This window comes from Cupressus sempervirens, chromosome 9 (assembly GCF_028749045.1).
Source record: "Cupressus sempervirens isolate cs-2001-9-10 chromosome 9, ASM2874904v1, whole genome shotgun sequence".
Classification (NCBI taxonomy): Eukaryota; Viridiplantae; Streptophyta; class Pinopsida; order Cupressales; family Cupressaceae; genus Cupressus; species Cupressus sempervirens.
The window spans coordinates 448,360,154-448,504,332 of NC_143126.1; the positions used below are offsets into that span (position 1 = coordinate 448,360,154).

A 144,179-nucleotide genomic window follows, 5' to 3' on the forward strand; every position below is an offset into this window, starting at 1 on the left:
CAAAACTGCTATACAATTTCCTTGCAGAGGATTGGGCTAAGGTTCTATTGGCTGGGAAAGGCAAGAAGAAAGATGCCAGTTAGTGGTCTTTCTAGTGCTTGGTATTTTTTGGTTATCTGTTGGTAGTTTCTTTCCGTCTAGCTTGGAGGGTTTTGGTTTTTTGGTGGAACTTGGGCTTGAGCTATGGGTGGTACAATGCGTTGACCACCTATAGGCCTTTTGTTAATCTGTTAATCTTTGTTAGTTTTAAGAACATGAACTCTAATACCTTTATTTTACTATTGTTTTTGATGTAACACGTTAAGGGATTTTTTTGGTTTTTTGCTAGTAGTTACACCACTATTTTTTTTTTGGATCGGTAAACAACTGAAGCCTACCAAATTTTTGGGTAATAGGCCAAAGCCAATAATGTTCTTTAACCCTTAGTTGTAAGCACTATAGGCAAGAAGCCCCACTATTTCACCAAGGGTCAAAACCAACAACTCTCAATTAAGAACAACAATATAGAGCGACCCTTAGGCAAGAGCCTACAAGGCATCAGTAAATTGCGAGCCTCTCATCAGAGAGGTCTTGGGTTTGAATCTACTTGAGATTAACACATAATAATAATGAATATAATAATAATAAAATAAATAATCTAGGCTTCTGCCAATTACCTATCAGAAAAAAAAATAAAAAAAATATAGAGCAACTCTGTGGAGACTTGAACCTTGGTTGTAGGCACTACAGGCAAGAAGCCACACATGTAGTTACACCATTGTTGTATTGGGCCAACCCTCTTGTTTTGGCTGTTTTTATATAAAAAACACACAAAGATACATCAAGTGCAACTCCTCACAATTAAATAGTCAAATCAATAGTAAATAATCAAAGTATGTTTAATGGAGCAATAATGCTCTAGTGACACAATCATTCATATGTATTAGAACATCACGACATTGGTTGTTCCATAATTAATCCTCAATGAGCATAACAACTAACATCTCATTTGAATTAAAAATGTTAAATAATCATTTACAACAATATGAACACATATTAGTGGAAAATCTCAATGATATATCCATGAGTAATAAAGACACAATATAATAGGAAATCAATGATAATAATCATTATAACATAATCTAGTGTTCTTAAATACAAAATACAACAAAGATTATTATAAAGCATCATGTCACATTTTGAAAGCATTATCATGTGTGTGTAAGCATACATGATTATGTTTTAAGAAACATGATGATCTAATCTGTGAGATTGGTTTCTACCATACACAAATGATTTGAATGAATCAATGCATTAATTGTTTTGCTTGTCTTTAATTAGATATATGATTTAGGAGTTTATCAAGTCAATTGGAAAAAAAAAAGCTATTCGTGGTTAAATATTTTCTGGCAATCAAATTGATGGTGACAAGTAGTATAAAAGACACCACTAAGCAAAATACAAATCAAAGTATTTTCTTATGATATTTTTCTCTTGCATAAGAATCAATTAACACTAATTACAAGTTGATGTAACCGACTCATAATAGTTTAATAAAAAAGGGATAAAGAGTTTATTTGAATTCAAACATTAAATTTTAGAATCATCCTCACAGTAAGAAAATAAACCAAACTAATTCCTAATAATGCACACATAAATAACTCCATAATCTTGAGTGAATGAATATACATAAATAAATGTAAATAAAGATGAAATTATAATAAATTAAAATAAATAAATATAAAAACTGATTCAACTAAAAAAATTAAAAATGAAAATATAGTAAATACTTAATGATACACTAAAAACACTCCATCCAAAACATGAAACTAACTGAAAAATAAACATATCTCACTATTACAAATATTTACCAACTATATAAATGATATAAACAAGTTTTCATAAATTTCTTCCCAAGTGAAATAAAAAGTCAACAGATTAACAAGTTCCAATAAATAAAAAACTATGAAAAAATTAAGATGTAAAATCCAAAGAAAGTCCCTTTGGCTCTTTCTTTAAGAAGTCGTCATTTTGCAGACTATCTTTTAGCTTCGTACACCTTTAAAAAGTCTTCCATTTTATTAATAAAAAATATACTTTCTGTTATTCCTACTTCATTCAACAAAAAGACAAATTACTTGTTTTTGGAAGACATATTCAGCGGCAACTAATAAACTTGAAATGTAATTTCAACTACCAGCCGACAACATATTCAGACATATTAAATTCACAATGAAGACTTTCCAATAATCACCAAAATATGTGAATAGGAAGAATTGAAAACTGAGAGTAGAACGAAAGCTCTTTATTGCAGTCTTGGTAGACTTTTTTTAAACATTTACCAGAAAACTCCAATAATGGAAGAAAATCCGAACCAAGATATCTGGCAGAGGAGGAGAAAGAAGATCCAACTGAAAAATTTAATATCACCCAGGACTACGATGTACGGTGGGCATAGGGCATAAAAATCTATAAAGAAACAAAAGGTTCTGTAGATGCTATCTGTCTTTGACTGTTGACAAAATATAGAAGTCTCTCTCGTGCTGCATGCTTTCGTAATTTAATTGCGAAAACCCAGTACGAATGTATAGAAATTCCGACACTTCATGACATATTTATGTGCGGTTGAGCTCCATTACCATCTTCGTCTTCAGGCTTGAGCTTCTAATTTCAGGAAAATGGAGTCTCAAAGCGCTTCAAGGCAGAATGGGACAAATGGGGACTACATTTCTGATGCAGATCGAGATAAGATACTGGCCATGAGACGCATTGTCGAAGAAGAGGACCCCGCCTCTAAGGTACCTTCTGGACATTAAAAAGTTAAAAAAAGGTTTTTGGGCTTAAAATGTGATGCTCCAGTTCTGCAGGGAAGGATATAGTTTTATATTGTGGCATAATCTTTGGATTTCCATGTAACTGGTTCAAAGGAAGGAAGAGCTCTTGCATTGGATTGAATCCCATTCGACGCATTCAATTGTAAAACGAGGAATAGTTACAATATGATTCTACGCAGGGGTTTCCCAAATTTTCTGTGTAGAAACAATTACTAGCTGGTTTTGGACCCTGGTTTTTATTTTTTCAAGCTTACTTTTTATATCTCATTAATTTTTTTTGGAGGGACAATTTAAAAGATGAATATAGAGGGAAAAAAGAGAATGATATTTGGGGGGAAGATGTAATGTTTCGGGAATGTGGCAAGAAAGTAAAAATGTTGTGGCAGATTTTGAACCCCCTTTCTGTCCAGGCTCGGAATTTTCATTCGTAAAGATTGTCAGCTTAAAGGGAGAAGATTTGAAAATGTCCATAGGCAATTGAAGAAATATGTATAAGACCACCATTATCGTAAGAATATAAACAGTTGACCAAAAATGCTTTATTAAATTGTGGGGCAAAGTTTTTTCAGGGGTAGCATTTTCATGGATGGAGGGAGATTGCGGCTGTAAGTAGACAAAATATAGATAATTTCTTATTAGCAAATGGTAACAGCAGGGTTCTTTGTAGCCACTTAGCTAGTTTTAAGCTGTTCTAAATTTTCAGGAGATATGTTTGGAGCCAGAGGTCCTGGGATTATAATTAACAAACTGCAAGTGATTTTATTTTGTTAAATTGCCAAAACTTGGAGGTTAAATAGAAATATACCAAATGAGGGAAGATCAAATGTGCAGCCATGCAGCAGATTTGAGGTTATGCAATTGCTTGATAAATTCAGCCCCTCATTCCATCTACATCTAAAATGTCAAATTCTGATCTATAACTGCTCCACTATTTTACAAGGAGATTTCAATTAATACTTTGGTAATTGAAAAACTATATCAGATTCTTTGCAACATGTAATTCTTAGGATTGGGAGGTCACATGAAGCAAAAGTTATTCGGCTATTTGGCTAAAGGAATAAGGCCAGGGTCTCATGGGTACCTGCTTCCTTAAAAATAGAGCGGATATTCCTGAGATTTTTTTAGGAACATTTAAAGGGAAGCGGTCCCATGAATTTTCTTTTTGAATCCGCTTTATAAAATTAGCTCCTAAATTTAAGGAAGCTGGTTGTCTCATGAATTTTAAAAAAGAAAATTATACTTCATCATAAATTTGTTTGGTGGGATTATTTTATTTTGATGGGAGAATGAAGAGTAGGTTGTTGACAAATGGCAGAATTCTTCCCTAAGCTGGTGAGGCTATTTCCAGCCCCATGTAATAACCACAATAGGTTATAACTTCTCCAAACACCAAAAATCTTTATACTTCAGTGGTTTGACATTTCGTCAAACACTTTGCAAGCAAGGGTCCTCTGACTGATATAACTTTTCAGATTGCTGCAGTGATTTTTGTTTGGATTTGCTTCAAAGAGAATGCTTACAAAAGACTCCAAATTGTCTAAACAATGACCTAACATAAATATGCAACTAATTTTGGCAATAGTGAATGCATATATGAGTTCTAATCATGAAAATGATCATCTACAGCCGACTGGTATTTTAACAAACAGTTGGTATGCAAGCTAGCTGGCTGATAAAAAATGATATATTAACGCTCAAAGACAACTATTAATGACCAGCAATTGTATCTCCTTAATTGAGAATGAGTATCCAATACAAAATTCATACTAAGTTAGCCAAGACTCTTGGCATTTACAAAGATATCAAAATATGATGATTGTTGGTAAAGTAATATGCACCTACAGCTGCCAATGAAAACTAATGCAATACTAAATATCTAACTTCAATACTCCCCTACAGCAGTACGCTAATCACATGCATGATTAAATACAACTAAAGCCATGGATTGCTGATACCATTGTGAGAAATGTAAAAATGAATGATGTATTTATTAATGAATGACAGGTATGATACGAAATGACAATTACAACAACACTTTATAGTGAAAGGCAACTATGAAGATACACATCAGACCTGGCATATGAAGTCGCCTTAGAGAATAGATGTATTGCAATACCACTGAACAGAAAATAACCTCCTCAAGTGCCCAAGTCGTGCCTCTCTAGCTGCCGCCCCTGATTGTAAATGGCTGAAATTTGTTTTTTTTTTTTTTTTTGCTTTTTCGGATTGGTTTTTCGGTTCTGCTATTTCGGCCTGCTTTTTTCGAACTGCTTTTTCGGCCTGCTTTTTTCGAACTGCTTTTTCGGCCTGCCTTTTCGAACTGCTTTTTCGGCCTGCTTTTTTCGAATTGCTTTTTCGGCCTGCCTTTTCGAACTGCTTTTTCAGCCTGCTTTTTTCGAATTGCTTTTTCGGCATGCCTTTTGTACTCAAATATTTTTTCTCAATGTAGCACAAATAGAAGACTGAAGTATCTTCCTCCCAACTGCAATAATTCAAGTTATATTTCACACCCTCAAAATTGCGTACCAATTGAGAGTTTTCGTTCTCAATGGCCACAAATATTTTTTCTCAATATAGCTCAAATAGAAGACTGAAGTATCTTCCTCCCAGCTGCAATAATTCAAGTGATATTTCACACCCTCAAAATTGCGTATCAATTGAGAGTTTTCGTTCTCAATGGCCAGTTGTGACTATTGCAGAAACTCTAGGCTCCACAATGCACATCAACAAACATCAACATCAACAACAACAAATCTGGATGATTAGAATGAAGCCCCAGGGTGCTTATTTATTCTTTTTTCTCCACTTTCTCCAGAAGCTTCTAGAACATTATTTTATTTTATCTATTAGTGACTTTATAAAATATTTTATAATTCAAGTCACTTTATTAAATTAATTAAATATAAAGTTACCTTTTAATATTTATTTATTTGATAACTTTATAAATAATTAACTTAATACCACTTATTTATTTAATTAAAATAATTAATTAGTCATCCTCATAAAATATTCATTATTTTGGACAACCTAATTAATTAAATTAATTAAATCAAATTGCGTCCAAAATGGGGACATGACACCCCACCCCATTTTCATCCGCTTAAATAGAGAGGGCTGAAAAGTCGGAGCTCATATTTTATAGGAATAGATTCCAAATAAACCTTTTGCCCCGCTTAAAAAAAATCATGGGGCCACCCACTGCAGAAAAATAGAGCCCAAGCCCCTCCCATGGGACCCCGGTCTAATTGTAATCTTTTCCTGAAGAAGAGTAGCCCCTACTGTTTTGGACTGCAGATTTAAGGTGTAGAAAGGGTGGGGGTCTAGAAATTGTCCCACGAGCTTAGGCATTTTTTCTTGCCACTTGTCAAATGATTTGAAGTTCTTCAATTTTTTTAGTAACTATTTTTTGTTATTTTATATTTGGTTGTTCTGATAAATTGAATATGCTAAATAATAAAATCCTTGAGACCACGATCTTCCATAAATTTCAGAGCTTTAGCTTTTAAGCTTTAATTGTATTAAAAATATTCACAAGACCACCTGCTCTAAAATAATCCTAAATACTTTCAGCAGCACGGACTGAACTTCTTTAGGAAGCTCCCCTCCATCAGGCCAATGGCTACGGGACAACATATGTGCATCCCTTCCTGTGTTTTTACTCACGAGGGCTTTATATTCTCTCTATCAAAAGGTGCATGTTTGTGGCACCATAGACAGTGGCCTCCATCAGATCCCAGCCTAAGCAACAAGATGGGTCCATGCTATACCTCCAGAGTTGATTATTTTCTATATAGCTTGCTTTTAATCTTGAAAATACTCTAGCAAAACCTAAAGTTTTAGGAGTCATGCTACCATTTTCATGCAAATGACTCCTACAATTTTGTTGTAGTAACAACACACAAAGTTTTGATTTACCCATCCATAGGGCTACACTGTTAGAGAATTTCAAACACAGAGAAAGAGGCAATAGCAAATAGCAAACCTTGTCAAGTTTCTCATTTTGGGGAAATATCTGAGAACTTGGTCCCATAGATTGGCAACAGCTCTCATTTTCGTCTTCTTTTCCATTTGATGGTTTACCTACATTTTCCTGTTTAATATGAATATTGTTGGTCTTCTGTGGGTTTTGATGTTTTTCTCATACATCCAAACATACTTCCTAGTTTTATGAACTCAAATCTTATTGTTATACTTTTAAATGTTTGTCTCAAGAATCACCTGTATCTCTCATAATTGTTAATTTTCATGCAGGTTGCAGACGATGCTACACTTAGGCGGTTCTTATATGCTCGGGACTCCAATGTGCAAGATGCTTCTCAGTTATATCTCAAGCATAGCAAATGGAGGCGAACTTTTGTACCCCATGGAAAGATCTCAGAAATGACGATTACAAATGAGCTTAAGAAGAACTTGGTTTGTATGCAAGGTTCTGACAAAGAAGGAAGGCCAATAGCAGTTGTTATTTTAAACAGGCATAAACCTTGCTACAAGGCTCTTGAAGAATTAAAACGTAGGTCACATTTTCAAATGCTTCTGATGGTGGTTATTTTTAATCTTAAGATTTTGTATGTTTGGTCAAAACACATTCAAGTAGGATTTATCTGGTGATCTGTATTTCTTTAGTCATTTGATCTTTTTCATGTATGCCATTTCTTAATTTTTTGATAACTTTTATGCAGGTTACTTTGTCTATGCTTTCGATAAAATGTCTTCTAGGTATTCTTCTATTCAAAAAACTTATTTGATTTGATTTTTTTCATTTAATTGTGAACTTGAAGAATCTCCATGCAATTTTTTGTTTAACCATTAAAATGATTGTCTTTGTGCAATGACTACAGTACTTCAAGAGAACAAGAAAAGTTTACCATCATAGCAGATCTTGAAGGATGGTCATACAGGCATGTGGATATTCGTGGATACCTTGCACTCCTTGAAATCTTGCAGGTTGTATCATCTGTAAACTTTTGCAATATAAATTCTCAAATTTAACACATCTTTTCTTGCTTACAGTTTTTATGCTATCCAAAAGTTTTATTATTAATGAATGAGGCTCCTAAGCTAAACCCATATATTTGGTATGCTATATTGGTTGAGGCTACTAAGCTAAATGGAAATATTTGGTTGGTAGAGGCTTCTAATCTAAATGGATACATTTGGTGTGCTATACTGGGTGTTAACAATGCAGCAAACATTGCTTGGTTTCTGCTTTTCAAATTCAACATTTTTAGTTTTTTATTATTAGTTACCACAATCTAGTAGAAAACTAGTGAAAATTTTCATGGGTTGCCTAGGCTCACACGTTTCCCTTTATTTTGACCCATTTTGGACAGAAACAATGATAAGTCAACCAAAAAAAACATGGGTTGTCCATCCATAGGTTTTTTTGATGTAGGTCCTCCACGAAATCTATTCAACTACCTAATATGGGAGCACGAGCCTTATGGCTGAACCTCTTTGGCTAAGAGCCAAGGATTAAGGGGTATCCATTCTACCAAATTCACCTAGGGCACGATCCTGGCCTCATCCCTTTTCAATGTCGGAGCATTACACTCAGTAAGATTTGACTTTTGGTGGGCTCTTTGAGAACCTTTCAACTTCACCGGTAGTCCAAGGGCCCATTGACATCCATCCATAGTTTGAGAAATGTTTTGAATGAATAATAATTTATGGAGGCATATATGGGCATGAATGAATATCTTGAATGCACCCATGGGCATTGTTGTAAAAAGAAGGAAATAGGGTAAAAAGGACACACATTAGACAGTGTGTGCACACTAATGAAGGAGGGAGTTACATCTGTTTTAAATTTTAACTTAAACCATGTAATTTAATAATGTCATTAGACATTATTAATATAAAAATAGAACATTATAAACATATCTATTGTCATTCGTTAATAACTTATTTCTAATACCCCTTAATGACTTATTAGAGACAGTTCAAGCTTGTCTTGAAATTTTGCAAATCTGTCAGGTCCAAGTGGTTTAGTAATTGTATTAGTGAACTATCAAATGCATTGATGATAAACTTAATGTTTTTTTGCAATGCAATATTGGGTTCATCAAATTTAGTTGGAAATCTGCCAGTGACCGAATAGAGGCAAAGATCCTTTACACAAACTAGTGCAAGGAGGTTGCAGAGCTCCTGGTTGAAGAGCATTCCTCAGAGTAGTGGTAGATTGTAAGGGATACACCCATATGTAATAGAGGAGATTCAGGAGAAGGATATAGAGGAAAGAATAGATATGGAAATTTCAAATTTGCAAATGGAGACAATATAATAGAAATGAAAATTGTATAGAGATATTATATATAGTGATGCATGTTTAATGTCTATATGGATGTCTAGAAGATGGTTGCTATATATGTAATGATATGAAGTTTGAATTTCTGTTTGTATGCTATTATGTTAGTCTGTTTTTCCACATTATATGTCAATCTCCTATCTGTCTGCTACTATAGAGTCTATAGTATAAAATAAACTCTTAAAGAATACTTGGTGCTTATAATTCTGATCTTTGACTCCCCACTTTTCTTGTTACCATTGCCACTGTTGTCAGGAATCTGGTCAGTTAGTATACATGAAATCAAGAAGAAAATTCAAATCCTGATATAGATTGATACAAGGAAAAGAGATGCTTTGTTATTTTTAAATAATTTGTGGCATCGTGTCCTCAGGGTCAGCCTTGTGAGAGGGGGCTAGGCATTAAGGTGATGGACTATGGAGAGTGAGGTGGGGGGATGTCTACGAAAAGAATACCTGAAAAGACATGCCCAATAAATAAAAGAAGTTACAAAATAATTGCCATGGGACGAAATAAAGGAGTAATCAAACACCACATCAAAAGCACCCATGGCAAAAGGCAATAGCAAGGAATCAAGAGAGATTCAATGAAAACTTAAGATAACATTGCAAGGCCAAACAACAAAGGGAGACAACAAAGACAAAATGCTGAAAGGGAAGAAAGATGACCAAATCCCAAGTATAATAGATTGATACAAAAAGTCATGCATTCATTGAAATGTTCCTAGTATGAACAAGAAGAAAAACATGCCGAAAAACAATATGCTTGAAAGAAAATTTACCACAATAGTTTATATTCAGATTGGAACTTGATTACTATTGAGAAGTTTTTGCACCTTGGTCTGCAAGTGATAATCCTTGTTGGAAACATGGAAGAAATGCTCAATTATGAAGGGAGCTCAATAGCTTCAGGACAGTTGCCAATGTGCTCTGATCGGATTTGTGATGTATCCTTTTTCAAAATGAACTCCTCTTCTGCTGATGCTGATATGAATATTAGTGACTACTCAGCTATAGCAAGGATGAAATATTTATAGTACGCTGAGATGGTATGAACTTGAGATTTGGCAGTGATCGGGTATTCTTTTGTGATGTTCAATGCCTCAAAACCTGTATTAGTTCTGATGTAAAACAACAATCCTCCAATCACACTTGCCTTGATATCAATATGCCTATTGATATGAAGTTCTGATGCTGCAGACCCCTACCATGAGCTCGATAACAACAACAATATGCCCACAATCTGTGTGTTCTTTTGCAGCTCCTCTATTGTGGACATGGCAGTTATGTTAATATGCTAGGAGTATACTTGATAACAACAAAGGCTTGACAATCTGCAAAAGCTCTTGCGCTGAACTTATTAATCTTGTCTGAAGAGTATTTCAGACAACGCTGAGTATATTTGATCCTTCATTGCGTTGGAAAATTCCGACACCACTAGAAGACTTAACCAAATTGTTGGAAAGAGCAGACCAGAGATTATATTACACTTGCGAACTCAAATTCCGAATTCCAACTTGGAACCATAAAGAAAGAGTGAATGATTGATGATGATATGACCCTCCAAGGGTCAATCACATACATGAGGGTGTTCCCTCCCAAACCAAAGCTACTTGGCCCCATATTTTGTTATGGTAAATCAATGTTGTAGTAGTTGTATTAAATAGAAGAGATGAAAACTCCTTGTATAGATTTACAATGACGATGTTTCTAAAAGAAACAATCGTGAACTAAAAACGAAAATAAAAACTACCTAATAAACTAAAGACTAGCTAAGATGATCATTAAAGAAACATTATAATATTCTAACACCCTCCCTTAGTGGTCATTGTCTAATTGATTTCTTTTGGTCATAGATTCTAAAAAACATTTTGCTGCTGCTGAGACCCTCTCTAAATCTGCAAAATATTAATGACCAACAAGCCAAAATTCATCCATAACAGAACAGAGAAGGGTGCCCCCTTCTTGAATGCTCTGTAAAATGAGACAAGAGCTTGCCACTGACTTTGCCACTGAGATGAGCTTACGACAAACCCTCCCATAATCAGCGAAACATCTGATCAGAAATCATCACAAAACATCCAACTTGATGTTGGATAATGAAGCCGCTCTTCCCTCGAGTTAGAGACACATTGAGAACAGCTAGCATGATGGTGAGGAAAAATCAGCAAACCTTCCAAACTTTGCAAATGAGCATGATGCCCCAAAATAGATTGCAAAAAGACACGATTTTTTGGAGAAAAATTGGAAAAACTGAACACAATTTTTGAGTTGAAAAATCGATCAAAGCCTAGCATGGTTTTTGAGGTGAAAAATCGATCAAAATCTAGCATGATTTTTGAGGTGAAAAATCAATCAAAACCTAGCATGGTTTTGAGGTGAAAAATCGATCAAAATCTAGCATGATTTTTGAGGTGAAAAATCGATCAAAACCTAGCATGGTTTTGAGGTGAAAAATCGATCAAAATCTAGCATGATTTTTGAGGTGAAAAATCGATCAAAACCTAGCATGGTTTTGAGGCGAAAAATAAATCAAAATCAGACAATACAAAGCTTCATTTTTTTAGGAAAAATGGTAAAACCCACCAAATAATTTTTGAGGAAAAAATTATAAACCCACAAAGGAATCCCACACAACTTTGCGAATTACGGAATCAGAAATTTTTAAGGGAAAAATTATAGAAACCCACAAGACATTTTTTAAGGGAAAAAATTATGAAAACTCATAAAATTTTTTTAAGGGAAAAAATTATGCAAACCCATCAAATTTTTTTAGGGCAACAAAATATGAGACTACGCATGGTAAACCGGCACATGCAAGCACATTCAATTACATGCAAGTACATGCAACTCTAAAAAATCAGAGACTTTGTTGCAACCAAGAAATTGCGATATCAAAACCCTTAATTAGACTTGTGATTTCTAGCAAAAAACCTCAAATATGAACCACAAAAGTTTCATAAAATACATCTAATGATTTTTATTTCTGAAAAAAAAATTCCAGAACAAAAAAGGCTCGAATTTTTCTTAAAAAAAAACCAAATTTTATGAATTCCCATCGACTTGATTTGATGCCATGTTATGGTAAATCGATGTTGTTGTAGTTGTATTAAACAAAGGAGACGAAAACTAGCAAATTTTTGAAAAAAAAATTCCAGAACAAAAAAGGCTCGAATTTTTCTTAAAAAAAAACCAAATTTTATGAATTCCCATCGACTTGATTTGATGCCATGTTATGGTAAATCGATGTTGTTGTAGTTGTGTTAAACAAAGGAGACGAAAACTCCTTATATAGATTTACAAATATGATATTCCAAAAGAAACAATTATGAACTAAAGACGGAAATGGAAACTACCTAATTAACTAAAGACTAACTAAGATGACTATTAAAGAAACATTATAATATTTTAATATATTTGCTATGGAGTAACCTGCTGAATTATGCACAGCATCAGCCAAAAACATCACCACCAATGATCACTCCCTAACATTACTTACTAACTCATGGGAATGGGAATGGACATAACTTTCATCTCAATGGACTAATGGATCTCGTATCATGTAATGTATCAACTCAGAGGGTCTCATTTCCAGTGACATACTTCTTGGATGATGCTGGCACTGGATGTGCAGCTAAGGGGTTATTCTCTCTGCTGTGTATAGGAAATTAACTGAAAGCGAAAAATTGAATTGAACACATAACTATACTGGAAACTTAATTGGGATGAAAGTAAAGCTAACTACACAACATTTGCTATGGGTAACCCATCAATGACACACCAGTGGCTATGGGGGACTGTTTCTTCTAGACTTTTAACTATCCTATAGATTATCACATACAAGCTGTGTTTATCAGTTATAAATATTTGATCATATCAACCTTAATTAAAGAAATTAACTTGACAAATCATTGTATCAACTAATTGACAATCGCTTTATCATTAACTACAATGATCTAAACTGTGAAGAGGATTGCAGTACCTCTAGTGGCCCTTGCTCGAGTGCTGTAAATTCAGCTATCAGTATTCAATATTCAACTCAGAACTTCATCACCATCATTCATCATATATTGAAAATTCAAAGGGAATACATAGAGCTGATAATAGTCTCACTGATTGAGAGAGATATTACAATAGGATCTTACAATGGACTGATCGAACATTCTTGTTAACCTCCCAGCTCTGACAGGATCCAAGATTTATAGACGAGTCCTAGGAGATGGATTGCTTTCAGACTCTAAACAACTATCACAACTATTGATTCTATCATGATTATTAGGAGACAACTCTTCCATAACCAACAATGAAGACCTAACTGAAAGGATTTGCGGGTGTCATAGTCCCCTTAAACTCATGCAATCATTAAAGACAGGTTAAAACAGAAAATGTGCAAGAAGAGGGTAGCCTCATTATGAACCATGTTCGTTATTGTTCTACAAATTTTTCCTTCTATGACTGCATTTATTCTTGATTAACAACATTAACAAAGTTACCAAGAACTGCACCACGTTCTTCAATTTGCTGTCATGAAACTGTAGACTCCATGACAGTTGCCTCCATGATGCTTTCATGACTGCTGCCTCTTGGGCTGCAGGCAGGACATGCTATGAGTATTCACCTCTTGACTGTAGGTTAGCAAACAATTTTTGTTGCTGCAGATTAGTTCCTTAAAAAGCACTCATTTACATTAAAATTTAACTATCATTACTAAAATGAAAACCCAATAATCATTTCATATATATATATCTATATATTTTATATATATATATATATATATATATATATATATATATATATATATATATATATATATATATATGTATGTATGTATGTATGTATGTACGTATGTATGTATGCATATCTATTATCTTTATATGTTCATCCTTTAATCTTACGCACTTCTGATTTCAGGCATTATCTTAAGAGTACATGGAATATCATGAATGTAGAGGATAAAAACAAGGAAAACAAGCTAGACATGGTCAATTTCGAGGCTCATCGCTCCTTTCAACTAACATCTTGCTTGTTCCCAAGCAAGCTAAGGTCTTAAGTTGTATTGTAATGCTGTAAGCCAATAGTCTATTTGTTCAGTCACCCCCTTGCCCTGCTCTAGATGGAATCCTCTTTGTTTTGATATCTTCTCCCACCTGTTCTTTTCTAGTAGTGTATTGATACATTTCCTCCATGACTTGTGCAATATTAGATAAAGTATAAGAGGTGGAAGGAATGTGAGGGGAAGCTGTCATGTCCCCTCTCTAGTTTGACTAGCAAAGTCATGAGAGTTGGCCTATTATTGGAGTCTCGTAGGCTAGCAGTGGTGGATAGAGACTCATACTGGATACTCAGTGACCAGAGTTGGTTCTACAGTCAGTTTGAGAGCCAGTTGGAGTAGTTCCTTAATTTTAGGGATTTTCCTAAAATTTAGGAGGTTGTGGCAGTGATCAAATTTGAGGCTCCTCGGGACTAGTATACGGTTTCAGTTTCAGGGTAACAGGGTATATTCCCTAGTTTTTAGGAGCATCCCTAGTTTTTAGGGATGAGACTGCTAGTTGGCTCACATTGCCTCACATCAATCATAGGCAAGTGACAAGACCCTGTTAACTGATTATTTGGTTGGTTTGGCTTTCCAGTTGAATAAAAGGAAATATTTCCTAAGTTTGTCTTCATCTGGTCAAGCAGGCATATTTGTTATAGCTCGTTGGAAAGGTTTTGAATTATTATAACTTATTTTCATCATTCGGAGACCTTCGGGCATCTAGAGTTATGTTATTTGAGGAAATGAGTGTTTTTCCTATACATAAAGGCCTTTTAATTGAGAAGATGCCATTTTATAATAAAGGGAAAGTCATATTCTCCCTTTAGGGTTTGATTGGCTTTGAGAGGGAGATAAAAGGAGATGTTGGCTCATTCTTTCATTATCTTTTACATCTTCATTCTTGGTATTTGCGATTTTGCTTTGAGGAGCGATTCTAGAGGACTGGGACGCAAACCCTAGAGCTTGACTATTGGGATGCAAACCCCAATAGATGGTTTCAGCAGCATTCTACAGTATTGTTTCAGCAATTGACAAAGATTGTTAAGTTCAACATTTGGGGGTGCTTGTGCATTGCACGTTGAGGGTCTTGTTTGGCACGTTGGGATCTTCTTGCTGCCTTGGTGTGACTATAGCAGCTGTACGGCTGGCTTTCAGCTGGCACGTGATTTGTTGGTTGGCTTACATTAGCCATCTCTACCCTTTTGGTGTGTGGCTGGTCCATTCTTGCAGCTGGCATCATCATTCTTTGTTTGTAAACACCTTTGCTGGCAAACTGATTACATATCTTGCCTGGTACGATTCGTAGTTATTTTGGTTGACTGAATATTATATTATTTGCTGCTGTTGTTAATTATTGTTTTACTTATATCTGGAAAATACAAAAAAGAAGAAACAATCCTTCTGCAACTTCTGCCTAATTCTCTAAGACCACAAGGAATGCATAGGAAAATTTACTATTTTAATTAAAATTTACAGAAGTTTAGTGAAAGGATCCTTTTGGGATCTTTCAGAAGCCAAGCGATCTACTTTTGGCAGATTCCTTGATTTATTTATCTTCTCATAAGGAATTCTTTAGCACAAAAGTCTCATGGCAATATCAACAATAAACTGTGAAGAAAATGCAGGATAGTGTTTAAGGTAGGTGCAGTTGCAGCATGGTAAAGTCATTGGCAAACCCATGCTAACGGAGTGGCTAGTTGACTAGAAAAGCATGCCAAAACACTTAAGTTGAGCTGTTGCTTAGGTGGCCAACATTTAGGATGGTTGAACCTCTCAAAATCTCCTTTAAAGAATGGTAAGAGAGTGTGGATAGGAGACATACAAAGCACAATTTTACAGCAGCTTAGCCAATCAAAATGCATTATAGCTGAGTGACAGTTTCTTTTCCATTATTGTCAGGGTATCCCTGCGACTCAAGCCCAACGGGGTGAGTTTGAGGCGAGACTAATCTCTATGGCCACATTGCAATCTGCACTGCCCCCAAGTGGGCCTGCCACAATAATTCCAGGCAGGAGAGTTGAACTTGAGACCATAGGGATCTACCCACAACCTCAGAGTCAAACCAACTCACTTAACCCATGGGGGCCAAGTGACAAAGGTGTTGCACGTGTGATAAGGAAAATAATAGAAATGCATTCAGCCAAGTATAGGTAGCACACTTTGTTGATGGCAATGCTAGTTGAAAACTTTGAGAAAGGTTTTAAGTCAGTATGGAAATGCAACCAAGCATATGAATGACGGGAATGAGTGATCGCACCTTTCAAGTGGTTTTACAATTAGGAAATGGTGATTAACCGTGGCAAATGATGAGGAAAATTATGACCAGCATGAAGTATTCCATAACCAAGGAAACAATTGCACCTTTTGCTTAGCAATGCTAGCTCAAAAGCGAGCTGCATGGTAGCGCAAATTAAATTGCAGTTGGCAATGATTACAGAATTTTGTATTTTTTGATTGGCATTGTAACACAAAAAAAAATCTGACAGTGACAACTATTTAAGTGAAAAATGGCACCTTTTAACTTTTAAGAGGTGCAACCACCTCAAAAGAGAATTTGTTTATGTTGTTTCATCAAAGAATTTTATTTTTTAGCCTTTATGAGTTTTCCTAGTAAAAGTTGAGTATATCCTCAGGTTTTAATGATAGGTAATCATGTCCATTCCCCCTATTCCAAGGATTGGAGAATAGTGTAAGGATGTGCCTAGCTTTACTGTCAAAATTGGGAGGGGATGTTGGATGTTCCTGGAGTCTTAAAGCACTTATATGCCCCCATGGTTGTCTAGACCCTTAATGAGGACATACAAGCATTATTGGTATGCTTTTGAATCATGTAGGTGGTGTCCAGCTCTCCTATAATGTCACCAATATGGAGCCAAGGAATTAATAAGGGTATAAAAAGAATAATAAAATACAAGAAGGGGAAAAGCTTAAATTATAGGCTTGGACACATAATTCCCTAAATACAAGGAGGGAAAATGCTTAAATTATAGGTTTGGGTACCTAATGTTAAAGTAATAAGGTATTGTCTTATTAATTAAATTGTCTTGATTTAATTATTAAATCACTTATTACCTCTAGTTTACGTAAGCTAAACTTAGGCATATAATAATTAATTCTTTTATTAATTACTATAATGCAACCTAGGTTAGTTACTTTTTAGGGTTTTGATCTCTTTTTATAAGGATTGATCTCTCTTTGTAATTCAATACAATTGCAATTTATCTTTTGCACATTAAGAATGTCTCTTCTTCTGTGGATCTCTGAATTTGAGCCTCCATAGCTTTGCTTCTCTCTTTTTGTGATAGGTGTTTGCATGCAAGTGATTCTTGGGAACTATGGGTTGAGCTTTTGTCAACTTCAACATCTAACTCCCTAAGGCTAGAAAATTAATTGAATAGTAGGGGAATAAATGAATAATTAGACGTTAGCCCAAAAAGCTAGAGTTCGATTTAAATATATCTAATTATTCATCAAGATCATTAATGGGGTCACTTTAAGTTACCCATGTTTTTATTACTAGGCAAAATATTCATGGTGGGTGATGTAATTTGGAAACCACCTAAAATCAAGGATTTTGGAGGGGTTTGCCTTTTTTTGAGAAGGGGATAATTTATAAGGAGTTTGATGGAAGAACAGAAGAGTTTCCAAGTTTAGGATTTTATTACTTTTCTCTCTGCATTTGGAGAAGAAAGTGCATGACAGAATTTCTGTATCAGCATCGTATTTAGCCTAGAAAATGATAAATATACCTTGAATGCCTATCGCTAGTGGTAAAGATAATAACCGTGGCAATTGGAAGGCATCATTACTCAGTCAGATTGATATTGCAGCTTGATTCAGGGGCTCACAGCGCTCAACATAAAGCTCTGCTTAGCTGTTAACATAGATCAGACAACAGCAGCATTAGTCAGTCCTGCATTGACTAGACATTCTCAATGTTCCAATTAGAGATAGGAAAATTGTAACATCCCGTTTTCCTGGGTCTTAACTAACAACTAACATAACCAAGAAATACAGTTATTACTTCATTTTCATAGGAAGACAGTTAAATCAGTTTTGTTCATATGAAAGAGATTGATGGTTAAAATCAATTAGACAAAATTTCTTAACTATGAACTTAAAACACCATCAAGGAATTTACTATAGAAATTTAAATCCACATACCAGGGAATTAGAATCGAGAAATCATTGTAGGGATGTTTTTGCAATCACCCAAATTAGTCCACAAATACTACTATAGCAATATCATACAATGGCTTCCATCCAATACCGCTATACTAAAATCAGGTGACGAATACCATTAAATACCATTATATAAAATTAGGGCATCACATACCACTATATCAATTAGGGAATCAATAACCATTAGATCATTTAGGGCTTCAGATACCACTATATCAATTAGGGCTTCAAATACTATTAAATCAATTAGGGCTCCCGATACCATTGAATCAATTAGGGCTTCAGATACCACTGTATCATTCCTTTCCTTCCAATTGCTTAACTGTGGCAATAACTTAAGATTAGAAGCTATGCTCATATTCGATATTCATATGAATGAAAAACAATCCATAAATCTATCTCTCGTATCTAAATGTAAAATAACTATAACAATGATATAACTCAATTATTCTTACCTTCTTGCATGTACATCATAAAAGTAACAATACCTGTTTCTGACAACAATTGAATGTATAGTTTATCTTTGTCTGTTGTACATTCGACAACTTCGGGAGAGGTGAAACATTGTTAGGGGCATAACCACCCAACCTCGGACCATAACTTATCCCCACACAATCTCTATCGAGAAAGACCCTCCCTACTCGGAATAGATAGGGATCATCTTATTATACACTAAGCATCCTGGTATCTAAACACACCATTCGACTTGACAACAAGAGATTATATAACAAAATCATGCATGAGCTATTAAGTGTTTCATTACTTAGTTATTCATATCTGATTTCATTCTTGGTTCTTGCAGGTTAACTCCACCTCTTCACCATTTCAATGGCTTCTTTGCCGATGAATCCTAGGTGCCTGAAAGATTATGATCATTTTGTTTTATTTACACCTCTTCACCATTTCATGGCTTCATCGCCAGTGAATCCTAGGTGTTCAAGAATCTAAGAGTATTCTGATCTTATTTACACCTCTTCACCATTCTATGGCATCTTGCTGGTGAATTCCTCGGTGCTAGAGATTCTATAAGTATTCTGATCATGTCCGGAAATCATGATAGCATGGTCATTGATGTCGGTTCATATAATCATTCAAGTTTTTACAGCTACCATTTGAATTCATAAATGATGTTTAATCACAAGGATAATTGATGAAGATCTTCAATGAACTCTATATAATGCAAGGAACCAACAACAAGATATTATAAATTAATCTCAGTCTAACAATGCATAGTCGGCTATGGTCGGGCATTCAAATTAGGCAAAGAAGAAGTTATGTATATGAAAACATATTTGCATTATTCTTAGCTCAATCAATATGTAGCCGACATCAATCAAGAAGGAAGAAAGTATGAAACACAAACGCATATGTTATATTTCTTGTAGCCGACTACAGTTGGGCATATGCTTAGCAAACGAAGGAATCCTATGAAATACGATTGCATTTAATCATGACCTATGATTGTGATTGCAGTTGGTCTAGACGTGGCTCCTCCCGTCCTTGGCCGGAACCCTTGTTGGCAAGTTGTTTCACCCGCTAGCTTTGAGACTTGGGTTGCGGAATGCAAAACGTTGGTGGAGCAAGGAATAGAACAGAATGATACGGGTGTGCGGACAAAATGAAAGTTTCGATTGAGAAGGAACTCATGACTTGAATGATTCACAAGGCTTAGAAGGAAGACATAGCAAAAAAAACATGGAATAGGTTGATTCACTTCTTCTTAAAGACTAGCCAAGACTCTTCGGCTTCTGTTGGTTTTTTCAAGATGTCCATTCGAATTCATAAACATTAATTCGATTTGAAAAGAAGAGAAATGTAGAGGGAAAAAAAAAAAGGAGTTGAAGAGTTATAATTTTTATTTTATTATTATAATACGTTCTTATATATGTTCACATAAGTCTATTGATGAGGTGACATCATTAGATTATATTATTTTAATTTATTGGTGCCATTTCATTTTTATATTTATGTGTTTGTATGTAAGTGTTTATTATAATGATAAGATAAAAATTAATAAACAGTCTCTAAAGGTATGTATTATATTTTAACTCAATTATTTTATGTTTCTCAATTTATTTATTTAAATAGCTCATGCGGGTCCCACAGATGTATCTTGTTTCAAGTCGCTATGTTCTTAACCCATCTGCCTAGTGATGGTGATGCTCTTGTGCCTAATTCTTTTTTGACAATGCTTCCACCCCTTCGATGTGTTTCCTGCAAGGTAATTCTCCACAGTTAAATTATATTATCATAGTAAATTATTTAATCATAATTAATCATAATGGTTAACTATCTTCTCAATTCCATCAATTCGTGATAAATGATCAACTAGCTTGTTATCTTAAATTATAATGACTAACCATCTTATCATTTCACAGGATTATAACCAATTTAACTATCAATTGACTTCATGTGAACCTCAACGGCTATATTTTAAATTAGGTCAAAATTTGGGATGTAATATACCATTCCCCTTGTGTTTCATCGTCCTCGATGAAATTGAAATTGTAACGAACATTATAAAGGAGTATTTTAAAATTGGAATGTAATGTACTATTCCCCTTTGTGTTTCATCGTCCTCGATGATCTCTACAAATTAGACACTAAAAGAATATTCCAAATACAAAATGTATATTATAGCATCCTGATAGCATTTCCTTTCAAGATTGGATTAAAATCTAAATCATACTTCAAAATTCAAGGTCCATTTTTACTTCAGTGTTTCCAGAAACTTAGAAAGATACTTGCATTGAATTTTAATTAAATACATACTCACCTAAGTTCACTTTATTGTACTTGTGGTCATCTTAGCATCAATTGAGTTCGTTCTATTTCATATTCCTGTCATACTCATGTAGACACTCACCATATCATTAGTTTGATTCCATATTGATATCTTCATTTAAGAGAATTTTCAGGGTTCAATAACTGAGAGTAAGATAAGTATTCAAAATTGGAATCCTTCAACTAGCAAGTTCTAGGTCATAACGTGATCACAATTTAAATCACTTATACATACCATTTGGTATATGACACTTATTAATGGGTAAATCATCCTTGCCAACTTACAGATCACCTGAAAAAGATTAATAAATCCATGTTTTTCCATTTATGTAACCTTGGCCTTTATGCCCATCATTTCATTAGAATAATCATCTCATGATAAAATATCTCCAAAACAATATACAACAGTTCAATATGTAATGTCAACATCGCATGTGTATTATATTTGTATAGCAGCGTGTCAAAGGGTAAAAACATGATATACTATGCAAGATCATCATGCATCTAATCAAGATCATAAACATCTGAAACCAATCATTAGATTCTTACCAAGTAGCATCATTCATCTGTAAATATTTGAAAGTTTATCTTTTCCATTTGTGTGACCGAGGCTTTCATGCCCATCTCGTCAGTGTAATGTTTCAAGGAAAAACTCAAGTCAAACAAAAGTTTACATTTGTAAACAAGCATTGATAGTTTCAATTATACAAGTGTGTTTAGTCCGTACTAGAGCACAAAATGATCTTGCGTTTAATCAACATTAGAAAGGATCATGGTTCACAATTTTGTTTTCCTTCAGTTCAAGTTCAAAATATGTAACAATTTATTACTACCATTTCATAAGAATAGGAATATAATTGCATAAATTAAATGCTGGGAACATTCAATTGAAAAGAATTATTTAGCCATCATCATGGATTTTTGATAACATTTTATCAAGGTTATAGAAGCTGTTTTAGATTGCGCAAGCTTTGGCCTCGGACCATACTTATCCCCACACATTCTAACATATTAAAATGGCTTCCCTGGGATGTTCTTTAGTCCAACCACCGTGCTACCAGGTGGTTTGAGTGCCCAATCAGTTATACTTATATAACTGACGTCTACGAACATCAAGTGATCATAGAATGACACATGCCTATAAATTACCTTAGCCAAGGATTTTCGTTTGGGTTCAACAACCTGATCACCACCACTTGACTTGCCAATCATTTCATCTTTTTAATTCTGTTTCATCTTTATGATTTTACAGTTTGTACATTTGTCCATCTTATATCATCTCAGCCTTTCCTGACTACTCTGGATGATTTCCTGGTGTGATTTTCCAGTTTGATTGTAATATCCAATTATGCAAAATAAATCTTTTTCAATATTTACATTTTCAGTTTCTCAAAAACAATGTTGGGCCCAAGGTTTTAACGTTGAACCCAACGCTTTGATACCATATGTAACATCTCGTTTTCCCAGGTCTTAACTAACAATTAACATAACCAAGAAATATAGTTATTACTTCATTTTCATAGGAAGACAGTTAAATCAGTTTTGTTCATATGAAAGAGATTGATGTTTAAAATCAGTTAGACAAAATTTCCATAGTTACACCGCCCTGGGAGACGGGGGGACAAGTTTCCGAGACGGGGGGATAGAGGGGCCTTGATTTGGGGATGGCGGCGGGGGATGGGGGGGTGGCGGAAGGAGTAGGGGTGTATATACTATACATATGGTATAGCATATACCATATCAACTGGAATATCATGATTCATGATCAAATGACAAACAAACAATGAACATTAAACATTGAACATCAACAAATAATAAATATTAGTCTAAACTCTATATATCAGCCTTCAAATCAATAGTATGAGTATCTAGATTCTACTATCTAATAGTAATCAATGATCATATGAGTCGTGACATAAAGATGATTACAATAAGTATCATGTGCCATGAATCATGATATCAAAATAAGTATATAATGCAAACAAAAACTACAAGTCTCCTAGAGTCCAAATCAAAATGTCAAATCAATGGAGACTCCTTGGCGTCCCCCCACAATGGAGACTTCTTGGCGTCCCCCCTCAATGAAGGAGACTCCTTGGCGTCCCCCCTCACCCCCACACTCGGAGACCTCTAGTTGTCTCGGAGACGTCTCCCCCGTCTCGGAGACCTCTAGCCGTCTCGGAGATGTCTCGTCGTCTCCGGTGGCGGCGGCGCTCTAGGTGGCGCCACCCGAAACATCGAGACGTCGTCCCCTTGTCCCGAGGATGTCCCCGTCTCCGAAACGGCCCAATTTGGGGGGGGGGGGGACGCGTCCCTGTGTTACACTGAAAATTTCTTAACTATGAACTTAAGACACCATCAAGGAATTTACTATAGAAATTTAAATCCACATACCAGGGAATTGGAATCGAGAAATCATTGTAGGGATGTTTCTGCAATCACCCAAATTAGTCCACAAATACTACTATAGCAATATCATACAACGACTTCCATCCAATATCGCTATATTAAAATCAGGTGACGAATACCTTTAAATACCATTATATAAAATTAGGGCATCACATACCACTGTATCAATTAGGGCATCGATTACCATTGGATCATTTAGGGCTTTAGATACCATTGTATCAACTAGGGCTTGAAATACTATTGAATCAATTAGGGCTCCCGATTCCACTGAATCAATTAGGGTTTTGGATACCACTGTATCATTCCTTTCCTTCCAATTGCTTAACTGTGGCAATAACTCAAGATTAGAAGCTATGCTCATATTCGATATTCATATGAATGAAAAACAATCCATAAATCTATCTATCGTATCTAAATGTAAAAAAACTATAACAATGATATAACTCAATTATTCTTACCTTCATCTTGCATGTACATCATAAAAGTAATAATACTTGTTTCTGACAACAATTGAATGTATAACTTATCCTTGTCTGTTGTGTGTCTGACAACTTGGGGAGAGGTGAAACATTGTTAGGGGCTTAACTACCCAACCGCAGACCATAACTTATCCCTGCACAATTTCTATCGAGAAAGACCCTCCCTACCCAGAATAGATAGGGATCATCTTATTATCCATTGAGCATTCTGGTATCTAAATACACCATTCAACTTGACAGCAGGAGATTACAATAACAGAATCATGCATGAGCTATTAAGTGTTTCATTACTTAGTTATTCATATCTGATTTCATTATTGGTTCTTGCAGGTTAATTCCACCTTTTCACCATTTCAATGGCTTCTTTGCCAGTGAATTCTAGGTGTTTGAAAGATTATGATCATTCTGTTTTATTTACACCTCTTCACCATTTCATGGCTTTATCGCCGGTAAATCCTAGGTGTTCGAGAATCTAAGAGTATTATGATCTTATTTACACCTCTTCACCATTCTATGGCATCTTGACGGTGAATTCCTCGGTGTTAGAGATTTTATAAGTATTCTGATCATGTCCGAAAATTATGATCGCATTGTCATTGATGTCGGTTCATACAATCATTCAAGTTTTTACAGCTACCATTTGAATTCATAAATGATGTGTAATCACAAGGATAATTGATGAAGATCTTCCATGAACTCTATATAATGCAGGGAACCAACAGGAAGATATTATAAATTAATCTCAGTTTAACAATGCATAGTCAACTATGGTCAGGCATTCAAATCAAGGAAAGAAGAAGTTATGTATATGAAAACATATTTGCATTATTCTCAGCTCAATCAATATGTAGCCGACAACAATCAAGAAGGAAGAAACTCTGAAACACAAATGCATGTTATACTTCTTGTAGCCTACTACAATCGGGCATATGTGTTGGTGTAAATAGGTATTTACTATTTACACTTTATTTAAGTTTACTTATGTTAGTGCATTATTTTATTATTTCTCTTTATGAGACACTTAGGAGTTTGCACATCTTTTAGAGTTGTCATGTAGACAACACTGAAGTTTGCAACTCTAATTATGCACATGGTGTCTACACCACAGGAGTTTGCATTATTCACTGAGTTGTCATGTAGACAACATAGTTTTACGCACTTCTAATTTAGCACACGGTGTCTACAACACTGATGTTCGTGTTTCACCTTTGTAGGCTTATCCTCTCATCATCGCACTTACCTTCGTGCATAATGGAGGATAACCCATATTTGGTGGACATGTGCTTGGTTGTTGGACTTATCATGATGCTGATTCCGAGGCATTCTAAATGCATCTTAGAGGCCTTTATATTGAGGCACTCCTAGCGTACTTGTACATAGAATTGAATACTATACAGTTATTTTGATCATACTCTGGTCTAATTTGTGCTTGTGTTTTGAGTTCCTTAGTTTTGGGTAAATTCTGCCCTAAGGAAGATTCTTACATGGTATCAGAGCTGAGGGAGATACTCGTCACATAGCCATTGGAGACCTCGTTGCTTCATCTCTCTAAGAGACCCGATTCAAATTCGGAGCATCAGCTGTAATTGGGAGCGTCTAGAGCCAAAGCGGACCCCGCCATTGCGTCCGAAGCAATGATTCGATGAAGATCGACTATAAATTTGCTTATCCTAGGCTAAAGTTGATCGTGAGGCAAAATTTTTTGCAAATCGGAACCCGAAGGCCCGATTTGCAAATCCGGTATGGTCATTTTTCGATTTGATAAATTTATTTTTTGGATCAATTAATTCTGCAATTTATTTCTTTGTATTTTTCGGAGATATTTTTTTCGAAATTATTCCTTGCCCCGTTGGGCGTACAGAGAAAAATTATTGTGTTAGCACTCCACACTGAATATTCCTAGCGGAATATTCTTCTTCGTAGAGGATATTCTCCTCAGAGGGGGCGGCATATTCCGCTCAAAATTCTGGCCACCGTTGCCACGAAACTGGCGTGAGAGATCACATAACCGGTGACCAAGGTAACTTCGGCGGGCATATTTTATTTGATAGTCATTTTGCTTTGGTTTTATAGCCCAGTGTAGACCACATTCTTATGAATGTGGGATTAGACATATATCTCGGCGGCAAGTCTTCGGCACTGACCCTCCTCTCCGGCTACGACCAAACCCGGCATTCTGACGACAGATATTCTTCGGTGAAAGACCAGTCCTACCGGCGCAGATATACGAGAGCCTACTGTGCGACACGCGGCGAGTACAGACATGCCTGTCGAGACATGTCAGATCTGACGCACCCGCACAGCCATACGCCAGCATATTGCTTTCCGGGGCCCATACACACGCGGACAGAGAATCTACTGTTCTGACATTGACACGTGGCAAATTGGGATATGCTAGGTGCACACATCGACATCTGAGCCCAACCTAGTCAGCAGGCCCAATCATCCACCGTACGCCACGAAGGACACGTCAAACTTTGTACTACAACACCGTATAGGGTGACGTCATCATTACATCAACTGGAGTTTGCACAGACGTTGACATCAGCCATCTACGGTGTTAAAATTGACGGCCTTTGACCTTCATACCAGGGCATTTTTGAACTGCTTCAATGATCGTTTGACCGTCAAATTTAAGTTCGTGTTTTCCTTTCTAGACCCCTCTTCATATGCAGTTTTGATTTTGGAGCTCAACTTTGAATGGCCATAACTTAGACATCCGGACTCCAAATCAGGTGCAATTTCTTTTGATTTTGGGGAGAAATTTCTAAACTTTTCAGTGGTGCAGCTAGTTTCTATTTTTGGTGCTTGGATTGGTTAGTATAAGCGTTTTTTGGTGACTGTACTTGTTTAATCCTGTTTTTTGCAACTTCAAAGGCATCGTATGGGCTCATCTGGACTCCTTTTTAGGTTTCGTTTTTTTTTAAAGTGTATATTTTTTCGTCTAGTTTTCAGATCTGCAGTCAGATTGTAGCAAAGAAACGTGAATCGGAATCGGATCGGAATCGGCAAGGCCGAATCGGATCGGAATCGGCAAGGCCGAATCGAATCGTGAATCGGCAATGAATCGGTAATGAATCGGCGATGAATCGGCAAATTTGAAAAAACCCTTTAAATTTAAAGATTTTAACAATTTAAAACTTATTTCATGCACCCTTTATTGAATATAACTTAAGCACACTATAACATCATCAAATAGAAGTTAAAACTTAACAGACATAAACATGAAACATAAAATCCATCACATACGTAACTATGTTATCTAAGATTCTAAAATGTAAATTGTAGGCTAGCTGAAGTAAATAGAAATCAAATGATCATAATGATTTAAATCATAGAATGTATGTAAGATGATCCATAAGACATCAAATCATAAATTTATGTAAGAATCTAAGATGAAGATCCATGAAAGTTTGAAACTTTGAAACATATGTCTATCAATGATTCAGTATCAATATCTGTAAACAAAATATAAAAACAAGGCTCCAGCTCAAGCCTCAGGCTCATAGTCATCATCATCCTCAACATCATCCTCAAGCTCGGCTACAGCCTCAGCCTCAGCCTCTGAGTATCCAGTCTGCCTAGTAGCAAGGTGTCTAATGTAGGTCCTAGAGGACTGTCGAGCCATATCTCCCGCATATAAGATGGGCTCACGAATGTCGCTAGGGCCTGTGTCTGTGCGTGCACGTGTGCGTCTACCAATGCCTGAAGAACGTGCTCTAGCTGCCTCAGCCTCTATATCCACCTGGTCAATCCACGCACGGTCTTCCTCAGTGAAGACTGGATCTACAACCTCTGTGAGCCACTCTGATTCTGGATCAATCTCCTCCAGAATGATCGGAGAGGAGTCAGTGCCCAAAATCTGTCTGATCCTAAGACGGAGGTTGTAATGAACGAAGACAAGATCATTCAACCTCTGCACTGTCAACCTGTTTCTCCTCTTCGAGTGGATGTGCTTGAACATGGACCAACTGCGCTCACATCCAGAAGCGCTGCTTGGCTGACTCAGAATACGAATGGCAATTTTTTGAAGTTTTGGGGTTGTGGCCCCAAACATTTGCCACCATCTATCTGAAATAAGGGAAAATAAAAATAATTAGTCTCATTTACAAATTACAAATTACAAGTTAACTCTAAAATTACATAATCAACTTTAAGTTTAGAATCTAGATTCATGAACATTGAATATATTATTTAATTTTTACCTGGCTGTATTGTTTCCCGAGCATCTATGGCTACCCTACTAGAGAAAAGTGGCCCTTCTTTATTATTGAACTTATCAAGCTCATTAATTGCAGCACTGCTATCCTCATCAGTACTCAACCTCTGGATCACTGTATATAATCCGGTGAGAACCTCCTCATCCGCCTTGAAGTCAGGATGGAAACGAAATGCCGAATTCAAAAAGTAAGCTGCTGCATGGATGGGTCTGTGGAGCTGATTTTGCCATCTCCTATCAATGATGTCCCAAATAGGGGCATACTTCTCTTGCACTCCTGCATACTGAGCTCTAATGGCCTCCTTGGCCCTATCCATGCCCTCATATATGTAGCCCATAGAGGGCTTCTCCCCATCAGCAGTTCGTAGGAGAGATACAAGAGGCTCAGTGGCCTACATATAAAGTAAAACAAAAATTTGAGTCAAAACTTAAACATAGAATAATTCAATAATATAAGGTAAAACTAAATCATTAAACAATTAGCATAGTAAATTGTAAAATATTAAATGTTAAATTGCAATAAAATTACCTTAAGTATTTCTCTAGCAGGTTTCCAAAAACCATCATCATCAAATATGCAATCCACCACATCTATCCCTGTTGTGGTCGTAGCATAGGAAGATGAAATCCACTCCCGCCCAACAAACATGCTCCTCAAATCATCCCTTGATGTCAACAAGGACTGCAAGGTGATGAAATTCGAGGCAAACCTCGTGATCCCTGGACGAGCTAACTCTTTGTCTCCTGTGTACTTCCTCATTGTGCTAAGGACAAATGAATGATTATAAATAAACTTACATATGTTTTTTGCCCTTTCCACACATGACTTGACCCACTCAAGTTTGCCAATTTCCTCCAACATGAGGTCAAGGCAATGTGCTGCACAAGGGGACCAAAATATGGTGGGGTGCCTCTCCATCAAAAGTTTGCCTACAACAATTTTAAGATAATTAGAAATTCAAATTTCAAACATGTTAGAACTTAGGAAACTTAGAAATTCTAAGTTAGAATTAGAAAAAGTTCAAAATTCAAATAAATTTATTTTCAAAACTTAAAAAGTTAAAAGTTTACCTGCGGCAACATAACTTGCTGCATTATCCGTCACCACTTGCACCACATGTTGTTCCCCCATCTCTGCTATAACTTCCTCAATAACCTCACATAAGTATGTGGCGTTTTTTACATGAGCAGAAGCATCAATGGATTTGAGAAACATGATATATCCTACAAGTAACAAAACAACGAATTATAATTACTATTAGCAATCAACAAATCAAAATTTGAAATAGTCAATCACGATTCAAAATTATGTATGTAGGAAAGTAGAATGATCAATCACCTTCACAGGATACAAGAAAATTGAGGAGTGTTCTTCCCCTCCTATCTGTCCAACCATTAGGCATGATGGTGCAACCCTTTTCGATCCACTCCTTTCGGTTGTCCTCAAGCTCATGCCTCATATCCTCAACCATTTCCTCCAGGAGGTATCCACTCAACTCAGCCTCAGTTGGGGCTTTAAACCCCGGACCACAAATGGTAACTGCATCTATCATGTTCTGCCAATAAGGAGTCCTGTCACAAATAGATAATGATATTGATTAGAAATTTAGATGTCAAAAACTAAAATCATAAAACAAGTAGATATAATTAAAGTTTTACTTTTACTTTTAACTTTAACTTTGAAGATAACAAAGAAAAAAGAATCAATTACCTGGCTGCAATAAATGGAATGTTGCAAAAGTACCAGAATTTGCAAATCTCTTTTCTGGCAGCATCATGAATCTCCTTGTTCAAACCCATGCCCTCAAGCGTGGGTTGGGAGCCAGGAGTAGTGCGGGGCACAAAGTAACTATCCATTCTGCTTTTCCGCACTCTAGGCCGCAATAGGTTGGTGTTGGACTCTGTCTCAGTATGAGACCGACTACCACTAACACTCACATGAGCACTAGCACTAGGATGAAAAGGAGGCCTAGAAGAACCCTCTCCAACACAACCTACGGATGCGGAAGCTGATGCAGATGCACTTGCAGATGTAGATGCGGTTGCGGATGTGGGAGCACGGGAGCCAATACCTTTTAACCCTTCAAGTTGCATTTTCTTAGTCAACTTGTCTTGTTCAATTTTTTCTAATGCCACTAAACAAGAGCGTTTTGCCTCAGCGGTTTGTTGAGTGCAAACTGTGACATCATGGCCAGGTATGCCAGCAATGTGGTATTTCAATCTATAGATACCTCCCGAATTTATTTTTTCTTTGCAAAATATACATTTTGTTTGATATTTGGTTCTCCCAGGAAACTCTTCATTATATTTCCAGCATTCATCTTTTTTACCCATTGTGGAAATTGGAAAATGAAAGCAAAGGGCTGCTGCAATAAAAAAATTCATGTAAAAAATCAAAGTTTGCAACTAATAAACAAAAACTACAAAACAACAAACCCTAGTTTGCAATTTAGTAAAACTAAAAATAAAAAACATTCAAGATTTGCAAATGAACACTAAAAAAATTTAACAAAAAATGCATACTACACTAACATGCAAAAAAAAAACCAACACTTACCTCTTGCAAATGAGTTGAGGAGTGTTGATATTGACTCCTTAATGCTCCCAATGCAATTTATGGCCTCCCCAAATGGACTTCTGATCTCTTTGGTGCTCTTCCTTCTTGCCGGTTGGAAACCTATGGATTCTCTTTTCTCTTCTTCTCTCTCACTCTTCCTCTCTTCTACTCATACTAAGCAAATAGAAGGCTCTTTAGGGTTATAACAAAGAGGAAAGTCAACTTAGAAAGCAAATAAAACATGTGTTTTTTTTAAAAAATTGAACTTTCTATCCTTGCTGCCGCGGCCGATTTCTGGAGATTCACGATGGCAACTTTGGCGATTTTTGCCATGAATCGCCGATTTTGGCGATTCAGGCGATTCACAAGAAAAAATCGCCACCAGCGATTTCCGATTCCAAAAAAATCGGGAGCCATGAATCTTATCGCGATTTCGGCGATTTCATGGCGATTTTTGGAACTATGGATTGTAGTCTTATTTGGACAAAAGTATCACTTTCGGAAATAGGTCTTGTTTTGCATTGTAATGCTTCACAATTGATGTAATTTTGAACTATACTGTAATAGTCCAGATTTGTACTCTATACAGAGGTTGTAATCAGCAAAATTAGAAAGCCCACTTTGTCCATTTTGGCAAGTGGCCCATTGTAAACGCACTATATATAAAGTGCCAAAATCATTTATTTGGGGGGGGTATTTTTTGATTGAGCGAAAGGGGGGGTGTGTACTGTGTACTGTGTCTCCTTTATCTTGTATTCTTGCATTATGGGTTCTTTTTCAAAGTTAACTCCACATAATTATGGTACTTGGAAAGAAAACATTAAAGAGCCATTGGTAGAAAAAGGTTTATGGCGTTATGTCATTGGTGCAGCCAAGAAACCTCCTGCAGATGCTGATGAAGCTCGTAAAAAAGACTGGGAATCCAAACAAGAGATGGCCTTAGGGACATTGTTGAAAAATATCTCTGATCCTGTCAAATTTCACATTAGGAAGCTTACAGATCCAATAGAGGTTTGGGCTAAACTAGAAGCTTTGTACGGGACAGTAGATGAAGAAATGGCTTACACCATAGAGGATAAACTTCTCAAGTTGGATCCTAGAAATTTTGACACAATTAAAGACTATCTTACCCAAGTAGAAATGTGTAGGGCACAGCTGAAGGATTGTGGTGAACCCATTAAAGATGGAAAGATGATTAAACACATAATGACTCATCTTCCACCTAAATATGCTCCTTTTGTTTCTAGCTTTAATACACACAAAGTGACAATGGGTAGTGCCTATGTTAAGCCTTCATTTGAAAAATTCTTAGAAATGTTGATCTTTGAACATGACAATCTAGTGGAAATGGGAATTCTCAAGTCTTCCAAAACCAAAGCCTTGGTAGCAAATGAAGGTAATTGAAGTGGCAAAAATTCAAACAAGAAGCAGAAGCAATGGAAGGCTAAGTCACAAGACGACACACAACAGTCCTCCTCAAAACAACAATCTTCCACAAGTCAATCTTCTTCCACTCAACATTCTTCTTCACAACAAGGAAAGTCTTCTTCCAAGAACAATCAAAAGGGGAACGATTCCAACAAGAAGGAGAAGAAAACATGTTCCTATTGTAAGAAGAATGGACATGAAGAACATGAGTGCTAAGATAAGCAGATTGATGAATTGGTCAACATTATGAGGAAACACAAAATTGATGTTCCAAATGCATACAAAGACAAGGGTTCTTCATCCACTTCAAAGGGCAAGGGCCAATCTTTAGTTGCAAGTACAAACAATGCGGAGGAATGGGTTCTAGATTCAGGAGCAACCCATCATATGGGTGCTTCAAGGGAGCACTTTTACTCTTTAAAACCTTCAAATGTACCTTACATCTATGTGGGCAATGATACTCAAATTGAAGTAGAAGGTAAAGGGAATGTTGAGTTAGAGAATGGTGTCTTCAAAGATGTACTTCATGTTCCTAGCCTTAGCACCAACCTTCTCTCCATCTATCAAATCACTCACTATGGATGTAGCAACAAAGTAGAGTTCCTCCCCGACACAGTAGTGGTGAAGAATCTCAAAGATGATTCAATGGTGGCTATTGGAAAGGCAAACCATGAGACCAAACTTTATTCTTTCTCACATTTTGTGCCTAAGTCCACTTCTCTTGACTTGTTGACTCATTCAAACACTCAAAGTAAACTATGGCATGAAAGATTTGGACACCTTAATTATCGCTACCTTTAGCAATTAAGCAGTAAGGAAATAGTCATTGGTCTACCTCAAGTCAAGTTTTCAGAGGGAGTATGTCCAGGTTGTGAAGCAAGTAAACATCCTGAAGAGAAATATGACAAGGGGAAGTCTTGGAAGGCAATTGCTATTCTAGAATTGGTTCATAGTGATGTAGCAGGCCCTTTTCTAGTACCTTCTTTTGGCAAGGCCTGCTATGTTCTCACATTTATTGATGACTTTTCAAGGTACACTTGGGTCTTTTTCCTTGGTCATAAGAGTGAAGTCTTTGACAACTTTATCACATTCAAAGCTCAAGTTGAGAAGAAATCTGGGAAAGCCATCAAGATACTAAGGACAGACAATGGCAGAGAATATGTCAACTTCAGACTTATAGATTATTGCACACATGAGGGGATAGATCTTCAACATTCAGTTGCATACACACCACAACAGAATGGTGTAGCTGAAAGAAAGAACAGAACCCTTAAGGAAATGACTACTTGCATGCTTCAACACAAGTCTCTCAATCAAGTGTTTTGAGCTGAAGCCATGTGCTGTGCCAACTATCCAAAACAGAAGTCCGCATAAGGCCTTAGATGGAATAACACCTTTTGAGGCATGGTGTGGAAGGAAACCAAGTGTTAAGCACTTCAAAGTTTTTGGTTGTCCAACATGGGCTAGGATACCTCCACAAAAGCGAAAGGCATTAGAACCACAAAGCAGACCATGCATATTTGTTGGATATCCTGATCATCTCAAGGCATATAAATTAATAGATCCAGAGACTCATGAAATCTTCTATGAGAGGAGTGTTCATTTTGAAGAGACATGTCCAACTTTGGCTTCTTCAACTCCTCCTTCTTCCTCCTATGTGGATGGTGATCATAGTGATGAAAGTGACTTGGAAGATGAAATTCCTCCAACCTTGACTCGCAAGACACCACCTTCGCAGGGTCAACAAACAGTTGAGGACATTCCTTCATCTTCTTCCACTAAACCTCGTTGGGCACAGCATCCCTTGATGCAGCAGGTTCATTGGTGGGAAATCCTTCAGATACTCGGAGAACTAGGTCACAGCACAAGTCATTTCCACATGTATACATAGCCATTGCTTCAGATCCATAGTCTTTTAAGGAAGCATCAGGGATTCCAGAATGGGATAAAGCTATGGAGGAAGAATATAATTCATTGATGAAAAATAACACATGGGACTTAGTTCCCCTTCCTAAAGGAAGAAAAGTGGTTCGATGCAAGTGGATCTATCAAACCAAATTTGCAGCGGATGGAAGTGTTGATAAACATAAGGCTAGACTAGTTGCCAAAGGTTTCTCGTAGGTTCCGAGTATTGACTATACAAAGACTTTTGCACTAGTTGTCAAGATGAACTCCATTCGCCTGACACTAGCAATTGCTGTAGCGCAAGGATGGGTTGTACACTAGATGGATGTTAAGAGCGCTTTTTTGAATGGTGACCTTCATGAGGAAATTTATATGGAGCAGCCATAGGGGTTCGTACAGGATTCTACTATGGTTTGCAGATTAAAGAAGTCTATTTATGGTTTAAACCAGGCTCCTCGGGCTTGGTATGCCAAAATGGATTCATTTCTCCTCTCAGTAGGTTTCACAAGATGTCATTCTGATTCGAATGTTTACATTCTTAAGAAAGATGACTCTCACTTGATCCTAGTGCTTTATGTAGATGATTTGATCATTACAGGGAGCACTGCATCCATCATTGCCACTGTCAAGACCTCTTTTTAGGACAGATTTGCCATGACAGACTTGCGATTGCTACATTATTTCCTTGGCATTGAGATTGTATAGTCTTCAGCAGGGATTTCACTTTCACAGCCCAAGTATGCTCTTGACTTGCTTTCTCAGTTTCACATGAGTGACTGCAAATCTGCTCCTACTCCTTTCCTATCAGGTGTCAAGCTAGAGGCTAAGTGCACAACTCCACTTGTTGATGCGACATTATATAGACAGTTAGTTGGGAGCCTTATCTACTTGACACACACACGCCCTGATATTGCCTTTGCAGTTGGTATGGTTTCACGCTTTATGCAAGAACCTCATGAGCTTCATTGGAAGGCTGCCAAATGCATTTTGCACTATATCAAGGGAACATATACACATGGGATTCATTATGCAGCAGGTACAGGGCTTCAGTTGATTGGATACAGAGATTCGGACTATGCCGGAGACTTAGATTCTCGGAAGTCTACTTTAGGGTACATATTTCACCTTGGTTCTGGCCCTATTTGTTGGCAAAGTAAGAAGCAAAACAATGTTGCTCTTTCTTCCACAGAGGCTGAGTATCGAGGGGCTGTTAATGCAGCTACAGAGGCTCTTTGGTTACAACACATCCTAGAGGAGTTTGGATTTGATCTACCTAAGCTGACAGTTATTCATTGTGACAATCAAAATGCCATTGAAATCTCTAAGCATCCAGTTCAGCATCAGCGGACAAAGCACATTGAGGTTCATATGCACTATATCAGAGAGCTTATACATGAGTAGATCATTGCACTACAGTACTGTCCTACAGCAGAGCAAGTCGCTGATATCTTCACCAAACCCTTCACCGAGGTCAAGTATACTCATTTGCGAAATCTCTTGGAGGTGCAGGATGTTGCAGATAGGGGAGTCTCTTGTCTTCTCTCTTCTTCTTCTTCTGGGAGGGATTTTTTCCTCTTATGAGGTCTTTTTCTCTATTGTACTTATCTCTCTTTTTGGAGGAGGGTTTTTCCCATGAGGTTTTTCCTCATTCTCTGCTTTATGAGAGATTGCATTGCGTCATTCTTAGCATTGCTCTTGTACATGGGTACCTAACATGGCCTAATAGCCGGGACCCATTATGCAGTAGTGAGCTTAAGTGCACTCCTCTAATTTGCACTTTGGGGGGGTGTTGGTGTAAATAGGTGTTTACTATTTATACTTTACTTAAGTTTACTTAGGTTAGTGCATTATTTTATTATTTTGCATTATTTTATTATTTCTCTTTATGAGACACTTAGGAGTTTGCACATCTTCTAGAGTTGTCATGTAGACAACATTGAAGTTCGCAACTCTAATTATGCACATGGTGTCTACACCATAGGAGTTTGCATTATTCACTAAGTTGTCATGTAGACAACACAATTTTACGCACTCCTAATTTAGCACATGGTGTCTACAACACTGATGTGCGTGTTTCACCTTTGTAGGCTTATCCTCTCATCATCGCACTTACTTTCGTGCATAATGGAGGATAACCCATATCTGGTGGACATGTGCTTGGTTGTTGAACTTATCATGATGTTGATTCCGAGGCATTCTAGATGCATCTCAGAGGCCTTTATATTGAGGCACTCCTAGTGTACTTGTACATAGAATTGAATACTATATAGTTATTCTGATCATACTCTGGTCTAATTTGTGCTTGTGTTTTGAGTTCCTTGGTCTTGGGTAAATTCTACCCTAAGGCAGATTCTTATAATATGCTTAGCAAAGGAAGGAATCCTATGAAATACAATTGCATTTAATCATGACCTGTGATTGTGATTGCAGTTGGTCTAGACGTGGCTCCTCCTGTCCTTGGCCTGAACCCCTGTTGGCAAGTTGTTTAACCCGCTAGCTCTGAGACTTGGGTTGCGAAATTCAAAACGTTGGTGGAGCAAGGAATAGAACATAATGATATAGGTGTGCAGACAGAATGAAAGTTTCAACTGAGAAGGAACTCACGGCTTGAATGATTCACACGGCTTAAAAGGAAGACATTACAAAAAAAACATGGAATAGGTTGATTCACGGCTTCTTAAAGGCTAGCCGAGACTCTTCGGCTTCTGTCGGTTTTTTTAAAGATGTCCATTCGAATTCAAAAACATTAATTCGATTTGAAAAGAAGAGAAATGTAGAGGGAAAAGAAATAAGGAGGAGTTGAAGAGTTATAATTTTTATTTTATTATTATAATACGTTCTTATATACGTTCACATAAGTCTATTGATGAGGTGACATCATTAGATTATATTATTATAATTTATTGGTGCCATTTCATTTTTATATTTATGTGTTTGTATGTAAGTGTTTATTATAATGATAAGAAAAAAATTAATAAACAATCTCTAAAGGTATGTATTATATTTTAACTCAATTATTTTATGTTTCTCAATTTATTTATTTAAATAGCTCATGCGGGTCCCACAGATGTATCCTGTTTCAAGTCGCTAGGTTCTCAACCCATTTGCCTAGTGATGGTGATGCTCCTGTGCCTAATTCTTTTCTGACAATGCTTCCACCCCTTCGACGTGTTTCCTGCAAGGTAATTCTCCGCAGTTAAATTATATTATCGTAATAAATTATTTCATCATAATTAATCATAACGGTTAAACATCTTCTCAATACCATGAATTCGTGATAAATGATCAACTAGCTTGATGTCTTAAATTATAACGACTAACCATCTTATCATTTCACAAGATTATAACCAATTTAATTGTCAACTGACTTCATGTGAACCTCGACGGCTATATTTTAAATTAGGTCAAAAATTGGGATGTAACAAAAATCAAGGGTTTGTAATCTGTTCCTAGAAAGATGTTTGGTATGCCAAGTATTCGATTCTGTGCAATGGTTTATCATTGGAATTTAATATTATCTTGGCTGTAGCTTTCTGTTAGTAGTAAATATATTGCAGAACCTTGTTGCATATTATTGAATTCTCAGCAAACTGCATATAGCTTGCAAACATTCCATGAAAAAAATAATATTTTGGTTTGGTTTTCTATCTGAATCTGGAAAGCAGTAAAAATAAAATAGGAAGGATAAATCATCTCCCTAGGACTATGCCAACTCACGTGGTCTGTCCAAGCTTCCTTGTGGTGCGTTTGACTTACATGTGGAATTACTAGACTCCATTGGGGGTTAGGGGGATGCATGTGTGTCCTGAATACAACTGCACAACCTTGCTACAAAAGTTCTTTTTAAAAGGTACTAATTTTTAAAAGGGTATCTTGAATGTTGACCCTGATTGGTTCTTTTGTAGTCATTGAAATGTTGGGATCTTTTTAGCATTCCTTAAGCCCTAGTCACATTTAACTTGTGTCCCTTTCCCCAAAATTTGAGGTGCAACACAGTTTTAACTTTTCACCTTATCCTCATCTTTATTAGCAAGTCTTAGGTGGAAGTCCTCATATATTAAATTGCCAATCTCTAATTTGAATACTTGATGGAGCAAATGTGGCTTGCTTTTGTACTGTTGCTTTTCAAATTATCCATCTCTTGCCACTTATTTATGATTCTATAAAACTCTTTAGATTTCCTCTGCTATTTTTCCCATATTCATGCGGACATTGTTACATGGAGACAATAGGGATATGATTATTTGTATGGGGTTGAGGACTCCAATCAAATTAGAGTACTCAAGGAAAGAGCATGGAAACACACAGACACATATGTATATACATATAAAACTGTAGCCAGCAGAAACTACAATTACAAGGACAGGGATGTGATTGATGTTCAGTGTTCCTATAATTAATTTTGCTTGTGGCTTTTGTTTTGGCCTTTGGAAAGAAATTGTAACCCTACGTCCCTCCATCTCAAAGCTTGCGAAGAATTTTACATTCTCATATATGAACTCATCATTGCACATGCAATCTTGATCCATCTTCTTGTCAACTGGGAATGAGTTTATCCTTGGTTTTTATTAGTATTTTGGGAAATCTGGGTAGCCAACTTATCTGCAATTCTTGAATCATATGTATACTTGATTTGTTTCTGTTAAAACTTTATTAACTCCCATTTGTTGTAATTTGCTTCAAACAGCCCAGCTGTATATTTTGCCAGTTTTATTTCTATTTGAAGGGCTTGCAAATATGCTTTGGCGAATGAAGAACAAATAGATGCCAGGGGTTATGACATAGCTACAGTTATACTTTTATATGCACAGTTCTACGTGTAATCATTCTATCCATGGACCACAAAAAAGAAACAGTTACAAATAAGGAGGAAACAACAAAACAAGGAATATTGAAGAATATGATAGAAGAGATTGTAAATATGGAGAAACCGTCAATGCTATTTATATCACCTGTGAAAAGCTTAATATGTGTTAGAAATGGAAAAAGAAATCTGTAAATAAACAATACTAGGAAAGAATCTAAGTGAGTAAATGCATGAAAAGATATTACCATAAAATAGGAGAGAGAAAGCTTCAAGCTCCAACACCATGAGACAAGATATTTGGAAAAGGGAAAGCAAAGAAAACCCCTTGTGATATTATGAATGAGGCATGAAAAGCCTAAGAAGGAAGAGAGAGAGAGATAGAGAGCAATGCTCATACAATAATTGAGAAGAGGAAGAAACCTCACTGTCAAATGAGAGAAGAGGGTCATCTCTTAAATAGAGATGAGAGAGAGGAGTTAGAATGTAACTCCCATGTCTATGAATGCCACCATTCATAAGTGTGTGAGGCCAAGTGTGAGATTCCTCTTAAGGAGGAATAATCTAAAATTAGAAATTACAATATATATTTGTCCTCACATATTCCACTAGATGACAAAATAAGATGTAGTGGAAAAAAAGACAAAAAAGAAATATATTAGGATACCTTGGCTTATATCCTAATATATTACAACAATAAAGAAAGGAGTTCTAACCTTGGTTTATAAACACACCAAGGAAAGATTACAACTTCTAACAATATGTTATGTAATCTGATTTAACTTGACAAATAAATAAAAGGTTTATTGAATATCATGGATTTCAAGCTGTATTTTGGGGTTGCTGGAGAAAGACACAAATTAATGTAGAGTATCAATCCTGATGACAGTTTTAATTCTTCTTGTATAGTAATAGTTTGAGCTCTAGTTTTTCTTATGTTTACCATTTTTTTGTTGAAAGAAGTTCATAATCAAATGCAACTAAGAACATGAGGATGGGATAGAGATATAGCACCTAGGGTGCTTGTTTTCTGATTCCACCTGATGATACAATCTGAAACACATTAGTCCTGGACAGGTCTATACAATGACTGGCATTGGTGAGGATAACATTTCTGCATCTTCCACAGTGTCTTCTTGTATTGGAAATTGTGCTTCTTCATTTCGAAATGGGCCGTTTCGGTTAATTCTTCTTAACCAAAAGATTCCTTTCCTAAAACCAGCTAGCCTTGTATTCTCTTCTGTCCATATGCACTGCGCAAATTTTTCTGCAATGATTCCAAGGTTAGATAGCTTAAGGTCCAAGTGAGTTTCAGCACAATCCTTTACTCTCTCCCCTCAGTTTCAAATAAAAATCCTGGGCAAGATGGCCAGGCTAAACACATTAGTAATGCTTTTTCAGATCATTTTAAAAAGACACTTACTTTTGCTCAGTTTTCAGGCTTTCTCCCTGTAATGTGCAGTAGACTGGATAGGCACCAATTATGTACATCCAAGGTTCTCCCATAAACAGTCAATGTAGTGACCATAATATCATCATCACCTCTGATTCCTTGGTCTTCAAACTCATGTTTAGTGCTTTTTCATATTGCACATACAATACATTATGGTCATTAGCTTTGTGGAGCTTCTCTATGTTTTTTGATTATTTTTTCTTCAAGGAGTCAATTTGGGCAGGCTTTTCAATAGGAACTCCCTCATTTGGAAGTACTTTGGTTCAAGATCAATTATATTTATTATTTTGCAGAGAATCTGAGGGATTATCCATGTTGCATCATCAATGCATGTCATATTTGTGCACAAGTCCGCTCACTTCTAATGTAGTACTCTTGCTAGGTAACATTGTTTAGTTGCCATGGGAAGGTGTACATGAGGGTTGTAGGTGGCTTTACATATTAGTGTTTAGTTTTCAACATGGCCTGATTCTTTGTGAAAAGAGCTTCAGTAGAAGTTAATTTTAATGTTGTATATCTGTATTGGAAAAGCTTTAATATATATATATATATATATATGTACTCATACATGTATATATATCTAATATGTTTCTGATCATACATATATATATATCTAATATGTTTCTGATATTCATTATATATATAATATTAAATAATGGAATTTGATCATAAACCGAACCTCTCAAACTATCGGGCCACTATAATCAAATGACTATCGGCAATATAAGGATCAGCAGACTATAGTTTGGAAGAGCCACAGTAAGGGGTTGTGTCCACGTAGGGACATGACCCTACTCCCCCATACTTAGATTGAATCGCTGGAGAGGGAAAGATACCAATTCAGCAACGTGTTAAGTAAATTTTTCAGCATTTGGTGCAATCAGAAATAAATACAGCAGTCAGAGCACTATTTAACATTCACAAAGATATTCAAAGGAAATTCTGAAATGTAGTAAGTCAGATTTATATATATTTTAAAATCATTCATAATATATTACATTCAGAATATTAGCACACAATCTGAAAGCATTTGAGTCTTCTCCTTAACTCTATCAGGAATCCTAAAACATTTACATGGTATTAGAGCCAAACTGATAGAGAATAACAGTCGGCTTCTTTACAGATCTAAAACTATTAAATTAACTTAAATCTGAAACTATGGTGAATCACGTAAGACTAGAAGACAGACTTGAAGGAGTCTCCAACTTCGCATCATGGAAGATACGAGTAATGATCATACTTCGAGAAATGGAATTACAAGGGTACACAGAGGAAAATAAGTCTATGCCTGAGAATGATCTAAACAAAATAGCATGGAAAAGACACAATAATAAAGCCATGAAAATCATCATAGACTGTCAAAGATCACATTCTCCCTTCGATATCAAGTCTCCAAATTGCCTATGAGATGTTCTCCGCCATAAAAAATACATTCCAGATTAATAATACCAGTAGACTGCTCACATTAAAACAATAACTACTGTTCTTTAAAATGAACAATGGAGAATCTATTACATCTTATTTTTTAAGAATATCGGAGTCAAAAGATCAACTTGCAACAGTCGGAAATCAAGTGGATGATAAAGATCTTTGTATCATAGCCCTAAAAGGATTACCCTTATCTTGGGAATCTTTTATTTGTGGACTAAGCTCTAGACCTGAACTTCCAAAATTTGAGCAACTAAAAAACAAATGTACTCAAGAAGAGTCAAGACTAATTAAGGGGAATCAGTCCAAAGCAAGAGGGAGAAATTCAAGCTCTTCAAGCCAATACCAACAATAAGGGAAAGAAAGGTCAATTCAAATGAAAAGAATAGAATTTAACAAAACATACAAGAAAAGAGATAGGTCAAAAGTACAATGTTTCAAATGTGACAAATTTGGTCACACTCATAAGGTCTGTCCAGAATGAAAGAAAATTCAAGCAGCCCTAGCAGAAATATAAAATGAAAAGGATGAAAAATTTGCATTTTATTTAGCCCTCTCAAGTGAACTCAACTCCAACAAAAATACATGGATAATAGACAGTGGACCATCTCGACATATTATAGGTTTTAAAGATAAATTCGAAAATTTTGAAGCATACTCCTTTGAAGAAGTGAGTATTGGAGATAATTCTACATATTTGGTAAAAGGAATTGGATCGTGTTCAATACAACTGAAAACTGGCATCACCCTTCAACTAAAAAATGTTTTGTTTGTACCTAGCATAAAAAGAAACTTGGTCTCTATCTTTGGACTTGCAGACGAAGGGCACCAAATCACATTCCAAGAAGATAAAGTACTATCTTGGCCCAAGAACAACATTAAGAATGCAATAACCATCAGATTTAGAGATGGAAGCTTATGCAAACTTTGTAACCATCAAAATCTAGCACTAAATCATGAAATCTCAAATACTAATGAAATCTAGCATAGAAGACTTGGTCATCTTTATTTTCGTGCCTTACTATCCATAGAAAAAATAGTAACTGGGCTACCTAGTTTATAACTTGATCATTCTAGAAGTTGCAAAGGATGTGCTTTAGGTAAAAACACGAAAGGGTCCTTTCCTAAAAGTGAACACAAAACCAAATCCGTACTTGAACTCATTCACACTGATCTGTGGTCCAATGTTTGTACTTTCCCTAAGCGGACGTCTATACTATGTAATTTTTGTAGATGACTTCTCTAGGAAAACTTGGATTTACTTTCTTAAACTTAAAGAATCAACTGAAGTGTTATCCAAATTCAAAGAGGTTAAAGCCCTAGGTGAAAACCAAACTGGAAAGAAAATCAAAATCCTAAGATCCATCAATGGGGGTGAATACATTTCAAAAAACTTTAAATATTTCTGCATCTGTGTTGGGATTAAGAGGGAGTTTTTTGTACGATATAATCTTTAACAGAATGGAGTCGCAGAAAGGAAAAATAGATCTATTATAGAATTTGCCAAAACTATGATGCATGACCAGAATCTTCACATTTCATTCTAGGCTGAAGCTTCTAACACCGCAGTTTACATTCAAAATAGATGTCCTCATTCAATATTGGAAAATATAACCCCTGAAGAAGTATTTATTGGAAACAAGCTAGACTTAAGTCATCTAAGAATATTTGGATGTCCTGTCTATTTTCATATTCCCAAGGAAAAGAGAACACATCAAGAAAGAAATGCATATTTGTCGGATACAATGAATCATTCAAAGGTTACAGGATTTACGTTCCTAGACAAGGAACTATTGAAATCAGTAGAGATGTAAAATTTTAAGAAGATAGTGCTTTCAACCTCTCCAAGAACATTGATGAATTATACTCAAAACCAACCATCGAATCAAATGAGAATCCTCTAGTAGAGAATCAGAGGGAGATTGATTTTGAAAATCGTGCACCTCCAAGTTCTATTATAGAAAACACTGAAAACCCTAACAACAAAAAGAGGCCACTTTGGGCAAGAAAAATGATAGAAGAAAATCAAGTAGAACTTGATGAATTATTCAGAGAAAACAAGAGAACAAGGAGCCATTCATTTGATGTAGGACAAATATTCGAACTCATCAAAACAAAACTTGCAAATGTCGAAGAAGCATTATCATTTCAGCCTTGGAAAGATGCAATGATTGAAGAGTATCAATCCATACTAAAAAATGATGTATGAGATGTTGTACCTAGACCTAAAGATAAATCATTTGTCTCTTCTAAATGGTTATTCAAAATCAAGCACATGTCAGATGGTAGTATTGGAAAATACAAAGCCAAATTTGTAGCTTGTGGATTCTCACAAAAGGGAGGAATAGATTATGAAAAAACTTTTGCTCTAGTTGCTCGTTACACTTTTGTTAGAACTATCATAGCCATTGCAGCATCGAAAGGGTGGAAGATACATCAAATGGATATTAAAACTGCATTTCTAAACGGTGTAATTGAAGAAGTTTACATCGAGCAACCAGAAGGATTTATTACCCATGACAATTTTTTTTATGTATGTAAATTGAAGAAAGCACTGTATGGTCTTAAACAAGCCCCCAGGGCATGGTATGAAAGGATCAACAACTATCTTGCAAAATTAGGATATTCCAAAAAATGAAGCTGATCCTAATTTATATTTCAAAATAGTCGATGGTGATATGATTATTCTTGTATTGTATGTTGATGATTTACTATAAGAGGTGAAGAACATCTTATAGAAAAATACAAACAAGATCTGCCAACAAAATTTGACATGAAAGATCTAGGATTTCTTCATTACTTTCTAGGCCTAGAAGTATGGAAAAAGAACTACATCTTTCTAAATCAAGAAAAATACACTGTTGACATTTTGACTAAGTTTGGGATGATGGACTGCAAACCCTTAACTACTCCTATGGAAGCAAATCTACATAGATTGAAGAATGATGGATTTGAATTAGAACCCACTGATCCCACTTACTATTGGCAAATTATCGGATCACTGATGTACTTGGTAAACACTTGTCCTGATATTTGTTACGCAACCAATACTTTAAGTCAATTCATGTGTGAGCCGAAGAAGATCCATCTCGTGGCAGCCAAGCACATTTTACGATACTTATGTGGTACAATTGGTTTGGGCCTCAAATATGATCAAGTTGAGATTAATCTTCATGGATATTCAGATTCTAATTGGGCAGGTACCTCCACTGATCATAAGAGTATTACATAATTTTGGTTCAGTCTTGGTTCAACAATGATCTCTTGGTTTAGCAGACAATCATCAGTCGCCTTATGTTCTACTGAGGCAGAATACATAGCTTCTTTCATGGGAGCCAGAGAAGCAGTATGGTTAAGAAAATTGCTAGTTGGATTGTTCGGGAAACCCTTGAAGCCTACGGTCATCCATTGTGACAATCAAAGCTGCATCAAGTTATCAATGAATCCAACTTTCCACAATTGATCTAAGTATATTGAAATCCCTTATCATTTTGTTACAGATATGGTAGATCGAGATGTTTTCAAACTAGGATACATAAGTACAAATGAACAAACAATTGATGTGCTCACTAAACTTCTTTCCAAGCCCAAATTTGAATATTTCAGAGGTAAACATGGAATGAATCAACTTTGGTTGAAATTTCTAAAATCAAATATTGTTTTTTGAAATATATATGTATGTTCATATAACTTCTTGATTAATATGTTACTATCTCATAGTTGCATATGATATGTAATGAAAGGTGACAATTTTTCATTGACATATATAAACAAAAGGTAACCATTGTGAGGTGACGATCTTACAAATGGTAGACTGTTATCATGACAGATTATATTGTTGTTCCGAATAACTGGAAGTCATGATAACGAATGTATTATAATTAAACTTCATTAAGTTGTTGTCTTGGAGTGCCAGAGATCATAATACTTGTCATGATAGAGTTCATGACATTGTGATTTTTGTTATTTGATAGATTACATTAAGTTGTATCGGAGTGCCGGAAATCAGATAATCTATTCTCCTTATAGATATCGATGAAGCAGATACCGGTGCGCATATCAAGAGAATGTGAGAAACCTTGATGTTTCACTTCTCCTTCACTAAGAGGGAGTGTTGAAAATAGCTTCAGTAGAAGAGAATTTTAATGCTATGTATATGTATTGGAAAAGTTTATATATATATATATATATCTAATATATTTCTGATATTCATTTTCTGATCATACACACACACACACACACACATATATATCTCTAATATGTTTCTGATATTCATTATATATATATATATATATATATATATATATATATATATATATATATATATATATATATATATATATATATATATGAATATTAAATAATGGAATCTGATCATAAACCGAATCTCTCATACTATCGGGCTACTATAATCAAATGATTGTCGGCAATATAAGGATGGGCAGACTATAGTTTGGAAGAGCCACCGTAAGGGGTTGTGTTCACGTAGGGACATGACGCTACATGTAGGGTCATATCTCTATGCAGACATGACCCTACTCCCCCATACTTATACTGAATCACTGGAGAGGGAAAGATACCAATTCAGCAACGTGTTAAGTACCTCCTTCAGCATTGGTGCAATCAGAAATAAATACAGCAGTCAGAGCACTATTAAACAGTCACAAAGATATTCAAAGGAAATTTTGAAATGTACTAAGTCAGATTTATATATATATTAAAGTCATTCATAACGTATTACATTCAGAACATTAGTACACAATCAGAAAGCATTTGAGTCTTCTCCTTAACTCTATCAGGAATCCTAAAACAGTTACATATTTGTTCCTTAGTCTTCACAATCAACATTGTTAATGTTATAGCGTCAGTTGGATTAATTTGATCATAATTTGTGTTTGTCAAAATATCATGATTACTAAGTTAAACATCATTGTTCTGATAATGAACACAGAGAGAGAGAGAGAGAGAGAGAGAGAGAGAGAGAGTGTAAACAAGATAATTCCACACATCTCATAGCCATATAAACAAGACCGACATCAAGGGATACATAAAACAAGGAACTTAACCTACACAAAACCAAATCAAAAGATTGAACAATAATAATCAAAGCCATAGGGTTTTCCCATGTGGGAATTGTGGACCATCACTAAAAAAACAAACTAGTTTGAGGATCTTAATGTATTCTTAGACCTATGTAGCTAGGTTAAGTTGATTCTTTGTATTTCCACAACTTACATCACCAAGAAACAAAAATTACACATGTACATATATATACAAACAATGATAGCAAAGGAAGGAGTGAGACATCATGTAGATCTCCCACAAGAGTGATTAGGACTACCTCCACTCCTTCGAAAAACATGTCAAGAAAGATACATATAGATCACAAAATGGGTTAGTAGTATTAGACCAATAATCATAATCAAATCATATATAAATTGATCATGTGTTTCCTGAAGGGCTGTGATTACTATCTGCAGCAGCCTCTTTTGCTGATGATGCATGTCCCATATAGGGAGATGACTCCCCGATATTATATATGTATAGAAAGAAGCGCTGGCCCTTGAAACATACAGAAAACATAATACAGTACTATTACATCGGGCAGCGATTCTATATCAAGCATAATCTATTTCATATACCACTACTTCATTTTGGCAGTGATTACAAGTCAAATAAGACTCATTCATATATATTATAAATTCAGATCAGAATATATTTATTACTACAGCAGTCAGTGTATATGTAAGAAAAGAAGAAACAAGTTTGTGAATGCATTTATAAGGGATATATCAATAAAATTGAAAGGTATTATATCAGATCCAATTTCCTTAACACACTTATTTATAAACTCTGGCTTTAAACGGATTCCTTTTGTTTCTCTTACATAGTGATGTTATTGTTTTCTCTTACATAGTGATGCTATAACACAATCCTTGCTTTTTAAGGGGATGATTTAGTTATAGCAAAGAACTGTAACTGTGTTAGGTGGCATCATTTAAGTTGACATACTGTGCAACCAGGACTACTTGATTTGGCTATGTGAAGGGCTTCATAGATGTGCATGCTGCAGGCATCACTTTTAGATTTGTTAAACAAATGCTTTATGCTGAACTTTATCATACTTGCATATCTCTACTTACAGATGCACCTTAATGTTTTTAAAATTTTGTTTCATACATTTATGTTTGTCTTGAATATTGTAGACTTGGATGATAACAAACTTCATATGATTATCATCTGTTCTAGACATGACGCTTTAAGCTTAAGGATGGGGCATATTATAATTTGCTAGTATGCCATATGTTTGGCAAAGACAGGACTGATTTCCTGAAATATTGTTTGGCTGTACATTTGCAAATTTATATAGTGAATCAAATAAAGTTGAAGACAAGGCTGCATTCATCACAGAAGTATTGTTCAATTAACTAGTATGCTACCTCTATTTATAGAAAATTACATGAATATTATTCAACATGAAAATGAGGCAAAAAGAATGAAGAATGGATAAGAATTGATACTCTGCTTTCTGTGAACGCTTTTTGATTTATAACATTTATATTTTGCTTGTTTGCACTGAAAGTTTTGTCTAATTTAATTGTGTTAAATTCTAAAAGTGAAGGAGAATGTGGCTTGGAGTCCTATTTGTTTCTTTATTCCAATCTAATCCATCTGAAATGTGACAGAGTTACTATCCAGAGCGCTTGGGGAAGCTGTACATTATTCATCTACCATATATATTTTGGGCAGCATGGAACATAGTATATCCCTTTATTGACAAAAGGACAAGAGAAAAGGTACTTTTCAGCCTAAACCTATGCAGTTCAAATGTTAAATTTTGTATTGTGTAATATCTTTACAGGAAGGAAAATCTGAGTCATAAATAAACACCGTCAGCAGCACTGTAAATGCATCGTACAAGGAAAAATTGCTGGATAAATAATTATGATCAGGTCACAAACTCTTGAGGAAAAGTAATCACCAATTACACTAACAATTGAAGGCCTAGTCATTAATTAAGGAATAACAGTGTCATTTATATTTGGAGTGGAAAAGATTTATTAATATGACTTGTTTATCGCAGCAGTGCTTGGACGCAAGAGAAGATAAAAAAAATTGCCCATAGATGGTAGTAACTCAGCCTTTAGACAAACATATAACAGTGCATCAACCTGATAATGATGGTTTTTCCAACATTGAATGTTCTTTGTCCTTTTTTAACATGCAATAAACCTTGACGGAGATTCTGAAAAACCAATTAATCACCAAGTACAATGAACAAAAGTTATTTTGGTAGTTTGTCATGGCACAAGAAAAACAACACCCTCTCGTTGCCGGTAAATGATTCATGCCAACATGTTATTCTAGCTTGCTCATACAGGCTTGACTCTTTGACATAAAGTTCGTGATGTAGCAGGCAGGACAACCAATACATATATAATATGCCACCACGTGAAATATGCCACATTCTACTCTTCTTACTTTACAACATATGGAGATACTTGGATGGGAGAAATTTTTAAATGATTCCCATTATACCACAAGACCTTGATAAGAGGTACCAACTGGAATGTGAGTTATTGCAAGCAACGATTATTTAATAAATATTCCACAATATATTAATCATTGAACATTTATCGTGATTCTTGTAGAAATGTAACAGCAGCAACCAAAGAGAAAAAAATAGGAAATAAAATACTACAGCTATGATAACAGAGGGTGCTCTGTTTTTTCCAATTAAAAAATCTGTGATCAGAATAATTCATTAACTGCTGACGCAATTGAAAGAACACAAAATAATGCCTCCCTTTTATGAGTCTACATCCAGTGTAGACAGACTTCTTCATATCCACAGAGAACTACAGATTTCATTCCTAAATTAAATCGTAGAACTCTACCGAAAAACTGCTACACAACATGCTTTATTGGTGAAAACTAGCAATGAATTATGCATGTGAAAACATGTGGTTATTCCTGAGTGCAATTAATTGGAATTAGTTGAATGCACAGCTGAAAACTACAGATGAGAATATGTAAATCTCCCTCGAGACCTTTATGGTAAAATATGCATGATTAAGTAAGGAAAACCAATTGTTGCTGAAAATCTTAACAGCAGTTAACATGGCCTTCTTGATTTCATAACAGCATTATCAATCTTAATACTCTCCCTTGACCCTGAGAGGACTCACAGCCTGATTTCTAAGTGCCAAAAACTGATTTTTTTGCAACTGCCTTTGTGAAAATATCCGCTATTTGTTCTTTTGTGTTGATATGCTTCATTTCAACTGCTTTCTTTTGTACTAAATCTCTGATAAAATGTTGTTTCAAATCAAAATGTTTTGTCCTGCTGTGATGAACCAGGTTCTTGGCCAATTTAATGACACTAATGTTGTCATAAACAATCACTGTAGGCTGAACCTGTATCTCACCAATTTCCTCAAGAAGTTTTCTAAGCCATACAACTTGTGTGTCTGCTGAAGTAATTGCAACATATTCTGCTTCTGTAGAAGAGAGGGCAACAATACTTCGCTTCTTTGAATTCCATGCAATTAAATCAGAACCCAAAGAAACACAGTTACTTGATGTAGATTTCCTGTCATCCAAACTGTTGATTTCCAAAACCACAGATTGGAAACTCAAGAGCTTTGCCAATTCTCCAATAGGATTGCCGAATTAGTCTTGGCCAACAAACGGGAATGATCTTCTGATTCATTTCCCCTATTGCTAAACCTAGGCGGGTGAACCTTCCTTGAACCCTGATTGCTCGAGTCAAAAGCCTTTTTATAGCAAATTTAAAATTGATAAATTCTTTAGGTTGGCAAAATCTTAGAACTTCATCAAAATTAAATTAAATGAATGCTTTGATATGATCGAATGTTTATATAATAACTTAGGTGATTGTTGTAAGGAGGAGATATATGAAAGAATTGTTAACTTCAATTGTGAATCCAATAACCATTTCAATGATTTGAAAGACCAGTGCCTTGTTTATTCAGGCAATAGAGTCAATCAAAATAGAGATTATTACATATAATTTTATGAGACAATATATTAAAATATCTTCAATTATTGTTATACTCCGAATGCAGTAGATAAATTGTTTATGCAATTCAATGTTAGTCCAAAAAGAATTTAGCTTCTTCTTTGGAAATCCAATTAGACAGAGATGCAGAAAATTTATATATTTCATTCTATTCCTTACTTATCAAACAAAGAATGCTACAAAAAGTCCAAAGTACAAGCTTGCCAAGAATAATTTAATAATCACTTTATTAATCACAAAGGATGATTCAAAATTGTAATTTTTTCGTTTTGCCTTGAATAAAAACTAATAAAGATCTTTTTTGTCATTAAAATATAATATTTATTAATTCTTGTTAAAATTACACTTTAATATTTTATAATTCTTCCTTACAAGTAAATATATCAAATATATCTCCTTTTGTTTCTCTTCGGAATGTGTCTTGTTTCTTTGACAAATATAGCATATCTTATTCATATCTTTATTAGTCCCTTCCTATTTATAGGCAGGGTACTAATGTTTTTTTTTACCCCCCCTCCCTATTAATTTTTGACAACAATTACTCTATTTCTAAAGTTATTCTTAAAGTTCAACAAACTTTCTATTTTAAAATTAATTTATGTTGATTTATTACCTTTTTCTAATTGGTCCATTACATTTTTGGTGGGGTTTATTTTATTTTTTCATTTCAAAAAATACAATATTTTCTAATATGCATTAATGAATTCATTAATTGCACTCTATTTTTTACAACTTTATTATTAATTACAACTTTATCTTTTGTATATTTGTCACAAGTTCATTAGAGTCATAAAATAATTAAAACTTTATCTTTTAAATATTTGTCACAAGTTGATTAGTTTATTAATAAAAAATCATGTTTTTATCTTTCACAACAAAAATAATGTCTTATCAATATTGATATCACAATTTTTAATTTTGAATATAGTATTTAAAAATGTTAATATACTTTATATTATTTTAAAAATTGATTTTATATAAATTTATAATTACTAAATTTGATTTTTTATTAAAATATATTATTGCTATTAAGAATTGTATTGCTTTATATATAAAAACTTTACTATATATCAATTAAAAAAATTAAAAACAATTAATCTCGAAATTTAACTTATGTAATAAAATTTTAAAAATCTTAAATTTCTTAGTTAAAACTCTATTCATTCAAATGTCGCAATTTTACAATACATTACATTATGTTGTATATTTTTAGACAATGGTTAGTCGCCACATTATTTTATAAAATTAAAATTTAAAATATTAACTAAAATCTAAAGTAAATTTGCTAAAATTTATAACTTCTCTTTTCAAAACCATAATTTTAACAAATATTACGTCCAATTTGTTTCCCTAGAGGCAGGGACTCCAGCTCTCAAAGAGCTCTTGTTTTCATAGATGCGACTTTTCAATTTAAAACTTAATATTCTTTCACACATTAATCGCATCCTTTGTTTGTTAAATCCTTCTTTCCGTGATCGTATAGTAAATTAATTGAGCGCACCCTCCTCAAAACTAATATCTATGAACTTTGGCATACGAGTGAACAATTAAAACATCCTTCTCTCCGTGGAGATTACTGGCGACATATCTTTCCTTGAAATAATATACATATCACACCCGATATGAACATTTAAACCTATTATGCCTTTTGTTCAATAGTTTTTTCCTTCTCCAAAGTATAGGGCGCCTGATATTCAGAAGTTCTTAGGCTTGCGTGGACGAGGAGGCGTCGGATTTCCTTCGGGTCTGAAATAGTCATTCATGCCGAAAGTTTCTGATGGGCATCCGCTGTATCTTATGGCTCCCGACGTCCTTTGTATAGTTTAGTTTAATAATAGCTTTGATTGTCTGTTCGAACGTACTCCACTAGTCAACCACTAATCTTCTTAACCGGGAAGCCAAATGGGAGCAAGGCGGGGAACATAAATTATTTGGCATAGGAGCATACACCAGGATCGTACGCTGCATATCATCAGGGTAAAATAAACATTTGGATCATTCAGATTGTCAAACACGATTCCATGTTTTCAATCACATCATACCAATACCAACGGTTTTCTCCAACCCTCTCTAATCGTTGATACGAAAATGGTAAGATGCCCGATAAGAAGACAGGCCTTCACATCCTATGTGTGTGTATCACATCAGTCCTCAACTAGCGGCTATGAAGTGACAACTGGATGGATGAGATACAAAATGCATCTCACATAGAAATTCATTGTTGTTAATGAAGCATTAGCTTCAGATATAATAGCATCTCCTCCCAATAATCTTTGTTCTGCAAATCTGGATTGCCTCTTGGTTATGCGATTCAATTTAAGTTGGCCTTCTTCTGTTTTACTTCTCTTCTGATTGTTTTTACTTCTATAAAAGCCATCATCTTGTGCTCCCTGAGAAGAAACTGATCGTATACCTGCAACATGGATAGCCTGTCTACCAAAACTTCCAGGTTAGATGTATCATAGCCACCACACTTTGATGCAGTTTCAGAAGTAACTTGCTCAGAGCATCACAACACCTGCCTAGATATTTCATGTTTCAATATGGCAACATGATCTGCTACAACTGGTGCTGGAACTTGAACATGGAAATCAAACCTCCCTGAACAACGCAAACAGCTAGGCAGAGCCCCTGAAAAGAGAACAACAACCAAGACAGCAATAAGGTTGACCCTACAAGGTCTCTGTTATCACCCTCTCATAATCCCAAGTCGCCGCTATGAAACTGCTATCATATAAAATGGCATTAGTGTTACAGGGTAAGAATTAACTCTTCAATTTTTGTTTGACATGGCTCTTCATAATGTGTGTCGCGACCTCTTTTGGAACACTTCAAGCTTTGGAGAGTTATCTTTTTGAGGTTTCATTGCAGGGAAGAGCATAACTCCCTTCATGGGAATAATTCAAACAAGGCATAAGTGCAAGGTCAAACCTCCCAAAGTTAGACCGCCTAAAGTCTGTCTGTCTACAAGAAGTGAGGCAGTTACCAAAAAAATCAAACAAAAATCCATAAACGAGGACCTTGATGTTATGAATGCTAAACATTATAAGAAAGGAAAGAGGAAGAACTTCAAAAGGAAGAAAAACTTTCATGGAAAGGACAAGGAAAGGAGAGATGCTTCACAAGTCCAATGTTTATATGTGATGAATATGGACATTATGCTACTTAAAGAACAAGCGTCCTATGCTAAGGTCAGGAATACAAATACAGAAGAAAATCCTGAGAAGTTTCTATTCTATTCAACACTATCAAATCATGTATCTAATAAAGTCAATATTTGGGTAATTGATAGTGGGTCTTCTAGACATATCATTGGATTTCGAGAGAACCTAGATACTGTGGTTGAAGAGATTGAGGAAGAGGTAACCAATCGGTGATGACTCTACACCTCCTGTAAAAGGAGTGGGGACATGTAACATCAAATTAGATTCGGGTATCACCATCCAACTTCAAGATGTATTATTTGTACTAGGTTTTAAAAGAAACCTAGTATCTATATCTGTCCTAGAAGATAATGGATATAGAGTCACTTTCATGAATGAAAAGTTTTGGCATGGCCCCAAGAATGCTACTTTAAAAAACGCTAAACCAATAGGTGAAAGACATAGATACCTATACAAACTCTGCACTGAGTCAAAACAATTACTCATTCATGAAACCCATGACTCAATTGAAATCTGGCATAGCAGATTAGGGCATATACATTTTCGAGCCTTAAGATCTATGGAAAAATTAGTAACAGGACTTCCCAAACTAAACGGAATCCATAAGGGAACATGTAAGGGGTCTGCATTAGGGAAGAACACTAAAGGATCCTTCCAAAATAGTTTAAGCAAAACTGAAAATGTATTGGAATTAGTCCACTCAGATTTATGTGGACCTATGTCAACTCTATCAATGGGAGGGTCTCTATACCATGCAATTTCTGTGGATGACTTCTTTAGAAAGACTTGGATCTACTTTGTGAAATGCAGAGTTAGAAGAGATCCTTATGATGTATGACTAAGATCTTGATACTTCTTTTTGGGTAGAAGAATCAAGAACAATTGTGTAGATATAAAATAGATGTCCTCACTCACATCTTGATAATAAAACACCAAAAGAGGTCTTTACCGGGATAAAACCTGATATAAGCCATCTTAGGATATTTGAGTGTCCTGTATACATACATGTACCTAAAGAGAAAAGGACAAAATTAGAACCTTCGGCGAGAAAATGGAATTTTGTAGGTTACAATGAAACTTCTAAAGGCTATAGGATATACCTTCTAGATCAAGACCAAGTAGAATTGAGCAGAGATGTCACCTTTGAGAAAGACATTGCCTTCAAAAGGTCAAGGAGCTAAGATCAATTAGAAATTCAAGTCTCTCCTAAGAACATAGAGGAAGAACCAAATTTTGAGACTCGGAGGGAGCATCCAGAAGAAAACCCTAATGAAAACCATACTAGTCCTAAGATTCAGAGGAGCAAAATCCCAATGTTAATAAGAGGAAACAACCACTTTGGGCTAGAAAGGTTGTTGAGGAAGCAAAAAACTTCACTGCACCAAAAGGCACTTTTAGAGAGAGTAAGAGGCCTATTATATTATCAAACTACGTGATACTAATGAACAAGATTTCAAATTCAGAACCTACTAGTGTAATTGAAGCTCTTAAACACCAGGTATGGAAAGATGCCATGATAGAGGAGTATCAGTCCATTCTAAAAAATGATGTGTGGGATATAGTACCTTGACCTAAAGGGAAATTCATTGTCTATTACGATAATAGATAAATATCTATTATTAGTTAATGGTAATCTAGTTGTAATCTATTGTAAATATTAGAATGTTTCTCATATTTAGTTAGTTATAGTTATCTGTTAGCTTTTTTAGCTTTCTTTTAGCTAGAATAGAATATTTCTATTCTTTATGATTGTTTCCTAAAGAAACATCACTTTATTCTTTTGTATATATAGACCTATCGGTTTCTGTTAATAACAAGCAAGTATTTTACCAATTACATTGTAATATGGTATCAGAGTCAATACTTCAATTTTTTTGAAAATTTTATAATTTGGTACAAAATTTTCAATACTATTTCTGAGTTTTTTAATCCTGTCTAGGGTTTTTCGTTTTTTCTTCAAGAAATTCCTCTAATTTTCACTTGGTTCTTGGCAAGGGTTTGAGGATTTGAAATTTGCGTTTTCTCCAAGCACGAGCAAAGTCAGTAGCTGGAAATAACTGCAAATCGCGGCATCAAGGGCATCAACTACAAATTGATCTTGATCTACAACTCCCAATTTTTTCTTTTTAAGCAAATTGTGTTTGTTCCTTAGCTCGGAAGTGGAACATTTCTTTTGCAAATTGCTTTTGTAGTTGTCGTTGTTCTTGGAGCTGTTCTTGCTGATTCAAACTGCTGTTTTTTTGCAGATGCTTTTTTGTAGTCTATTCTTCAAAAACCTGCCTTTAAACACCTTTGTTGGTGTCGAGACCTATGTCTCCAGCAATGTTTCTTCAAGGGCGTCCATCTTCCTCGCAAAAATTGACCATTTTCTCCAAGAAAACTCCATTTTTTTGCAAATCCAACCTTCTATGGGTATCGATTAGGGTATACTTTGAAACCCTAATTTTTGAGCTTGGAATTTTTTTTTGATTCCAACTTCTTGGTGGATTTTTCAAGAGCTCAACTAGGTTGTTAGATTTTTCTGGGTGCCTTGATTTTCGAGCCAGCGGATCCAAAAATTGACAAGTCTTTCTAAGTTTTTTGAGCTCTCTTCTGGGTCATCCTTCAAATTATGGGTCTTCCATTTTCTTGCCTCGAAGAACATGCCTTCACAAATTTCACATGTTTTGTTGAAAAATGTGCCATGGCATCTCTGACAAGCATTTTGCTCAAGAACAACTCAAAATTCAATGGTCGAAATTATGGCATTTGGAAGCAGCGGATCATAGCAATTTTTGAATATCGAAAAATTGATCAAATCGTTCTGGGTGTTATGAAGCGTTCGACTTCTCCCTAGTATTGATCAAGATACATGGGATTTGAATAATCGAGTGGCGGTAATGCTTCTCAAATTATCCGTAGCTGATGATAAGCCTCTTAGATTCCATCCGAAAAGACAACTGTTGAGATATGGGCACATCTCAAAGCTCTTCATGAGACTTCTGACAAAAGAAAAGCTTTCTTTTTGAAGAACACTCTATTCTATTATCATGGACGAGCGAACCTTGCTCTAGGCACACTTGAATAGGGTTCAAAAAATCCGTGATTAATTGCTTGCCATTGGTTGCAAGATGGAGCAAAAGGACATTGTGGTTATCACTCTCTGGAGTTTACCAAAGTCCTACGAGCTTTTTATCGCGATTCTCAACATCACGTCTTCCGGTGTTGATCTGAAGTTCACTGATCTTTGCACACTTCTCTTTTAGCAAGATCGGTGAAAACAATAGTTTGGTAGCAGTTCCAATTCCACCTCCATAGAGCAAGCCTTTGCTGCTAAATCCTTTCAGAACGATAAAGGCAAGTCTCAATAGTCTTCTCAGCAAAAGTTCTCTGCTCCAGCTTCAGAAGGCTCTCGGAAGAACATTCAATGCAACTATTGCCACAAGTTTGGTCACATGAAGGTTGAATGTCGGAAACGCTTAGCTGCCCAATCTAAGCAATCAGGTTCGCAGCCCAAGGCAAATAGTGCACAACACAATGAACATATGAAATCTACCTTTTACGCCTTCATGGCTAAAAGACTTGCAGATCATGTGAAGTTGTCTTCCTGGTACATTGATTCAGGCGCCTCTCATCATTTCACCCACCGCAAAGATTGGTTTATTTACTACCAGTCTTATTCAAATTTTGTTATTTTTGGTGGTAGAGAAGAGTACACTGTTGTCAGAAAAGGCAACATTCAGATTCAGTTTGCTGGGAGGAATCTCATTTTCCTTGATGTGTACTATGTTCCAGGGATGGAACTAAATCTAATCTCAGTCAGTCAGTTACTGTGACATTCTCCACACTTGGATGTCACCTTTAGTTCACATCAGTGTATAATCACTAATATGGTTATACAGTCTACTATTGCAGTGGGTCTTGAGGATCATAGTCTTTTCCGACTTACTGATTCTGATGATTCTCGGGACTTAGCTATGGCTGCTCGATGGTCTTCTATTAACACACTTTTATCAATGATATGGGCGGTTAAACATGCATTTTCTCTCTCAGCTTGCTCGGGATGAGCTTGTCCTTGGATTGCTAGAGATTCAGACTCAACAACTTGGAGTTTGTGATGCATGCCAGGCTGGGAAGCAACATCGTACACCTTTCACAAGTAGTGATTCATGGTGAGCTTCTCAGGTACTTTAGCTTGTTCATGCCGAAATCTGCTGCCCTATTGTTATGAATATAGCTTCATCGGATTGAAGCAGTCATAATGATGGACGATTACATATATATAAATTGAGGTTGTCACACACACACACACACACACACATATTAGTATTAGTATCTATCTATGTGCAATCATCCTTAACTAATCTAAATCGACATTTTTGGTGTGTTGGCAGTTTTAGTAATTATGTTTAAGAGGAGTCACGATTATGAATGGGTATGAATCCCCATGACAAGAGCCATGGGAGGAGTCACCACCATTCATTATCGTGACTCCCCAACATTATCCTAATATGTCCGATGGCTGTGGATGAAGCAATCAATCACCAAGGCATTGTATCTCTTCCAACAGTCATCTATATCAAGACATTAAGCTTGTATTTCTTCGATCTTCTATAATAACAAAGAAATCAGATAATTGTCTGATCTACCTTATTAGCAAGGAAAGCAAAGGTGTTAGGAGACTCACATAAAGACATTGCTAACTGTTCTTCGAATGTACATATTTATTCTCTAGAAAAGATCCACAAATAACATGGTATCAGAGCTTAACTAGAGAAAAATCAGAAATCAGATTTGTTCTTTACTTTATAGAAATCAACCTCTATCAAAATCAAAATGGTGAACAAAATCAAGTAGAAGATCAATTGGAAGGGGATGCAAACTTCTCCTCATGGAAAATTCGAATCATAGCCTTACTTGAAGAACTCGAATTAGAGTATTTTATAGAAAAAGACACTAAGATGCCTGAAGAAGAATAAAAAAAATAACTTGAAAAAGGTGAAACAATAAAGCTAAGAAGATCATAATTGATGCTCTAAGGGATCACATACTTCCATCCATAGCAAGATTGAAAACATCATATGAAGTGTTCAAAACTATAAAAGATACATTTGAAATAAACAATGCTAGTAGAATATTGACATTAAAACATCAACTCCTGAACATAAAAATAAACAAAGGAGAGTCTATGAAAAATTATTTCTTAAGAATCTTTGAGATAAGAGACCAACTTGCCACAATTGGAAATAATGCAGATGACGAGGAACTTACTCTAATTGCTCTAGGAGGCCTACCTATATTATGGGAACCTTCCATTTAATGTGTAAGTCGTCCCTCTCTTCCAAAGTTTGATCAACTCAAGAATGAGCATATTCAAAAAGTATCTCGGTTAATCTCTAGAGGAATTTGCTCAAATCAAGAAGGGGAGATTCAAGCCTTACATACCAACAACAAAGGGAAGAAGAGGAAATTCAAATCTAAAAGAGGCAAAAATTCTCAATATCACAAAGAAAAAGATCAATCCAAAGTTCAATGGTACCAATGTGATAAATTTGGTCACATCCAAAGAGATTGTCCTGAAAGAAAGAAAATTTAAGCTACCATATTGAAATCTCATGAAGTAGAAAATCCTCTATTCTATGTAGCCTTGTCAAGTGAACTAAATGCAAGTAATAATATTTGGATAATAGATAGTGGAGCTTCAAGACACATAACTGGGTTTAGGAGTCAGTTTGAAACATTCAATAAGTACTGCACAGAAGAAGTCACAATTGGAGATAACTCTACTCATCCAGTAAAAGGAATTGGGACCTGTTCCTTGCAACTAAAATCGAGAGAGACTCTTCTGCTAAAAGAAGTACTATTTGTATCAAGATAAAAAGAAAGCTAATTTCCATTTTTGTTCTAGTAGACCAAGGATACCATGTCTCTTTCAATGAAGATAAAGTGTTACTATGGACTAAAAACTCCAACATTAAGAATGCTATCGACATAGGATCAAGAAATGGAAGCTTGGACTAAAACCTAAATCATGCAATCTATAATTCAAATGAACTCTAGCATAGAAGATTATGACACCTTGGCTTTAGTACTTTGTCTACCATAGTGAAAATCACTACAGGTATACCTAATCTCAAAACTGATCATGTTACCATTTGTAAAGGGTGTGCTTTAGGAAAAAATAAGAAAGGATACTTTCCTTTAAGTAAACAAAAGTCAAAATTTGCACTAGAACTTGTTCACACTGATTTGTGTGGACCCATGTCAACACCTTGACTATGTTGAGAATGATGAATCCAACTGGAAATCTAAGGGAGAGCCTTTCCGAAAACAGAGACACACCCACAACTAATGCTGAGAATGATGAAGTTTTAAACTACAAGAAAAAACCACTACAGGCAAGGAAAATGATTGAAGAAAACAATGTGGAACTAGATGAGGTCTCTAAAGAACACAAGAAGACAAGAAATAAAAAATGCGATGTTGCCTTATTGACAGAACTCACAGAAACAAAACCTACTAATGTAGAGGATGCCTTAAAATGCCAAGCATGGAAAGATGCAATGGTAGAAGAATATCAATCCATTCTAAAAAAATGATGTTTGAGATATTGTTCCTAGACCTAAAGACAAATCAGTTATATCTTCGAACTGGTTGTTTTAAATCAAGTATGCACCTGATGGAAACATTGAAAAACACAAAACAAGATTTGTTGCAAGGGGTTTTTCTCAAAGGTTTAGAATTGATTATGGAGAAACATTCGCTCCAGTTGCACGTTATACATTCAATAAGAACGATAATTGCAACTGTTGCATCTAAAGGATGGAAAATACATCAAATGGATGTAAAGACAACCTGGAATGGTGTGATGGAGCCTAAAATTTTTGGTGAATTTGGGCCTCCATTTAAGCACCTTATTTGACCTTTTTATCCCACATAATATTATATTTACATGTTTCAATGATTTCCCTATGCTAGGTGTACGATGACTCGCATATTCAAACCAATTTATGGAAGAATGTATAGATCTGAAAAACAAAACATGAACAACAAGTATGAGACATTTTCATCAGGACTGGTAGTATGTGAAGTAGATGGACATTGACAAGAATGTTCAAACTTTCACACAAATATCTAATAGATAGCTGAGAATGGAGAAGCCCATGAAGAATGAATGGTATTCTCATTTTTCAAGTCACCTTTGTACACATAATGCTTGATGTCTGAAAAGAAATATATTAGAAGGGAGCACTTAATGATATTAAAATAAGAAAGTTTAATATCTAGAAAGCATAGATTCAAGATGTCAAGAAGGCAAGAAGTCATCAAAGAGTATTCTGCTTGCAAATACAGAGATATAAGTTACGAAAAAGTGATCTTCTGATTCCATTAACAAGTCCCAGCAACAAGATCATAGTGTTTCAAGGATGGTCCAGTCACTGTTCCAAACATACAAAACTGGGAAGTTTGTTGTAGCACAAAAGGAAATTGCAGACATATATCTCTGTCATAAATGATAAATTGAAGAATACCATGGTTGTGAGATATACAACAATGGTGAAAGGATTTTGAAAGAAATAAAAATTGGCTACAAAATAATAGTAGTCAATGAACAAAATCATCATGTGACTATTATTGCAAACTCCCAAGCTTTTATAATGACTATAATAATATCTGCACGCAAACTGCATCAAGTATGGAGACAGTTCGTGCTAGCATGTTCGATTGAAGTATTTGAGCACCCATATCATAATCCACAAGGGGCCATAATTGTGGACGGCAAAAAATAGAGAAAGAATGGACGAGAGAGCTTGCAACCATAAATGACTTGTGCAAACTCAGAATCGTGCCTTCCATTAGCGGGAAAAACTTTGTCGATGTGCACTTGGAGGTTAAAGGAACCTACACGATGATTATGATCTATGCCCATACAGAAAGGAGGATATATGACATCACCCAACGGATATAATCGAGAGTCTCCAGGAATCGACTTAGGTGTTTCCTACAATATTAAGAAATGTAAGAAAATATAACAGCTTCAAATATGTGCAGATAGTAAGTGTTATGCTAACATATATGTAGTTGACGTCAGATTTTTGTGTCGTCTGTAATTGAAAGAGACCAATACAAAATAAGCATCAACGTCTGAGGAATCATAAGAGGAGCAAATAAAAATGATTGATAGAGACCCGATATGCAAACATATTACTGACTGACTTCCAAGTCCCAGGTTATTAATATGAAGAGTTTCGAAGGCAAAGGATTAAAGTGAGGTCTGACAGTGAATAATGTTGCATAGATTTGATATATTATTATTAGGGATGTTATAAATCATGTTGCTAGGAGGATATTCAAAGAGCCCGATAAAATAAATAGAGGAATAACAAACTATGATCCTAGTTAGAAATTGTGTGCTGCAAAACCAAAATTCTTCATTGTAGGACAACAGACTACGGTAGACGAAGAGCATATATGCAGCAATTCATTTCCTAAATCCACATCATGCATCATATGCAGAAATGCCGTGCATGTCAAAGTGAAATAAGGAGGGCGTGAGCGTCGCCGTGTGTTTGGCCATGAAGAATCACAAGAAGATTATCCATGAAGAAACATTTGTAGATAATATTTATTACCGGGGGAGAATATAACTATGTCTATTGCTAATTAAATTACAAAGCCTTTAATTTGTTTAGCAAAAGGGATGTGACTTTTAACGTTGAAAGGAGATGTCATTTTATACAATCAAATATAAATAAGGATCGTATCAATTCAAAAAGGAGAAAGATTCGACATTCAAATATTCTCAACAAGAAGCATTTTATATTTATTTGTATGGAGGAATAAGGGCTTAAATATGACTTGTAATATAAATTCAATTATTTTATTTATATGATAAAATAAAGTCATGTTTATTTTTAAATGGCATGGAGATTTGAACTGCAGACGAATCGTCTTTTGTAATTATTTTTTGGAATTTTGTATACTATTTAAATGCCGGATAAGTGGACATGGTCATTTAGCATTTTAAATTCGATCATCACAGATATTGTGAAATATTAAATTGTTTCCGTGTCTGTGTCCAGTTTGTCTCCCTACCAGAGGAGGTTAAATTCAATCTGGACTAATTTAAGATTGCGTAATATTTGGTTTGTGCCATCTTAACTATTTAATTGTTGGCAGTATAAGTGCGTAGAACATTATAAAGTTGTACGTGAAAATTCACTGAAGTTGACTTTATTGCCGGGATGAGCAGAGGCACTGGTCTTTCTATTACTGAAGTCAGAAAATTTATATATTCCTTCCTACAAACATCAAATCCATTATTTACAAATATTTTACAAAACATCCAACCATTATTTAGTATTTAGTTTCATTTTGATCAAGTTTGAGGACCCTGCCAGTCGAAGAACTCCGAGGCTTAAATTTGCTTTAGAAACGCTTTGAACCAAGTGATCAGGTTCGAGAAGAAGGTCTACCCGCCTAGGTGTAGCGCAGCCTGAAGTGCAAGGGAATCAAGGCGATTCTCATTCATTGGCCAGAACTGATTGTGGAATCCTATTGGAGAAGTGGCAGGCTCTTGGATTTCCAATTTGCGGTTTTCGGAACCAACACGGTGTCATTGAAGAAGTATGTATAGAACAACTAGAAGAATTTACTACACATGATCAAAAACTCTACATATGTAAACTAAAGAAAGATCTCTATGGGTTGAAGCAAGCTCCTAGAGCTTGGTATGAGAGAATAGACAACTATATATCCAAATTGGGGTATTCTAAGAATGAAGCCGATTCGAATATATACTTCAAAATATCTAATAATGACATGTTGATACTCGTTCTTTATGTTGATGACTTATTGATAACAGGTGCAGATCATCTTATAGCCAAATGTAAACATGATCTCATAGCTGAATTTGACATGAAGGATCTAGGTCTTCTACATTATTTTTTTGGGTCTAGAAGTACGATAGAAGGAAAATCACATATTCCTAAATCAAGAAGAGTACACTACAAATATATTGACCAGATTTGGGATGATGGATTGCAAGCCACTATTAACTCCATTGGAAATTGATCTTCATAAACTAAAGAATGAAGCAATAGACTTAGAATCAATAGGTCCTACTCATTATCGACAAATTGTTGTCTCTTTTATGTATTTAGTAAACACTCGACCAGATATTTGCTATGCTACAAATGTGATAATTCACTTCATGTGTGAACCCAAGAAGATTCACCTAATAGCAGCCAAGCATATTCTAAGATAACTTCGAGGAATGATTGGACTAGGGCTAAAGTATGAGAAAATTGAGCTATAACTTCAAGGGTATACTGATTTAGACTGGGCAGGTGATTCTATTGATCGCAAGAGTACAACGAGATGCTGTTTTAGTCTTGGTTCGGCTATGATATCTTGGTTCAATAGAAAACAATCAGCAATTGCTCAAAGCTCTACAAAAGCAGAGTATATGGCAGCCTCCATAGGAGCACGTGAAGTAGTATGGCTAAGGAAACTCTTATATGGACTATTTGGAAAACCACCGAACTCCACTATAATTCATTGTGACAATCAAAGTTGCATTAAACTATCATTTAACCTAGTTTTTCATAACAGGTCCAAGCACACAGAGATTCCTTATCATTATATAAGGAATATGGTGGACATAAATGTTATTAAGCTGATATACATCAGCACTAAAGAACAAAAGGTTGACATCTTCACTAAACCTCTTGGTAGGTTGAAATCTGAATACTTCAAGAACAAACTTGGTATGATCAAAATGTAATTCAATATATTTTGTAAAATTATTATTGAATATTTAATAAAATCAATATTGTAATGTTGTGGATATGTTGTGGCAAGAAAGGTGACTATCTTTCAGTGGTTGAGGTCACTATTGTAAGGTGATGATCTTAACAATAGTATGACTTGTTATGTGTCTCCTAATGAATGAAACACATAATGACAGATGTATCAAGGTTGATTACATTGGGTGTTAAAACCCAGGAATGTATTGAATATCTTGATATGGTGATTATCATTGCATTCAAATCTAGAATAGATATGAATCGTGATAATGGTTGATTCAAGTGCATTACTAGGAAGTATGCATTCAATCCTCCTTCTGAGAGGGAGTGTTAAGAATATAGCTTCATCAGATTGAAGCGGTCATAATGATGGACGATTTCATATATATAATTTGAGGTTGTCACACGCACACACACACACATATTAGTATCTATCATTTATGTGCATTCATCCTTAACTAATCTGAATCAACAGTTTTGGTGTATCGACAGTTTCAGTAATTATGTTTAAGAGGAGTCACGATTATGAATGGGTGTGACTCCCCGTGACAAGAGCCACGGGAGGAGTCACCACCATTCATGATTGTGACTCCCCAACATTATACTAATGTTCGATGGTTGTGGAAGAAATTAATCAATCACCAAGGCATTGTATCTCTTCCAACAGTCATCGGTCTCAAGACATTCAACTTGAATTTCTTTGATCTTCTGTAATAACAAAGAAATCAGATAATTGTCTGATCTACCTTATTAGCAAGGAAAGCAAAGGTGTTAAGAGACTCACATAAAGACATTGCTAACTATTCTTCGAATGTACAAATTTATTCTCTAGAAAAGATCCACAAATAACAGCTATGGCCGCTCTTGTTCTTGGGTCTAGGTATTTTTTGTTGTTTGTTGATGATTTTAGTAGAAAAATATGGGTGTATTTTCTTAAAATGAAATCAGATGCATTTTCTATATTTTAGAAGTTTAAATCTTTAGTTGAAAAAGAGTTTGGGAAATCTATTATTACTCTTAGATCAAACAATGGGGGGAATTTTGTTCTAATGAATTCTCTAGTTTCTTGGATACTCATGACATCAAATGCCAGTTAACCACAACCCACACACCACAATAGAATAGTGTAATTGAATGACGGAACAAAACAATCATTGAGATGGCTCGATTAGTACTCACACACAGACATGTTCCGAAGAAGTTCTGGGTAGAAGCAGTCAACACTGCACTTTATCTTCTGAACCAGTCACTCACAGTGGTTGTCAAAGGTAAAACTTCGAAACAGGCTTGGTTAGGTTGCAAGCCTAGAATCAGTCACTTGAAATTTTTTGGCTCCCTTGCTTTTGTTTGGATCCTTGATATGTCACGCACCAAGTTGGATGCCAAGAGTTGGAAACTCATGCTTGCTGGATACAATAGTTTTCACAAAGCCTACCGCTTGATCAATACTGAGATGTCTTGTCTCCTATATAGTCATGATGTAGTCTTTGATGAGAAGCGAGGACCATTCATGCCTGTTTCTCCTGTTCCTGATCCAGCAGACCAACCTATGAAGGCTCATGATTTGGGAGTTAGGCTTCCATTAGGTCCACTTGATGTGAGGGCTCCAGTAGCGCCTGCAGCTCTAGTTATACTAGTGATCCCTGCTCAGACAACTCCAACTTCTCTTGCAGGATTATCTTGATTTGTTGATGCTTCACTTGAGTTTGATCCAGCTTCTTCTGATGAGGAATTTGATCACCAAGCATCTCTTGATACTAATGTTGGTCGTTCTCCTCTTCGGCATAAGTGGTGGGCTAAGACACTTGCTGATCTTTGTGATGATAAACTCATTGATGGTAGAAATGATCGGAAAAAGAGAAAACCTACAGAATTTGTTAACTTTGCTCTTATGGCCAACGTTCACAATGTGTTTGAACCTCAAACATATTTCGAGGTTGAAGAAATTCCAGAGTAGGCACATGCCATGACATTTGAACACCAGAGCTTGCTGAAGAATAACACCTGGGTCCTTTCTGGTCTTCCACCAAGGATGAAACCCATTGGCTTCAAATGGGTTTACAAAATCAAATACAAATATGATGGTACTTTGTATAAGTACACAGATCGCTTAGTTGCAAAGGGCTTTTCTCAATGTTAGGGCATTGATTATGAGGAGACCTTTGCTCCTATTGCAAATATGAGCACAATTAGATTAGTCCTAGCCATGGCAACACAATTTGGTTGGAAGGTCCATCAGATGGATGTCAAGAGTGCTTTTTTGAATGGCGATCTCCATGAAAAGGTCTACATGACGCATCCTCTTGGTTTCAAGGTTGCTGGTAAAGACCATCAGGTTCTCAGATTGGTGAAATCTCTCTAAGGCTTGAAGTAGGCCCCTCGAGTATGGTACATAAAAATTGATAAGTACCTTAGTGATCAAGGCTTAAAGAGGAGTTCTTCATACTCAAATTTGTATGTCAAGACTACTGATAGTGACATCATCCTTCTGGTTATTTATGTTGATTTGATCATCACTGACAATTTGACGTCTTTGATTCAGGGAATCAAAACAAAATTTATGCCAATCTTTTGATATGACTGACCTTGGGCTTATGCATTATTGTCTAGGTGTTGAGGTTTGGCAACAATCTTCTCGTATATTCATCTCTCTGTCCAAATATGCCAGGGCTCTGTTAGACAAATTTTGTATGTAGGATTGCAAACTTGCATCTATACATGGAGAAAGGTCTCAAGTTATCAGCCAAGTCTGATTCTCCTCTCGTTGACGATAATACATATAGGCAACTATTAGGTAGCCTCATCTACCTCTCTGCTACTAGGCCTGACATCAGCTTTGCAGTCAGCTACATCTCACGCTTTATGACAGCTCCCAAGGCTGATCATTGGATGGTTGCAAAGCGTGTGCTTCGTGAAGGGCACTTCAGATTATGAACTTCTTTACTCTCAAAGTTTAATCCTAGACTCAGTGGGTTCACAGATTCAGATTGGGCAGGCATTGTTGACGAAAAAAAGTCAATTTCTGGATATGTGTTCAGTTTGGGATCCGGTGTCGTCACATGAACCAATAAGAAGCAACAGACAGTTTCTCTTTCCTCTACAGAGCCAAATCCAAAGGGACTGTTAAAGCAGGATGTGAAGCTGTTTGGCTTCGTCCGATGCTTGGGGATATGCGGATGTCACCAGCAGGATTGACTACTCTGTTTGTTGATAGCAAAGGCGTTATCAAGTTAGCCTGAAATACAGTCTTTCATGAACGAACCAAGCATGTGGATGTTCACTGTCACTACATACGATAGCTGGTTGAAGACGAGACAATAGACTTGCAGTATGTTCTTACCACGAATTAGACTGCAAACATTCTCACCAAGTCTCTTGGTCCTGATAAGTTTGTCAAATTTAGAGGACAAATTGGTGTTGTGGATAGATTAACCATTAAGGGAGGGTATTATGATAATAGATAAATGTCTATTATTAGTTATTGGTAATGTATTCGTAATCTATTGTAAATATTAGAATGTTTCTAATATTTAGTTAGCTGTTTTAGCTTTATTTTAGCTAGAATAGAATGTTTCCATTCTTTATGATCATTTCCTATGGAAACATCGCTTTATTCTTTTGTATATATAGACTTCTTGGTTTGTGTTAATAACAAACATGTATATTACCAATTACTTCATAATATTGTCTCCTCTAAATGACTCTTCAAAATAAAACATGTCGCAGATGACAACATAGAGAAACATAAGACACGTTTTGCTGCTAGAGGTTTCTCACGGAAGGAGGGAATTGATTATGAGGAGACATTTGATCTAGTTATTAGATATACATCTGTTAGAGCCGTTATAACCATTGCTGCAGCAAAGGGCTGCAAGATACACCAGATGGATATCAAAACTGCATTCCTGAATGGGACTATAGGAGAGGAAGTTTACCTAGAACAACTTGGTGACTTTGTGATTCATAATGCAGCATCCCATGTATGCAAGCTAAAGAAGGCCTTGTACGGACTCAAATAGGCTCACCGAGCCTGATACGAGAGAATTGACAGCTATCTTATGGGTCTAAGCTTCTCAAAGAATGTTGCAGATCCAAATATTCATTTTAAACTTATTAAAGGTGATATGCTGATATTAATCCTATATATTGATGACTTACTAATTAGAAGAGAAGATCACCTCATTGTTCAATGTAAGAAAGATTTGGCTTTAGAATTCGATATGAAAGACTTGTGTATTTTACACTACTTTCTAGGACTAAAAGTTTGGCAAAAACCTGATGGTATTCTACTGAACCAAGGGAAGTACATTGGTTATATTCTGAAGAGATTTAGAATGCTAAATTGTAGGCCTATGTCCACACCTATGGAAACTAACCTACTTAAGTGGAAAGAGTGTAATTCTTCTCACATAGTTGCCCAATCTTAATAAATAATGCTTCAATTTTGGAGTATAATAAATGTCTTGAACACTTTTCATACCTTCCTTTGTTTGGATATCCATGGTTCCTTTAGCTGCAACCTTCATTGTATTGTTATTACTGAGGGTAATATTGGATGTAAAACCATCATCAAGCTTTGAAAAAAATTCCTTATTACCGGACATGTGATTAGAGCATCCCAAATCCAAATACCAAACATCATTCACATTATTTTCAGCTTTGCCAAAACACAAAAATAAATTACTTTAGGAAGGATCTTCATTTTCTTGAGCATAATTGACATTATTATTATTACTTGATTTCAATCTACACTCTTTCTCAAAGTATCCATAGCTATTGCAATGATAACATTTAATGTTCCCTTTATCAAATCTGCCTCTGCCTCTTCCTCCTTGACCACCTCCTCTTCCTCTGTTTTGTCTTGCAAAATTTTGATTTTGACCCCTTCCTTCGCCTTTATTGTTGTTATTGTTGCTGTTAGCACCATCATCCTTTGAAATTTGTAATTGGGAAGCAAAAACCTTCTTAGTAATGCCTATAGAGGTATCCTTTAATCTGTCCTCATGTGAAATGACAGATCCAACTAGCTGACCATACTCCATGGTGGACAAATCTTTTCTCTCTTCCGTGATGATTGCTGTGTTGTTCTATCTTGGGGCTAAAGATCTCAAAACCTTTTGTATCACATGTTCCTGGCTCAGAGGTGTTAAAATCAGAGGACTGCTGCAAATGAAATAATACTGTCTGTGATTTCTGCTATGTTTTTCAAGTGCAGTGGCGTCTTGCATTTATACATGGTTTGATAAGAAAAAACATCTCTTAAAGGGACATGTCTATTCATTAATTTAATATTTAAGATTAATAATTAGACAATAGTTATTATAAGATTACACACACACACACACACACACACACACACACACACACACACACACACACACACACACACACACACACACACAGTAATTGTCTAATGATTATTAATCATAATAATCAGTCATACCAATGTATCTCATGGTTAAATCAATTTGATTGAAGCTACAACATTAACACTCCCTCTAAGCTAGGGAGGATAAACACATCATAGATATTACACCATTGGTAATACTACGAATGACAAATTTTAAGGATATCTTTGATCAGAAGATATCCACCATTTTGATATCACATTTGATATCATGAGTATTGGCCTATCAGAATATCAACACATGATATTCACCAAGTACTCTGAGTATTTGACTTATCAGAATATCAGCATATGATATTCACCAAATAATCAATAAGGTTTGATATCACATTTGATATTTGAGTATTGGCCTATGATAATATCAACACATGATATTCATTAACTACTCAATAAGGTTTGATATCACATCTGATATTTGAATATTGGCTTATCAAAATATCAACACATGATATTCACCAAGTACTTAATAAGGTAATGACTTGCAGAATATCAATATATGTAATAACCCCAATAGGTTATAACTTCTTCAAACACCAAAAATCTTTATACTTTAGTTGTTTGACATTTCGTCAAACACTTTGCAAGCAAGCTCTGATACCACTGTAATGACCCTTCTCAAATGTGTTCTCAAAATGCTGATGAAAGTTCAAGGAATTTCATCAAACAATTCACATGCAAGGGACGTATGACTGATATAGTATTTCAGTTGCTTTAAATGACTCTTTTTCAATTTGCATCAATGAGAATCTTGTGCTAGAAGACTCCAAATGGACTACACAATGGCCTAACATGAGTGTGCTACTAATTTTGACAATATTCAGTGCATACATATGATCTAAGCATGAGAAATGAACACTTACAGCCAACTGACATTTTTACAAACAGTTGGTGTGCAAACTAACTGATAAATAATGATATTGAATTGCTTAAATGACACCAGCAACTATTATCTTCTTAATTTGCAATGAAATTTCTAATACAATGCTCATGAAATATGGCCAAGACTTTTGGCATTTACATGGATTACAAAATGATAATGCTGGTATAATGCACACTTACAGCTGAAACTTATAACACCCTAAAAAAAAATACTAATAAAGGAACCTGGTTGTAGATGGCTATAATAATTTTCTTCAATGCTGCCCCTTTTGTTTTGCTTTTTCAATTTGCTTTTTCGGACTGCTTTTTCGGCCTGTTTTTTCGGTTCCGCTTTTTCGGACTGCTTTTTTCGTATCTGCTTTTTCAGACTGCTACCCTGTTGAATCTCAAGACCATATCTTTCAATGACGTCAAGATTTCCAGCTTGAAGGGATTTCGTCTTTCAAACTATTGAGACAATCTCCAAAAAATTGTCCAATTTCTTTGATATTTCCAAGCATACTAAAAATAAGCTCTTCCCTTTCTTCTATAGTGTTCTCACAAGAGCTGAATCCTTCGTTTTCTCAATGTGGGATAAAACATCACTCCCTTTATGTAACTTATGTCTCCAATGTGTTATAAAATAAAGGGGACTCTTTTAATTTAAATATTTCCCATAAACTATAGTCTATGCATTAATAAAGTTAAATATTTAAATTTAACTTTATAAAATTGCTTTATCAATGCATAACAAATCTTATCAATGATAAACAAGTCTTCTTGTCAATTTTAAACAATTACTATCGACATACCGCTGCCACTGGATGTCCGACCATATCCAAGATGACTTACTATAAATAGTAAGTATGCCTCAAAGTTGCCTCAAAACCCCACAGGAAAACTTGCAACTGAAACTATCCAGACCAAATGGCCTTTAAGTCTCTTTAATGTCCTAGTTAGCCTACGGGACCGTGGGGAAATAGGCTAACAACAACATCATGCTAGAAATGCTAAAAAGGGGACATTACAATATATGATATTCACCAAATACTTATCATATATCTATCCAAACAACTCATAAACCATCAAGTGAACACTTGGTTGTTGATTTACAAGATATAATCCATCATGATCTGTTCCAATATTTACATAAAATGTGTATCATGACTTAAGCTATTGTAAGATCGTCACCTTCCAATAACTTAAGCAAATACAAGTGATAATAATTTGGAAGTCGTCACTTCCTCATGATGTACATAGGGGGCAGGCCCAGACACACATGAAGTCACCACAGATACTACCATGTGGTGTTGTCATGACATCTACCATGAATTGTATCAGAGAATAAGGTTTTCACCTCAAACTTATCTCTCATAGAGAAGAATGTATTATGGGAGATTTCACTTGGAACTTCTTCTTGACGAAGAAACACTAACCTTTTGACCTTGTCAAGGTTATTTCCAATAAGATGTCAAAACTCCTTCTAAATCTCAAACATATCCTCTATCTTCTCTCTCTCTTTGTCCAAGGTTGCCTCTAATGAATTGTCATGCTCACTAGTTTAACAATTATCCATCTATTTATGAATGTTATAGTCTAGATATCCTTGGTTCACATGGAACTTCGTCCCATGAATCATCATCCCTTTAACTACTATAATTTTCTGATTAGTAGGGAAACCATCTCAGCTAGTCTACTCCTTCTGAATCAATATGATCAAGATTTTTGGAAGCAAATTGAAACATATCATCTATTTGCCCTCTCTTTAACGGATGTGCCAAACTTCCTTTTGTTATAGAAGAGTACTCATATTAGGTTGCATGCCTAATGTACCATTCTTTGTCGTGCAAGAACATCCTCAGAGAGAAGGAAAAAGGTCAAGGCAAATAACTTTTATAGTACATATGGAAATACAATGAATAGAGATAATATAGTGATTAGATAAATGTAATACTCAAAGCTAATGAATTCTTATTTACACATCTTTGATAAAAGTTGCTTCAATGAAGGTCCATATACATCAAATCAGAAAATGCCTTCTAAAATTTTTTGGGAGACATCTCTCCTTTGAATTATCTCCTCTCTAAGGATGGTTCAAGTGGGAATTGTTGTCCTGCATTTTGTCACCACAAAATGCAGGTAATAGTACGAAATTTTTTCAAACTAGTTTCGCATCTCTAAGTTGAATTTGATATTCAATTGCTCAATGTTGATCAATTAATCAACTCCAATTCGTATATCAAATCATTTTACTGAAAGCTTTCGTCAAGTCTTTTTCGTTTTTTTTGTCAAGCCTTTCCTTGATTTTTGAGGCGTTCATCGTCCTTTTCTTTGCTTTTGAGTGCGCGTTTGTTGGTTTTTAGTCCTTTGGTCTTGCTCAAGTCACGACTTTCAGTTTCCCCTTCGATTTGATCTAACCTAGAGCATATTCAGAGTTGTCAGTCAAGAGATATGGTCATTTTAGTGCCTCAAAAGTGGACCTTTTTGATGCAACAACACAAATTAAAAAATATCATGTTATATTTTTGATTTGACATTCACTTTTTGAAAATTATAACTTAAATTCACTTTATGTTATGCTTTTAAGTTACTTTATTATTTAAATTTTCACTTAAAGTAACTATAGTGGACTTTATGTTATAATTTTAAGTTGAGTTACTTTTTGACTTTCACTTAAAGTGACTATATTAACTATATAGTTCAGTTTAAATTTTTGATATTTAAATCAAATGCTCATGTAAATGGTACTTTTTAAATGATATTTATATGTTATATTTTTTACATGATGTGTAAATATGGTTTATGTCCCATTTAAGTAACATTTTAATGAAATTAAATTGACATATGATTATTTAATCACTTTAAGTTATTAAAAGTGGACATTTTATATGTTATTACATGTAAAATCCATCAAAAGTGGACATTTTACATGTCATAGCATATAAAGTTCAACTTAAAAGTATAAGGTCATCAAAAGTGGACCTTTTTGGTGCCATTGTATCTAAAGGTGAGTTTTATGACTTAAAATGTGCTATTGCATCCAAAACATGAGCTTTCACTTAAAATATGCAATCCATCTCAAAAGATGTAATTTTCATCAAACACATATTTTAAAATACGTCATGCCTCCCAAAAGGTGTGATTTTCATCATAAGGAGTTTTTAAAACATGCAATCCATCCCAAAAGGTGCGATTTGCATCTTATGCATGTTTTAAAACATGCATTGCCTCCTAAAAGGTCTAATTTGCACTAAAACTCATGTATTTGCTCTCAAGAAACCTGATTTTGGAAGAACACATGCAAAGAGCCTCCAAGAACCCGATTTTGAAGATTGTGAGAGATTTACTTAATGGTTTTTCATGAGATCTTCTCTAGTAGGGTCATTTTTGCCTACCAATGGATTTTCCAATATTGAAAATGGATTCATCTTGCTAAAAAAATGTTTTTCCAATCTCCATCCAAGGGCATGTATTTGGTAAAAACTTCAAAATGCATCATTTTTAGATCACGTATTTTATTCAAGAGGAATCGATTTGGCATTATATGTGTTTTACATTGCATCTTGGTAAACGTTTTGGCTTTTGAAAGCCAAAACGATTTGATCTCATACCTTGAGAAAAATGTTTTTCACAAAAAACATCCTATAACACGTGCATGTTAAAAATGTTGGATTTTGGAGCAATGATAGGCCACGTTTTTAGCATCTCCCACTAAAAAGCCTTATTTTCTGCCTTCTCCATTTTGATTTGCAAAGTTTGATAGATTCAAAGTGTTTTTTGAAGAAGTTTTCAACATTGGAGCATTTCCTCCACCATTTTTGGCAATTAATCTTCATGTAAGTGGACAATTTCTTCCTTGCTATTTAATTTGTGCTTATCTTGTTGATTTTATGCACATTATTGCTTGATGATTGCCACTTGTTGAAATTGATACCATGGAAAGTGAAATTTTCCTTCAAAAATGAAGAAATTATTCATTTTCATGTTTTTGGTTTTTCCACAAACTCCAAATTCGAAATTGTGTGTTGAATTGCTTTGCATATTGACATGTTTGAGTCATTTTCCAAAGGTATGTTTTTCTTTTGAAGTTTTTGTGTTTTGTGTGTTTGCTTTTCGGTTTTCTCCACTTTGGAGAAGTTACAAGTTAGTTCTTCAGAACTTGTTGTTTCACTTCATGCAAAAGCATCATTACGTTTCACTTCCATCTTCCATGTCACAACACTTCGCATCTCATCCGACAAATGCGATTACATGTTTTTCATATGCATGTAATCCCATTTTCCATTTCCATTTTCACTCATCTCACTTTCTGTATTCACTCGCACAACATGATTGCACAAAAAACTTTACGTGTAATTGCATTTCAAAACCCTGTTTTTGACTTAAAGTCACTTTTTGAAAAGTCAAAAAGATGTCATTTTCATCTTCCATGTACTTTGACTTTACGTTTTCACCAAAGATGACTATAAAGTTCATTGTCCTTCTTCTATTTTCCATTTCCATCTCTCCATATGCATTCACGCCTTCATGAGCAAATACATGTCTCCGCATTTTTCCACGCTTTGCATCTCATCCTCCATTCACACGTGAATGTAAAAGCTCATCCTTCACCCACTTTCACATCACATCTCATCCTTCATCCCTTGTTACATGTTACACTTACATGTAATCATTTTTAATGCAATAATGCATTGAAAACCCTAAGTCACGTTTGAAAATCAACAATCTTCATTTGTAGGCATTCCCATGCATTCCACCTTCACACATTTTCATTTCATTTCATTCCATCTTCCATTTTCCACCTTCATAATACTTCATTTTGCATTCTATTCACATTTCATCTTCATTCATTGCATATGCATATGATTTCTTTTTGAGATCATTTCATCGGATCTACAAAGTCTCCAATCTGTTTTCGAAATTTTTTTGCTGATCGCAAATCAACTTGTATGACAATTCCTTCTAATGATGTGTTTATGTTTTGAGATTTTTGTGCTATAGCGCAAGAGCAAGAAATGTCCTCACCATCAAAATTGAAATCCACAGGCAAGATGAAATATCAATTCGATAAAGTGTTGGCTCATGCAACTCCATCATTAGTCGTATTTGTTTTTGATAATGTAATGGACACAATGATTGGTCATGTGGACTGACTGATTTTCTGTGGAGAGTTGAAATTCATGTTGGCCATGAGATGAAGCGCATCAAAAGAAGTCACGTTCAATTGGTGTCTGCATTTCCTATGGCTTCCATGGAATTTGATTTCGTTCTTGGATGTGCAAGACGCTTTAGTCCAAAATCAAAGACTATCAAGGATGCTGATGGTAAGGTTGTCATTAGCTTTGATCCAGAGGTCATTGAGCAGATTTTCAAGTTACCACATAAAGTAGAATGTGTAGCTCTAACCAAAGAATCATCTTTGGCAAGTTGGAATGAGAAGAAAGGTGATTATCATAAATATGTTAACTAATACTTGTTAGATAATAAAAGGAATAACTTCTCAAGATGGCCAAAGATCGTTCATTAGTCCAACTTCAAACAAGAGTAGAAAGACCTCATCATTCTACACAACAAAGTTTGTGGTCTCAAAGATTCTATTGATTTCGAGCCATAGATGTACAAGTGCATCTTCCAAATCATGGAAAACAGAGAAGACATCTTTTGGGGAGAGTTGATTAGCACTACACTTTGCTAGTAGTTGCTCAACGTGGGAATTTCAGCGCCTTTTTACGTGAACTCATACCTTGTCTACATTGTTGCTGCCATGGGATCCTTCTCTGGTCTCTCAACTAAAGGAGATCGTCTTCAGATTCCAGTTTGGGATTAGTATGACCAGATCACTCTAGCGAATAGTGAATTCCATTACAGAAGAGTCCAAGATGCTTTCTTTGGGCATTTCCGATGCTTATTTGATAAACAGTTATCCATCAAGAGAGTATCTGATGCAGCATGGGAAAAGGTGAATCAATTTGGTTGTATATTCATTCAGTTTCCAACTTTTACATGCTTGAGAGTTGGGTATTTTAAAGGCGAACCGTATACCTTACATAGGTATGGTACTGATCGAATCATCCTAATGGAGTTAGCTAGATAGCTCATGGAAGTGCAGACTGATCAACATACTATGCATAGGTTTGGTTTCGGTATTGTTTTAGCCAAACCCTTGGCGATTGGTAACTATTCGATCAACTCTGTGCACAAAGCATAGAAAATGGAAGCAAAGTTGTAGTTGATCACATTGAAGAAGTTCAAAGCCAGAGTTGATTTTGATTATCAAGAAATGAATGCTCAAATGAAAAGGGCATTCACACATGTTCATCGCATTGAGAATGTCTGGAATGATATGAAAATGGAGTTGGATATCATGAAGATGAACTATTGCAGATTAACCTTGCAGCAGAGAATCAATCTTAACATGTTGGAGATTCCTTCAGATTTTCAAGTTGAAGATGATGGCAACATTCTTGATCCAGAGTTTCATCAAGCCGGTTTTGATAAGAGGTGCCCTTTTCCTATCCACTAGCAACAAAAAGAAGGTACATCTATGTTGGATAGATTTCAATCCATTTTGGTAAATACCAACAAATGACTGAAAAATAAAGGCCTTAAAAGAGTAAATCCTAAGATGGGTTTGGATTGTGGAAGTTTTGGCCCTCCTGAAAGGAAGTCACAACTGGAATTTACAGGGAAAGATGGTGCCTCCTCTTCTGATGCTAAGGATTGTCTCAAATTCAATTTAAAGGGTGGAAAAGGATCTAAGTCATCTTAGATCTCTGAAACAGTTGAAGAATCAGAGGAAGAATCAGAAGAGGAACTGGAGACAGAATCAGATGAAGAAGATATAGAGGAAGAAGGGGAAGTCATGATTATATCTCCCCCAAGGCTCGCACAAACTCGTGCACCATCCATACATGAAGCACCTTTTCTGGATAAAGTAGATGATGATGTGGATTCATTCTCCATTGTGTTCACACCACCTATACCAGTTTCTGAAGTCAATACAATGGCTCTTCCTGTTTCTTCTGTTGCTCCTCTTATCCTCACAAATGAACAATATGAGCATTTGACAAATGTGTTTGAGGATTTTCCAACTCTTACAAGTGGTCAAATTTCCCAACTTGATACATCTTTGACAAGTTTAAAGCTTTTCATGATAGTCCTCTCAGCATGCTCCTATGCCTTTAGCTATGCCGACTAAATCTTGCTCAGTCATGACAGAGATACAATTTGGATCAATGCCAAATTTGGATCAATGCCAATGGTCTCCACTGTACTTGCTTCCGCGGATGAAAGTTTTAGCTTGCCTGCATGGTTGAGCAGAATAACAACAAAAAGAAGAAAAATGGTTGTACCTCTGGATAATCTCCCGGTCAAGAAAACTAAATCCAAATCTTTGAAAGATAAGATTGTTTCAAGGATTTTGGTAGATTCGGATAAATCCAAATTTGTTGAAATTGTTGAGCCCTTGGTGGATAAACCTGTTGAAGAACTTACTTGTTCTGATTACAAGTTTACTAAGGTTGAAATCAGGAAACAATCACCTCTGAGTTGTTTACAAGATGCTCAAGATGCATTGGCTAATGTATCAAAAGCAATTGTGAACTATGGGAGAAGAAAAATCAACTCAAACAGGAGGTTTCTCGCGTAAACGAGGTCATTCGGCAACAATGTTCTCAGAGTGCAGTTGTTATGTCTCAGACATCCAAGGAGAGAAAGCTGATTGAAACCGCCAAGTCTTGGATAGGGGAAATCAGTTCGAGCCATCACAGAGACATTTGTAGTTCTTAGGCGTGTCAAAGTGATGAATGAAATGGAGCAAAATTTGATCTCTTCTTTGACTTGAGAAGCAGATGATTTGAGAGAAATCCTCAATGATTGGGATGAAATGGCAAGATTTGATTTAGATGCTTTGGTGTCATGTGACATTCTTCCATCATGTGAAATGTTCTTCAGATTTTAAGGACTTAATGGCTACAAGGAAGAAACGTTGAGGAAGCTGATTACAAAGTTGCAGGTAGCCCTTGGAGATTGTCAAGCAGTTGAAACAGGTGTTACTTGTGATTTGGAACAAATGGGATGCCAGGTTATTGATGAATCCGGTAATTTCATTGCAGTTGAAAGGGTAAGCTCAGAATATACAATCAGGATCAATGCTGATGTGGATTCTGAAGATTTTGGTTCAAACACAATGAACAAGTTTGTCTTGTATAAATCCTCGACAAAGCACTTGTTAGATTCTCTGGCAATAAATTTCAAGGTTATACAATCAGTGTATGGAGATGCAGTGAGGATCGAAGCCATATCAAAGACAATGGAAATTGTTGATCTTCCCTCAGTGCATGATGCCATCTTCAAATTCAAGGCATTGATAAACAATCTTTAAGATGGTTGTTTTGTTTTTATTTTTGTTTGTAAGTCTAAGAGGATGTATTACATAAAAAACTTGAAAAGATGTAATGTGAGTTGCATGTAACCCTATAATTTCTCTTCTAGTTAGACTAGGTTAAAGTTGGTTGAGTTACTCCCACTTTTTCCTCGATCTTTTTCTCAACTCCTGTGCCCATATAAAGGAGTGCTCCCTTATTGTAAAAAATATTTTTTATTGTATGCAAGAGAGCTCTGGAGAAATTGTGCCAGCAGAACTTTGTTTGTATAACACCATTTTGAGAGAAAAGTGAATACAAAGGAGCATTTGAGACAACTTTGATTTAGTGAGATTGTTACTTATGTGAATTATAAGCTTTGTCTATAATTCGTCTAAGTTATCATTGATTCATGTTATCTTGCATTCTTGGTAATTGATTATAAAAGAGTTAAGAAGCAATTGGAGCTAAAGCTTTGACTAGGAGCAATTGTGGAAATATATAGTTAGAAGCTTTGTTTGTAGCTTATACTTATCTCTTAATTCGCAAATAGTTAAGTTATTTTTACTTTTAGGACTTTTAGGAGTCTTTGTGCCCTAACTGTAAAGCTTTTCCATATAGAAGTATGACTAGAGTTAGAGACAAACTGGTACGCTTTCAGCTAGCCTTTGAGTTAGTGTTGGTTTATTGGTATCACTGTTTTCAGCTTTCGATAGAAATGTAGTTAGAGATTCACTCTGCCCATTACTAGCTCTACGAGTAAGTGGATTCTTTCTTAAGAAATAAGAAGAAAGGATATTGGTAACACCCATTTTACAAAATCTCTCAACTTCTTGGTTAGCTTTAGTTGATCGAAAGAATGGTGAGAAGGGGGAGCCTTCTCTTTAAGGTAAGAAAGACTTTGCCTCACACGCTGTGGCTGGTCATCCTATTTTGCGACTGGATTTTTACCCAAAAATGTGGGTTGCAAAATATCCACCCAACAGGAATGGAACATTGGTCATTATTCCCGCCCACAATGTAAAATTCCCACTCTTATGTCTTTGAACAGTTGTGCATTACATCAAATATGGAAAACTTCTTTCTATTTTCCTTTTCTTACTCTCACCAAATATTTGAAGTTGTAATTGCTTATGTTTTGGATGTCCACAAGAATTTATTAGTGAATTTGAAACTTTAACTTGAGAGCTTCACTTTGAGTTCATAGTCTGCCCAAATTAGAGCTTCACTTTGAGAATAGTCTGCTACGAGTCAAGTGTCTTCCACAAGGGAATATATCAATTACTAAATATCAAATCTTCATTGCTTTCAAATGATCAATTTCAATCCCTTATGTTTTTACCTTCATGATATATTGTATGATGAGATTCATGTCATTTGATATGCGCTTCTTCACAGGAAACCATATATCTTCTAAAAATAAGTAAAGGTGCAATTATTCTTAATTTGATAATATTCATAGTATCATCGGTCTATCAGTAATCATATCCTTGTTATGTGAATCGTTGGATACAACCAAAGATAACACCACTTCATAATCTATATTTGTAATGCTCTTATTATCACCAACTTAGATGATAATTTTTCCTTGCTTTATTAATATCATAAATTCTGGTTGTACACTTCTTTATTGCTAATTTATAGTTTTCTTATATTCTGAAAGTTCCATGTTCAGATTGTTGTAATGTCCCTTGGCTGGCAAGCTTGGGATATCAAAATAATCTTCTCAAAAACTTCAATATCAAAGACTAAGAATTATACTATCAACAAGTTTGGGTACAGGTAACATACTCATTGCAAATATCAACTCTCTTCATAGTGTCCGTTAGGTCTTTCATAAACTCCAATCCTCCGGATCAATATTTACACTATTACTAATTTGAGTGTTTGTGTGAAATTGGGATAGTTTCATGGTTATGAAATATCACCAAGACTATTCACCCTGTTAGATATGTATTAGTGCACTGATATAGATGCCCTGAGTGTACTAATGTATGCTTTCCCTTTATGGTATTTATATTTCTTGTTCACTTCTCTTCCAGGTGGATCATTTCTGATCTTTGATAAGACTCTTCTTACTGTAATTGCAACCTTATTAATGATCACGACTTTAGTCTTACAAGATCATGACACTATTAATTTTCAACTTTCATCACCTTCCTTTGCCGACGGTAAGTCTTAGTATTAAACAAGAAATATCTACTTACCTTCATGCCAATATGGATAGGGCTTATATTTATTTCTCTATTTATAGGGGTCTTCATTACCAACGTCAGCGCTTCCAACGTGGATGTAATGGAGCCCACCACTCTTTGTATCCGCTTGGGCTGATGACCTTTCATGTGCATCCAAAGTCAAAGATGGAAGTCTTTTAATATTCAGTTCTCTCCTACTTTAAAAAAATACAATACGTAAAGAACACTCTTCTCATTGTCTTTGTCCATCACTGCTCTCTACTTGGCTTCCTGTTCTAACTCAATTGCACGTGGTTTTTGTATGCAACTTTACTGATCATTGTATGCGGACTTCTTGTATATTTCTCCTTCCTAATGCTTTATGGGACGACATTTCATTTAGGCTTTGAGTGGTTGATGGTGAATTCACTTACTTTTACCAGTTTTGAGTAATCAATTTCTTTCTTTGTAGCAGCCAATTTAGCAATTTCTCTAGCTCGACATGATTGAGCCATGTTGCCCAAGGTGTCGTCATCTGCATGTGTATAGGCTTTTCCTGCCTTTTTATCGTTTACATCATCGAAGAGGCAAGGATTGTGTCATTCCAATGAAGAAGTCATTGTGGAAACTTTTTGTCCTTGAGGCTTTTATTTTCATTTTGATACTTATATTTTGGCCAATGAACTATTTGCCACGTCTTCCACCAATGAGCTTTTCTTCCTTCATTGGTATATTTTTTGAAATATTCTCTTGACATTGCTTATTGAAGGACCTACTACCATTGGACTTCGGGACTCTCTGTTCCTCCAATAACACTTGTTCTTCCGATGAAACTCATTGGTGGAGCCTTTGCCAACCATACCACCTTTTTATAATATATCATCATGGTGAATTTTACTTATGTCTTATGCACGGGCCTCTCTAGTTTATTCACCTTTCTCACTAATGTAACTCATGACATTTTTCTTGACATAATTTTACTGTTGTAACATACATTATTGAAGAGTTTGATTTTCTTTCATTGTTCAATTGTTTGTTCTTTCGATGAAGTCCATCGCAATATCTTACGATAAAACCCCTCTTTGATATTCTTCTTCTTGTATTGATACAACATACAAAGTGTTCCTCTAGAGTATATCGGTTCCGAGATACAAAGCGTTCCACAAAGACTATTGATCAAAAGCTCAAATACGCATCAGGACTGTCGAGACTTACATTATTTTTGCGTAATACTTTAAATTTAATATCTATGGTGGAAGTCTGTTCTCAACAATGTAGAATCTCTGCTTGTATTATGAACCTCACAGACTGGTATGGAACTTGGCTCTGATACCATGTTAAAATTAGAGGATTGCTGCAAATGAAATAATACTGCTTGTGATTTCGGTATATGGTTTTCAAGTGCAGCGACCTCTTGCATTTATACATGGTTTAAGATAAGAAGAGACATAAAGGGACATGTCTATTCATTAATTTAATATTTAAGATTAATAATTAGACAGTAGTTATCATAAGATTACTTACATACATGCATACATACATATAGACACACGCATGCACATTAATTGTCTAATGATTATTAATCATAATAATCAGTCATACCAATGTATCTTGTGGTAAATCAATCCAATTGAAGCTACAACATTAACAATAGGTTCACCTAAAGTGGCCATTTTATTAACCGTGTCCTTGACTCTTACACAAAATCCTCTCTCCTTCATTTTCAAATTCTCATGTTCTTTTTTAAGGTTTGTAGCTTCACAATCTTAATCTGATTATTGCCATATCAAGCATCTTTTAGAGTCTTTTAGGTCTCCTTTGCTATCTGTGCATCAACAATTCTAGGAAACAAGCTTTTTTCAAGAGCCATCTGAATGTGGAATAGAGCTATTGCATTTTTCTTTTCAGCTTCCTTTTAAATTCTTCTTTCATTACTTTGAAGATCATCCCAATTCTTGGGCTCCTCATACCCTGATTCAACAATTTCCCAATAGTCTTTTCCTATAAAAAAGGTTTTCATTTTGATTGACTAATATTGATAATCAGCTCCATTAAATTCTGGAATGAAAAAATTGTTTGCGATGATGATGCCGTCATAAAACATTCAGCTCTGATATCAAATGGAGAAATGTAACAACAACAAAGAAGAAAAAAATAGCAAATTAAATGCTACAGCAATGATAACAGAGGATGCTCTGTTTTTTCCAATTAAAAAATCTGCTATCAGAGTATTTTAGTAACAGCGGATGCAATTGAAACAATACAAAATGAAAAGAACATCTCCCTTTTATGAGTCTACATCCAGCGTAGACTTCTTCATATTCAAAGAGAACTACAGATCTCATTCCTAAGTTAACTTATAAAACTCTACCAAAAACTACTACACAGCATGCTTTATTTTGAAAACTAGCAATGGATTATGCATGTGAAAACATGTGGTTATTCCTGAATGCAATTAATTAGAACTAGTTGAATGCACAGCTGAAAACTATAGATGAGAATATGTATATCTCCCCTAAGACATATATGCTAAAATATGCATGATTAAATAAAGAAAATTAATTGTCACTGAAAATGTTAACAGCAGTAACACGGTCTTCTTGATTTCATAACAGCATCATCAATCTTAATAATGCTTTGATGGAGCATTTTCTTCAATATCACCTTCTACATAACTTTCCTGCGTGCCACATAACTTTCCTGCGTGCCACATAAGCAAAGTATTAAAAGAACAGCTAAATTAAAGAACCTACCTTTGAGCTTTTGTTAATTTGATCAGAACACACTGTTACCAATGCTATCGATGAAACCTCAAGTACTTTGCCTTGTCAGAAACTTCAGATGCACTAGTTACAACAATATGAATTAACTGGGCCACAAGAAATCTGACAAATATCACTATATAAATGTATTGGAACATGAATACTGCCGGAGGTCTTCACATTCAACCACAGTAAATAAATTCAAAGTTCCAAAACCCAAGAGTGAACACAGTCTTATGATAATGTTCAAATACCAGAAAAAAGCATTTGAGTCCTTCGATAAATAATTTTGAAATTCCTGTTATTCTCTGATTGGTTGATCATTATCAATTTTCATTGATAAGCCAACTGAAGAACTTGCCTGTTTTTTGCAAGCTCCATCAAAGTAAAATCTTGCACTGAGGAAAATGGTTTTCTAGGCACATGTAATCATCAATTCTCAAAATCATAGGTTCTCCACTCCCGAGAACAATTAAATAATATTAATTTTTGCAATTAAAAAGTAAATTAAATTAAATTTTCTAAAGTTATGTCATTATTTAATGCACTTTTAATTTTTCTTATGGTAATATGAAATTATTGATGTTAATTCCTTTTTAGACTTTAGAAATGAAATACAATTCATTTTCACCTATCAAAATTGGGATATTACAAGTCCTCTCGCCCAAGAGATTGCTTGTCCCCTAGCAATCCATCACCATGGTCCCATATTAGTCTTGGAGGTCGGCATGAATTTCCTTCCAGAAACACTTTACTGCCAGAAACTTGCAACTGCTATTGGTTTATATTTCCTGGAAAATAGTGAACTAGTCATTTGTATCAAACAGTTAAACTCACTAAAATGTTACTTATCTTTCTTCACAAGCTGCTATGCTACTCCGTTTTCCACTTGGACTATGAAATTTGTAGAGAATGTTTCCATCCTTTTAGCAGTCACTGCCTTCTGGGGTTCATCGTTCCATGCTCTCAACACTACCTTCCTACCGTCAGTAGTGAATTCCAACTCTTTGGTTTGGAAGTCCTGACTATATCCAATGAGATTGCAACAATGGAATTCCCACTATGAAATCTGTCCCATCAAGTCCAATCACAAAGAAACATTGGTGAGTGTGGAACCATCCAACTGGATGCTCAGTTGCAAAATTATCTGAGTGCAACGCGTTTTGAGTCCATTTGCCATCTTGATTTTGAACCCTAAAATTCCCTCAATTTGTATTCCTTGCCTCACTACCAAATCTTCATTGATGACATTATAAGTCATCGCACTATCGGCCAGACATATTATCAATTGTCTCATCAACACTCCTCTCGCTTGGAAAGGTTTATGTGTGGAACCCCTCATAAGAAAGCAATTGTACCATGAACCTCCTCATGCTTACCTTCTGAGCTAGTATTTGTTACCTCATCTTCCATGTGAGATGTGACCTTGATGTATAAGTTTTTCCTTTCCCATGACACCTGTGATCCAGTTTCCATGGTTCCTGACAAATAGAGCACAACTTTTTCTTCCTCAAATCACTTCTTGATTCGAAATCCAATTTAGGAGGTTTAGGCTTAGGTGAGTTGGGCACTCTTGTATTCAGTTTGTCATCTTGCTTCTCATCTTTGGGTGATATTCTTTTGGACTGATTTCTGCCTATAAAGTTGAAGGTTCCTTGGCTCTTGCCTGTTTGATTGCATCTTGTAGTGAAGATGGATTAAAAGCTTTAACCCACATTTTCAAAGAGTTGGACAATGCCCAATGATAAATGCATTTGCAAGAAAATGTAGAATGGCGTAAATGTAATTTATGTCATGATGTGCCTTCCTGGACATAGTTTTTGAGAGAACAATTAGGTTTCCTTAGTATAAGTTTGTTATAAAACTAGGATCTTCCTTTTACCATCATAGGAGCACAATGGAAAGAGAACAACTTATGTACTTATTAATGTTGGAAGTTATTTTATGAATGCATGTTTTTGTTCACTGTGGGATTATTCCACTTTCAAATCTATGAAGCACATAATTAAAAGCTTTTTGATATTTTGATGTTTTTTTCCTTCCCTTCAGGTAGTGTTAGTTGAGAAGAAGGATATAACAGCAACTCTGTTGAATGATATTGATGAAAGCCAACTGCCTGAAATATATGGAGGTGAATTGCCCCTAGTACCAATTCAGGAAGCAGTTTTACCAAATTCGCCTCCAAACTGAAGAATACATGTGTAAAGGCTTAGCAGTATGTGGTGTTAAGAATGTTCTTAACTTTTCACTTTGTACCAGAGATGCCAATGATGGCTATTATCTAAGTTCTAATCCCATAATAAGAAGTTTTCAGTTGTACGATAGATGTCAACTGATTCATTTTACATCCTCCTGTATCTGTATCTGAGCATCTCCCTCATATCAGTCGTTGATGTCAGGCAAAAAAATATTACATATCATCATGCATCCAAGATATTTTTTGTAAGGCGTTACCTTGAGACGGGACAATCTTTAGGGTGTATAATCTAGCAATTCTCTCTCCTAAAATGGAATAGCCAAAGACAAAAAATGGTGGAAGGGAAGAAATTATTATGTAAAGCATTGATTACATCCTAACATTTGACTGGAAATTATTTAAAACATGGAACGGAAATATTTGTATCCATTGTTTCTGGATAATTAAATTCTATCCAATATTGGTATTTAAATTATTCACTGGTAGTTAATGAGGTATTCTTGTGTGCCCTGTACTGGTTCTTAGTGTATGCAAAAGTGATTGTATTTTAGTATTTAGAAGCTAGCTTAAGATTGCTTTTCTGTTTGATGTTCAGAACCATATATTATTGTAATAGCTTTTGTGCATGGACCATTTGTTTGGCATGTACAAATGTTAACATCATCATGGTGATGTTTTAAACAATATACTTGTATCGATGACATTTTCCTATTCGTGAACTCTTAGTTAAAGGCTTCTGTTTTGCTATCTGCAAACCTTGAGAGGATTAGGTATTTTATTCCAATGTATATTGGAAAAGATTTAAAACGATATATGTCAAGCCTTCGCTTAAAATATCATATGGGATCTAGTAAGTTACTATGTGGTGTCACAGTGGAAGCCACATATTTATGCAGCCCATGATTCAAATTAATTTTTAAACCACCAATTGTCATTTCTTTTACAGGCAGAGTGGTTCAAAATGCCATATTAAAATCTAGAAGTCCAATAAATCACATTTTTTGGAGAATTCTTGGTGTATAATGGCCTTAACCATTCTTATTGTTCTTAATGCCACAGTCATAGTATGACATTCGAATTAGATTATGATGGAAATGGCAAAGCTTCCATTGGGAGTCTCTTCATAAAGCCTTTGTAATTAACAAATGAGTTTGATCCATCTGATCCTATTTAGAAGCTGTTATGATGATTTAGTGAAGGTTTATTTGAGTGTTAAGTTGGTAAGGCATTTGGAAAGAATTGATGGGACCATATATTGTTGTTTAGTTTTGATAGGTTTAATTTGACCTTCACTTGGTTTCAAGAATCTTTTCATATTCTCTACTTAACAGTGCCAACCACATGAAGGTGGAAGCTCATTTGACCTCTACCTCTATAATCAGTTTGATCCATCTGATCCTATTTAGAAGCTGTTATGATGATTTAGTGAAGGTTTATTTGAGTGTTAAGTTGGTAAGGCATTTGGAAAGAATTGATGGGACCATATATTGTTGTTTAGTTTTGATAGGTTTAATTTGACCTTCACTTGGTTTCAAGAATCTTTTCATATTCTCTACTTAACAGTGCCAACCACATGAAGGTGGAAGCTCATTTGACCTCTCCCTCTATAATCACTCTAAATTCTCCATTAACAATTAAGTAAATATTTCATTCCTTCATTTTAGAAGTATATCATTGGATCATTATAATCACAGAACATTCATTAACACAACATACAATTAATTACTATGCATAAACATTCATCAATAATTCATGAGCACATCAATCATTATATTCACATAATATTAATTAACACAAGATATAACTCATTAATACATATAAACATTCATCGATAATTCATGAACACATCAATCATTATAATTACATAACAATATTCAATAACATGACATACAATTTATTAATAAGCAACATTCATAAAAAAACATCAACACATTCATCATCAAACGAGGTTTTTAACATTCACTTTTTTTGTTGAAGATAAAGGTTGATAGGCACATCGTGACTATCTTCGACATTCTCTTGTGGCTCTTGTGGTTTTGATCTTATGACATGAAGCTTCCTCTACTTTTTTTGAGGACAAGGTTGATGTGCCCCTGCAATAAGAAATAAATGGGTTTAATTTTAAACATTTAAAAAAATAGTATAAGTATTTAATCAATCTAAAGAACATAACAGGGATTATTTTTTACTTGACAGTGCCACATCATCTACTATCATATTTTGTTCATCCCCAACCTTAACATGCTCAACACTAACATCATGCTCTGCATACTCAAAAATTATCACATAAAGGTTACACCAGTTGCAATTTAAGATGTTAAATTTTATTAATAATTAATTTTTAATAGAAATTGAATATGTACCTATATCATTGTGATGCACAACAAGGCCTTCGTCATGTGTAGGATCTATGCTTTCATCATCATGAGTAAGATTTGTGCTAGGGGTAGAAGGTTGCAGTGAAATGTCATGCACGCATTGTTATCATTGTTCAAAATTAACATAAAATAGATTATTTTTCATGATGTTCTCAATTTTTATTATTATTCATTAGGCTTGTTTACTTGTGTGTGAACCGGTGCACTGGAATCTTCTACATCTCTTTGACCATTGGAATTTGTACAATGACGGGCAACCACTGCTTTATAGCTTTGCTTGAAGCCAATTTGTTTATCCTCTTCTATGAGTGCTAGATTAAATTGAATGCTTTGCATTTTTTGCATAATATCGTCAATATTAAATGTATTTCTTATTTGTAATTTTATATAAAAAATTGATATGAAATTTCATCTACTGCTACTTACAAGGCGTGAGTGAATTTTCATATATCCACCAAAACTAAGATAGTGTTGACCAACCTTCTCTTTTCTAGCTTGTGCAGCCTTTGATGTGTCATGAAGTATTTATATGTAAACTTTGAAATATGTTAGATTATATAAATATAAAGATCACTAATTTGTGCATAATTATATTAATACTACCACATACCTATTTTTGTTGGGTGGTGGGTTAATTCCTTTATCTCTTAGTCTTTTCTCTTTGGCATCTTCAATGATTTCATTCCACTCCATCTCTGGAACCATAGAAGGATGCTCGTACTTTGGGTTGAGCTTTAGAGCCCTTCTATATTGGTCTCTCATGGTCTTTAGATGTTTGTAAGATTTTTTAAAAATTTGGTCTCTGTTCAAAATATTTTGACCAAAGAGATCCTCCATAGTTTTTATGAGTTGATCTTTTAATTTAGGGCCTTGCTCATTCCACCTTTTAACAAAAAACAACATTGTTAGATAAAAAATTTAGTTCAAGCTATGTACCTTGAATATATTATAACAAATCGACAAACGAAAAAATGTAGCAACCAATTATATCAAGTTACGTACCTTTTACATAATGTGGATCCAAATATCTTCAATATTAAATGTAAAAAGTTTCATAAAAAGACCATTTCTTCCAAATCATCATGAGATCATTAGTCAAAAATGAGTTATGAATAAGTAAACTGCAATACACTCTAAATAATCACAATTTTAAAGTACTTAGAAGCTTAGGCAATTTTAAGGGAATCATATCTTTCTTGGCCATCAACAATGATGCCTCCAACGATCCAATATCTAAGTAACATGAGCTGCTCCAAGAAAGTCTGGTAAATTATCACCAGTACTGGTATCTGTTTTATCATCGTGAGGTGTACTTGTCCTTGCACAAAGTTAATCAATGTCATACTATACTCAAATCAACAAGAAAGTACAAATCAAATCATATTTAAAACATAACAAAATGTAGCAAAACAAGGATTTACCAACTCTAGTTGTAGTAGGTGTGGATGTTTGCATGCTCCTTGTTGCCGATCTTGCAGTTGGCAATCTCAGAGTGTTAGTCAGCCTCATGGAAGGAGGCATATGCACATCATCAACACTTGAAAAATAATTACACACACACACACACACACACACACACACACACACACACACACACACACACACACACACACACACACACACAATGTATTGTTTTTAAAAAAATGGATTGCAAAAGCATGACAACAATAATATAAAATTGTCAATAATAATCATGAAGAAAATAATGTCCCTTCTGATGATTGAAAATTGAAATCACATACTTGTAAGAGCTACACTAGTACCCTCGTTAGGTGGAACAACTCGGTAAGGTCTCAAAAATTGCTATAACAAAACATACATATTGTGGTTCATGATCCAAAAATTAGTATAAAACATAAAGTCTTATTGAACTATTGTCCTAGCAAAAGATTCATTGTTTCTTACTTCTAGATAGCATGCTCTATGACAGTTCATTTCTTGTGGCCTCTTTCTCTTCTGTTGGATTTGGATCCATCTCAAGCCCAAGAATGTATAGATTGATGCTCTTGAGGCTCTTTTTACACATGTTTATAGGGTTACTAGTATATGCGATGTCATCATCGCATAATACTGTGGCCTCCATATTAGAAAGTATTTTCTCTTGTGTAATACGTTCTTTTCCCTTCACCTAAGCATCACATTATGACAAAAACATCAGTAAAACAATCAAAACAAGTCCAAAACCTTAACAAAAATAACATAATAATATGACATTTTGTAAAATTACAATTGCACAAATTTTTATACAAAAGGTTTACCTACAGTGGAGAAGGGGTGGGAGCAACATCCCTGCCTTTGTCATCTGATGGATTTGCCTTGTCGCCCTATGACAAAGAATATATATAAAAACATTAGCATAATGGTAAAAATAGTCAACTTAGCAAAAAATCTTATTAATAAAATGGTATATTGTATATTGGAGTTCTAATTGGAAGTAATTAGTTTAAATATTACATATATAATATTTACAAGTCCCATGATAATAACTTTCTTTGTATCTATGCGCTTCAAATTGTAATCTATTAGCAACTCTTCCCCTAAACTTATTGATTTTAGCGCACATACAAAAACATGATTTCCCTCACATGCCTCGAAAATGCAATTAGGTTGCTTATTAGTTGACCCAAGACCTGTATTATTGATAAAACTTACAATGTTCCTTGTTACTTTTGGCCTTCCATCAATGCACACAAGTCTTTTACTTTGATTGTTTTATTTCCATTGTAGATAATTTGCTGATAGTGCATACCTATGCATTCTTTTTTTATATTGAACTATCTGCATCCAATTATTGTAATTGTAACAAGGTTATGCATACTCCATCAATTCAACAACTTTGTTATAAATGACCTTTATGCCATCCATGGAAAATGAGCTCAAACCATGTGATGATGATAGAGCTATGTGATATATTCTCTTTTTAACACAAAAATCAGTGTTAATTGGAGGTAATTCCTTGGGTACCCATTCTTTCTCAAGATGTGTGTACCTCAAGGGAACCTTGATGTCGCCCCTTGTCTTATCATCATAAAAACATGACCCTCGTTGAAAAAGGAAAAATTTCATGCGCTTATTACATTTTCTTCTTATCTTTTGACCTCTAGTTTGTCTCTTTTCTGTAGACCTACTACATGTCTCACTATCCTCTTCTATTCCTGCATTTCCCTCACTCGAGGAAGACACATCTGATAGATGCCTATTTGGTGGTACTTGTACCCCGTCAAATGAGAGATATAGTTGAAGGAGAGATAGTTTTCTATAAAATGAGGCTAATATTGATGAAGTTTGCCTAAAGTTAATTTTGAAGGTAAAGAGAAAGCAAGCATGTAATAAACTTATACCTCCCGATCCATGTCGCTGTGTACGATCCTCGTCAAAGGGGTATAATTTCTTGCATATGAACATCATTTGTCTTAAGTTAGTTACAAATTATATGATACTTATGCTACAAATTACATAGTACATCACATGAACAATATGCATACATCATAATCATTGTATACTTTATAATTCCTTACCTCTACAAAAACCATATTGTAAGTAATCGACACCAAGAACTAAGCATTGTAACAAATATTTCAATCTAATCAACACCTAATACATTTCCATTGATCATGTCATTGATCATCTTCTTCATCCATCTCATCATCATGAACATCATCATTATCACCATCATCATCCAAATCGTTAGAATGACCATCATCATCATCATCATGATCGTCACTATGACCATCATCGTCATCGTTGTTGTCATCATGATCGTCACGATTGTCACTATGACCATCATCATCATCATCACCACCAACATCATCATTTGCACCACCACCACCACCACCACCACCATCTCCTTCTTCATCTTTTCTATCATCATCATCTACTTCGTTTTCCACTTCTTCGGTATCTTCTTCTTCAATCACATTATAGTTTACTGGTCTTCCTGTTGGGCCATGTCTAACGAAAAATGACCAACCCAGTTTATGTGGAACACCAAAGTAAAAAACTTGCTTACATTGGCTTGGAAGAACATATGGCTCATTTTCAACTGGCTTAAATGACCTTGTATTAATTATTGTAAATCCATTATCATATTCAATAACAAGTTTATCAAGAACATTTTGATTAAGTCGTAGCCTGTACCATTTGACAATGAATATAACTAGTTTGAAGGAATTAAAGTTACACTCAATTATTTCATCCAAAACGCTATACTATCTGTTTTTAGAGTGTTGAGGATGCATGTCGTTTCTAGATGAAATATTGGTGACCTCGAAGACTTTAGTTATCCCAGAATTACAAGTTCTCTTTGTGTCGTCCACTTTTTTTATGCAAAATGTACGGCCATTGTGGTACATAGCTTTGTGGTGCTTGAACTATTATTTGTCAAACATGTCAAAATTATGTATCCATCCGCAAGTTGATATTAAACAAATGGGTCATGTTAGATTAACTTATACGTACCTTTCCACCTCTTAAACCATTTTTTAGATCAATTACCATTGACATAACATTGGGATCTCCATTATGATAAACTTCTTTAACCAATTGAGCAACACCTTCCCATGTTAATCAATGGCCATTTTGGTAAGATTGTTCAATCCATACCATCATCCAATCAAGATTGTTTGCAATAGACAAATGAAGTGCATCTCACTCACGAGCAACTATATAAAATAAATAGACTAGTTAGAAAAAACTAATATCGATGATGGATAATAATTAATTAACTACAATAACAACTTATAATTACCTCACTTTCCTCAATCTACCTTTCCCCATAAAGTACTCCCCTTTGAATGTGTTATTGGAGTTGGGACCTCAAACACAATTTACATAGATCTTTGACGCAAACTTAGGAAGATATTCACTAATGTACACCATGGTTTGGTAGACCATATACCCCTCAACCACGGAACCCTTAGGACATGCTCTCCGTTGAACCAAACCCTTCACTCTTAACCATCCACATTGACGTAGTTGGTATAGGTTCACACAGTTCAATCACCTCAACTAAATGTATTAGGTAGTGTTCTTGTGCATTAAAAAAAGTTGAAGGTAGACACTTTTGCATCTCACACAAAAGCTGAGGATTTTTCTCTTCAAATGCTTTATATATTTTTCATCAATTTTTTTAGATGACAACCACCTAGAAGATATTCATCATGCAAAAACATATTAATGATACTCTACAAAAAATTATAGAAAAAGAAGAGCAAGACGTAAAAATAATATCTATATAACAAATCTAACAAATAATACTTCTAACCTCATGTATTTTTCAAAATCATATATAATGTGTTTGATACTCATGTTGTCAAATTTGTGTGGGAGAGATAGAGGTAGAACGTACTATAGTAATGATGCAGGGGCATCCAAGGGTCAATGTTATTGACTCAGATGTGGGTTTTGGTTGAGATTACTTTCGAAGGATATAACTTTTGACTCGGATGTGGGTCTTGGCTGAAATTTTACAGGCAGTTGTGTGAGGAGTTATTTGGATTGTCAATGGAGCTCAGTTTGATTGGTGACTATTTTGACATTTTTTCGGGAGCCTAAAATATTATCTTGACCTCCAAATTCGGGTTTTGTGTTTTTTCCTGTTTGTTTAGAAAGTTGTTTTTGTAATAAATCTAAAATCATATTTTTGATTTCGTTGATTAGTTGGCAATTCGTCTTGCCTTAGTTGGGGGCTTTTCTTGAAAAAAATAGGATTCGTAGGATGTGTTTTAAAAATGACTAAAAATAGAAAAATCTATTTTTTTCGAAAATCTACCAAATATGGTAATTTTGGGAATTGTAATAAGTAGGTGTTTTATTTCATTGTAGAGGCAGAGTAGAGTTACAAAAGTTTAAATGAAGAATTATGACATTCTGAAACATCTGTGTTGTGTCAATTTCTGATTTATTCTTTGACGAGATTGGGTTACATCAAATAATAATAAAATGATCTTTTCAATATATTATTAAATAAAACAATAAAAAATACATGATGTTTTACAAATTTATTGTAAATAGAGAAAAACACGACTTACCTTGACGAAGGTATGCTAATCATGCGTTCTCAACCTTGACCCAAAATAACCTTTCTTTGATATGAGACTGCTTAAGTTATAGAAAATCTCGTGGATAATTTAGTTTTTTTATGACTTCGAATATGACATTAGTTTGCTGCTATGTTAACAACCAAGGAATGACACTCGTATTAATCTAGTTTCCATTGCTATTTGATTGAAGGAAAAACTTTAATGCATGATTGGATTCATCAATGTCATTATAAATTTTGACCAATTTTTCTTTGTCACGCCTTGCATCCAATATTTTTCATAGTGTCTTTGTTACATTATTTTCAATATGCATAGCATCAAACAAATGCATGATTGAGAGGTGCTCGTAGTACGACAACCTACTAAATTGTCTAGGATAGCTTTTAAGTCCTTTTGAAAGTTGCTCATCAATTCCTTGACGACCTTCACAAAAAACAATTACATCATTCATAAACAAAAGACAATATCCAAATTTTAATTTCATACAAAAACCTGCATCAGATGGAATGCCATTACTTCGACAATTCATTCTATTGTATTCCAACTTCCACATGTGAGGTGTCATTCTTCGTGGCTTTGATGTCTCTTCTTTCTCATTGAAATGATGTTTTTCTATAATTTGATACTTATGATTTATGTGAAGAAAGTGTCTATGCTCATCGAGCATCTGCTTTCCTAAACTTTTTGAATGACGAGATTTCATCTTTGGACCACAAATTGGACATGTAAATTTTCATTTTGTCTAAAGACCTACAAGATCATGTATAATTGGATGACATGTGTACTAGAAGATTCATATTTACAATTATCACACACAACTTAAACATATAGAAAAATGAGTTAGTACTATTACATACCAAAAATATGTGTTAACAGTTTTACATACCACAAAATGTGTTAGTCTAGGGGCATCATGTATTGTCCATACAAGACTTGCATGGAATTGAAATTGTCTTTCACCAATCAGTCTAGAGATGTCATACATAGTGACCCCATTCCACAACTGCAACAACTCATCAATCAAGAGTTCAATATATACATTCATATCTTTCACTTGGTACTTACCTAGTTGAATAAACATAAACAAAACATAATTATTATAACCATTTTGATATTGTATTTATAAATTAATTTAGATGACTATTAAATGGAAAAATACCTAGTACAATCATTGCCAAAATTATGTGCTCCCTCTTTACGGACATCCAAGGAGGATTGCTATTGTTAATAAAAAAAAAGAGGCCAGACCGAGTAAACAAATCTCATCTCTCCAAATGGATTGACACCATCTATTGCCAATGAAAGCTTCAGATTATGAAGTTCTTTTTAAAATATTGGCCACCTATCTTCTATGTCCTTAAATGAAGAACTATCTGTAGACATTCACATAATGCCATCTTAACTTCTATTGTGTGCATGGTAACCCACAAATTGTGCCAAGCTAGTACACTTGAATAATTGTTATAGACGTTGAATAATGAGAATGTACCAAAGAACCTTGTGAGACACCTTTTTGATTATTTGATCTCATTGATATCTACTAATGTGACAATTAGGGCATTGTGTTGCAAATCCATGTTGTTTATGATATATAATATGATCATTGGGACATGCGTATATTGTTTGATACTCCATTCTAATATCTTTCATAATGGCCAATAGTTCTTGGTAAAAGTGAGGTAGAATGTTTGATGGTGGTAACAAACCTATCAACCTATTGAAATTTTTTTTTAACATAAAAAAAATTAATGATACACTAAAATAGACGATGAAAAAAATGACACTATACCTTAGCATACATGAGATTGCTACATTGGATATATCATTCATAACCTTGAAATTTACTAGCAATAATACATGGGAGAGAAGTGTTGTTTGGGAGCCTTGGTATAGGGGCTCGTATGCCTTTTCAATTATAGGTATATCAAGGTTCTCTTCATCATTATCATTAGATGTGCGACTATCATCATCTTCATCATCTTCATCAGTTGCACTAGCAACATCTTCTTCAATCTTGTTCTTTGACACATTATCAACTGCACCAATACCAACATCTTCAATTGTGTTCTTTGTCTCAGGATTATCTTCTTCCATGGGAGCATTACCTTCTTCTTTGATATTCACACCATTTTCCACTAGTTTGATATCCACATTCACCAAAGGACAAAAATCCTTTTCCCCTTCAATGTGATCATGTTGTTTACAATGTCTCTAAGTTATTGTGATTAGAATTCTTCGATTCTATAAGTCCTTTCATTTTTTGCAAGGACAATAACATTTTCCATCACCCTTTCTTTTGAATTGAGACCACAATCTAACAATTGTCACCTTATTTTGTTCTAGGTTCATATTGTTAGGTGTGGACTTTCTTCACAGGCAAATATTCGGGATATAAAATTATGTCAATTATAAACATACAAGCATTACTAGTATCTTGTATATAATTGATAATAATAAAATAATTATATATTTCTATCTCTTCAGTAAGGGTGGCATCTAAACAAATCAAATGAATTATGCAATATAAATATATATAATAATAAGAAAAACTAGTGCCTGAAAAGCTACGATAATTCATACATTCCCATTATATATCAATAAAATTACATGATCACTTTTGAGCACTGGGAAGAACCAACAAGAATCTATGTTTATGGTGAATCATACATTCCCCATGCTGTTGAGCTGCCCAAAAGAGTTACAGAAATCACATGAAGTTTTCATGAATGCAGTGAAAGATCCATTTGAATTAGTTTGAAGTGAGAGAGAATAAAAGGAAAGGAGAAAGGGAGGATTAATGTCTCCCCAGACAGCTATGCTTGTATCCCAAAGCTTAAATTGCAAGTCCACAATTTTGCTTTATATACCCTTTTTATTGTTTTAATTCTAGCAAGCACCATTCTTCAACATAATCTGTATTTGATTCATTGATTAAACCCTATCTAAAGTTTACCTAGATTCTCTTTGCCTTGGATTTTCTCTGTTTTTAAATCGGGCCCATGTTGTGCCTTTTCATATTTTCAATGCATATTATATACAAGTCATGAGATGTGTAGGTGAAAGGAAGTAGAATTAGAATTCATGGCTGCCAATGTGGATATTCATTTTGATCATATGAGCAATACTACTTCTTCTTGCTCTTTACTGACATTGAATTTTGGCCCTAGGTTTGTTAGTGATGTGAGTTCTGTTAGTTTTAGTTGCCCTTCTGGGTGGTCTTTCAATGTGGCAGGATATAGTAGTGCTAGAAGCAACATAAGCTATGAAATCAATTCTATATCTGATTACAACCCCTGATAACATCTTAAAGGTTTTAGAATCCACAATAAGAGAAAATTTTGAGCAATGAGGAGATATAAATGAATACACATGATCAAATATTTTGGCCCTTATAACTTGATTGAAGGATTACAATGTCTCACAAATAACAACAATGCTTCTTGTTTAGAGCTCAATGTGGTTATTGTTATATTTGTAAGTGGTGAAACCACTTCTGTGCTTCCCTTTAATTTGATTTATTCACTCATTTAACTTTTTATTATTTGAATGATAAATCAGAGTTTGATTCAAAATATTAGCACATAAATTCTAATACAATTGAAACATTGATGCAAAAGTTTTCTCCTTTTCTAGCCCTTTACCATCCTAATTATGGAGTCTGATTTTAGATATTGGTAAAAACAAATTATTCTGGCCTCTAGATCCCTATTATCGGACGGAGTCTGATTTAAAAAATCAGCATAAAATCTTTCTTCTTCTTTGCTTCTCTGTTATTCTAATAATAACACGTGATTTGAAATGTCATTGCAAAGACTTTCTTCTCCCTTAACTCTATGTTATTCTTATGATATCATGTGATTAAAAATGATAATGTTATAACTTTCTTCATTGCTAGCTCTCTATTAGTTTAATGACATAATTGTAATTTGAAATGTTGATTCAAAAACTTTCTTCTATTCTAATTCTGTATTATCTTGATAATAGAATCTAAGATAATGAATTACAAATGATTTCATTTTCTCTTGTTTATATTGTCAATGGTATGAAAGTTATTCCTCCCTGTTTATACATAGTTTTTTAGAAATGAATGTTGTATTTGATGTAGAAAAATTTGAGACTATGATATGGGGGCAATAATAATGTGGGGATCTTGAGCAAAGACCAGTTTTGCATATAATTTAGAAACGTCATCTTCTCTCCTTTCAATTGTACTGAAGGCCAATCTTAGAGGAATTTATGTGGCTTCACTAATGCAAGATCGATCATTTTCTCTTGGACACAGACACGTCCAACTTGGTATAATGTCTAGTTTTAATACTACATGGTTGATGAGAGTCTGTCGTGAGCTTGACAATATAGCCTTCACAATTGATGGTGCGATATGTGAAGTTGAACATTGATTGTTAGGGTGTTTTACAATCAATCTTGTGATATATGGAGGCAAACATTGATTGTAATGATGTTTTGATGTAAATTCTTAGCAATGAGAAGTGACTTCTATCTTTCTCTTTATTAGCAAACATTAGACTACATGGTAGGATACAATTACTAAATTCTACTAACAGACTAATTATTTACTGTCAAAAAAATGTTATCTATTAAAATAAATTTCATTAGTCTTGACCAAAAATATATCATATAGAACTCATTATCAAACTGCATATCATAATTCAAAGTAACATTGAAATTAATTGTATTTGGTGCTTGAAAAGCTACGATATTTATTATGTTCTGGACCAGGTATTATGTCCTTGAAGTTCAAATATATTGTTTTTCTTATAATTTTTTTCTAAGCATGGTTAGGGCTTAAGGTGAATGAATGAAATTCCTTTTTCAGCATTTGATGCTAATGATTCACTAGATTAGGTTGCTTTTAGTGGGAAGATACTTACCTAGTCTAGGAATGCTTCCACCATTTTACCAGATTAGTTGTAACCTCCCCATTCTAATGAGTCAATAGTATGAAAGATCTAGCTAAAGCCCTAGTTTTTGGAGCGCAAGTATTTATTCCTACAATGTTACTATGGGATGTGTTTAAAATATTTCCTAAGGGTTGTGGATTTTGATTTTCACCATGGAGTTTGAGGATTAGGAAAATTCCCAATATAATTTACATTGGCTAGATACAAAGTGGGGGAGCAAGTTTGGTGCGAGAACTACCCACATACCTTCAATTTTAAGGGGAATGGTTGAATCAAGGGGGATTTGAGGGGGTTGGGGATTCCTCCTCTATGCTTTAACCTTTGTGCAACGTTCCTTATGTGGCATCCTCGGGGGATTGTGTTCTTTGTGATGGAGATGATGAAGAATCGAGTGCCTTGTAGTTTTGAATATTCATTTTTTCCTGCCTTTTTAAGATTATTCTGTACCATAGCTGATTGTCTAAGATCCATATAGAAGGAGGTCTAGGGGAGAATATGGTGATCTCCATCAACCATATGTAGTTGAAGGAGAAAGTGATTAGGCTGGAGGGATGGGATACGACACAAATGGTCTCAAGGAAAATTTAAGAGACAATGATCAGTTGTAATGTCCACAAATCATTCAAACACAAGAATACTCAAGCAAAATTTATTAACACAATAAAACAAAACTTACCTTCAACAAAGCTGACCAAAGGTGGCTCCCCTTCAACCCTCTTGCGCTGTCACAATTTGTCACGTCAAAATAAATGAAGTTTCACTTTTTTCTTCTTCTTTATATCCTGACAACATAGAAATTTTGACGAAAGTACTTAAGTGTCATCAAAATTTTGACAATAAAATTAAGTCTCATCAAACTTTCGACAAACATTTCAAGTATGGTCAAAATTTCAATATTTTCAAGATAATATAAAAAAAGTGAATTTGACAAGCCAAATTGGCCTTTCATCAAAAATTTAGGTTGAAAATGGGACCCAAATGTACTAGTGATAGAATGAGAGATTCAAATGAAGATGCAAATGCAAAGATAAGTAGAATGAAGATGAAAGACTAATACAGGAATGAAATGCAAGATTAAGCTATCATGGCGATACAAGAGTAAGGAAAGTAAACTAAGCTAACAAGGTGAAGATTATTATCCCCCATTTAAGGTAGATGCACTATTCTACATGCAATAAAAAGGAAATGCTAATCTAGTATGCAAGAGTGAAAGTGAGTGCTCAAGAAATCAAAATGGCCACATAACATTAGCCTAGACTCTAGAGATACGAGAGAGTGAGGAGAGAGCCTCCTTTTAAAGAGATTTAGATGGAAAAGATTAAGAGGCAAAAGCAATGGTTGAGATTTGGTCTTTAGTTTATCCATGCACTCAAGATTCTCAAGAGGAAAAATGGAAGGATGGGATTAAGAGGCAAAAGATGAGTGGTGGAGATAAAATAGTCAAAAGATATTCCACTAACCTTGGAAAGTTTACATTTAAGGTGTAGACAAAATTTCTTTTTCTTTTTCTTTTTAAATTAGAAAATATATTTTTCATGTGCACACAACAGAAAGACGATTTTTATTTAATTAAAAGGGAGCATGTTCTTCTAATCTATTAAAACTTAGGATAAGGTGGTTGAACTATAAGATTGAATCAAATAAATGATTAATTGATGATTTGATCAAGGATTATAGGTTAAATAATCATGCAAATTTGGATTAAGCGCATCATGGGGTCTAGCGTAGAGGTACTAAAAAGGGGGCGTATAGTTTCCTATACCAAAATTGGGTGATTACATTTTCCCCTCTTTGATTCAATGTGTGAGTGATCTAAGATAACACATTGAGTCAATGAATGCTGATATCATGATAACTAATAAGATATCTAACTCTGAATCTGATTGAATGAAGTGCAACAAGATAGACAATCCTAAATGCACAGTGAAGCAATAAAATTGAACATTTGGACAAGGTTGATAAGACAATACCATAACTAATGTGATGCAATGAGAATAGATATGTCTAAAGATAAATTAAATTGATCAAGCATCTTCCCTAAGTAGAAAAAGGATTTACAAATGTTGAATTAGTATGGAGTGATGAAGCTGAGATGCCCCTAACAAAGATAGCATATCATAATCAATTTATAATGTTTAAAGATCAATGATATATTTTTCCTACCCCTTCGAGATGAAAATTGAAATGATGTAGAGGAGATGTTGAAAGGAAATAGATTCGATCAAATTAAGCAAAGATAAGGTTCGTGATGACAAATAAGTGATTCAGAAAGCATAGGACCAAGTTTGACCACAAAGCGTGAAAATGTGCCCTAGTTTGACCAGAAAGGTATACCTTTGAAATTAGGTCATATATATATATATATATATATATATATATATATATATATATATATATATAGCTTGCCTTGAAATATGTGAAAGTTTTTCCTTGAAAAGGTAAGTCGACTCTACATAGAAGACATAAATTTTAAATTATGATTTTGAAAATCAAGATGAATCCAAAATTTGATTTCAGTCCCAAAAATAATCTAGGACATTGAAATTAGGTTAGGTGCAATTTTTGAGGAAATTCGAGATAGTAAAAAATAGGTCAAAATGCTATATAAGGGGTCCAAAAAGATGTGATGATATGATTAACCCCTTTGATATTAGGATATGAGAGAAATGACGATGGGTGAAATACTAAGAGATGATGAAGCCATGTTCAAGAAGAGAGGAAGATATACGAGGATAAACATAGTTGACTGACAAAGACTCTCTTCTCACTCAAATGCAAAATGGAAGACCTAATATGAAATGCAAAGTGTGATTTGCAAGGGTCGTTAAGTAGATCCTTGTTATTATCATCAAGCCTTATTAATAAACATCACAAGATCATACCACTATCACTAGTGCAAACAAAACTATGAAGATATGAATATGATCTATATCAGATAGGGTGTAGGAACCTAACATAAACATCAAAGACATAGAGGTCAAGATGACTCACTATCAGATTCCTACTTACTATAGCAAGATTATTCTCATATCGAGACATAGATGTTGATATGGTCGTAAGCACAATCTTGTGGAACAAACACGATGTAATAGTCAAGGATATAGGTCCAAATCACCTAAGTGTCCAAATGAATTAGGTCAAGGTATATGTGGCATTCCAATCAAGAGGAGACACTTACCATATACACTTGATGCACTAGAGTACATAGGATCATCAAAACTCACTCGCATACAGAAGACAAAGAAAATATGCCCCATGCCTCTAGTCCTCTATGTGACTGACATCCCAGAGAGACTAAGGATGGACCATCAACAAAAATCATCAATAATAAGAAATACAAAGAAAATCATCATGCATTTTAGTTTAAGCATGATGTGAAAAAGAAAAAGAATTGATGACTCTTTAGGACTTATGCTTGCAAGTGAAATATCACAAATCCTACATTGCTAACAAGGTGTTGGTTCAAGGTGGACTATTTGATAAGTATTGATAAGAACTTGATGTCAAGGTGTAAAGTGTTGAGGAACATTATTGAGGTGATGAAACACTTGCATGTCACAGAGCCACCATGATTTAATAACACCATTTCATCAAGAAAAGGAAAAACAAGATACACGACAATGTAATCAGCCAAACAATAGAGTTGTCTTAAAGCTCAATAATGAACCATGTTCCTTTCATTAGTAATATGCCAGCTATTGATGACAAGGATGAAATAACACAATTGCACATATATATCATTCATATGCATATGCCAGCTACACATATACATCTACATACACTTTGCGATTCATTTTTTAATCAAATTGGAACTATCTTTCAACCACATATAATAATACAAAAATATTTGATAATAATCTATGGTCAAATTAAATGTCTTTAATGTTTAATGGGTTGGCAAATACACAGCTCCTGATACCTTGAAGAATTGAAACATATGAACTAATGTTTGTCTTTCATTGGGACCTACCAGGTGTGTACCCAATACCAAAGAATATTGTTCCAAATTATTTTACTTCTATTGTTTCAATAAACACATGCAAACAAAACATCATGTTTTGTCTTTTAGTCATGAATGAAGAACCATCTCTAGATAAGAATTATTTTATACTAATTACCTATTATTTGACATACAAACCATTCTTGTAAGGAAATAATTATATTTGCACTAAAGACATACAAAAAGGCCCAATAAATTATTTGTTTAAATTTTATGTGATAAATTTTTCCCCACCATGATAATACATATGAGATAAAAATGAAAGATAGGATGAATATGAAGACACTTTGTTCAACATACTAGATGAAGGAAACAAAAGATAGGTTGTAGGGTATCATAATACAAACAATCTCTTGTATCTCCCTCTCCCTCCTCTCTCCTCCTTTTCTCTTCCCCCTCTCCCTCCTGTCCCCTCCCTTTCAATTTCCCTACTCTCTCTTCCCCTCCCTTCCCCTTCCCCTCTTTCTCCATTTCCCCATCTTGCTCCCCCTCTTTACCCCCTCCTCTCTCTTCCCTCTCTCCCCAACTCCCTCCCCCTCTCTACCCCTTATCCCTCCCTTCCATGTACCCCTTTCCCCCCTCCAAATCCCCCTCTCCCCCTCTCTCTCTCCTCCCCTCTCTACCAACTTCTCCCTCCAGTCCTCCCTCCATCTCCCTGCCCCATCTCTATCTTCCCCATTTCTCTCTCCCGTCTCTCTCCCCCTTCTCTTACCTCTTCTCCCCCCTTCTCTCTATCTTCCCCTCTCTTTTCCCCCCCCCCTCCCTCTCTCCCACAATGTTTATCTCCCCCTCACCCTTCCCTCCCTTCTCTCTCTTCTCCCCTCACTCTCTCCCCCTTCTCTCTCACTCTCACTCTCACTCTCACTCTCTCCCCTTCTCCACCATCTCTACCTCTCCCCCCTCTCCATTTTCTCCCCTCTCTCTCTCGGTCTCCCTCTCTCCCCTCTCGGGCCTCATTTTCTCCCCCTCTCTCTTTCCCTCTAACTCCCTCCTTTCCCGATTCTCCCTCTCCCTCTTTTCTCCCCTATCTCTCCCCATTTTTATCTCCCTCTCTCTCTTCCCCTTTTCTCCCCCTCCTCTCCTAATCACCCCTCTCTCTTCACACCCCCTCTCTCTCCCCCCATATCTCCCTCTCCCTCCATTCTTTCATCTCCCCTTCCCCCCTTCTCCCCACATCTCTCCCTCTCCTACTCTCCCCCTTGTCTTCCCCATCTTCCCCCCCTCTACCTCCCTTCTCCCTCCCCCTCTCTCCCTCCTCTTTCTCTCTTCCTATATATTCCTCTCCTTCTCCCTCTCCCTCTTCTCTCCCTTTCCATCTCTCCTTCTTCCCCCACTCCTCCTTCTCCCCCTCCCTCTCTCTCTTTCTCTCTCAATCACACTCGCTCTCTTCCCCTCCCCTGCCATCTCTCCCCCCTTCTCACTTTTCCCCCTTCTCCCTCTCCCTCTCTATCTCTTATCTCTCCCCCCCTCTCTCTTCCCCTCTCCCCCTTTATCCCTCCTCTTTCTCTCTTCCTATATATTCCTCTCCTTCTCCCTCTCCCCCTTCTCTCCCTTTCCATCTCTCCTTCTTCTCCCACTCCTCTTCCTTTCCATCTCTCCTTCTTCTCCCACTCCTCTCTTCTCGTTCCCCCCCTTCCCTCCCTCTCTCTCTCTTTCTCTCTCAATCACACTCGCTCTCTTCCCCTCCCCCTCCATCTCTCCCCCATTCTCCCTCTCCCTCTCTGCCTCTTATCTCTCCCCCCCTCTCTCTTTCCCTCTAACTCCCTCCCTCTCCCATTCTCTCTCTCCCCCTTTCCTCTCCCATCTCTCCCCATTTGTATCCCCCCTCTCTCTTCCCCTTCCCCCCCTTCTCTTTCAATGCCCCCTCTCTCTTTGCCTCCCCCCTCTCTCCCCACTTCTATCTTCTCCCACTTCTCCCCACATCTCTCCCTCTCCTACTCTCCCCCCTTCTCTCCCCCTTCTCCCCCCTCCTTTCTTAATCATCCCCTCTCTCTTCCCCTCCCCCTATCTAGCCCCCTTCTCCCTCCCCCTCTCTCCCTCCTCTTTCTCTCTTCCTATATATTCATCTCCTTCTCCTTCTCCCTCGTCTCTCGATCTCCATCTCTCCTTCTCCCACTCCCCTTTTCTCATTCTCTCCTCCCTCTCTCTCTTTATCTCTCAATCACACCCGCTCTCTTCCCCTCCCCCTCCATCTCCTCCCCCTTCTCTCTTTCCCCCTTCCTCCTTCTCCCTCTCTGCCTCTTATCTCTCTCCGCTATCTATCACTTTGTCTCCCCTTATTAGCCCCTCTCCTCACCCTTTTCAACCCCTCTCTTCCCCTCCCCCTGTCTCCTTCTCCCTCTCTCCCCCATCTATCCTTCTCCCTCTCCCTCTCTCCTCCTCCTCCCCCATCTCCCTCTCTCCCCCTCTCCTCCTTTCTCTTTCCCCTCTCTCTTCATCTATCCCCACTCTCTCCCCCATCTCCCTCTTTCCCTCTCTCCCCCTCTCCTCCTTTCTCTTTCCCCTCTCTCTTCATCTATCCCCCTTCTCCTCCATGTGTCCCCCTCTCCCTCCTCTCTCGCTCCTTCCTTCCCCTTCCTTTATCTTCCCCTCCCTCTTCCTCTCCCTCTTTCTTTATTTCCACATCCCACATCCCACTCCCTACCTCCATCCCCATTCTTCCTCTCCTCCCTCTCTTGCCCTTCCATCACTCCTATCTTCTCTCTCCCTTTCTCTCTTCCCTTCTCCCCCTCTCTCTCTCTCTCTCTCTCCCTCTCCCCCTCTCTCCCTCCTTGTTCATGTCTGCCTCGCTCACTTCCTCTCCTCTCCCAATCACCCCCTCTCTTCCCTTACTCCTTTTCTCCTTCTCTCCCTCCCTCCGCTCTTCACTCCCCCTCTACCTTTTCTAAACCTTTCCCCCCCTGCCCTGCCTTTACTCCTTTTCTTCTTCTCTCCCTCCCTCCCCTCTTGACTCCCCCTCTACCTTTTCTAAACCTGCCCGCCCCCTTCCCCATCCCTCATTTTTTTGACCTCTACATCTCCCCCATTGTTGCTCCCCCTTTTCCTCTCCCTTTCTCCCCCCTTCCTCCTTTCTACCCCATTTTCTCACCCACCCCTTCTCACCCCATCTCTCCCCCTATCCCACCCACATCTCTCCCTCCGCCCTGCCCCCCACCCCCCCCTCGCCCCCACATCTCTCCCTCCCTCCCTCCCTCCATCACTTCCTTTATCCTCCTCCTTATCTTCCCCCTTCTTTCCTTTTCATCTCCAATATTCACTCCCCTATCTCTCCCTCCCTCCCTTTCTCCCATTCCCTCTCTCTCGACTCTCCCTCTCCCTCTCCCCCTTCTCAATCTCTCTCCCCCCTTCTTCCCCCATCCCTCCCCATCTACCCCATTCTCTCTCTTGGCCCTCCCCCTCTTTCTCTCTCTTCTCCCTTTCCCTCTCTTCCTCTCTCTTTCTCCCCTCTTCTCCCTCTATCTCTCCCTTTATCCTCCTCCCCTTCTTCTCCCTTCTCTATACTTCTCATAATTTATCACCATTTGTAAAGAAAAGCATCTCAAAGCTAGAAAAACACAAAACAAACAAACAAAATATACCAAACAAAACCATTATCAAATGGATTCACAAGAGATTTCAGTCATTGTGACTAAAGCATGCCTAAAAATCACCAATCTAAAAGCCAAACTAGAAACTTCTTAACGAAAACTTAAATATTAACTTTCCAAAGAAGCAAGGATCAAGCTAATTCTACACAAGAAATGAGAAATCCATAAAACAAATCAACAATAAAAGGAAATTATTTCTAAATAGAAATCTTGTTTAACTTCAATGCTTCGTTATGCCACAATGTAATTAAAATCCCCCAACTAATGAAAAACAATCAAAGCTCATGAACTCAATAATAACAAACAATATACTAAACGATAGGAAACACCTAGTACGTTGAGTTTAGACATCAGTTTAGTGGTGATGGGAAAATGCATCTGATCCCAAGAATTTTACTCAATAGAAATGCAAATGCAGCAACAGTGAGCATGCTCTGTGAAGAGTAGTTTCATATTGGCCTACATTTTTAATATGAATTAATAAGAACATTTAATTTCAAACCAATAAACACAAAGAAGGCAATGTCAACGCCAACATAATATAGTCATAATTTTTCTGTAGCAATTAAATGACATAGTGTTTTAGCATTTTAAATTTGACAACTCTCAAATTCTGGGAAACTACTATTTCGTTTATTTAATTATCGAAATCAATTACAAATAACGTTGAAATTCTTCAATTGTGTTTACGTTGTTAGATTTCAGGGTTTTTGCTTTCAGGGTTTAAAAATGAAGAACATTGATGTAAATCTTGTAAACCCTAGTTAAATTCTAAAATTGATTCTAAAATATATTTTCTGTTCTACGATTCAAATCATGCTTGCAGAACAGAGAAAACGTTAGTATTAGAAGCTGTGCGAAAATACCCAAGCAAAATTGAAATTGAATCACCTTTTATACAACAGTTTGGAAATCATAAAAATATACCATTAACAACACCAATTTCAATCGTAAACAATATAAAATTTAATGAATTCAGTAAATTGGAATGCATTCAAACCCTGTTTATGAAATGTAATGATCATGAAGAACATAAACAGACGAAAAAGTGCTCAACTTACAATATTCTCTTCTCTGCATAATTCTCCAGACGGAAAAATCACCATCGGGGAGGATGATGAAAGTCGAAAAGAAAACTATTTGAGCAGAGAATTTATTTGTTTTCAAAAAGATTAAGAAAATAAAATGGAAAGAAACAATCTATGGCTGCCTGTCAAATATATTCCCTTATGTAGAAGTGAAATCATCGTTTCTGTAAATCCATAGAATGGAGAATAAAATGGGAACGCCTTTTTTAAAACCATAAAAAAACGGTAAAATAGAGAAATAACGAGATGCTTTTTTTAAAACATTAAAATAGAAAACTGGAAACGAGTTTTAATTTGTTTTAATAATCAAGTTGGAAAATAAGGCTTGCTTTTAAAAAGTCTAATGCTAAATATAGATGCAATGATTATCCATGCTTTTATTAGAATTTTAAGTTTGCTAATTATTAAAAATAAAATATTAGTAAAATAGAAAACTTACAGATATGACTTTTTAGTTTTTTTATAACAAAATTGAAATGTAACATGCACTTTTAAATTAGAATTCTAAATATAGATGTAATGGCTATCTATGGTTTTATAGAACTTCAAGTATGTTAATTATTAATATTATATGTTAAGTAGGAGATGATTTCCACAGCTAGTCAAATTGTGATGTGAATATCAGGATTTAACTGTGTGATTTTGAGTCAAACTCGATGACCCATGTTTCATGAGTAGTGATTCAACATGAATCCATCTCTCATGAGAATAAATGGAACACTTAGCACTCATTGGATCTAGGTGATGCTCACAGGGGTGAAGCACCGGGACTTCCCGGGAGGTCACCCATCCCAGTACTACTCCAGCCTGAGCGCGCTTAACTACGGAGTTTCCTCCACAGTTAAACCCAAAGCTTGCAACCCCATTTGCAAAACCTTCACCAAGTGTTCCTTCACCGAAGGAACACTTGGTGAAGGTTTTGCAAATGGGGTTGCAAGCTTTGGGTTTAACTGTGGAGGAAACTCCGTAGTTAAGCGCGCTCAGGCTGGAGTAGTACTGGGATGGGTGACCTCCCGGGAAGTCCCGGTGCTTCACCCCTGTGAGCATCACCTAGATCCAATGAGTGCTAAGTGTTCCATTTATTCTCATGAGAGATGGATTCATGTTGAATCACTACTCATGAAACATGGGTCATCGAGTTTGACTCAAAATCACACAGTTAAATCCTGATATTCACATCACAATATTATATGTATTTTAATGTAAAAAAGATAAAAATATTTAAATTTTAAAATATATCTTTAATTGAATCTTTAATACTTATTATGCTAAATAGTTGCATTCTTTTTATATTTACAACTATCAATGTAGTGCAGTGAGAGTATAATGTTTTTCTACACTATTCCATTTATTCATTTACATTATATTTGATAATTTATGAATTATATATATCTTTTTCACTTTTCACAATAATTTTGTACTTATTTAATATTTGAATTAGATTAAATTAAATTTATTAAGAAAACAATTTAGTCTAAATTTGTGTGTATGTTTTTACTCTCATTATAAAATTATAGCTATGAACATATTACATATAATTTACTCCTAACCACTACAAATTATATTGCAATATTTTAACCTAAACTTTTGTGTATATTCTGATTTTTATGACAACACTATAACTATGATCATTTATAAATAAATTTATTCCTAACTATTACTAATTATAGTATTGCAAATTTTAATCTAAAATTAATTTCATGTATGTTATGATTCTCATTACAAAATATAACTATGAAATATTGCATATAATTTATTCCTAACTACTATTAATAATAATATATTGTAATTTTTTTAGCCTAAAACTTTGTGTATGTTATGATTCTCAACTACAACTATGAGCATATTACATATAATTTATTCCTAATTATTACTAATAATAGTTTTTTTATTGCATATATGAAATTTTATTTAAAATCATAACTCTATGCTTTATTATTTTTATGATTTAAAAAAAAAATTATAACTAACTAAAAAATGAAAAATATTGTGATATGAATATCAGGATTTAACTGTGTGATTTTGAGTCAAACTCATTGACCCATGTTTCATGAGTAGTGATTCAACATGAATCCATCTCTCATGAGAATAAATGGAACACTTAACACTCATTAGATCTAGGTGATGCTCACAGGGGTGAAGCACCGGGACTTCCCGGGAGGTCATCCATCCCAGTACTACTCCAGCCTGAGCGCGTTTAACTACAGAGTTTCCTCCATAGTTAAACCCAAAGCTTGCAACCCCATTTGCACTATAAAAAATGAAAAATATAACAATTTTTGTTATTTTCATTTGCACACTTCAAACATTTTAATTTTTTCCAAAATATAATTTTAAAAATATTTATTAATATACAATTTCTAGTAAATATCATTATTATTAATTACTAAAATTAAACGACAAATATAATAATTATAGATAATTGTTATAAATCTAAAAAAAATGGCGAACTCCACTCTAGCGAATAATGGAAGTGCGAATAAAATAAAGAGACATGCGTGCCCTTCCAACCTGCCATCCTGTTTGACAAGAATTAAGTCTCCCCCCAATTGTTGCAAGGGAAATATCAAACAAAAACAGTGATATTTCTCACCCCAAGCAGCAGGCTTTGAGTAGCAGGCTTTGAAGACAAAAATAGGAGAGAGTAGTACAGATCCTAGTTATCAGAAACGAGAAAAGAGAAACATAACTACAACGGAGAAATGATGTTTTTCAAATATATGTGTGTGTGAGAGAGAGTATACACTCGAGAACATTTCATATATAATTTCACTTAATATATAACTTAGATGTCTCTTTCTCACACACATGATTTTAATTTTTATATGCATGAAAGTTTTATATATATAATATTTTATTTCATCTAAGCAGATATGCATGATTAAATAATATATATAGCGCACTTTTAAATATTTTATATAATTTGCTTAAAATTTTATTCATGTAAGTAAACATGTATGATTTTAAAGTTTGTAAAATACAAAACATAATAAATTTTATTTATATAAGTAAATATGCATGAAATTAATGTTTGTAAAATATAAAATATACAATTATCATAATGACAATTAAAATTTATACAATTATGATAATGATAATTAAAATTTATTATTTATAACCAATTCACCATTTAATCTTTTTTTAACTTTACTTTCAAAATAAAAATATCTTATTTAACAAGTAGCCATGCATATTAAATAAATATAAATATTTAAAACTATATTGTTTAATAATAAATAAAACTATAGTAGCAGTACTAATTAAAAATTAATTATAATTCTTCATAAACAATTTTTAAAAATATAACTAAAAAAACTAAGCAACTTAAAAGAAATGTTGGTTTCGTGACGGGAAACCCATTTTGTCCGTCACAATGGGAAACAGGGATCTCCCGTCACATTTCTGGCAACATAGGTCCAAATATAGTCATTTATGAACCTAACAATCCCATTGCTCACCTTATGAACCAACCATTAGAGCAATTATGAAACCAATAAAATCAACAACCTGCACAACACCAAAAGAACCTCAAGGTTGAAAGAAGTATTTTTGCAAACTCACATTAAGATCAGTGAAAGAACTGGACTGGGATAAAATATAATCAAAGACCTACCCTCGAGGGAAAAAAGAACCATGTAGGCATGGATGAGGAGGGGAAGATATTACCTACTAAGGAGCCTATCATTACATAAAAACAGTTGTAGATTAACCAGGATAAGGATGAGCCAATAATAGGAAAAGATGAATTTTAGACTCTGATTGAGACCATTTCCAAAGATAGAATCAACATAGAAGGAAGAATAGCAAAACTTTAGAGTTATTCCCAGTGCAAACATCAATTCTCATTGGAAGAAGAGATAAAAAGAAACATTATCAACATCAACAAATTAGCACACACCATGCTATTAACGAAGTGTGATATAGAGGTCTATATTTTTCTATGGAAGGAAGCTCATCAAAACCCATGATAGTGAAGGTAATCCACAACATCTCTTAGAGGTGCACATTGAAAAAATGGTTATGAATCGACATAAAGCAGGAACACCTACTCCAAAGAACGAACAGATAACAAAAGAGCTGAAAGTGAACACCACAAAAAAAGGGGCAGAAATTAGAGTCCCTACACATTCAAACAAATAAGGCTTGCACTTCAAATGGGAAAAGACAAAGGAATCATCTCCCAATTGGAGAAATATGGATAAGACCTCCCCAATTAAAGATAGCAACACTTGTAAGCCAAGAGGAGAATTTAATGAGATAGAAGACAAAGATAGCAAAATGAAAGATGACAACAACATGAATGCTCAAAAGGAGCGCACCAACCAGAAGAAAAAAGATTTGGAAGATGTTGAAGGGAAACCCCAAAAAATAATGAATATAGACTCAATATCCTAACATACAGAAAGTAGATGTAAAATCTATACATAGTTTGAAGATTTTTCCACTCCCCCACTATAATTTGGAAGACATAACTAGTAACTATCAGAAAAAGGTAAAGAAAATCAAAGGAAATCCCAGAAGTTTTGGCAGACACCCTTGATGGAAAGGATCCCTTTGACACATATGGTGAAGACTAGGAAAGATCTGCATTCCATAATCAGATCAACATCCCACTAGAGGCTGAGAAATTCCTAAAATATATCTGGAAGAATGAAGTAAATGAACTAGAGAACCCAGAGAGGACTAAAAGAACATCCCAAAAATTATGGGAAGAATTTGGTGTTTTAGATTTAATGGAGGAAAATCACAATAGCATCAAAGGAAACAACAACAAAGGGGCTGATGTGGATGAAACAATTCTAGATGAAGAAGAAACATATATATGTCAGCAATAGGGTAATGGAGGAAATAAGACAAGAGGAATTAGAACAAGGAGAAGTGGGGGAGGGGGGCGGGTGTGACGGTTGTCAAAATGCATGTGAAAACATAAACCTACTAGGATTTGCTCAGAACTGGGAAGGAATCAAAATGCCCAATTGTGGGATAATGAAAAAGAAAAGAGAGGAAGGAAATCCTTAGCAAAACTAAGATCATCTACTGGCAATGTTGAAAATCAAAGAAAGATACAAGATATTCTAAAACCAGGGAAGGGGAAGGTCCTTCCCAAGCACCAATAAAGCTAATAACATAGAATTTTAGGGGTCTCAATGCCCCTAAGAAAATGCGCTTACTCAAGCACAACCTATCCTTATTTAACTCAGAATTAATAAAAATCCAAGAAACTAAGTTAAATAAACTAGAGGGTGAGAGATTTGGTATATCACTTGGATTTTGGAAAACATTAATGATAGAATTAGATGGGGCTTCAGGTGGGATTGGAGTAATATGCGATCCAAGGAAAATTGATTTCACATACATAGCATCAAGGAAAAATTGGGTGGGAGGAAGAGTCAAGAGCCATAAAATTGTTATTCAATTCAACATCATCAATGTTTATTGCCCAACCCAAACAATAGATAAGAAAGCCCTATGGAATGAATTAAGTACATTCATGGATTCACACTCAACATAGAACTTTTGGATTTGAGGGGATTTCAACGCAATTAGAGACTTAGCAGTAGAGTAAGGAGGCTCCTAAACAATAATATAATCAATATTGGATTTCAAAGAATGGCTCCTTCAAAACAATCTCATAGACATACAACTGACAAATCAATTATACACTTGGTTCAACAAAAGTAAGGATTTTTGTCAGATCGTAGAAAGGTTGGATAGATTCATCTTTGAGGGGATCTGCATACATTCAATCATATGGCACAATCCACTATTCTTCCCTTCCTTGTCTTAGACCATTATCTAGTCAATTTAGAAATAATAGCACAATAGAAATCATCAAGAAACCCCTTTAAGTGTGAAAAAATGTGGTTCCAAGATTGAAACTTCATGGAAAACATCAAACAGTGGTGGAATGAAGGGGAATTCGAGGGATCTAGAATGTTTTTCTTTATATCCAAACTCAAATAACTCAAAGAAAACATTTTAAATTGGAATAGAACTCACTTTAATATCTTTGCCTCCCCTTCTCTCTCTCCCCCCATATCTCCCTCTCCCTCCATCCTTTCCTCTCCCTCTCCCCCCTTCTCCCCACATCTCTCCCTCTCCTACTCTCCCCCTTTGTCTCCCCCATCTTCCCCTACTCTCTTAATCACCCCCTCTCTCTTCCCCTACCCCCCTCTACCTCCCTTCTCCCTCCCCCTCTCTCCCTCCTCTTTCTCTCTTCCTATATATTCCTCTCCTTCTCCCTCTCCCCCTTCTCTCCCTTTCCATCTCTCCTTCTTCTCCCACTCCCCTCTTCTCCTTCTCTCCTTCCCTCTCTCTCTTTCTCTCTCAATCACACTCACTCTCTTCCCCTCCCCTTGCATCTCTCCCCCCTTCTCTCTTTTCCCCCTTTTCCCTCTCCCCCTCTGCCTCTCATCTCTTCCCCCCTCTCTTTGCCCCCTCCACCTTTCTCCCTCCTCTTTCTCTCTTCCTATATATTCCTCTCCTTCTCTCTCTCTCCCCCTTCTCCCCCTTCTTTCCCTTTCCTTCTCTCCCTTTCCATCTATTGTATTTTAAACATGTTAATTTTTTTCTAAATTATATTATTTTAAATATTTATTAATAGGAAATTTCTAGTAAATATCATTATTATTAATTACTAAAATTTAATGACAAATATAATAATTATAGATAATTGTTATAAATCTAAAAAAAATGGTGAACTCTGCTCTAGCGAATAATGGAAGTGCAAATAAAATAAAGAGACATGCGTGTCCTTCCAACCTCCCATCCTGTTTGACAAAGATAAACATAATTAAGCCTCCCCCCAATCATTGCAAGAGAAATATTATTAAAAAAAAAAAGATATTTCTCACCCCAAGCAATAGGATTTGAAGACAAAAATAGGAAAGAGTAGTCTAGATCCGAGTTATCGTAAATGAGAAAAGAGAAACATAATGACAATGATAAGGTGATGGAAAATAATGTTTTTCAAATATATATATGTGTGAGAGAGAGTATACACTTGAGAACATTTCATATATAATTTCACTTAATATATAACTTACATGTCTCTTTCTCACACACATATATGATTTTAAGTTATATATATGCATAAAAGTTTTTTATATATAATATTTTATTTCATCTAAGCAGATATGCATGAAATTAAATAATATATATAGCTCACTTTTAAATATTTTATATAACTTAATGTTTGTAAAATATAAAATATACAATTATCATAATGATAATTAAAATGTATATAATTATCATAATGACAATTAAAATTTATTATTTATAACCAATTCACTATTTAATCTTTTTTTAACTTCACTTTCAAAATAGAAACATCTCATTTAATAAGTAGCCATGCATATTAAATAAAAATAAATATTTAAAACTATATTGTTTGATAATAAATAGAACTACAATAGCAATAATAATTAAAACTTAATTATAATTCTTCATAAATAATTTTTAAAAATATAACTAAAAAAAAATAAGGAACTGAAGAGAAACATTGGTTTATTGACGGGAAACCCATTTCATCTGTCACAACAGGAAACAACGATCTCCCATCATGTTTTTGGAAACATAGGTCCAAATAAAATCATTTCTAAACCTAAAAATTCCATCACTCACCTTATGAACCAACCATTAGAGCAATTATGAAACCAATAAAGTCAACAACCCGCACAACACCAAAAGAACCTTAGGGTTGAAAGAAGTATTTTTGCAAACTCACATTAAGATCAATGAAAAGGACCTACCCCCCGAGGGAAAAGAGAACCATGTAGGCATGGATGAGGAGGAGGGGAAGATATTACTTACTAAGGAGCTTATCATTACATAAAAATAGTTGTAGATTAACTAGGATAAGGATGAACCAGTAATAGGAAAGGATGAATTTCAGACTCTGATTGAGACCATTTCCAAAGATAGAATCAACATAGAAGGAAGAATAGCAAAACTTTAGTGTTGTGCCCTGTGCAAACATCAATTCTCATTTGACGAAGAGATAAAAAGAAATATTATCAACGTCAACAAATTAGTAGACACCATGCTATTAATGAAGAGTGATATAGAGGATTATATTTTTCTATGGAAGGAAGCTCATCAAAGCCATGACAATGAAGCTAATCCACAAAATATCTTAGAGTTGCACATTGAAAACATGGTTACGAATCAACATAGAGCAGGAACACCTACTCCAAAGAACAAACAGATGACAAAAGAGATGAAAGTGAATACCATGAAAAATGGGAAGAAACCAAAGTCCCTACACATTCAAACAAATAAGGCTTGCACTTCAAATGGGAAAAGAAAAAGGAATCATCTCCCAATTGGAGAAATACGGATAAGACCTGCCCAGTTAAAGATAAAAATACTTGCAAGCCAAGAAGAGAATTTATTGAGATAATAGACAAATATAGCAAAATGAAAGATGACAACAACACGAATGCTCAAAGGAGCGCACCAACTAGAAGATAAAAGATTTGGAAGATGTTGAAGGGAAACCCCAAAAGACAATGAATATAGACTCAATATCCTAACATACATAAAGTAGATGTAAAATCTATACACAGTCTAAAGATTTTTCCACTCCCCCCACTATAATTTGTAAGACATAACTAGTAACCATTAGAAAAAGGTAAAGAAAATAAAAGGAAATCCCACAAGTTTTGGCAGACACCCTTGAATGGAAAGGATCCCTTTGACACACATGGTGAAGACCAGGAAGGAGCTACATGCCATAATCAGATCAACATCCCACTAGAGGCTGAGAAATTCCTAAAATATATCTGGGAGAATGAAGTAAATGAACTAGAGAACCCAGAGAGGACTAAAAGAACATCCCAAAAATTATGGGAAGAATTTGGAGTTTTAGATTTACTGGAGGAAAATCATAATAGCATCAAAGGAGACAACAACAAAGGGGTTGATGTGGATGAAATAGTTCTAGATGAAGAAGAAACATATGTTAGCAATAAGATAATGGAGGAAACAAGAGAAGAGGAAATAAAACAAGAAGCTAAAATTGGGGGGGCGGGGGGTAACTGTTGTCAAAATGCATGTGAAAACATAAACCTACTAGAATTGGCTTAGAACTTGGAAGGAATCAAAATGCCCGATTGTGGGATAATGAAAAAAAAGAAAAGAGGAAGGAAATCCTTAACAAAACTAAGAGCATCTACTGGCAATGCTGAAAATCAAAGAAAGATACAAGATATTCTAAAACTAGGGCAGGAGAAGGTCCTTCCCAAGCACCAAGAAAGCTAATAACATAGAATTTTAGGGGTCTCAATGCCCCTAAGAAAAAGTGCTTACTCAAGTGCAACCTATTCTTATTTAACTTGGAATTAATAATAATCCAAGAAACTAAGTTAAATAAGCTAGAGGGTGAGAGATTTAGTATATCACTTGGATTTTGGAAAACATTAATGATAGAATCAGATGGGGCTTCGGGTGGGATTGGAGCAATATGGGATCCAAGGAAAATTGATTTCACATACATAGCATAAAGAAAAAATCGAGTGGGAGGAAGAGTCAAGAGCCATAAAATTGATATTCAATTCAACATCATCAATGTTTATGGCCCAACCCAAACACTAGATAAGAAATCCCTATGGAACATTTGAATTAAGTACATTCATGGATTCACACTCAACATAGAACTTTTGGATTGGAGGGGATTTCAACACAATTAGAGACTTAGCAGAAAATAAAAGAGGCTCGCAAACAATAACATAGTTAGTATTGGATTTCAAAGAATGGTTCCTTCAAAAAAATCTCATAGTTATACAACTGACAAATGAATTATACACTTGGTTCAACAAAAGGAAGGATTTTTGTCAGATTTCAGAAAGGTTGGATAGATTCATCTTCAAGGGGGATCTACATACATTCAATAATATGGCACAATCCACTATTCTTCCCTTCCTTGGCTCAGACCATTATCCAGTCAATTTAGAAATAACAGCACAACAGAAATCATCAAGAAACCCCTTTAAGTGTGAAAAATGTGGTTCCAAGATTGAAAATTCATGGAAAACATCAAATAGTGGTGGAATGAAGGGGAATTTGAGGGATCTAGAACGTTTTTCTTTATATCCAAACTCAAATTACTCAAAGGAAACATTTTAAATTGGAATAGAACTCACTTTAACAACATCTTTAAAGAGAAACTAGAGGTAGAGGAAGATCTAAGAAAGATTAATGAAGCTATCATTAAGGATGGAATGAACAATGACAAATATATTAGAGAGAAAGAACTTATGTCAAAACAAGAGAGTTTACTGACTAAAGAAGAGATTTTCTAGAAACCAAAATCCTGGAAAACATGGCTTCTAGGAGTCCAAAACACAAAATTTTCTTCACAATAGTATGATAAACAATAGAAATATCAACATAATTTCCAAAATAAAAAATAATGAAGGAAATATTGTAGACAAGCCTTCACAAATAGCTGAGACCTTTGTGAACTATTACACACATATTCTAAACAATTGTGAATTTTCAAACCTCACAACTCAAAGTACTATGTTTAGCTCTATCCCCAAACTAATCATGAAAGAAGATAATGAATTCCTGAATAAAGCTTAAAAAAAAAAAAAACTAAAGAGGCCTTATTCAACATGCATCCTGATAAATCTCTAAGGCTTGACAACTTCCAAGCTTTTTTCTTCCAAAAATGTTAGACAATTTTAGGTGAGGACTTGTGGCAAGCCATATAAGCAACCATAAATTTGGGCTTACTTTTAGCTAAAATCAAAAACGCATTCATACATCTCATTCCTAATAAAAAACACCATGAAAAACTGGAGGACTTCCGACTGATAGCTTTATGCAATACTATTTACAAAATATTGACCAAGGTATTAGCCAATAGGCTCAAGAGAATCCTCCCTAAATTGATCTTAGAAGGAAAAATAAGATTTGTCTCAAATAGATCCATTCTAGATGGAATCATAATGATACAAGAATTTATACATTTATCCTAAACTAAAAAGGAGGCATTATGGTTATGAAGTTGGATATTCAAAAGGCCTATGATAAAGTAGACTGGAGGTTTCTGTGCAAATCTCTAGAAGCCTTCGGTTTCTCAAAACAATGGATCAACCTCATAAACAATTGTATCTCCACCCCTAAATTCTCCTTACTAATCAATGGTACACTAGAAGGTTTTTCAGTTCCTCTAGGGGTATAAGGCAAAGGGATCCAATCTCCCCCTTCCTATTCATTATAATGGAAGAATCCTTTGGTAGAACCATAAAAAGGCTCAAACAAAAAATTAAGATAAAAGGAGTTTTGGTTACAAAAAACATGACGAAAATCTCACACCAAAAATTTGTGGATGACACAATTTTACTAGGTGAAAGGTCTCTCAACGAAGTAACGAAATTTAAATAAATTATTGAAACTTATATGGAGGCATCAAGACAGAAAGTAAATGTAGAAAATCCAAAAATTTTCTTCCTTAACACTAGTCCATAAATGGAAAGAAACATCTTCCATATGATGGGATACAAGAAAGAATATTTTACATGCAAATATCTAGATATCCATCTAGAAAAAGGGGTTAGAGATGGTAAAAATATGAGACCTGATTTTGGAAAAATTAGAAAAGAAAATTGAAAACTAGAAGAGTAAATGGCTGATCAAGGCTAGTTGAGTCATTGAGATTAAATTTGTATTATCTTCCATTCCCATCTACCATATATCTTGTTTCCCTTACCAAAGGGAGTGAAACATAAAATTGATAGGAAGCTTAGGGATTTTTTCTGGAAGGGGATAAAGGGACAAAAAGAAACAAGCCTTAATCAGGTGGGAGAATTTCTGTAGACCCAAAGAGATAGGAGGACTAGGAATTAAGAATCTTGGTTGGCAAAATGAAGCATTTGGAGCAAAATTAGTATGGAGAATGTACAAGGAGAAGGATAGTAAATGGGCACACATATTATACCAAAAGTACCTTAACGACAATAATCCTTTATCAACTTTTTAAACTGTCAATCCTCCCTATGGATCCAAAACCTAGAATTGTATGATGCAATGCAGGCCATTATTAATAAACAATAATGTGGGATTTGGGAAGTGGAGAAGACACATTTGTTTTGGGAAGACTCCTAGGATGAGATACCCCCCAACTCTTCCTCTTTACCCTCAACAATCAAAGAAATTCTATCCACTTAATGAGGAGTCTAGGTAAAGGATTATATGTATAAAATTGAGGAAAATTACATTGAGAATTGGAAACAGAAAACCCTGATAGACATTAGCTTAACTGTGTAGGAGAAACACCTCTATGAAGCATTCTTTTAAACAAGACTTTCCAACCACAAAGATAAACAAGAAAAAATTATTTAGGGAGCTTTGAAAGACAAAGTATACAATGTTAGAAAAGGGTATGAACTTATCATTAAGTCTCAAAGGTGGGACGAGATTGAGATTCCCTTAACCTTGTGCTGGGACCCAACCTGTCTACCTAGGGCATGAATCTTCCTTTGGGCAGCACCCAAAAACTAATTCTCACTATAGATAGATTTGCAAAAATGGTTTTTGAGGGCCCTTCAAGATGTCCATTATGTAAAAATAATTCAGAAATTACAAATCACCTTCTCTACAGATGTAACTTTGCTAAAGAATGCTGGCAATGATTATGCAATAAACTAAACTAGTCAACTTCTCTCCATAACAACCTATGAGAACACATTAAAGTTTGCTCATGAAAGGACATTCCAAGATATATAATAACATTTGGAATTTAACCCCCTCTATCCTCTTATGGGAAATTTGGAAAGAAAGAAACCAACGGATATTTATGAATGAAGAAAAGCCTCTTAAAACCTTTCTTAATACAATAGAAGCCAATATGATAGAAGTGCTTTATAATAATCTCATAAATTCCATCATGGAGGAAGAGACCTTTTCAGATTAGGATGCACAAATGAGGAAGAATTGGAAAAACCTAATTAACTCCCCTTTGCTTTATTTGAAGGATAGTAAACTAGCTAGAGCCAACTATAGATGGGAATTGCCTCCTTTGGGATAGGCTAAACTTAACTTTGATGAAGCATCGAGAGGCAACCTAGGAATTGCAAGACTAGGTTGTTTTATTTCCTCTCCCAAATCTTGGATCATCAAGTGCTCCAAACCATTAGGGTCAACATCCAATAATCTGGCTGAACTAGAAGCTTTGATAGAAGGTCTTCAACTCAATCTAGAATTAGGGGAAAAAAAAATCATCATAGACGGTGACTCACAAGTAATCCTAAATGCACTAAGGAAGAGAGGCACCACTAACTGGATTCTAAATTCCAAATTAGAGAAAGCCCTTACTATTTTAGACAACTTTGAAGAGTCCAAGATACACCATATTTATCGAGAAGGCAATAAGGAAGAAAATCACTCAACTAATTTAGGTGCTAATGGACTTGATACCTTGATCAAGAATGAGGAAAATTCTAAGTAGGAGAGTTTTGTAAGTTTCCAAGACTAGAAAATAAAATAGTTAAATTAAATTTTTATATTATCTCCTCTTGTCCTCCCACTAACCTTCCCACTGTCAATCCTTCACTTTAACATAACGAGGGTCAATGATAAATAGAATAGCCAAATTCAAATGCTAACATATTCAACTCACTTTATCCTTCTAATCATCAAATTTTCACCCATGAACCACTTTACTTTATCATTATTATATATCAAATCAGCTACATTTCACCTTAGTCTCGATTCCATAAATATGCAAGTTGCCCCTTAAAGAATACACGGGGATGAAGGTTCAAAGTAACAAATCTATCCCCTATTTGAGAAGACCAAAAGAAAAATCTCTACAGTCCCTCAAAATATATGGGAACATAGTACCGTGCTTTTTAAACTCATAGATAGATTGAAGTTGAATTCAAATAGGTAGGAAACTGATTTCAAGATTTAAGAGCAGTGGAGAAGTTAATAATAATAAACCAATTAAAGGGAGAATCAAGTTTGTTTCATAATCCCAAGACAATTACCCAATGGCTGAGAATTAACCTATCTAAAAACCTCTTCCTAGATAGCTAAATTCCTAAAAATACCCATCTCTGAATTAATGAAGTATTCACTCTTCGACCCAATTGGCTTCACAAAAGTGCTGGTAAAATATGATTATACATTGATTAATTTGATTTAGCAAACCTTAATCACTTTCAATTAATTGAGTAGCAAGATTGGATATCTAGGGTTCAAACACAAGATGGCTCTTGAGTGTAGACCACGTGCTTTTAGACATTAAGACTATATCATCTCTAGCTCAATCTAGGAATCTGTTTTATCACAACTAATTAAACTTCTTTCTTCTAATACAAAGTAGAACTATCTTAAAATTTTGCAGTTTCTAAAACAATAACTCATGGTATTCAATGTTTTACGTAACTCTCTTTCAGAAATATATATGTTACTAATAAAGACCTTGGCCATGGTTAATTATGATTATGTAGATAAGGGGAGTTCAAACAAAATGTAGATTCAAGCAACATATCACTCTAGACTATTAAGACAATAATAGAGAACAATTTCATCAATTGAAAAGACCAAAACTAAGGCTACACAGATAAGGGGTCCTGTATAAACTAGTCAAGGTCTAGAGTTTCTAAAAAAATGAGAAACCCAATATTGAGAATTATAAGAAATTGTAAATATTGAAAGCACTCAAAGGATACATCATCAATTAATACTGGGGTATGCTCCTTTTATATTTGTATTCTGTATAGGACCCCTGGTCCCGACAACACTGAAAGTTTTCTTTCTCCATTCTTTCTTACCAGTACCCGTTTGATATTTGTTACTAGTTATTTTATTCTAAAAATATAATCTATAGGGCTTAACCTTTTATGGATAAAAATAAATAAAAATTAAACAACAAATACTAGCCACTATGTGACACTTGTTTAGATTAGATTACATTGTTCCTCCACTCACAATGTAAAATTCCTTTGAAAGAGGCTTTTCAATTCAAAAGAAATATTAAAAATTATATATATTTAAGCCGATAGACTATTTATTCTGGAACACAATGATCGAAAAATTGTCACATGCCTACAAACTGTTTGACACCGGTTTGAAAACTGTTGGATACCTCAAAATAAAATATCTGATAATTTATGTTGGATGCACTAGGAACACTAGGAACACATCCACTTACATCCACTGCAAGGAGATATAATGCTTCTTGTGAGCATCCACAAGCATCAAAATCAACATCCCCATCCGAATGAATTTGGATCCGGATCCTGGGTAGTCAAAGAGTACATCCGGCCACATGGAAATATAAAATGTAGTCTTTACATGACTCTTGAGAATACTGTTTTCATTTTCCTACAACTTACATCCATTGTGCTTAAATTTCTCATTTCCATGCCCCACCCGTGGTCTGTTAACTCTGCAGGTATTGTTTCTTCATTTTTATGAATGACATGCAAAGTTTTTGCACTTTCTCATGAACGTAGAGAATATGGCTTCTCTGCGTTCTTTGAATATCTGTAGTAATATTTCTAGGTTATTATTATTATTATGATCACTTCATCTTTGAAGATTCATGTTGACCACCATCTTGGGATTAATCTTGCGCATCAACCTCCAACTTATCTCAGCCACCTCCCAGTCAGGACTTTTCATGCGTGAAGATTGTCATATACAATAATAATATTGAAGTACAGAAGTGGGCACTATACTAGTGTCATAGATTGAACTACCCACATTTGACAAATTTGAAAAGGAAGAAATAGTTGGTGATCCATATCTTTTTGTTGAATTTGGCACTCCACCACTGTTAGGGTTTGTCTAAGTTTAGAATATAAAATTAAGTTCTATTAGTTCTATTAATTGGAACAATAAGACACTATAGGGATTATGATAGTCAACTAATACTCCTACACAAATATTAAAAATTGGAAATTGCTACAAGACATTATTTTTATCTACAAAACTACCACTACTCACTACCAATTCTAAAATCAAAGATGAATATACATATATATAGTCATAACATTAGAATTAGGTTATAAGTAATTTTTTAAAGATTAAAAATATAAGATAAATAATTGGAACAATAAGATACTATACTGATTAGGTTATTCAACAAATTCTCTCTCTCTCTCTCTCTCTCTCTCTCTCTCTCTATATATATATATGGGTCAGTGCAAAAAGTTGGGTCTCACTTTTGGCCAAAAAGTGGAAGTGTTTTTCCTGTTTTTGAAATTTTTTGTCAATTGATGTCAAAATTTGAGGTATTTAGAGATTGAATGTAAAAAAACTCCAAAAATAAAATTTTGAGTGTTCAGAATCTAGTTTTTGAATATGTAATTTATTTGTGTACCCATATGATAGATTATTTTTTTGGTATGGATCTTTAAAAACCACTTTTTCAAAATGCATGTTTCAGGACCATACCACGCTCATGTACGGACACCATAATTTGACACAATTTAATGAATTTTCGCAAATCCTTTTAAAGGGAGTTACCTAATACACCTAAGATTGATGACAATATTTTTTCTTAATTTTTTATTGAATAATTTTATTATTATTAATTATTAATTGGCTATAAAGGTAAATTTTAAAACCTCTCGTGTACAGACCACATAATTTGATCAAAATCTCATTTTTTTCAAATTTTTTTTTAACATCAAAAGAATTGTATGTAAATTGATGACATATAAATTAATTTAAGAAAATTTATAAAATAAAAAATTTATTAAAGTTTTAGTGAATGTCACTTTTTAACGTTTAGGAGATAGTTTTGATTAATAAATAATGGACAAATAGCAAATAAACTAATAACAGTATAAAATTTAAATTTTTGGAATCAAAACAATAAGACTTATAATGGGTTTTTGTCTTATCAAAAAATTTAATGGAAACGACTATAAAAAATTATGACAATACCAAAAATTGTCGATTAAATGCCTTAGCAAAAAAAAAAGGATCATAAAGGCATGGCTTGGTGGGATAAAGCCTATGCCATGCCTTTCCCCAAGGCAAAACTCCATGCAAAAGTCGAGAGCCATACCAAATTTTCGCTCATGTCTTAAGAATCGGGCACCCGATTTGTAATTCAAAAATCAGGTGCCCGATTGCTTTCAACCATTGTACCCGATTGTTTAAAAATTGGGTACCCGATTCTTTTTAAAATTGGGTACCTAATTTATAAATGGGTACTCGATTTTTAAAGAATCAGATACCTAATTTTTAAGAAATCGAGTACCCGTTTCTAATGTACCCATTGGGCCCCAAAAGCTGCTCCACAGACCGAGTTTCAATGATTGAAATGATTGAATGACACTTTCGATCTGCGACAACAAATTTTGTCATGCTTATTCTATTTTCTTGTTTTCTTATACAATTTGCAAGCTATTGATTCAAATTCAAAATTGGTGCAAACATGGGATCAAAACAATGAAGAAAGAAGAAAAAAAAAGTTCTGACAGATGAGTAGATTGCAACAAATAAAGAGAATGAAGTACAATGTCAACGAGAGAGAAGACAGAGAATTAGAGACTTGAACAATGTTTCAAAGGAGAAAGACATTGAGGATACTACGATGGATGAAGAGGTCAAAGAAGAGAACCCAATACAAAAAAATTCAGGTGCAAATTCTAATCACGCATTCAATACAGGTGTGTCTCCAAACCCTCAAATTTTCTCTCGTGATGAAATTGGTATTTTTTAGAAGTAGGTTACAATTTAAACGATTTAGATTTTCTTCATGAGAAGCAATTGTCAAATGATCATGCACAAAACACTCCAATTGAAATGCATGCCCAGAAAGAAATACCAAGAAAATTTGAAAATGATATTACAATCCTAAATAACAGTGAAAATAGTAAAGTGTCTAAAAATAAAAATTGCATGAATGTAGACATAGAAACACCAACTACTGAACAAACATGTCAGGATGATAGTAAAGTGTTTGAACATAATTTTCATATTCTTAATGATGTGTTAGATAATCTTGAGGGATTGGTTTCATGGAGACAAATTAGGAAACATTCTAATAGATTGTATAGGCATTTTTTTTATAATAAGAAATTTGGGTTTCAATGTCAGCTAATGTTGCAACTAATTAAAATGTCTAAAATGCGAAAAGTAATGAGAAGGTTGGGAATGTATGCAAAACTCAAGAATAAAAATGAGTCTTTGAAACAAGTTGTATCCATTGTTGCTAGTGCCTTTGATGTTATTGGAAAGAGAAGTTAGTCCAAAGATAAGAATGCAGCATGATGAGCAATAACAACAGTTTTAGTTAACAAATCAACATCTGACAAAAGATTGATTAGCAACATAAGTGGATATCTTAATGTGAATCGTAAGACTTTAGAAAGAGCTGTAAAGAGAAGGGTTAACTTTGAATGTGATCCAACAAATATTTTATGGACTTCTAGTGGTAGACTCCCGAGATGTGATATGAAACTTACTAGTGAAGTCAAAAGTTTGATTGAAATTTTTTGGCATGATAATACAAGAGTATCACCTAATTCAAAAGATGTTCTTAAATTGAGAATTGGGTCAAAAATACATGATCCACATCCTAAACACCTTTTGGACATGACTCAAACTGAATTGTTTAAAAAATTTATAGATGGTAAGGTATTAAATATTACCATTAGTCAAAGATCTTTTGAAAAGTGTAAACCATGGAATGTAAGGATTAACAAAGAAAGAATCACATGTTGTTGTGAAATTCATATTCAATTTCGTTACCATTATGATGTATTTTGATCTATACGTGGTACCATGCATAGTAAAGAAATGTTGCAAGAATGTGGTATAAAAATAACACCTCAAACTATAAAAGATTTCATATCAGGTTTTTTTTGTAAGCCACCTAATAATCAATACTTTCTTTTCAATGCATGTCTTTCTAGTACATGTGATATGTGCGGCAATATTTCTTTGTTAGATGAATGTTTGCATGAAAATTCTTTAACTACTTTTGGACAACAATTAGTTGAGGTAAAAAGATTCAAAACTATTGAATATCCATTGAAGGATGAGAAGATTGGAAGAAGGTGTGATCTAGTTATAGATAAAGTTAGTTGTCATGCATTTATAGATGAGTTTAAGAGTGTGATCATACCAAAATATGTTAAACACTCAATATTTTAGATGGCTTTATGGACAATTTCACATATGTAAGAATACATTTCCAATTGGTACTATAGTTTCAGTTGTTGACTTTGCAAAGAACTACACGCTTGCACCGCAAGAAGAGGTACAACCACAATATTACAATTCAGCGCAAATAAAAATTTATGTTCATATAGTTTATAGGCATGCACCTAATAGTACAGAGGAGGATAAAAAAATATTAAGAGAGTACCATTTTTATATAAGTGATAATAAACTCCATTCATCTGAGTTTGTCCAATATTGTTTCAAGGTCTTTTATAATAATTTAAAAGAGAGACAAATTCAAATGACACAACATTTGATATGGTCAGATAATTGTACAGGACAATTCAAGAATGCTAGAATGTTCTATTGGTTGAGTAGGACACATATGCAAACTAACATCCAACATGTGTGGAGTTTTTTTGAGGTTGGACATGGTAAAGGAGAACATGATTGTGCTGGCGCATGCGTGAAGAGAGCCCTTAGTAGAGAGCAATTAAAATTTGAGGAAAAAGCTAAATTCAAAAATGCACATGAGATTGTTGAATGGTGTAACAAATATTTATACATGAGATCAAGTCATAACTCTACAATCAAACGTTTCTTCTACCTAGTTGAAGAAAATAATATCCCTTCAAGATATGACTGTGATACAATTAGTGGGTCAGCTAAATGACATTCATTTAGGAGTTCAGATTCTAACACTTGGACTATATGGATTAGGGAGCTTGCTTGTTTTTGTTAATTTTGTCTTGCAGGTGAATGGGAAGAATGTGAGAATACAGAATGGGTTGAAGATTGGCAAAAAGGATCATTAGCACCTACTAACATGCATTTTGAAGATGATATAGTAAATGAAGGCCAGAATGTTACTTTTGCATCAGAAGACTATGATCGTATTTCAAACCTCATAGAACATGGTATGCACAATTTAATTAGATTTTTTTGTGATCTCATGCTTCAATTTATATAATTTGCATATGTACACTCATGTGATTAAAGTGTTTCTATACTTTATCTTATCTTGTAGGACATGTTTATGCTATTATTGCACCTAGTGATAATGATGAATAGATTGAGTATTGGCTAGCTAGATGTGTGGAGCCTAAGAAAAAATTGACATGTCATCAAGTAGACGATGATGGTTTTGAGTATCCAATTGGGTCTGTCGTTGTAGCTAGCACTTGACTATGTAGATACCTAACAAGAAGAAATGGTTTGCTAGTGTTTGAAGACTACCAAACCAAAACGAAGATTTTACACTATTCTCATTTGGTTGTGGCAACAAATATCAAATTAGAAAGATAGAAAGGGAGACCTGCCAATAAGGTATTATGGACAATTTCAATGGACGAGCACGAGACAATCATAAATGCATTGCAAAAGAGAGAGGATGCAGATGGTACAATGGGATGACTACATTTAAATCAAACACATGTAAGTTTTTTCATTATTGTATTATATATATATATATATGTGTGTGTGTGTGTGTGTGTGTGTACTTATATAATTTAATTACATGTATGTTTGTATTGTCAATACCAATTTAGATAACTTATATACCTCTTATTCAGGTCTTAATTACAATTTATGCAAATTTAAATGTTAAAGTGGATCGAACATCAACATCTTGTGCAATTTCACATAGTAAGTACATACAAATTACACATATATTTACATAGTTCAGATACCTTGAATATTAATTTATGTGTTTATTAACATGTGTTTTTGTTTTACAATTTTATTTTACAGGATCTCATTTGAAGAGATGTGTTGAACCAATTTTATGTTTTGAGTTCACTGAACTATAAATATATCATTGACATTGTCTTACATATATTGTGAAATATGTTGTACAAACTAATTAAAAAATGAGAGTTTACTTCTATTTGAACGTTAAAGGTATGCACTTGAAAGATTATAAATTAATTGTCAATTTAAGTAATGACCTCCTATTTTGTTCCATTACTTTTACATTCAAGCATGTTTAAATTAATGTTTGTTTGAAGTTTCAAATTACTATTGATTGTAATATTAAAAACAAGTCACTTGTACATGATAATTTAAAGATCATTACTCATTGTATTCATTGTATTGATTATGTCTTACATTACCAACAACACATTAAGATCACTTATGATACATTGTTAGGTACGCTATCCATACATGTGTGTCTTAGGGGGACATGGGAGTCCTAATAGGTCATAATAATTTCTATACATTTTAATAAGTCTTAATATGTTTACTATCACATAATAGGTATTATTAGGTGATAATGAGTCTTACATTACCAAACAACAATTAAGATCACTTATGATACATTGTTAGGTACATTATCCATACACGTGTGTCTTAAGGGGACATAGGAGTCCTAATAGGTCATTATGTCTATTATAGGTTATGATAGGTATTCATATGTTTACTACCACATAATAGGTCTTATTAGATAATAATGACTCTTACATTACCAAACAACACATTAATATCACTTATGATACATTGTTAGGTACGTTCTCCATACATGTGTGTCTTAAGGGGACATGGGAGTCCTAATAAGTCATAATAATTTCTATACATTTTAATAAGTCTTACTATGTTTACTAGCACATAATAGGTATTATTACGTGATAATGAGTCTTACATTACCAAACAACACATTAAAATAACTTATGATACATTGTTAGGTACGTTATACATACATGTGTGTCTTAAGGGGACATAGGAGTCCGAATAGATCATTATGTTTGTTATAGATTATGATAGGTATTCATATGTTTAGTACCACATAATAGGTCTTATTAGGTAATAATGACTCTTACATTACCAAACAACACATTAATATCACTTATGATACATTGTTAGGTACGCTATCCATACATCTGTGTCTTAGGGGGACATGGGAGTCGTAATAGATCATAATAATTTCTATACATTTTAATAAGTCTTAATATGTCTACTAGCACATAATAGGTATTATTAGGTGATAATGAGTCTTACATTACCAAACAACACATTAAGATCACTTATGATACATTGTTAGGTACATTATCCATACATGTGTGTCTTAAGGGGACATAGGAGTCCTAATAGGTCATTATGTCTATTATAGGTTATGATAGGTATTCATATGTTTACTACCACATAATAGGTCTTATTAGCTGATAATGAGTCTTACATTACTAGACAACAAATTAAGATCACTTATGATACATTGTTAGGTACCTTATCCATACATGAGTGTCTTAGGGGGACATAGGAGTCCTAATAGGTCATTATGTTTGTTATAGTTTACGATAGGTATTCATATGTTTACTACCACATAATAGGTCTTATTAGGTGATAATGAGTCTTACATTACCAAACAACACATTAAGATCACTTATGATACATTGTTAGGTACATTATCAATACATTTTTTAATCTAGTAGGTCAATTTTATTTGTATGAATCTCAATGCATAAATTTGATCTGATATTTATCTAATAATGCTCTATATGATACATTGTTAGGTATGTTATCAATACATTTTTTAATCTAGTAGGTCAATTTTATTTGTATGAATCTCAATGCATAAATTTGATATGATATTTATCTAATAATGCTCTATAGATAGTTAAAATTATTGTTCATCTTGCATATATACTTACAAAATGTGTCATATGTACATGAATAAAATATTTCAGAATAAAGTAAATGGTTTGAATATACTTAAAACATGGTGAAACATAATAATATATACTACATACACAAGCATGATAAGAAGTCACAAAAAAATAGTACATGGTCTAACATACATCATAACATGATTTATGAAGTGAAAAACTATATGGTTTAACATACAGTTTTAACTATCCTAACACAAAGTGTATACATCATAAATAATATACATCATAAAAACACAATCTATAGCTGTCAACTGTATGCACCCTAAAATGGTCGCCTAGACTATGGGCCCCCATTATTCAAATTTCCTGAATCAATGGTGTGTAATATTTTATTAAATCAATTCAAATCAATTTCCTTGATCAAATTCAATTTGTTTTATTTCTAAGGTTGATCATTTTATCCTAAGTCTTATTTAATTAAAAGAACTTACTCTCTTTTAATTAAATAAAATAAGTCCCCGTTTAATTAAAAGAAAACTTCTCTTTTAATTAAATAGTTCATCCACATTTAATTAATTAAGAGAAAAACCTCTCTTTTAATTTAATTAAATATTTCTTATTTAATTAAAAGAACTTGCTCTCTTTTAATTAAATAAAATAAGTCTCCATTTAATTAAAAGAAAACCTCTCTTTTAATTAAATAATTCATCTACATTTAATTAATTAAGAGAAAAACCCCTCTTTTAATTTGATTAAATATTTCCTATTTAATTAAAAATTTTTTCTTGCTTTTAATTAAATAAAATATCCCAATTAAATCTCTTTTTGATGAAAAAGGAGTTAAAACAAATAAAAAATTAAATAAATCTTTTATCTACACTTAATATGGGACTTATCTTCATCCTTTCTCCACTTTCTTCTCAACCACTCCACTTTTCTCATTGGTGGATCTTTAGTTCACATGGATCATTACTTCTCCACCCTTGATTAAATCTTTTTCCTCTCAATCTAGATCATCCAATCTTCTTTATAAGGGAGAGTGCTCTCCTCATTTTTGAGACACCCATTATTATGCTATTGTTATGTTGCAGGTTTGGAGAGTGATTTTTGAAGGAGTTTTGAATATTAAAGCTTTTGTGGAGACCTTCTATCTTCTTGTCTCATTCTCTCTTGCATGCATGGCTTCCATCATCATGATCCATACTTTGATTTTCATGTTAGCTTAGATCTTGCATTGATAGATTAGATCTTTCTTTCATAGATTAGATTTGTATTGTTATTTCTTTTCATAGATTAGATTTTATTTCTTGCATTGTTTTGCATTGTTATCATTTAGATTAGTTTTTTTTCATTTTCATTTGCATGCATATTAGATCATTGAATCTCTTGTTTTGTGGTGTACTTGTATGGGCACAAACTAGGTCAGATTGAGGGCCTCCATTACAAACCCCTACACGCCATGAATAGGAAGCTATGAGTTGCCATTCGAGACCTCATTTTTGAGAAATTTTGAATATAATGACTCATAGAAGCGTGCTCACATTTTAGGCATACACCAACAAGAACTTATCTATCTAATCAAATGTCCTCTTTACTCTATGTGAAGAGGACTCAGATGGATCATCATGTGTATTATGAGTTGTCTCATCATGTCGGACACCCTGCGAGGTAGATGGATCACCCTGTGTAACATGAGGCACGTCTCATCATGTACATGCTTAATTGAAATGGGTCTCAAAATCTAGCTTGCAAATAAATTAAATATTCACTACATAATAAAATAAATACCACATGAGATGAGTGTCCCTCAGTAATGGGAGGAGGCGCACTGTCAAAACTACCAAATGCAGCAATGGTGAGGTCTTGTAATTTACAATACATACATTTTTAAATTTGATTTTAGAGCATAATGAACTATACATTATGTACATAAATAACAATATTGACCTCCAATGATGATGTAGGTACCTCCATTTGGCTAAGTCCTGTGCTCTCAACAACAATCATGGTGACATAGTCCTAAAATTATGGATACATAAACATTTAGTCAAAATTAAACATACATGAATAATTACAAAGTACATAATTTCTACCCTACATTTTTTATACACTATAAATTTAACATGTATATATATATATATCATACCTGAGTGGTAGCCAATGTCATAGATGTGTCTATAGGTATGCTAGCACGATAATCATAAGATGGAGTCGAAAATAGACTATACCGAGGCTTGTATGGATGAGTATGATATGACTCCTGTTCGTAAAATCAAAACACGTAAAATATATATACATGTGAGTCAAAATTGTTTAGATTATAAGTTAATAATAATGTACATACATAAAAATAATACAAATTATTTGTCTTCAGTCAAAAGTTCATACCGCATGTATTTGAGGCTGTGCCTCAGTGGTAATTGGAGTAAGACTTGTACTAACATCAATCTGTGTAGATGCGGACAATCCCTACAAAATTAGATAAAAAGAACATATGAGAACATGTTATTAAATTCAAATTTGAATGTACATTTTTATAGTGTAATTCAAAGTGCATACCGTATAAGGGACGCCAACGTCTATAGGTCTCAAAAAAAGACTATACTGCCTCCTAGGAGGAACAATATCATCCATCCTCTGTTATTTCAAAAGTAAAAATTAATATAGTTAATATAGTCACACATGTATGTAGAAAATAAATAATTATGTGTACTTTATATTTATATTAAAATTAAAATTTTACCTACTGCTCTTGACTCTCTCTAGGCTCTCCCTACTGCATGAGGTCAACAAATGATGACATGTCTATCTTGTCACTACCATCACCACGGGCAGTGTATACATCATCATCAAAATCTGCATGCTCAACATAATGGCCATCATGTGCTACATCAGGATCGCTCTGGGGGCCTGTGCATATGCCTCCATAACTAGTACAAACATGTCCAAGTGGAGGAGCATGTACCGCCTGCGTCCACTACTGTACTAAATTTCTTGAAAGGGCACTTAAATGGTTAAAAGTAGATGAAACTACTTGATAATGGTGAGGAGCAAGCACAATAGGCATAGGAAGAGGTACAAGGGGCTCAGCTTGCCTACAGTTTCTCATTCTATCGCTCAGCTTTGCCCCAGGCCTATCCTGAGGCATCCCTCTACCAACCCCCTGAAATGCTTTCATATCAAAATAGTTGGGTTTCAAACCCAACTCAAACTCGGCCCACAAATTCCTAAGGAAGTACATGGGCACCTCATAGTTAGCGTGTGGTGGATGGTCAAATACCATCCACCACGGCTCCCAAAAATGTGCTACTATACATGGATGTGTACACCACCTAATGGAAATGTGAGGCTTCTTATCATTAATTTCTTCACTCATCTTAAGGTTTACAAAATAATGTTTAAAATTTCCTTTACCTATATGCAGGTTATAAACCTCTCTGTATGATAAGTCGTTAGAGTAGAAGGCACACATGCTTTCCCTCCACGATCTAAATGAATCAATGTTTGAATCAAAATGATGGATGGAGTCAATCACACCTTGCATGCTATCTGCAAGACATAGTAGGTGAGGGGGAGGGGTGCCTCTCATGTAGGATAGCCTCTATATCATGCATGAGGTCATTGAGGTTACACCTCATGGTCTCACGGAGCTCATCTACGGTGGGTGGTGGAGGTGTGGGTGGAGGTGGAGGTGGAGGTGGAGGGGGCGGAGGCGGGGGTATTGGAGGGGGAGGGGGTGGTAGTGGGTCCATCAAATATAATTTGCATATATGTTTAAACAAGATAAAACATAAAACATGACAAAAATACATCACAACATAAAACATGACAAAATTACTATTTAATAAAATTTAAATCTAAAATTTATCAACTAGATCTATATAAATGTGCATAAATTTATTAAAATCATATCGATTAAATAAATAAAGTTAAACACTTAAGTCAAATTAAACATTAAATACTGAATTTTTAAGTCTAATCATAAAATAATACTCCAAAAAACTATATCTAGGTTAGTTCAAGGTTTCTTTTCTTAAAACAGGAGCCACCAAGCTAATTTTTCTTTCATATACACTTATTTTGTGACACTGGGGGATTGCATGAACTCATTATGGATTATATGTTCATCTTAGGATGAAACAAAGTTAAGATTATGACAAGGTTATGGTTTACAATTTTGTTATGTTAATGATTTTCATGATGGCTAAGTTTAAGATTATTCTAATGATTATGGTCCTTTAATGTTAGGGAACTTACCTAGGATTATGGTTTTAGTTAGAATTATATTTAGGTTTCAGATATTTATTATGGTCCTATTGTTTATAGGATATATAATAGATGGCGTTAGGATGAGAGTTAAGGTTACAATTAGAATGAAAGCTTAGAGATAGAATTATGATTTGATTATAAATTATTTATGATTGTAGTTTGAATCCTAAATATTATCTGCTTTTTAATGCAAACTATAAGTGTAGATCATGTCAGGTAATGAACTAATACATGTGAACCCTATCCTTAACCATATAATAATCCTAATTCTAATCATAATCCATAATTAATTACCTTATGAAGCTTTGGCTATCCATTTTATTGCCAGAGTAATCCCTTAAACTTTCTTAAAGTTTTCATTCCAACTTACTAATCTCCTTTCTTTATGTGATCTACTCCTGGTAGCATGATTCTTCATATTTCCTTTTCCATGTGACCACAAAATGTTCCAAATAGATTTATATAGAAGAACAAAATAATTTAAATAAAATAAGCAGGAAGAAGAGAAGTACACCCAATATGAGGAGAGAATCTTTTAACATACTTGAATTCTACCAACCAAAGTGAGATAATTAGAGTTCTAGTTGTTGAGTTTTCCAAAGATTTTCTTGTTGATATAAAGACACATTTCATTTATATGTTAGGGTTTACTAAAAATGGAATCCCTAGGTACCTAATCACTTAATTATGAGATCTCCATCCAATACCATATTTACTACACAAGGTAGGGGACTCAATATTTAGCCCCAATAATCTATAGATATAGAGACATAAATCTTACTACCTGATATAAAGAAAAGAGATCCAATTTGATCATTAAATGACTCATGTTGCACTCTTCTAGCTTAAAAAGAATACTAATATTATCAACAAACTATACGTTAGATACTTATTAATTATTTGGAGAGTAGATCCTCTAACTTTTAGAGACAACTGGTTATCTCTAAGGAGATAATGTAATGAGTCAACAACAATAAAAAATAAGGAGGATGCAAGAGGACAGTCTTTCATAATTGATCTAGAGATTCCTAAAAATTATGATCTAACCCCATTAATTTCTTTACGAAAACCCTGACACCAATCATAAGAGAGGACACCATTTGACATAATATTGGATGGAATCCTGGGCTTGCAACATCATCATAGTGAAACTCCATTCCACCCTTTTGTAGACATTTTCATAATCAATTACTTGAGCATGCCCACACTCTATCTTGGAAATGTTTCCCAATCCAAAGTCTTCCAATAGGTTATCAAGTTCTCCAATATGTATAAATATCCTTAACAAAACACTTTTGTGTAGGGTTAATGATCTTGGGTAGGATATCTTCTAGTCTAGAGGCTAAGACCTTGGCAATAATTTTGTATGATATGTATTTAGGATTGTCCTGTCTCTAATTTTTAATGAGATTCTTATCTCCCCTTGGGGATCAATTTTATGAGCCCTGCATTGATTACTTGACCTAGGGATTTTATGAGCCCTCCATTGATCACTTGATCAATTTTATGAGCCCTCCATTGATTACTTGACGTAGGGATTTCTCATTACTAATTTTTTGGACGGAAGAGCTGATTTATGATAGAAATGGGTTTATCAAGGAATAATGCATCTTCATTCTAGGAATGATGGTTCTCATTTTATCCCTATCTTCTAAATCATTTTGAGCTATCATTGTCTTCTAACCAAAAAGAATGATAGTAAAATTAGGAAAAAGATCTTACTATATATCACTAGGGGTGGGTATTTCTTTTTATAGAATAAGGCAATATTTTGTTATGTGGCCTTCCATTCTGCAAATGAAATAAACATTTAGGCTACCCATACAGGAAAATAGGAAACAAACAGGGGAATCTCTAGTCTCCAAAAAAAAACTTTTAGGCACTTCCAACCCAAGATAAATAGAAATTAGTCCACCCTAACATAATTATCTAGTTAGGGATTGGGGTGTTAGAGTGCTTCAATACCCTCCTAATTAGATATTACATGATGAATACTCACTTAAGATATAAAGGTTTAGGCATCCAGTGGAAAGACAAGTTATTCACTTCTTTAGATATATTCTTAGGCATCCAAGGGTGTAGTTCGGGCTCCTACTCGCACTAATGTGGACACCTCCACCTCTTGATGGCGAGGGAGGGTTACTTAATTAGATTCCTGATTCATTCAAGTCTCTTCTAATTTTTTTATGATGTATCATTTTGAGACCTTGATATCAATGTTTAATTAGTTTTAGGATTAGGGTTCAATTTGGTTTGTACTATTTGATTAGGTTTACATGCTTAGGTTTCAATTAGGACAAGAGTTAATAAATTGAATTAAGTTTTAAAGTGCTAAATTTGGTTTTAGATATAGAATTATAGTTAGAGCTTTTAGATTAAAAACCAACATTAATTCAAAAAAGTTAGGTTTGAATTTTTTTTTAAAGTGTTGAATATATTATTGAGTTCTAGTTTAGGGTGATTTGGTTTAGTCTTAAGGTCAACATTTAACTTGGTTCAATCTTAGGGTAACAGTTCAATTTAGTTAATGGTTGGGGAAAGGATTCAAGGTTAAATTCAAGGTTTCTACTGTTAACTTGGGATATATAATTAGGTTTATGATCATGGTTTAATTCAATTTGGTTTATAAGTATAATATTAATTAGTTAAGGGCCAGGGTTACCTTTCAATCTAGTTTGATATATTCAATTTGGTTTAGGGTTATCCAGGGGTTAGTTTATTTTAGTGTTAAATATTAAGATATAATGCTTTGATATCACTCATTTTTTGATATTTTAATTATGTCACTCCTATACATTGATAACTTATATGCAATGAATCTTACAAATATTATTTGATCTCATTACATGTGTCATGGTATTTTTTTTAAGTTTATGTACATGAGATGCTCCTATATATGGTGTTTTTCTTTTCTTATAATATATAATGTTATATATATAAATTTACCTAAGTACCCTTCTTGATTATCTATGATGGACATGTCGTAAATGACATATCTCTATATGATTCTTTTGATATGATATGCATGGATAATATATATAATGAAAATTTTAAATCCTTCCTATGCAATAAATGATGTAATTAGATATGTACAAATGTTTTTAGATTCACATGTACATGACATGTAGATGTAGATATGATGCTCCTCTAGGATAATTTAGTTTATCATAAATAAGGTTACAATTTTAGGGTTTGACATTTATAAAATTAGTACTCAAGGTAAGATAGGAAAGTTATTTAATTATTTATATATTACCTGGTGTAGGTTTTAGCAAATTAAGATTAAGGTTAAGATGATAGTAAAGGTTATGATTAGAGTTAAACTCAATACAAATTGACATTATAGTTAGTCCTAAATGATGCCCAGCCAAGGGATCCAAAGAACTAATCAAAAGTTTTACTAAGCAAGCAATAACATACATACAATAATTTAAATTTATAAAAAACATAAGAGATTGCATTCCTTAATGAGCACATTTACATTTCATTTTTAAATAATTATAAGTACTAAAAGTAAAATAAATAACACATCCACATGAAAGAATATTAACTACTTCAGTTCAATCCATTTAAATAATATATACATTTGTTCCGAATGCCACTTGGCAAATTAATTCAGAATGCACAATCATCCATTGTACATGTCACAGGCTATGAAAGGCTGAAAGAATATACATTTATAAAATAGTTTACATCATCCATTTTCGATCCATGAAACAAAGTACAATAAAATTTAAGTAAAATCGTTTTAAATACTAAGTTTTTTGTTTGGATCCCTTGGCGGGTTGTTATGTGATTAAGTACTTAGTTATATATGTTTAGGGTTTTATTATACATAACTATATTGTTAGGTTGAGATTATAGTTTAAACAATGAATTTAGGTTGAGGTTATAGTTTAAACAAGGTCGAGGTTAAATATGGTTCTAGGTCGAGGTTATATTTATTTGTAAAATTACATGTTTAAACAATGAATTTACATCTAATCTAATCATTCAACATTGTAATAAATACATAAATAAAATACATTTCAAACCATCTAAAATAATAATTTTTTAAATAAACATTTACAAGACTATATTTTAATTAACAGATACAAAAATTTAAACATCTACTCATTAACAATGTAAATTTACAATTTTACGTATATTAAAACTAAAAAATAAATAAATTAACATACATATAAAATTGAAAATTGAAAAAAAAGAGTAAAATAGTACAAAACATATTAAAATACCTGGTACATATCGAAAACTAGCAGCAGGGGGGTGGTCAGTAGGGCTGAAAATCGGGCTCCCGTATGCGTCTCTAATCGGGCTCCCATTTTTTAGGTCATGAAATGACTTCAAAAACCCCAAAAAAAGGGGTTTAATAAAGTCTTCCAAATCGGGTACCCGATTCTTAAGAAATCGGATACCCAATATTTAAAAGCAATCGGGCACCCGATATTTGAGCGCCTCGAGCACCCGATATTTGAGCGCCTTGAGCACCCGATCCACTTTTGAATATCAGGTACCCAATTTTTGAATTTTAGCTCGGGTGCCTGAAGCTTAATTTTAGAAACGCCGTTTTTGAGAAGTACAATTCTGCGGATCTAACTTTTGTGAAATTGCGACCCAACTTCTTGCGGTCACCCATATATATATATATATATATATATATATATATATATATATATATATATATATATATATATATATATATATATATATATATATATATATATATATATATATATATATATGTTCTATTATTCTTAGTTTAATAATTTTTCTCTTGACTTTCTTACATGTGTATATCATTTTCTTAGTTATTAGAGACATCAAAGCTCTTCAAATTATTCAAATCTACAATATATTACATATGTTATAGATGTCTAATGACTAAAGATTAATGTAGATTTTTTATTTTTCAATTTCTATGTCTGTATCTTTGTTTTGTAAAAATTGTAGTAGATAAGATAAAATCTTACATGTACTTCTATTCACAGAATGACAAGAAATCAAAACCCCTCTTCACCCACTATTATAGAAATTTCAATCGATGACTTTGAGGAAATTGGTCCACCACCACTTGTAGCCTCTCTATCATCAAATTCTAGAGGGCTAGCCACAACTAATATTATGTCACTTGTAGATATGATTCGCAATAGATGTGAACAAATAAATGACTGCATACTCGAGACTGGTCTTGCTACAAACAATGTGCAACATATTGAAGTTTCAACCATTGAAAATGTGTGTGAAGCATTCCATGGTATTTGCAAAAAAGTTGAGGCACTTTCCACACTTTTACAAGAAATGTACTATGACCAGTTTTACAATGAAACAAATGTTGCAGCGGTTAAACTTGCCTTCCAAAGGTTTTCTTAAGTTTATTTAGTCATATATGACAACAATGTATCTACACAATTTGAGCATAGTGAAATCATTTTGTCATACAATAAGTTTGAGAATATCTCGACAAATGAAAGCATGTGTGTGGAACCATAATTTGTCTTACAATAAGTTGCCCTAGATTTCAACATTCTATCTTACAATAAGTTTGAGAATATCTCGACAATTGAGACCTATGTAAACAAAAGTATGAATTTCAAAAACTATTCCCAAAAAAAGGAAACTTATTATTGTATCAATGTTTACGTATGTCAATTGAATCAAATGGATTCCACAACTCTCTCTCTCTCTCTCTCTCTCTCTCTCTCTCTCTCTCTCTCTCTCTCTCTCTCTCTCTCTCTATATATATATATTTGTTTCAATGTTATTGTATGAGTAAATAATTTTATGTCTTATAATAAATTTGAACTTATCTCTACTATTCAAACTATGTGTCAACAAGAATTTGAAATTCAATAAATATTACCATAAAAAAGTACCTTATTATAGTCTATGGGTTTTGTAAACATCTTTATCTATTGTATCAATGTTTACCTATGTCAAACAATTCAAATGGATTTTAAATGTCAATGCGATTTTCAAATTTAATAAATATTTGAAAAAAAAATTGTATCTAATTATAATCTAATGGGTTTTGTAAACATCTCTATCTCTTTTATCAATGTTTGCATAACTCAATTGAGTTTAGTGGATTCTATAAACATCATTATCTATTGTATCAATGTTGACTTATCTCAATTATTCACAAAAATGTTGATTTAGGTTCATGCAAAAATAAGTCCTCTTCTCAAAACACACTGAACATATATTGTACTATATACATGATTTTCATGTTATCAACAACTACTTTCAAAAATAGATATTGTAGAATAAATGACAATAGAGATATACTGCAATTATTCATAATTGTAGTGTCTGCCCCTAGTTTGCATTTTACTATTGTTGCTGAACTCTTTCTTAGTAAATTTATATTAATTAAGTCTAATTGAAAGATTTAATTAATGATTTAATTAAATGAAAATTAAAATGATATTTTAATATTTTATTTTATTTTATTAATTAGAAAATTAATTAAATAAAAGAATTAAATTTGGTGATAAAAGTTAGAAGTTTAAAGTTGGAATGTGATAATATTTATTTAATTTAGTATTACTATTTAGAGTTCATTTTTAATAAATGCTAAATAATAATATTATTTAAATTAATAGCTATTTTATCAATTAAGTTTCAAAAATGAATTTAAAATTGGAAAAGATATTAATTTATTAAAATTTCATGACCACATGATAAGTGCATGAGATTTAGAATTAATAAATTAAATTAAAAAGAGTAAAGTGATTATTAAATAAATTAATGTGCATTATTTTAATATTTATTCACATAGGAGTATGTGAACTCTTGTGAGTTGTGATGTTGACAACATAGGAGTTTGCACTCTAATTATGCACGTGTTGCTTACACGTAGGAGTTAATGCATTATTTGAGCACATGGTGTCTACAACATTTCTAGACACCTCATCATGATTATCTTCTTATTGTGGAAGATATGTGCTTAGTTGTCATGCTTATCTCCTACTTCCTTCTAGACACGTTCTAGATGCATCTTAGAGGCCTTTATATAGAGGCTCTTGTAGTGTGTATAGACAAGCTGGTATGCTTTGACATCCTCATATGCTTCTACAAGCTCATAGGCTTCTACATCCTCATATGCTTCTACAAGCACTCTTAGTCACTTGGAGGGGGTTTTGGTTCTTGGAGGAATTGCAAATGTAGGAGAAGGAAGGAATTTTCGGATAGGAGTAGGATCTAAGAGGAGGAGTGGTTCTATGATTTTCTGAGGCATAGCAAATTAGCATCAGTATCTAGTTTTAAATATTAATATAAAAAGAAAAGGAGGAATGGGCAATGCTCAAGATCGTTTAATTTGGAGACTGGACAATGCAAGAAACGTCGACTGGGAGTTTCAAGTAATATAATTGGGTATGTATCAAATACTCATTTCCAAATATATTTTCTTATAATGTTTCGCATCAAGTGTTAAACCCATAATTATGTGATTAGGAGATTAGTCCACATTAGAATGATTTCCATTAAGGTTTCACTATGCCCCTTCATTTTCTTGTACTCCACATCTTCTGTTTTATTTTTCTACCTCTTATAGTTGCTTTAATAGTACTCTTAATGATGTCTGGATTTTGTAAATTTCTGTTGATGTTGCAATAGCACGTAGGATCATATATTTTTATAGGGATTAGTGTTCTTGAGACCTCATCTCATCCAGTTTGCCTTTTAGTTCATTAATTCTTGTGCACCACTTGATTGGATGATTTTGAATTAACACACATTTTAAGAAAAGCTGTGAAGATATGAAGGAATCCATTATAAGAATAATATAAAACATCGACTTTGGGATTTTGAAGGAATGGTGGATGCATATTAAGAAAGCCATGCAATAGCGAATTCTTGTTTGATATTAAGGACATAGTCGCCTCATAGAAATATGTTTGAAATATGAAACCATAAACCAAGCACCCCAACTATTTGATAGAATGCTGCAAGCATATATCATTTCTTAGAATGCAATGATGATTGTGTGTAGATGAATTGTTGGATGTATTTCTCACCATATAAATTTGGAGGCCAGTCAAGGATTTATGAATCAATACCAAGAAAAAAGGGAGAGCCATAGTCTCAAGCTTTATGATCAGCCGCCTTACTCGTGAGCATAAATGCAAAACGTGGAAGAACTGAAGACTCATGAGAAATATTTGATACAATGCCTCAACCAATTGTGGCTTCAAACATCATTGCAATTGTAGCTTACAAAAGACATAGGTATCCTCGAGAAGCTTTGGCACTATCAGTAAATTAGCCCTAGCAACTTAGTTTTTAGTTTTCCTAGGGCACATATCTTCTCACTAAATATCCAACCAAATGTTAACTGTTGTCCACACAACGCAAGCTGCTACATTGCATCTATTGATTAATGCAATTCAGACTGATAACTAATTGGTGATTAATCATCAGTTTTGTTTAAACAAACCTCTAAATGATTACTAGTCTGCAAGGGTATTAATCAGACTTGAATGTGCACATAACCCAATCATGTGATCATAACTCGATCACTCTTGAAGGCAAACAATAAAACAACAACAACTTGCATATATATTTGGAGATAGGGTAACAAATTCAGAGAATGATAAAGCAACA

The 144,179-nt window shown here is 34.5% G+C and overlaps 3 protein-coding genes and 1 long non-coding RNA gene across 5 annotated transcripts; 1 reads left to right on the forward strand and 3 right to left on the reverse strand.

The window, feature by feature from the left end:
- Positions 1 to 2,106: 2,106 nt before the first annotated feature.
- On the forward strand, positions 2,107 to 99,485 carry LOC149539236 (uncharacterized). Of its 2 annotated transcripts, none has more exons than XM_089800569.1 (6): positions 2,107 to 2,777; positions 7,065 to 7,323; positions 7,493 to 7,529; positions 7,652 to 7,757; positions 48,486 to 48,596; positions 99,079 to 99,485. In XM_089800569.1, exons 1-6 carry the CDS (start codon positions 2,658 to 2,660, stop codon positions 99,094 to 99,096), a joined length of 651 nt encoding a protein of 216 aa, XP_089656695.1. In that variant the 5' UTR covers positions 2,107 to 2,657; the 3' UTR covers positions 99,097 to 99,485. The 2 variants fall into 2 exon arrangements, with proteins under 2 accessions (XP_089656695.1, XP_089656694.1); XM_089800568.1 differs by lacking the exon at positions 99,079 to 99,485 and adding an exon at positions 86,407 to 87,029 and having other exon boundaries at positions 2,108 to 2,777.
- Positions 27,305 to 29,281, reverse strand: LOC149539237 (uncharacterized). Its single transcript, XM_089800259.1, has 3 exons — positions 28,754 to 29,281; positions 28,211 to 28,616; positions 27,305 to 28,076 (listed from the first exon to the last, which is right to left on the reverse strand). Exons 1-3 carry the CDS (start codon positions 29,141 to 29,143, stop codon positions 27,496 to 27,498), a joined length of 1,377 nt encoding a protein of 458 aa, XP_089656385.1. The 5' UTR covers positions 29,144 to 29,281; the 3' UTR covers positions 27,305 to 27,495.
- LOC149539238 (uncharacterized) lies at positions 29,556 to 31,106 on the reverse strand. Its single transcript, XM_089800260.1, has 3 exons — positions 30,782 to 31,106; positions 29,936 to 30,590; positions 29,556 to 29,796 (listed from the first exon to the last, which is right to left on the reverse strand). Exons 2-3 carry the CDS (start codon positions 30,556 to 30,558, stop codon positions 29,556 to 29,558), a joined length of 864 nt encoding a protein of 287 aa, XP_089656386.1. The 5' UTR covers positions 30,559 to 30,590; positions 30,782 to 31,106.
- Positions 83,777 to 108,723, reverse strand: LOC149539239 (uncharacterized). Its single transcript, XR_016356201.1, has 10 exons — positions 108,544 to 108,723; positions 100,572 to 100,677; positions 91,191 to 91,256; positions 90,838 to 91,060; positions 90,354 to 90,403; positions 89,935 to 90,250; positions 88,918 to 89,815; positions 88,744 to 88,818; positions 88,518 to 88,647; positions 83,777 to 84,295 (listed from the first exon to the last, which is right to left on the reverse strand). It is a non-coding gene; the product is annotated as an uncharacterized LOC149539239 (long non-coding RNA).
- Positions 108,724 to 144,179: the final 35,456 nt, after the last annotated feature.

Coding starts and splice junctions, on each gene's coding strand:
- LOC149539237 (XM_089800259.1), bottom strand. CDS start 29,143: ATGGAGAGGCACCCCACCATATTTTGGTCCCCTTGTGCAGCACATTGC. Junction 28,617..28,753: donor CTGCTAGAGAAATACTTAAG/GTAATTTTATTG, acceptor CTTTATATGTAG/GCCACTGAGCCTCTTGTATC. Junction 28,077..28,210: donor TCGGGAAACAATACAGCCAG/GTAAAAATTAAA, acceptor CCCTTATTTCAG/ATAGATGGTGGCAAATGTTT.
- LOC149539238 (XM_089800260.1), bottom strand. CDS start 30,558: ATGGGTAAAAAAGATGAATGCTGGAAATATAATGAAGAGTTTCCTGGG. Junction 29,797..29,935: donor ATTCCATTTATTGCAGCCAG/GTAATTGATTCT, acceptor TATTTGTGACAG/GACTCCTTATTGGCAGAACA.
- LOC149539236 (XM_089800568.1), top strand. CDS start 2,658: ATGGAGTCTCAAAGCGCTTCAAGGCAGAATGGGACAAATGGGGACTAC. Junction 7,324..7,492: donor GGCTCTTGAAGAATTAAAAC/GTAGGTCACATT, acceptor ACTTTTATGCAG/GTTACTTTGTCTATGCTTTC. Junction 7,530..7,651: donor TTCGATAAAATGTCTTCTAG/GTATTCTTCTAT, acceptor CAATGACTACAG/TACTTCAAGAGAACAAGAAA.